The sequence below is a fragment of the Budorcas taxicolor genome, chromosome 12, assembly GCF_023091745.1.
Source record: "Budorcas taxicolor isolate Tak-1 chromosome 12, Takin1.1, whole genome shotgun sequence".
Lineage (NCBI taxonomy): Eukaryota > Metazoa > Chordata > Mammalia > Artiodactyla > Bovidae > Budorcas > Budorcas taxicolor.
This window is the reverse complement of record NC_068921.1, coordinates 85,619,586-85,761,392: the sequence shown is the minus strand read 5'-3', so window position 1 is coordinate 85,761,392 and position 141,807 is coordinate 85,619,586. Positions and strand designations below refer to the sequence as shown.

Sequence of the window (141,807 nt, the reverse complement as noted above, 5' to 3'; positions counted from 1 at the left end):
ATATATAAATGGGAATTTTAATGAGGACACTTACCTAATTTCAGAGTACTTATACACAAAATACTAAGGAGGAGAAGAGGAACATGAAACGGACATGCCTGGGAGGTATCATCCTAAGTGGTTAATGATAACAGACAGCAGTCACGGGGCTGCTCAAAGGTGAGTCCTGGGAGAGCTGGTGTGATGAGACCCGGCCCCGCTCCACGCAGCCTGAATGTGGTCGTGAGGAATCACCAGATGAACACGGACGAGGCACACTCTTTGGTAGCTGGCCTGTCATCTTGGAGCGAGCCTCTCTCGCGGTCCCTTCGGGACGTCCGAGGAGGCTCTGGGCTGCAGGGGCCTCGCGGCTCGGGGGAGACGCGCGGCGCCGGGCCCACCTGCCTCCGCTCCTCCCCGCCCCGCCCGCCTGGCGCCAGCAGGGCCAGCTCCGCTCTCCCACGCACGGGCAGGGGCCTGCGTCTCTAACGCCCCCCGGCGGAGCACGCGGGCACCCAGGGGCCGAGACGGCGAAAGCGCAGGGGCCCCGTCTCCTCCCAGGGCCTCTGACGGCCCCGAGGCCAGAGGCGCAGCACCGGCCGCGCGCGGCCGCAGCGCGGGCGTCTCGGGGCGGCCCCGCGGCGCCGGAAGGGGCGGGCCCTCCCGCTTCCGGCTTCCGGCAGCGCCGCGCGCCGCGTCCCCGCCGCTCCAGCCCGCGGCGGGCCCAGTGCGCCTCCGCGAGGGGCGCCCCCGCTCCTCGGGGCCCGCGTGGGCGCGCAGGCCCGCCTCCCGACCTCAAGGCCCCTGGCCGCACGCCGTCCCCCTAGTGAGCCCCTTGCTGCCGTCCTGGGCTCGCCGTGGGCGCCCGCGGGCCGTCCTCCTGGCCCCTCCCCGGCCTGCCGCCCCGCCGGGGAGGGCGTTTCCCGCGGGAGTTAGCAGCTGCTGAGCCCCCGGGCGCCGCGTCCCGCCCCGGCATCCCCGGGGCAGAGCTCTGGGTTTCCCTCCATCTCACCGAGAGCCTGGCACCTGCGGACGCTTCCTGGAAACCAAACCCTTCATTCAACAGAAAGGACTGGTTTCCATGCTGCCGCCAGACAGGATGAAAAACTGCCTGGGCGGTCGGGACAGACGGGGCTGCCACCCGCCCAGGCATCTCCACAGCCTCGCCTGCTGCCCCTGCGATGCCCCAGACACCCCGGGCCAGAGGCCCACGCTGAGCGTCCAAGCCTCAGCCGCTCGCTCTGGCCCCTCTCCATGTCCAGACGCCTCCGTGACCTGGAGACACGACGCCTCTCCCAGGGCGCCAGCCAGGCTCCAGAAGGAAGAGGCCCCCACGTCCCAGGTGGCTCAGCTGGTAAAGAATCCGCCTGCATTGCAAGAGACCAGGGTTCTATTCTGGGGTCAGGAAGACTCCCCTGGAGAAAGGAACGGCTCCTCTGTCCAGTATTAGCGCTTCCCTCGTGGCTCAAAGGGTAAAGAATCTGCCCGCAATGCAGGAGACCTGGGTTCGATCCCTGGGTCGGGAAGATCCCCTGGAGAAGGGAAAGGCAACCCACTCCAGTACTCTTGCCCGGAGAATCCCATGGACAGAGGAGCCTGGAGGGCTACGGGCCATGGGGCTGCAGAGACACAACTGAGCGACTTCACGTTCACGTTCACACTTTCACCACGTGGAGGGGGCACAGAGCCCTCTGCTATCAGAGTGACCTTTATCCTAAGTGAGTGCATGAATGCTCAGACACTTCAGTTGTGTCTGACTCTGTGACCCCAGGGACTGTGGCCCACCAGGCTTCTCTGTCCACGGAATTCTCCAGGCAAGAATCCTGGAGTGGGTTGCCATGCCTTCCTCCAGGGCATCTTCCCGACCCAGGGATCGAACCTGCATCTCTTATGTCTCCTGCATTGGGAGGCAGGTTCTTTACCTCTAGCAACAAACCCCCCACTTAATTCCTAAAGCCACACTATGGAGATGAGAGATGAAGATTCATTTTTAAAACCCACTTGCTTGCAACCTAGAGACAAGCACAAGAAAAGCCAGACTGGAAGTCATTACAGGAGGGAAGAGAGTTTTGAGCTGAAGAAAACACTCTGACTTGAATTCTCTTCTTTGTGGAGAACTGACAGCAGCCTCTGTGTGGATCGGACCCAGAAAGCTGCCGCGTGCCAGCGGGTGGAACAGCCACGCCCGTGCCCGCAGAGAAGGGGGCGCAGGCTGACTGCGTTGGGCTCTTACAGGCGCTGGAGCCAAATTAGGACTTATCAGCACGTTCATTATCTAAAAATAAACCAGCTTTTCTTTGCTTCATCAAAAGATCAGATTATAGAGTACGCCGCCTTACTTGCAGAATAAAGTGTTTTTATTCTTAGACAGTGAGGACAATGAGAACTGTTACATAACCTGTCAATGTGTGGATGGGCCGGTTACGGAAGCGGATTGTTCCCTGTGATGAGGTCTATCTGGTTTCCCTGCTGAGGAGGGGCAGTGGACAGCCGCGGAGAACACACAGTCCCGAGATTCAGGATGCAAAATAGGGCGCGGCTCTTGCCAGCCTTCTAGACCGGTGGCTCTCTGCAGGATGGCTGCTTTCCCTCAGACACCCCGAGACCAGGGCTGGTACCCCCTCCACCCAATCTGCAGCCAAGGCCCCGCATTCTGTGCATTCACAGAGCGGGCCTGCCCTCCCCCCGACCCGCCGGGGGTGGGCATCCTCCTGACCCCAGCGGAGAGCAGAGCTGAGCCCACCTCCCACCCAGGGAGGTCGCTATGGTGAGGAAGGGGTGGCCACACCGCACGACCGGAGGGACCAGCCATCCCCTCCAACGCCGGCCATCACCCCAGGGTCCTCAGGAGCACCTGTGCTCCAGGCCAGCTGGCTGCACCCTCGGGGGGGCTTCACGAGTGCCCTTCGTGGCCCACAACCTGCTAGAACAAGTCACAGAGCTCAGGGAAGCACGACTCCCATGATCACAGGTTCATGAAAACAAATAGACGCGTCTCTTCCTTTCTAGCCAAGGCAGGCACACGAGATGGGGTGGGAGTGTCCACAGGTGGCACGGCCCTGTCCTCAGGACATGTCGCCCCCTCCCCGTCGATGGGGTCCCTGCCCGGGGCGCTTGGCTCAGCCTCAACCTCCGAGTGTGTGCGGTGGCTTCATCACAGACGTGACTGAGTCGCTCCCCTATCTCCAGCCCTCTGTTCTCCCAGAGGTCAGGCTGAGATCCGGCGCTGGTCTCTCTGTGTGGCCAGTCCCCCACCCGAGTCACCGTGTGGGTGTGACCTAGCCCCATCGCCCTCGCCCTGTCACAAGACACGCCTATACCTGGGACACTCGACGGCTCAGCAGGGACCTCCCAGGCACCAGGTCTCTCTGGGCTGAGGCCAAGTTCTCTACTACCCAGGTGGGTCCTGGTCAGGTTCCCCAGAGGAACAGAATCAGCCCGAGACCGACCGAATGACTGACTCACAGGAACTGGGGGCCAACACGTCCCGAGACGAGCAGGCAGCCCTGGCCCCGCAGAGTCTGTGCCGCCTGCGCCAGGCTGCGTCCATCAGGCCCGAGACCCAGGCGGAGCCATCTGAGCTCAACTCCAAAGCAGGAGAAAGATGGTGTCTCGGTTCAAAGGTGGTCAGGGAGGGCGTGAGGAATTCCCTCAATGGGAAGGCCAGCCTATTCCTTCTTCCTTCTGTTCAGGACAGACTGCAGAGGCCCACCCAGGGAAAGAATCTGCCCACCATGCGGGAGACCCAGGTCCCATCCCTGAATCAGGAAGATCCTCTGAAGAAAGGAATGGCGCCCGACTCCAGTATTCTGGCCTGGAGAATCCCATGGACAGAGGAGCAGTCCACGGGGTTGCAAAGAGTCGGACATGACTGAGAGACACTTACACCCTCACCCTCACTAGGGAGGGGCTGTGGTCCCCTCAGTCCACCTCCCCCACCCAGCAATCTCATCCAGAAACATCCAGAATAACATATGACCGATTCCCGACACCCAGCGGCCCCTCCAGCTGAGACGTAAAATGGGCCAGGCCTGACCTCCCAGCGTGTTTGAGTGACCACCCGTCCTGAGCCTGCAGCCCACGCTGGGTGGGGTGAGCCGGCACCATGGGCTGCCTGGCCCAGGTTGGAACAAGCCGAGCATCGAGAATGCAAGCTCTTGGGGCCCGGTCTCAGCTCAGGGGGTTGCTCCCTCCTGAGGCGGGAAAACAAGCTTCGGGGACCCAATACAGACCACAAGCATTTCAAAATACCTTTTTTTTCTCTCACCGGGTGGTCAGTCCACAAAATATTTCGACGGCCGTTCCCCGGCCGCCCCACCGCGGTCAGAGTTCCTCTCGTCATCACACAGCCTCTGTCTCGCGCCTCAGTCCTCTGTTTCCTCCTCCTCTGTTATTACCAGACTCGCTGTATTTGAAGATAAAACAGAGAGAAGTGGGTTTAGAGTGGGACTCTCGGCCACCCCAGGGGGAGACCCTCCAGGGCCTGTGGACACAGCTGCAGGGACGCAGAAGCGCGCTGGGCGGCCGGGTCTCTCCGCTGAGTGGGGCCGGAGCCTCTGCAGCCCCCGGGGAGCAGCCCTGCGGGGGCCAGCGCCAAGCCGGCAGGCGCCCAGGGCTGCAGCCAGGTCCTGGAGGACGGCCGGGCAGGCCGCTCGCTGCCCCTTGGGACGGTGAGGGCCCGAGGCTGACTCCCACCGACCACGGCCCGGGACAGCTGGTCACCGCCGCCGCATCTCCTCGAACCTGCCAGGGGCTCCGGCCAAAGCCGCCCGCCTGCTAGGGCAAGAGGCTTCCTGGGAACCCGCGCCGGCAGGACGCGTCCCGGCGGTGATGCTCTGAGCCTGCCGGCTTCAGCCAGTGCCCAAGAGAGGTCACCCCGCTGCCCCGCGCCCGCCACCTGCCAGGCCTGGGGGGCAGGAAAGGGAGGACGCTGTGGACAGAAGCCATGCCTCCGGTGGAGCCCACCTTGCAAGCCCACCCTCCTGGTCAGACAAGACAAGTTGCGCTTCTGTTCAGACTAGCAGGCGAGCAGCACACACGGGGCCTGGGGTGGAGGCCGAGGGTCTCTAGCAGAGCTGCTCTCGGCTGGCTTACCGTCCTCTGTGCCGCTCTCCTGGGACTGCGGCATCTCCATGCTTGGGGCCTGCGAGCCCGCCCCCACGTTGCTGGGGGGCTGTGTCTCCACCTGGACGCTGGACTTGGCCGACACAGGCGCCTCCGTGGGGACTTCCTTTTCTCTCCGGCTCTCCTGGATGACTCTGATGAGCAGAGAGAGAAGGATGGGGACCCCGAGGGGCCACCCGGCCTTGCGCTGGGACGCAACCGCAGCATCACAGCGTTTGCGACCCTGCCCTCAGGTTTGAAGAAGAAATGCTCTGTCGCCTCAGCTTTGTTTCACACGAGCTCCAGGCTCACCAGGTGAGTGGCACCCAGGCTCCCAGACACACAGGGAGCAGGCCGGGTGTGCGTGGCCCACAGTCACGGCCAGGCCGGGCCACAGAGGTGCCACCTGGCTCCACTTGGAGGAGGAACATGCTTTTGCCTCGCCGTTGGACAGAGTGATTCAATCAGCCTCACGGGCTTTCATTCACGAGACAGGGGCTGGGACCCCAAGTGCAGGCTGCAGTCCGGCCCTGCCTGTGGACCACGGGCAGCTGTGGGGCCTGGCGGGCATGTCCTGACCACTAACATGCACCCCAGACGCGGGCCTGAGCACACGCCTGCCACGGGACGGCCGCAGGCTGAGGGTGCAGCCTGGCAGCCTGCAGACTGGTGCCTGCTGGCCGTGAGGCTGAGACGCGAGGAGCCAGGCTGGCAGCAGTGCCCTTCAGTGCCCCTGGCATCGGCCCTGAGGGTGCTGGGCAGGAAAGTGCACACCCTGGCCGGCTCCTGCCCACAGACGGCCCTCCTCGTCGCCCGCACTGCAGCAAGGCTGGGAGCCGCCTGCCCACGGCACCCTGCTCCTGTCCCCTCGGGCCCGCAGGTGACGTTCAGAGAAGGAAAGCACTGACCTGTAAATGATGGTGATGACAAAGGCCCCGGCGATGATCACGATCAAGGCAGAAAACACCTGCACGTAAGCTGGAAAACAGTTCCTGGGCGTCACTGCGGGCCAGCGTCTCCCCAAAGCCGCCTGCTTCCTGCCGCCGGCCACGCCCTCACCCGGCTCAGCCCTGGAATACGGCCTCTGCACCTTCCTCCCCCAGAAACACGTCCAGGGACCCGAGCGGGCCCTCATGGGGGCCGCCGAGAACTGTCCCGAGGACAGTGATGGGGAGGGCCGTCCATCTGTCTGGATGTCTGTCCAAACATTCTGTCCATCTGCCCTCCAGCATCAGCAGCACCCAGCCTCCTGGGACCTGGGCCGCCCCTTCCCTGGCCTCCCTGGAAATGGCCCCTCAATACGCAGGCCAGTTGCCCCAAGACACTAAAGGCACTTTCAGGTGACAAATCCCACAGGCCTGGCTGCAGATTTCACGGGCCGGGCACCCCTTTATCCACGAGGGGCGGCCGCTGCCCCCCGTGGCTCCCACCTTCTCTGGACTAGCCCCCAAAGGAAGGCCCAGTGCCTCACAAGGTGACTCAGGGCAACCAGGCCCCCCGAGTGTCCCTGTGCAGGAGCACCCCTCACAGGTGTGAACTCTCAGCCTCTGTCCACTCCTGGGAGGGAGAGGGAGGGCGGAGTTGGGCAACCCCCAGGCCTTCTGGGGCAGGGGGTAGTCCTCCACCTCGGGGGCCCTCGCGGCACCCAGGCTCACAGCCGGGTCCAGGGGGCCAGCCTTCCCTACAGACTGACGCTGGGCCTCCTTCCGCCAGCCAGCTCGGGACTCGGACGTCTGAAGGGCAGGACCCACGTCCCTGGGGCCCAGGAGCTCTGCATGGAGGCACTCGGACCATCTCCCCCTGGTTCTGTCCCCACGTTCTCGTGAGGCTCAGGCCAGGATTTTAAGGAGCAAGGCTTGACCCCGGCTGGGCCATCAGCGTGCTCAGATGGCCTCCTCGCCGACGCTTTCCCCCTTTCTCCAAGCGAGGGAGCGGCCGGCTGGCGAATGCCGACCCGACGAGTGACATGACCTCTTCAGTCCCCTTGCTTCCTCCTCCCTCTGAGCCGTCTGCCCCTGACCCAGTCATAGCATCATCAGACGGCGTCCTCACTGGTGGTTCCCTGGGGCCGCAGGGTCCCGGATGTGGGGCTTGAGTCAGGAAACAGAAAGAGGCGATGCCATGCAGCGCGGTGAGCAGGAGCTGAGCATGGGCAGGCTCTCACAAGTGAGTTCACAGGCAGAGGCCATGGGGGTGCCTGGGGGCAGCCGCCGCCCTGGGACCATGACCAGCTGGGAGCTTCTCGCTGGAGGCGCCTCCTGGCAGTTGGCTTCTTCCTGTCCCCGATGCCTTGGCCATGGAAAGGCGCTCCCCTGGGCTCACCTCCTCACCTCCAGGACTGTGATAACCTGCCTCGCGTTTCTCACCCCCAGAGTGAACGCAGTGGTGTAGACACTCCTGCGGTGACCTCTGAACTGGGCATTGCAGGGGGACGCGACCTCCAAGGTCAGGGTCACTGCGGCTGCAGCCCAGCTCACGGTCCGGCCGCTGGCCCCGGGGAAGAGCATCTCACAGCATCTCACAGCTGTGAGCCGACCTGTGGCACGGAGCAGGCTTCTGTGCGCACCCACTGCTGACCCGCAGCAAGCTGAGAGCCTCAAAGCAGCTCGTCCAGCCCCGGGCTGGCCTCAGACGACCACCACCTCCCGAAAGCTTGACTGTGGTCTTGTGAGCCACCTGAGCCCAAACCATCCAGCCAAGCCTCTGAGTCACTGCTTAAAGCCATTAAGCCTAGGTAATTCATCACCTGGTGAAAGATAACTAATGTGAGGCCATTCCTAGACCTCAGTGCAGTCAACGCACTTTAAACAACGTTGAATGAACAGAACTGAACCAAGTCTAAGAGTGAACCAGGAGCTTCCGAGCGACAAGAGGAAGCCCCTGGGGGCTCAGATAGCAAAGAATCTGGCTGCTGTGCAGGAGACCCAGGTTCAATCCCTGGGCCAGGAAGCTCCCCTGGAGAAGGAAATGGCAACACACACTCCAGGGTTCTTGCCTGGAGAATCCCATGGACAGAAGAGCCTGGTGGGCTACAGTCCACGGGGTCACAAAAAACCACCATCCCCCAGGGAGGAGAAGGCAGCCCACACATTCTTGTATTCCAAGGAGCAGCTATTCCTTTGTGTGATTTGTGTTCCGTTTCATGAAAGAAATTGAGAATCTATTTGTGTCCTGGTTTATGAGAGAAATTCAGGACCTAAATGTGAGTGGACCCCTGTTAGAGAGGCACATGGATCTAGTCGGTGATCCAGTTTTCAGCTGTCAGTTGTATCTTCTGTATCTTGGCGCAAATGCTTTTCTTTCTTGAGGTCGAGCTCCTGAAGGCTGAGACTGAATCTCAGTGGTTCTCTCGGCACAAGCTCCAGCCAGCAACCATCAGTGGCAAGCAATATGTGCGATTTATCATGTAACACATATTATGATTGATCACTCAGAAACAGCAGCAATTGAAAAAATATCTTGGCAAAGCCTCCCCCAGATAGTTAAACAAAAGTTTTGAAATTGTCTCAGCAAGTCCCATGAAGAAACTGAAGTCACACATTTAGGGGAAAAAAATGACAGGTTAAATAGTGCGCCCGAGACTCAAGGCTGAAGACTGAAAGCAAGTCATTCTCCTTGAATTCCCATTTCTTTCTCAAAGATCTAATGCTAATTCCCCACGTTCGCGTTCTTAATGATACAGATTATGCCATAACACAAAGTGCACTTCAAACCAGCCAATTTAAGAAGTTGGTGAAAGGTTTTCATAACATAGAATTACGAGCACAAAGGGCTCATAATACCCTGTCACGGGACACTACAACTTATAGCACAAAGCTTCTCGTTCACGAAAAATACTGAGGACACAGCGAGAGCCCAGTGCAGGGCTCACTGCCCAGACTCTGCCCACAGATGGCCCACGCTCGCAGACACGAGGGAAGTCGGAAGAAAAGGCCCAGCCCACATGACTGAAAGGATGGAAAGAGGCTCAGTCCTCGCCTCCAGGCAAAAAATGACATACCCACTTGTAGAACAATGAGCCCTCTTCAAGGACAGAACATTCCTGGGTTTGTGTTCTTTTCTAGGTTCCTTAGGGACACTAATAATTTAGGTGCAAAAGGGAATAAGGCTTATTTTTCAAATAAGTGATAGGCATAAGGTGATGGTACTAATTTACATGATGTCTCAAATACAAATGTTTACAAATGGCCAGCTCCCACCACGAAACTCTGATGAGAAGATGCTCAGGGACGGAACAGATGAAAGAAGAAAATGCATCAGCTTGAGTTTCTCTTCTCTCACTGGCTGCATTCTTCCTTGAAGGATCCATGTCACTGCTTTATGCTGTTAGGCTCCATTTCATTAGGATGTGAGCAAACAGGGATAATTAACGGCCAAAACAATGACGTGATGCTGGGAAAGATTGAAGGCAGGAGGAGAAGGGGACGACAGAGGAGGAGATGGTTGGATGGCATCACCAACTCAATGGACATGAGTTTAAGTAAACTCCAGGAGTTGGTGAAGGACAGGGAGGCCTGGCGTGCTGCAGCCCATGGGGTCACAAAGAGTCAGACAGGACTGAGCAGCTGCACAGCAAAAGCAGTGACCTGTCCTGTGACTTGACCTGGGAATTTAATGTCTTTTGCATCGTTATATATAGAAGATTGAAGAGCAAACCCACTACCCTTTGGATGTGAAAGTTTCCTGCTTTCAGGAGTTTCCCACAGTACATGTCTCAGAAAAACTAAGCTGCATGTGTGCTTAGGACACCAAAGTCCTCTAGGAAGAGAGACTCCATGATGGAGATGAAGTGAGCCAGACCGGCTGCTCTCCAGATAGTGAGGCGTGTCCAACCACTAAACCGCAAGACGACAACAAAAGGATGAAAAACGCAAAGAGCAGCAAATTACAGTCGGCTGGGAACAATCAGAGGCAGTTGCTGAAATCACAGTGGCTGAAGTGGTTGATAGCAGCTCGGGGCAAACAACAGGCTGATCAGAAAGCTTCGAGGGAAAGCCTGGGGCGCGGTCCGTCTCCAGGGAGACTTGGAGAGCTGTGATGTAGCCCTTGGAAGGCAGGGAGAATCCCTAGGAGAGCAGAGGCGGTCCCAGGCTCACCCTGCTGGCTGACCTTCAGGTTCCGTGCAAGCAGGAAGTGGGGACTAAGGCAGAGCTGGGGACCACCTGGACGCAGGGTCCCAGCCCACACACAGGGCCTTTGGTGGAGACTGGGAGATGACCTCCGGGTGTCTACAGAGGTTTCTGTCCAGATACAAGCTGACCACTAGGCTAACCAACGCAGAGCCTTCAGTGAGCACACACTGCAAAGACGACAGACGCTACAGAATCCACTTAGAAAAGTCATTGGTAAACAATGACCCGGCCCCAGCGAGAGCTTTAGGAGGCAGGAGAACCTGGTTTTCAGAGTCGCCACATTATATAATTTAAATGTCTGGTTTTCAACCACAACAACAAAGGCTATGATACATGCAAAGTAACAAGAAAATATGGCCATTGTACATGATACGAAAAAGGCCATCAATAGAAATGGTCTCTCGGGAAGCCCAGATATTAGATTTACTGGGCAGAGACTTTGTTTTAAACAGGCTCAGAGAACTAAAGGAAGCCATATCTGAAGAACAGAGTATGAGAATGATATCTCACCAATAAAAATAAATTATTTAATTTTAAAAAGACCCAAATAGAAATTCTTAGGTTGAAAGTATAATCCTGGAAATGAGAGTCTCACCAGAGGAGCAAACCGGTTGATTTGAGCCACAAAAGAAAAGAATCGGCAAAGCCAAAGATAAGTCCACCTAGAGCATGTGGTCTGAGTATCGGAGAGAAACGGAGTCAGGAAAAATTCACAGAGCCTCAGAGATCCGTGGGACACCACATCCAGTCATGTCCAACTCTGTGACGCTGTGGACTGCAACACACCAGGCCTCCCTGTCCATCACCAGCTCCCGGAGTTCACTCAGGCTCATTCATGTCCATCATGCCGGTGATGCCATCCAACCACCTCAGCCTCTGTCACCCCCTTCTCCTTCTGCCTTCAATCTTTCCCAGCATCAGGGTCTTTTCCAATGGAGTGTCCCAAATATGCAGCCTCTTTTCTGCCTCTTTTTTGAGCTGAACTGACTCCTCTTTTGCCCTAAATACCAAATCTTCACCCCAAGGGAAGACACTGCTCCCCATTTGACTGAACCCAAATCTTGCCAATTCTTTAGCTTCTTGAACGGTTTTGCCCAGAACATCACTTTCTTGAAGGTGCTGGAGTGACGTTTTGAGTGGGATTGCCTGCCCCGCGGGGCAGTGTGTCTGACTTCCCGGCTCCAGGAACAAGAAGGCAGGTCTTTGGGGTGCGGGGCTGAGCCCCCCTGGGACCGCAGAGGAGACCTGGCTGGCCGCAGAGCGCAGCATGCCCCTGAGGGGCGAGGACCCGGCACACATTTCCCAAAGTGTCCAAGCTGTTGAGGGTCCGAAGCCAGTGCCAGGGGCTCTTCCCTACATCCAGTGAGGCCTCCTGCAGACTGCCCGTTCCCGAGACCATGTGCCCTTCCCCAAAGTCCTCAAGCCTTCACCCCTGCTTCTAAAAGGGAGGCATACAGGCTAGGAAAATTCATCTACCACCAAGTGGAGCTTGAGGGCTTGGAGACACTAACCCAGACGAGCCCAGAGGCGGAAAATCCAGGAAGCACCATTGCAGCGTCCTTTGGGATCCACGCATTGTGGCTCGCCTCCTCCTCCCCACCCCCAACCCTGCTTCAGGCACCCCCCCCCCCGAGTCCTGCTTCTTGGTGTGCCCCCCAACTGCCTGACCTAGGGGGTGCGGCCACTCCCCGGCTCAGGCCCAGCCCCTCCTGGGCATCCCTGCCAGTCTTACCCTGACCCCCAGGTTCGTCCCAGGCTCAGGATGGGGAGCAGAATTATGTCCGGTTGATGTCTTATTCTGACCCCTGACGGCGGCCCGTCCTGGGCCCTTGTGGCCGCGACCCCAGCCAGGTCAGGTGTGTCCCTGCATACGGTGCCAGGGCCCCCAGCCCGAGCCCCAGCCCGAGCCAGCTCTTTCTGTGGACCCAGTGGGTCCAGCTCAGCCCTCTACGCTCCCAATGGAGGGAGCTCAAAGAAGCCTCTGCAATAGCACACAGGCGCTCCGGGCAGTGAACGTTCTCCGTGGCTGAAGGCCCCTAGCCAGCCCCTCCAAGCCCTCTTTTCTGGGCGGCACCAAGCAGGGTGATGTGGAAGGAGGGGACGTGGAAGGAGGCCCATCCTGCAAGGAGGACCCGGGCGAGGTGGCAGGCGGTCCCGGGCCCGCGGGGGCTGTGCTGTCCCGGCCCGCGGGGGCTGTGCTGACCCGGCCCTCGGGGGCTGTGCTGTCCCGGCCCCGCGGGGGCTGTGCTGTCCGGGCCCGCGGGGCTGTGCTGACCCGGGCCCTCGGGGGCTGTGCTGACCCGGCCCGCGGGGGCTGTGCTGTCCCAGCCCCGCGGGGGCTGTGCTGTCCGGGCCCGCGGGGCTGTGCTGACCCGGCCCGCGGGGCTGTGCTGACCCGGGCCCGCGGGGGCGCACTCACTGGGCACGGCTTTCTCGTAGCAGATGCCTTTATAGAAGCAGCAGCCAAGCTCCTTGCAGCGGTCCCTGCTGACATTGTAGTCGCATATGTCGTACAGCGGGATGTCGCACACTGCAAAGCAGACGCACGGAGGCGTCACCCCGCGGCTGCAGCCCCCGCGGACTCGGAGGAGTGCAGGGCAGGGACGCAAGGTGGGTTTTGCTACGGTCCTCACTGCGCGTCACACAGACCTCACTCTGAGAGTCCGATCTGCAAAGAATGCAATTTCTGAACAAATTAGCGTCAAGTTAATTGCACAGGATAACGCGGGGTCCTCCAGTGACTAAGGAACTAATGCATCTTGGCAAGACCTCACCGGCTCCACGCTCCACAGAGAGACCGGGAAATAAAGGTCTGACACCGTCAGTGCCCGGGAGCTGGGGCAGGAAGTGTTACCAAGTCAGGTTTAAGCACAGGGTGTGTGAAAACGATGATGCCGTGGGTCATTTCAGAATTTAGAAGTCCGCTGAGAAGGACAGAGCTCAGGGCCTGGGTCAGCGTGGGCTGCACGGATGGGCAGGACCCTCAAGGGCTGCAGCCGCCCCACTGGTCCCCTCCCCGTCCTCCCCGGGTCTGGCTCCTGCAGTCAGCAGGCCTGCATCCTGGTTCCCAGAGGTGAAACCCGGGCTTAGAACGAGTCTAGAACCCGACGTGCCTCGGGTGTGAGAGCCACTCACGTCCTGCGGGCCTGCATCAGGGCTGCCCAGACAGACGGGGGTGAGGCAGCTCCCCCATACAGAAGGGAAGGGGGTGAGGGGGCGGGCTCCCCAGACAGACCTGGGGGGCGGGCTCCCCAGGGACAGGCTCCCCAGACAAATGGGGGGATCAGGCTCCCCAGACAGACCTGGGGGGCGGGCTCCCCAGACAGACCTGGGGGGCGGGCTCCCCAGGGACAGGCTCCCCAGACAAATGGGGGGATCAGGCTCCCCAGACAGACCTGGGGGGTGGGCTCCCCAGACAGACCTGGGGGGGGGAAGGCTCCCCAGGGACAGGCTCCCCAGACAAATGGGGGGATCAGGCTCCCCAGACAGACCTGGAGGGGGAAGGCTCCCCAGGGACAGGCTCCCCAGACAAATGGGGGGATCAGGCTCCCCAGACAGACCTGGGGGGCGGGCTCCCCAGACAGACCTGGGGGGCGGGCTCCCCAGGGACAGGCTCCCCAGACAAATGGGGGATCAGGCTCCCCAGACAGACCTGGGGGGTGGGCTCCCCAGACAGACCTGGGGGGGAAGGCTCCCCAGGGACAGGCTCCCCAGACAAATGGGGGGATCAGGCTCCCCAGACAGACCTGGAGGGGGCAGGCTCCCCAGACAGACCTGGGGGGGGAAGGCTCCCCAGGGACAGGCTCCCCAGACAAATGGGGGGATCAGGCTCCCCAGACAGACCTGGGGGGCAGGCTCCCCAGACAGACCTGGGGGGGGGAAGGCTCCCCAGGGACAGGCTCCCCAGACAAATGGGGGGATCAGGCTCCCCAGACAGACCCAGGTTGGGGCAGGCTCCTCAAACAGATGGGGGCAGAGGGCTCCCTGAACAGCCCAGGTGCAGGAGGGTATCAGGGTACCCGGGTCCCAGGCAGAGGGCCTCCTGCGGGGGAAGCCCACCTGGGACATCCCTGGGAAACCACGTGTAAGCCATCTTAGGCGTCTCCTTTATGTCCAGTCTCCAGGCGGAGAAGCAAGGGCTTGGGGACCGTGCCCGCTCTGACGCGGCCTTCCTGCCTTGGGAGCCTCTCTGACCCCACCTCGGCCCGCGGCCCCGCACTCCGGCTCAGGAGCGCCCTGCCCTCCCGGGGTGGAGGCCGGGCTCCCAGGTCCCTGGGCACACTGGGGCGAGTCACTCGATGGAGAGGGGGGCGGTGCGGGCGTGGTTGCAAAGGCCCCTCGCTGTCCGTGTGTCCCCCATCGTTGGGGACGCCCAGCCCCCGCCCACCCCGGGCCGGGCCGCCTGCCGCCCCCGCAGCCTAGCCAGCCACCTGCAAACTTCTTCAGGAGGTGCGAGGGGGACTTCTTGAACTCGGGCGCATATCTCATCGTAGCAGCTGAAGGAGGGCCGAGGGGTCACGGGAACCTGGGGGAGAGAACTGGTCAGCTAGGGGCCCCGGCGTGGCTGGCGCGGGACAGGGGCGGCCGGCGGGGGCCCGGCCACACCTGGCAGGCATGTCCCGGCCGAGCCCCAGCCACGCGCCTCACGACAGGCTCCACGTGCACAGCAGCGCTCGGACCAAGCGAGGGACTGGCCAGCGCCCTGCCCGCCACGGCTCCCGGCCAGGGCAGGCCCGCCTGCCGGCTGTGACGTCACACAGGCCCAGTGACGTCACACAGAGGCTGCGCAGGGCGGAAGCGGCTGGGGACCCCACCCCGAGCCCCTGCCTGCACGACGCTGGTCCTGCTGCCCTGCCAGTCTCCTCTGCAGAACCGTGTCCCTAAAGGCTAAGGCCCCGAGGCCCTGGGGTGAGGCAGGCTTGGTGAAGCTGAGAGCCCTGGAGGACCCCGCGTGCCTGTGGACAGCACGCAGCTCAGTGCAGCTGCTCGGTCCTGTCTGGCTCTTTGGGACCCCGTGAACCACAGCACGTCAGGCCTCCCTGTCCATCACCAACTCCCGGAGTTTACTCAAACTCATGCCCATTGAGTCGGTGATGCCATCCAGCCATCTCATCCTCTGTCGTCCCCTTCTCCTCCTGCCCTCAATTTCCCCCAGCATCAGGGTCTTTTCCAATGAGTCAGCTCTTCACATCAGATGGCCAAAGTACTGGAGCTTCAGCTTCAAGTCCTTCCAGTGAACACCCAGGACTGACCCCCCTTAGGATGGACTGGCTGGGTCTCCTTGCTGTCCAAGGCGGCAGACGGGGAGGCCAGAGGTCAAGCAGGAGTGGGCAAGCGGGTCGCGTGGGGGCTTCAGCCTTCACACCACACGTGTGAAGCCGGGCGACAGAACAGGCTCTGTGCAGAGCAGGGAGCGAGCTCTGTTTTCACGGCGTCGTCCTGAAGGGCCGTCAGGAGGCAAGAGTCAGCCTGGGACAACGCAGTCACCCAGGGAAAAGTAAACGAGGGCTATGGCCGAACGCGTTTCCTGCTGTTTTAATTACAGTCAGTGACTGGTAGCCCGACTGGGGAAACCAGGCTGGAGGGGTGGGCCCCGGGCTCCAAGTGGACAGGCAGGCCAGCACAGGTGCCGTCCGGCCAGGGCTGTGGTCTCCGCGAGGCTGCAGGGTGGGCCCTGGATGGAGCGGCCTTGGTGCGTGGGGACAGGGGTTGCGGGCGGGAGAGGGGGTGTCAGGGTCCAGGGGAGGAGGGGACAGAGCAGCTCCAGCCCAGTGGGTGAGGACAGGAGGCAGCAGGAAGGCAGGCTGATGGTGGAAGGGAGGCTCACGCTGGGAGCCGCGGCCCGCGGGGAGCAGGTGCTGAGTCCAAGGAAGCTGAGGTCACTGGAGGTCAGAGCCGGATGTGACGAGGAGCGGGGAGCCCCGGGGAGGGGAGCAGGCAGTCAGTCGGCTGGGGCCGGCTCAGGGCCTCTGGGGCAGGGCCACCTTGACCAGCGTTTGGCGGGGCACCGAGCTCGCCCCTGCTCCTGCGAGATGAAGAGGCTTTGCTCCCCCGCCCCCCGACCACGAGACCCAGCCTCTCTCGCCGCGGTTTCCTCACCTGAAAACAAGGTGATGATACACAAGCACGGGACTGTCCCATGCTGGGTGCCCCGTAACGAGCCCATGTCCAGGGGCTCGGAGGGTCAGGCCGGGCGTCCAGCAGCGCCCGGGGCCAGGCAGTCCCCTCTGTCCAGCAGTGCCCGGGGCCACACTGCTGTCCACTGGGTGTAGCTCAACTGTCTGGAGTGTATGGTCCAGGGTCCACAGCCCGCCATCAGCCCAGGGAGACCCCCAGCACTGTGAGCAGACACCCCCACCCTCCTAGAGGTGCTGGGGTCCAGCCCCAGTGGATCCAGGGTAATTCGAAGCGGGGACGGTGTGGGCGAGGAAAAACTTGTTTATTTAATTAGAAATATAAGATTAGATTAGGAAGAAATAGTGTAGTAGGAAAATTTAGTGGAGAAAAGAGGCTGAATAACTTGGTTTACGTGGAAAGCCAATAAAGTTCCAGACGAGGAGCTTGCACCATCTATGTTAGGCCACCGGCGTCCTCTTGAATAGCGGGGGGTGCCCCACCTTGGGCTCCCTCTCGTGTGGATCTTAGAAGCCGGGGCAAGTAAGTAGACATGGCGAGCCTCCACGCCCCAGATGGGAATTCAGCCAGAAAATAAAGAGGAGACACGGGGGAAACCAGTCCAGCGACTGGCCCGGCCTCTGTTGCCTAGGAAGGCCTTTCATACCTTTTTTTAGTACATAGACATCAATGGATAATATAAGATTAGGCAGCATCAGCAGCCCTGACTCTTAGCAAAACCAGGCTTTCTCTCTGCATACCTAGCTGTATACACAAGTCTTAGGTGATTTACATCATCTTCCGGCCAGAGAGCCAATTAGCACTTTACGGCCTTTTTTTCTGATAAGGGTTTGTCAACCAAAAGGCTTATTTGTGTTGATCTTCCCAAAGTCTGGTGCCTCTCTCAGAAAGCACTAAATAAAGTTACATTCTTACACAGCAAAGATACAGCAACTTATAACAAGTAAAAGGAGTACAGTGATTTATAACAAAGAAAAGTAATTAGCTCAAAAGTCTAGTGTTGCTAATATCAAAACTATTATACTCCTTTTTCTATATCCCAATTACATTGATTAATATCCTTCAGGTGCCTAAAAGATAAAGAATATGGAGGCCTGGCAGCAGTCATTGAGTCAACAGTGAAAACCCATCACCAATATGATTTTTAGCTCTTTAGAAAAGGCTCTGTATCTTTAAGATGCTTTAAGCTTCGCGCCTCTTGTGGTTGAGGAGCTGTAAACAATTCACAAGTTGTAAAAAGTCCGGGGGAACCTGTTAGGCAAGTTAGAGAGCCATCAGAGGGGGTTTGAACTGAAACATTCCTTTCAAATGCAGAAGACTGAAGCCCTGAGGTAGGTTTTTCCAGAGAGTGTCAGAAGAGTGGAAAAGCACAGTACAATAAAATCAGGCCGACTCTGGTTTTGGGGGTACATGCTCAGGAAAACTCGGGGAACCCCTGAAGCCAGACCACGCCTCTGCGTTTTGTCGGGCTTCCCTCCTCATGACCGTTGCCACGGGTGGGATTCCTCACGCTGGCTCCCGGCACAGAGGGGTCTCTAAGCCACCCCGAGCCCGAATTCACCTCTGGACATGTCCTGTCCGTGGAATCTCACCACACGTAGACCTCAGTCTGGTGTCTCCCGCCTGCTGTGTTCAGGATGCATCCGGGAGGCGCGGGTGCCAGACCAACCCCCTTCACGGCTCCAAGACAGCCCTCCACGCGGCGGACGTTCTGCTGACCCGTCCGTCCTCTGACGGACGTCTGGGCTGTCCCACTTCTTCAGCCACCACGTGTAACACCACTGCGGACATCCACGTACGGGTTTTGTGTGCACATGGGTTCCCACCTCCCTCGGACACAGCCCCAGCCACGGCCTCCCTGGGTCAGGCAGTGGCTCCAGGCTCAGCTTCTGAGGAGCGGCCAGGCTGTCCCCAGAACGGCTGCCCCAGTTCACGTTGCTGCCAGGAGTGTTGGCAGCCAGGTACCCTCCTGGGAACTGACTTCACACCACCGTGCAGCGGGGTCACGTTCATCGATGGACCAGCTTCCAGGAAAGCAGTGGGGAAGGTCACGTGCGGCCGTGCGAGGGCTGGGTCAGCACAGGAAAGCCGGGGAGGTGAGGGCGCTCAGGACAGACCCCCAGGGCAGGGCTGAAGTGCTGGCTCAGGTGGGTGGGGCGGGGGCCCAGGTCATCACAGCGCTGGCAGGACCCAAAAGGAGCAGACGGACCATCCCCTCTGCGCCCAGGGAGCTCAGGGTCTGTTGCCCACTTTGCTGACCGGCCAGGCTGGCCTGCAGGGGCCCACGGGGAGCTCACAGGGGCCTGGGCTGGCATCTCCTGTTATTGGCCGAGCCTTTTCCCTTGTGACACGGTTTTAGCCGAGAAGACGCGGTCTGTCCTGGACCGAGGTCTTCCCGTGGGAACCGTGGGAGCCGCCCTGGCTTCTCTCAAACAGAAGACGCTCCTCCCGTCAGTGCCAGGGAGGGGACGGTGGTTAGCTGGGGGCCTAGCCACACGCAAGTGGCCTCTGCGAGGGGAGGTGCCCCAGGCCAGCGGGGGGACAGGCCAGCGCTGGAGCTGAGTCCACACCCCCCGCCCAGGACAGGTCTAACGGTATCTCCCGGAAAGTCCGTTCCAGTCCTGACCCCGAGTACCCATGCACACGTCCCCAAGGAAGCTGGGCCTCTGCAGACGCCATCGGTTTGAAGTCTAACCCAATGTGACAGGCGTCCCTCCAGGGAGAGGAAGCAGAACCACGGGGGAAGGGCCCAGGGTGGACAAACGGACACACGCCAACAGAGGCTGAGCCCGAGGCCCCGGGACGTGCCACCACGGGGACTGGGAGGGGACCCCCAGGGCCAGGGCCTTCAGAGGGACAGGCCGCCAACACGTGCGCTCCCAACTTCAGGCCTCAGGACCCCGAGATGAGGCTCTGCTATCAGAGCCCACCCAGTTCACCACCCCTGCCACAGCGGCCTCAGGAAACCAGCACCGCCATCCGTTTTGCTGGACAGTAACCAGGTCCCATCCCTGGTCAGGGAACTAAGCGCCCACACACAGCATGGTGTGGCCAAATAAAAAACTCTAAAACTGAGCCAGAGGCGTGTTGGTACCACCTGCACTCGAGGAAGCCTTCCAAAGCGCAGACGGGCCGCCACGTGCCTCCCTGTGGTCTGACCCAGAGACGATGACAGGGGCACCCGGGCCGTCTGACGGAACACGTCCTGAACACGGAGGCCCAGGCCGCGACCCTGACCATGCCGTCAGCTCCGTCCTCTGTGGCGGAAGCTCCGGGGAAGAGGGGCGGATGTCCTGGGAACGCTGCCCCCCACCTGGCCTGGTTGCTCCCCAAACACCTGCCTCCACCAGGACAGAGTGGAGGGAAGGGCGAGGCCACCTCCTCCTGCCACGCGACTCTGAGGGGCCCACGGGGTCCAGGGAAAGGCATCTGCCCTCCACCAAGCCCCACACGGGGTTGACCTGGAACCTCCTGGGGTGAGAGCCTTCGGCCCCCAGACGGCAGTCTTTCCTTCCCCCAGACCTGTTCTCATTTTTCATGCGTGCTAAATCGATTCAGTCGTATCCGACTCTGTGACCCCATGGACCGTAGCCCGCCAGGCTCCTCTGTCCATGGGATTCTCCAGGCAACAACACTGGAGTGGATTGCCATGCCCTCCTCCAGGGGATCTTCCCGACCTGCGGATGGAGCCTGCCTCTCTTATGTCTCCTGTGTTGGAAGGAAGGTTCTCTACCCCACTGCCACCTGGGAAGCCCTTCTCTCAAGCTTTGTTTCCTAACTTTTCTCCAAATATTCCCAAACTCTAGATTTTAAACATAAATGTGATATTTTCCAGCATCAAAAATTCACACCAGGATTTTAAAATACAAAAAAAAAAAAATTCAGAAGGATAAAGGTAACACACACATATGCCAAAAAAAAAAAAAAATCACAAACAATAAAGTGACAAGTTTGTAACATAAGAAAAATAGTCAGTTTAATGATAATTACAACAGAGCGTGAGGAGTCGAGACCAGGACACCAGGGGGGTGTTCGCGGAGCACCAGCACAGCTGTGAAAGGGGCCCCTGCGCGTCCTACGGAAACACGGGCGCAGGCACCGGGGGCCCGTGGGGAGTTCACAACGACGGCTCAACCTGCTGCAGAGCACGCCTCCGCGACGGCTCCAGTGCGTCCCCTCCCGCCTGGGCGAGGACGTGGCTCTGTCTCCTCGCCCGTGGAAAGTGAGGCAGAGGCGACTCCAACAGGCAGACGGCCCCTTCCTGACACCCCCTCCACTGACAGCAGTGCAGGCCTGTAGGAAGAACCGCTCAGGTGCATCGTCTCCGCTCCCTCGAAAGCTCAGGAAAAACCCTGGGACCCGGGAAGGATGCGTCACACAAGCAAGTCAATGGCCACCCGTCGGGAGGAGGGCTGAGAACACACGTGCGCCCCTCGACGCTCAAGTCAGCAGTTAAGGCAGGCTCTGCAGGCACCCCGTCAGGGTGCGGGCAGCACTGCCCACCACAGAGTGCTGGAGAGTCAGGCAAGGATGCGGTTCCTGAGTTAGAATTTGCGCGCGACAGCAAACTTCAGCACACGATCGGCTATTTCCCACTTCAAGGTCTCATGCCTCACCAAAGGGCCTCCTGTGAAAACGGAGCTCACCAAACACTCCAAGGGCCATCTTCCCAGCCCTGCCACTAACGAAGAAAATAAAACGCTAAACACTAGAAGTCGGCAGTTCTTGTTACAAGGTCAAGGCCTTTGAGGCCCCAGACACCCTCCCCCCTGCCCCCTCCCCACCCCCCCGCCGCCGCCCCGGAGCAGGGGAGGCTGAGGGGGGTGCCACGGGCACCCAGACCAGCAGCTGCTCCAGGTCAGGGGCGTCCGGCCGATGCAGACAGAGGAGCGCAGGTCACAGTCACGTCTGACGCCACGCAGGCATTTCCGAGACACCCCTGATCCAGGGGCTGGAGTTTGGGCTTTTAAGGACACAACACTTGTCCTCTACAAGTTCATCTCACTTCACAAATGGCCTCTTCAGAAGAGCAGGGCGGAGGAGCAGGTCCCGTGAACTGGCTGGACCCTGGGCGGGGCTCCGGGCCTGCAGGTCCCGTGAACTGGCTGGACCCTGGGCAGGGCTCCGGGCCTGAGGACAGGCCCCTCCTATGGGCCCTGGCCAGCTGGATTCAGCGTGGGGTGGGGGCCCTAATCTCGACGCCCCCTTCTTGGGGAGTCTCGGGCGTGTTCTACTGCTCGATTCGTGCAGAAACAGTGCAGACGCTGCCTCCTCAGCAAGCACGGAAGGCCTGCCCGCGCACCCGACGGGATGGCAGGTGTTGGGGTCAGAGCGGCCTCACGCAGAGGCCACCTGCGCCCGGCAGCGTGTCCTCATGGGCTGCAGCGACGTGCAATAAATAACACACTTTATTTACAGGCTTCAGGGAGCTGCTCCTGGGAGGACGGGACGGTGCACCTGGCCGAGTTACCAGGCCAGCCCCAGCCAGGCACCCTCTGCCATGCACGTGCTCACAGGGGCGGGCGTGCGCCCAGCTGTCACGGGGCCCGGGGGCAGCAGATGTGGTTCTCGGGTTCGGGGCCGAGGTGAGGCCCCGGGTTCAGCCCAGCGCTGCACACAGACTGCGACCCTGCTCGACCGGGAGCCTGGGGGCATAGACGGGGCCCCTGCAGTCTACAGGCCCCGCAGGCAGACACTGTGGGCGGTGTTTCTGGAGAGCCTCAGCACAGCAGGCACCCCCAGAGACACCTGTGGGTCTGCAGCCTCCAGTCCCCGCGAGCAGTGAGCTTGAGCCCCAGGGCGCGGGAACAGAGAGGTGAGTGCAAACGGACTGCGGCCCAGCAGCCAGCCCAGACGGAAGCCCCTCCGTGTGCGTTCAGAGCGGGGCATTTCCAGGGAACGTCCACAGGACACTGACAGGCGTTCACTCGGAGCCCGCGAGTCCAGACGCCGCCACTGTGCTCACTGCGGGACGAGCTACTGGGTGTGGGGGGACACGGTCTGGGCTCGGCCTGGAGCTCACGGCCGCCCGGCTGCAGTCTCCACGCACGGCCCCGCCAGCAGCCTGACCGTCAGGGGCGGGGGTTGTGGGGCTCCGGCTCAGTCTCGGAACCGGTCTTAACGGAGCACCAGGACACCCCTCAGAGGTTCGTCTCATCCCAAGCAGGGTCATTCATGTTCTTGAGAACCTTCCTCACCAGCTTCTCCAGGTCTTTGCGGGCTCTCTGCTCCTCCTCCAGAGACTTCTTCATCTTCTTGTTGTCCTGCAGGTGAAGAAGACCGCAGGGGGTTAACTGCCACTGGCACCAAAGGGGACCCCTCCCCAAGGAGATGGGCCCCCGCTGAAGGAGCCCGCCCTGCATCGCGGCCAGGGGAGCGGCTGATGGGGCCCCCGAGGGTCTCAGACGCAGGGCGGCTCCTGGCACCGGGACAGCCCACAAATGGAGCAGGCCCAGCACACTCACTCATGACTGTGAACCACAGAATCTACAAAACGCAGAGTGGGAGTGACCGAGAGGAACGAGCAGGGCTCACGTCCCTCCCGGCCTCCCATGCCTGCGACAGTCTTCACAGCACCAAGAAGGGGGCACGGAGGCCGCTGAGTCAGGGGCCCCGTCACCCCCACTGCGGCCGATGCCAGCACCGCCCCTGGGCGGGCAGAGCGGCAGGCAGCCGGCAGGGGGCAGCTCTGGGTGCGTGGCCGGTCCCCTGCCGTCCATCCAGCCCAGGCCGGCCGTGAGCTGCGTCTCGCACACGGGAGCCACCGACACGATGCAGCTCACACAAGTCTGCTCAGCGAGGCAGCCCAGTCTAACTGGCTTTTTTATGGGTCTTCTCAAGAACCTGGACCATGCACGGCACCTGGTGACAGAGAACAGCCCCTGCTGGCGCCCAACACCAGCGCGGTGGAGAGAGTGCTTAACAAGTCGCCTTGAAGACGCGCCTCCCGCGGCTCACGTTCACAGACCCACTGCTGATCTGCTGCTGAGATCCAGACCCCGAGAGGAGGCTCCTGCTCCGGCCTCACGGTGCTCGTGGACAGCTGGCTTCAGGTCTAACACCGTGGTTCCCTCGTCGGCCCCGTTAAAACGATTACAGACAGATGGCAACTCACCTGTCGTAGCTCCTGGACTTCATCTTTTAGCGCATACACGGTGTCGACGAGACTCCTAGACAGAGAGGGGGCACTGTGAGCGAGGGTCGCGAGCACCCCACTTCACCCCACGCCCGCCCCCCTCAGCCCAGCTCCAGTAAGGCCCGATTCCACGCACAGGGTGTGGACCTCAGCCAGGAAGCCCCCCCCACCACAGACACTTTAAAACACTGAGACACAGCTTACTTTTCTTCTATCACTGTCTGACCGTTACTTTTAGTCTCTTCAACTATAATTTTCTCTTCTTCTGGAAGCAAAACTTGCGGAGCAGATTCTTTGCGTGAACCTGTCATCATTTAAAAAAAAAAAGAAACCCACAGGTAACTACCACAGCAGAGCTAAAAGAGTTTGACTACACGACACTACTTGATTATTGATATTAAATTCCAGGTGTTAATTCCAGTATGTTAAGAAATACATACTCTAGATAAAATGGGGATGGGTAGCCTTTACCAACTCCCTCCCCCTCTGTAGACTGAAGCCAAGCCTCCCTTCAAGCCCATAGCATGACAGGGCAAAGGAAACATTAGTCTTTTTTTTTTTCAATTTATTGAGCTTCAGTTTCTGAATCTGGATCATCGATCTTTTAAAAAAATTTTCAACACGTAGTAAGTTGAAGATTCTGACCATATCGACTTGGGCATTTTGGAGGAAATAATCAACTACTGGGGGATATTCAAATCAATCAAATTTTGTGCCATTTTATTCCAGGAAGCTTAGGAAGAACCATCAGATCACACAGAAGACATATTCCAATATTTATCAAGTCAGTGAACTGGTCCTTAAAACATTTAACTCCAGAGCAACAGCTAAAAGTGTTACAGCACATGGTTAAGAAAAAGTTTATTACTGATCCTCTTATGAAAACTGTATTTACAGTCCCTGGAATATAAACATTTTTCCAAAAGGAGGAACACTGTTTACAATATTAGAGGGATATTTATGTCATTTAACCAAGACCCAGCACAAAAGCTTACCCGGGACAGTGGCCAGAGAAACCGTTACTGCAAAACAGGGTCTTCAGAAATTAACGAGAATTAAGCCTCATTTAAGGGTGCAAGGAAGAAAACCACCTTTTTAAAGAGCTACACAGCACTGACGTGCACCATTCCAAGTTTTGAAAATGACGTCAGATGCATCCGAGGAAGGACGCGGCCCGCCGCAGCCCCTGCTGGTGGTTGCTGGGATCAACGCAGCTTTCTCGCTGATACCATCCACCTGGCTGTTTGGTGCACACGCTTTAACCACGGAGACTGCGCTTCGGCCCGCCCGACCTCGTCTTCTCTGCTTTACCCTCAGTTCGCCTTCCCAAAGGTCCGTCACACTGGACGAGGGCCCCGGGCATCCTCACGTGGCAGGAGCATTCGGTACAACACACGCTTTCAGGACGGGACTTAACAGTTCCAACCAGCCTCTCACTACAAGCTCACCCTCCTCTGAAAGAACAGGGCCTGTGGCGGCTGTCGACACTCCTGATGCGGGGACCAAGCGCCCCCTTCACTCCCGGGGCGGCTGGCGACAGGGAGGAGGATCTGGTTCACCGGGCCGGGTGACCCCGCTGGCCACCATGCAGGGCGCCTGCAAAGCCCGGCTCTAGCCCCGTCCTGCAGACAGGGAGACCGAGCTAAAGAGTAGCATCTGGCCTGAGAGGGAGGCCGCCCAGCCCAGGGGGGCAGAGCATGTCACAGCGCCAACGTCCCGACAGACGGTCTCCTCCACCAGCCGAGGCACGGTGTCTGCATGTCCTAGGACATCGGTGTCGTAACCACGGGGACTACTCGCAGCCCTGCCACGGCTGGAAGGAGCTGCTGTGCTGAAGCACATCTATACGAGCCCCTGCCTGTGGCTTGAACTTGTCAGCTGCTGTTCACAGACGACCCTCCACTAGTGACTTGTGCTCACACCGAGACGCAGGTCCTGTGGTGACAGCTCCAAGGCTGGGGGAGGCGCGGGGGGCGGGCAGCGCCCAGCTCACACCCGGCCTGGCACAGCGACCGACCTGCAGGCTTTTCAGGTCCTCCAAGCCCTGGGCCCGGGGAGGGACACGTCCTGAAAGGCTTCGTCCTGCTGATGACGATGACCGGCTCCAGGGGCCTCATGCGGGGCTGCAGCCACGCTGTCTTCCGGGCCTTTCTCAGCACACACTTCTGGGATGTCTGGGCCACGTGCGGAAGTACCACTTAGGGAGGAAACGCACACGGGAAACACAACTGAGAGGCACAGAGGCCGCCGGATTAAGAATCTGAAGGGCCAGGCACCCAAACTTCCGACACCAACGCCAGCGTTGGCCAAGTTCCTGCTGGGAGGAGGGACAGCGTGCTATTTCCCCTGAAAACAGACAAGTATTCCTAAGGACTCTGCTGTGTGGACCACACGTCAGGGAGCAAAGGGCTCCACTTGGTTTCCCTGCAAACAGAAGCAGGTGGGTGACCTGGGACCCTGGCACCCCCGGGGGTCCCCACTGTTACCTGCTCTGCCCTGGAAGCTGTGTGCCACAGTCAGGCCAAAGGCCACCAGGGTGGACCGGTCACGGGCAGCCTGTAACATGTTTCTTCACCCAAACTAGCTAATGAGACCGCAGGCTGAACGTGTTTTTTCATATAAGTGCCTTAGGAAGATTAAATTCTATGTTTATTTCTCAATTATTTTTGCATCTTCTAGCTTCGAAGCCTAGGCAACCTATTTACGTTACGCGTTTGCAGCAATGAAGTCTTCAAATGATACACAGAACAGAAGCGCAACGGAGGGGGCGGTGGTGTCCACTCTGAGGAGCAGGGCTGTGCAGGGGCTGGGGCTGTGGGCCTCGGGAAACTCAGGCCTGACACCAAAGCTCGGAGCCTCAACTCCATCAGCCGCAAAAAGAGAACAAGACCCACCACCTCTGCAGAGGCCACTTTGACAGGTGTCTTCTACCAGATGACATCGTAACCACACACTCCACGATGTGAGGTGACTGTGAGACCTGATCCAAGAGCTGCCCGTGCAAGAAGGACACCGTTCTCATTTGGCAAATACGCTGAAAGCACGCGAGAGCAGGTGAAGGCTACGTGACGGACAGGAAGTGTCGACGGCTGGATTCCTGAAACGTGCCGACATGAGAAACGCCACTGAGGATGTGCCTGGTGAGCCAGGACGCTTATAAGTGAAGACCATTCATCAGCCTGCACAGAACTCCTCAGGCTGCCTAGTTTCAACATACTTTTGTAAAACAACTGAAAAAAAAATTGCAAGTCTTTCAGCAAAACAACAATAGAATATTCTCCAGCCAAGTTTCTAAGTCAGTCGACTGTTTCTATGAGAACAAAGCTCTAGAAAGTAAACAGATTTAACAACCTTTCTCGAAGATCAGTTCAGTATTTTTAAAAGCATCACAGCAAATCTTCTCTGAATTAGTTAGGCTGGAAAAAGAATTCCAGAGCAGAGCCTCCAAACACGGCTGTCACTTTGAAAGCCTCCACTGTGGGGCTGAGACACAGGAGCGTGTGCTCACAGAGGTGCCAGCACACACAGGGTCTGCGTCTCCCCAGCTCTGTGCTCAACACAGAGCTCTGTGTCTCCAGGAGACCACCGGGATTCTGCAGCACCTCACTGTGGAAAACGCTGAAAGCTGTAGCCGCTTCCTGGAGGTTCACAGTGCCTAAGATTTCCAGCAAAAATACCCATTTAACCTGAATTCAGCATTACCTAAATCCGAGTGCTGAACACTTCTTCCATCATCAAGAGGAACATTTGGCAGCTTTCTGGCTAACATTCTGAGGAGTGTGAGACAGCACACGACCCTGCACGTGTCTGTGAGTACACACACAAGCACTGCGTGGCTTTGCTGTGGCTCAGTACAGGGGTCTTTCCTCAGGGCAGACCCAGCCGCTGCCGGCTGACAAGCACTCAAGCACTGCCGCCAGCAGGGGTCGCTCTGCTCCCTCAGCTGGGGACGGAGCAGCCGCTGGGGACCTGTGAACTCCCTGGGACGGGTGACCTGGAAGTTGGAGACCCACTGAGAACCTGTCCCCTACATCTGTCACAGGTCCCCAGGGGGCCGTGGAGCTTAGTCTGAGAACACGGACAGGTGCAGCACCTCCGCCTTGTGGACAGAGGGCTTGCCCAGACAGCAAGCAGAGGGCCTCGGCCACAGGCACTGTCACGGGGCGGGCAGGCCACCCCCGGGGGGCACCCCCGAAGGCCTACAGCTCCAAACTCAGGGGCTGCGCTGTGCACGTGGGCCCGGGCTGGGGGCCGGCCGCCTGGAGACCCTAAGACCGGGTAGGGTCCTTCAGAAGCGAGTGTCCGCTTCTCCGGCCAGTGGTGGAGTACCGTTACGGCACAGTTCACATGACTTCTTGTAACTCACAGAAACTGCAGTAACTTTCAGCGCAAAACAAAACGCTAACATTTAAAAGATTCTACTTAGTAAGATCTCTCCGTTAGGCCACTCTGTTATTTCTGGCTGTGATAAGGTTCCAATTCATTTTCCTTAGGGAAAAACAAAACCAAACCACAAGGCCCCTCCTCAGAGAAGGCTGTCCACCCGGCCACCATCTGCACCCCGGCCTGGTTCCAGACCTGCCACAGGCGCCTCTGTTCCTCCCATTCTGCCCGTCCTGGTCAGCTAGACACGCACTCTACATATAAAAACTAAAACCTGAGCCCTTAGTCTACGGAAAGGCAACACTCAAGGGTGGGCTTTTTTCCATTTATGCACACCCCTGACTCCACCAAAAGAGAGGAGGAAAGAGAGCACTCTTCTTTCTGAAGACGAATCTCCCAGTGAGCAAAAATTTCTTTAAGAAAGAATTAGAGGGAAACAGATGACATAAACACGAGAAGCGTTGCCTAGCATCATCTAAAACATTGTTAACCTAGGAAAGTGCAGGCTTTGCCATCGAGGCAGGTACGAGGCGAGCACCGCCCCGCCGTCCTGCGGAAGATGCTAGTTCCAAACAGCCGAATCACAGTGAACCGCAAATTCTGCTCCCCCAACCCCAACCCCCCTCCATGTAACACATATTAAAAGCCAGAGGCTAGCAAATGCAAAATTTATTTCAACTGTACATAACAGACGTCTTTTTTTGAATATAAAACAAACACTTCGTTGCCATATGCAGCCACAAACAGGAGTATGCATACTGTACTGTACAATGGACATTCAGGTACACATCCGACTGGGTCCAGAGCGGCAGGCGCCCACGGAGAACGGCTCTCCCGCTCACAGACTGAAAGCACAACACGCAGATTTTTTCAAGATCTTCACCACGATATATACACATCCCTGTGTTTCGGCAGTTTTATGCAAAACACGTGATATAGCTTACAGACTTGTGGCAAGCATCAATTCAATGGAAACACCATTTGAGCCGTTGGCCAAGGGCCTGCAAATGGCTTACACCTACCTTCTAGCTCAGATTCTTTCCCCTTCCATTATAATACTAACTGTACACAGAGATATTACAGAATGGCAGAAACACAGGTACTGGCTCAGCACGACTGAAGTTCCGCAAAAGTGGAAACACTGTCCGTGGCACGCCCCGTGAGAACGGCTTTCAAGCCAGTGGCACGGATACTTCCAGCTAGGTCACAAGGGCAAATGGTGCCAGACTTCAGAACAAACCCAGCCAGCCAGCCAGCCAGGTGGTCATTCTGTAGTGATCTTAGAATCAACAGAAAATCACTGTCAAAATGGCTTTAATTGGCACAAAGAGGAATTGCGGGAAATAGGAAAACTTTGGTGTTTGGAATATCAGTGTCAGGACAACCCATTTGGCGTTCAAGAGATGACATCTGGCGTTCAAGAGAAACCCAGGCGCACACAGCATGGCCTGAAAACCTGCGTGCACCGAGGCCCGGCCCGACCCACTCAGTCTCTGAGCAGAGAGAAACTCCTGCACCGTGAGAATCTGGAAAGCTGTGACGTCACCTGATGTGACATGAAGTAAAACACGCTTCTGAGTTCACTGCATGACATGAAGCATATGAGCCATCTGCTACTTGGCTGAATGTATATAATCTCCTCCCTCCCACGGGTGAATACTGGGCTCCGACTAATTCTAAAAGACTGCTCCTCAACTTTCTTATTTACACTAACTGATATAAAAATACGAACTCTCCAGGTGGCATAAGCAGCTCAGGAGACACTCGGGGACAGACGGACGTGTGCGACTGCTGGCTTTCCTAACGAGCCCGCCTGTGGCCCTGGCCCTCCAGCACAGCTCCGGCCGGGACCCCGGGAGGGCCGTAGGGACCAGCGCGGTGCACAGCGGGACCAGCTGCCCGGGCCCGGGGCGCAGGGCACCGGCTCATGGCCACTCTGTGCAAACAAGACTGGAACCCTGCACACCTGGTGCCGGCGGAGGCAGGGCACTGAGCACACAGGGCCACAGCCGCCCCACGGGGAGGGGAAACGCCATCCCAGCTGTCACAGTGTCTTGCTTTCTGAGGCTGGCTTCGGGGTGTCCCCAATGCACAGCTGAGTGTGATGGGGAGGGGTCTCGCCTTCCCGCCCAGTGTGGACTGTGTGTGCACTGGTGCCACAAGCGTGTGCCACAAGGCACAGTCAGTTTTTCGTGAAGCAGGAGCCAGTCCAAAGGAGGGCAGTGAGAAGCTTCCCACAACAAACCCCAGGGAAGTAGGGGCATCCCCAGATGTGAGATGTTCTCGTAAGTGTGTTACACGACAACTTGGTAAACTTTTGGGGACTCACATCGCCATGGCAACTGAGAGTGAGGGTGATGTTCCACCGGGGCTGTGAAGGGAGTGTCCCTGCAGCTGAAAACGCACGTGTGCCCACAGGCCGCGGGCTCGGACCTGGGAGTCGGGGTGGGTGACTTCCTGGGTACACACACAGCCTGACCTACGCGCTCAGAGGCCGGACTCCCGCCCTGCACTGCAGGGGCACCCGTTTGCCAAGTGCCTTCTAAGAGAAACTCCTCCAACTAACGGAAGTCTGGGGGATGACATGCAGGTGTCTGGCCTGCGGGGAACTGGGGCCCGGAGCTGGCCGTCTGCGGGGTGTGGACGTGCCCCTCGCGCGCCTGCCCAGGCCCAGAGCTCACACCCGCCGCGCTGCCGGAGGCTCCTCCCGGGCACCCAGGGCAGCCGAGCACTCGGCCATGTGGTCTGGACTCAGCTCTGGAGGCACGGTTCTTCTCATCTCTCCACAACTACTGGACTGGCGCGTCCCGCACACCCACACAATTACGTCCCTGTACGGAAGGCCAGAGTCTCCTCCATGTCGCTGGCACTTAGATCACAAACCTGTGTGGTTTCGGTATAAAATACAAAAGTGTTCATACAGCTGTATCTAAAACGAAACAAGACATTCGCTACACTGAGAATAAAAACCCTAACCGTGTCACGTGGGGCTGTAAGACCACCACTGCCCATGGACAGAGGACCCTCGGTGTAGCTTGTGGACACACCACCGCTTTCCACAGTCCGTCGCTTGAGTGGACACTTCACGTGGCCAGTAAGCCCCACAAAATACAATGGGAAATATCAGAAATGCTCCCCAAAGTTGTTAAAACATCACATGAGAGAGACAAGAAACAGCAAGAAAACATCTAAGAAAAGCAGGCTGCGGTACAACGAGCATCGTTAAGAAAAGCTGAGAATTGCGTTAGTTCTGGTGAGAGATATATGAGCAACAGCTCTTACGAGATGTAGAACCCATCCTGTAACTATGGGCTGTCCATATACTGTCATAGTCAGAGTCTTCCGAGAAGTCTGAAGGCTCCACACGGGAGAGGCTGCTGCGACGACCCAGGGAGTCTAGACTTGACTGGTCGTCGTCAGCCAAGACGTGATTATGCATCAGGTCAGTGCCTTGCCATGCTAAGACGGGTGGGGGGTGGGGGAGGGCGGGGGAGGAGGGGCAGGCGGAGGAGGGGCGAGCAGGAAGACGGCAGGAAGAGCCACAACCAAAACAGGAAACAAACGCAGAAGGTGACGGGAAGAGAAGGGAGAGAGAAAAGAGTGTTAGAACACGGCAGCAACGCTCGATCCTCCTCACCTACGGCTGGGTTTCATCACTGACTTACTGACTAGCACAGCCCGTAGAACACAGCTGGATCGATGGTTATTTAAATAAACCCATATCACGATAGCATTTCCAAACTGCTCCTTTTTAAGCTTACTGCTATTAGGCCCTCACTTAAGAAATCTTTGACGAAATAAGCCCACAATCACAAGAAAATTCTAAAGACATATGACAAATAACCAATTCTGCTACACAGTCGATTAACGAATGATCTCATTTAGGACATTATTTGTAAAAGGAATCATTCATGGGGTTAACATGCATATACTGAACGTAAAATACTTCCCAAGGATTTCTGACTTACTCCTTCAGCTACCTCTCTGCCAGACTAGAAGTCACCTTACCGATGGGGGTCTAAACTTACCTTGTGCAACTGTAACGACTGCGAGAACTTCCGGCGGAGACGGCGTGGTACGGGCCCCGCCCCCGCTCCCCACCCTGCAGAGCACGCAGGCCTCCGGCCCGGAGCACCTACCCACAGGAGCGCCACCCATACGCATCCAGGGGAGTGGTCACACAGGAAGACACGTCTGGCCGGATGCCATCAACCCTCATGCTGACCCTCCCCGACGCGCGGGGAGCCGTGAGCGGCGGGCCCGGCCGGGAGGGCGGCAGTGCACAGGCCGTGTGGGCGATGCGGGCGTCCGGCACCCAGGCGCGCCGCACCCGACGGAGCCCAGGTGGGGCACGCACGCCCACGATCTCTGCTCCACAGGGACAGAGCCGCCCCACCTGCCGTCTCCAGGCTCCGCAGCACACCACCCAGCCGGCACGAGGGACACAACTCCCGAGCCACCTGTCCCTGACAACCTTGCATGAAGGCCAGTACCAGGCCTCAGGGCAGTTAGGCCGTAACATCGATTAAAAACAAACGTCCAGTGGTCTGCCCGCACAGCAGAAGTGGACACACAGGCAGCGTGGCAAGACCTACACACGCCAGGGCCCCGTCCCCGGGGGAGAAACGAGACCCACACAGAAACACAAGGCTCGCCACCAGGTCTGTTCACCTGGGATGCCGAGCTGAAGCCGCACTTCACACAGCTGATGTGGAGACGAGTAACTTTTTAAAAATCTCAAACTCAAAACCCAAAACACTACAGGCACATATAGCCTATTACCCAAAATACAGTCTCAACTAGGAAGCCGTCCTGTCCTCAGGGACGATGGTCTGCGCTCGCAGACTACAGCCCCGTCACCTGCAGACTCCCTCCACACGCACACCCAGCTCTTCCTCACCTGCTCTGGGCACCGGTCACTACGGACAGGCGTTCTCACCAGACGCAGTGCAGACCAGACGTCCCAACATCACAGGCGGGACGTGTAAACTACGAGCCAGAAAGAAAGTTCCGGATCACCTGCAGCTGTACCCAGGGCTAATCCTGTTGGCCCTAGCCTCACACCTGCAGTCACCTTGAACAAAAGCTAAGTTAAAGCACTCAACAGTTCCTTTTCCACCTTTTCTTTCCAGCATTTTTTTTTACAACAGACGTGACACGGCTTGGAACTGCCACGTTACACTGCAGGTGATACAGATGAGGTGATGGGCAGTTCACCAAAGTCGAGAAGGAGAAGGGAACCAGAAACACAGCATCTAATAAAAGCCGGTTTTCACGCCAGAATTAATGACATCCAGTCCGAGGCGGGGGAAGCTCAGCCCCTTTTCCTCCTGAACAGACCACAACCTGACTATATCTACCCTGCACTCCAACCCTCAAATGCTCAGGAATTTGGGGAAAAAAAAAGAATCCACTTTTTTCCTGTTCACACACCGGATTAAGATGCTTTCATATAAGACATTGTAAGTAAGATGCAGGTACACTGAAAGGTAGGAAATTTACCCAGTAAACTCCCTGGCGTCTACAGCAAAAACTCTAAATGCAACCGTTTGGGGCGGGGGGTGAGTTGCTATTAAAAAACAAAAACAAAAAACAACTCTTACTCTAGGCTTGTGTTTTTGACAATAATTCTCAGAAACTCTTCCCTCAAACCACTTCCACACCAGGGGTTTAGGCAGCTTGACCAACTGAACTGAGAGCGCACTGCGGTGTCCTATCACAGCCGTCCTCTCCAGACCCCAGAGCTTCTACACCTGGCAGCGCCCTTCACGCCAAGGTTTCCCAGCAGGGCCGCGTCACTGACCGCTCAGACCCCTTCTCACGACTGAGGGACGCGGGCCAGGCCGCAGAAGCACCCTCACCAGGGGTCACGCCACAAGCCTGCACAGGGCCACAGCCACGTCCTTTGGGGCATGATTTTAGGCTACAAGAACCAGCAGAGTGACAGCGGGCTCCGGCAACACTTACTTGAGTTGAGCGTCTGCCGCGTCTTGGCGCTGGTGCAGTAAGCCTCGATGACCTTCAGGATCTGGGCATCCTCCTCCAGCGCAGCCGTGCCTGTGAGGGACACACGGCCATCACCGCCCGAGTCACCAGCACAGCCAGGCCAGCCACTCAGCCAGCGGTGCTGACGGCCCCTCCCCTGGATTTGGTGCTGGATAAACATTTCTGGATATTCACAGAATAGTTATATTCCAAAGGACGTTTACTTCTATTTTTCATCTACAACGTATCTGGCAAAGAGCTAATACCCAAACATATATACACACACACACACATATACACACACACACACACATATATATACACACGTATCTATATGTGTGTATATATATATACTTATACATATATATTGTCTTACTAATCCATAGGAAAAAGAGTACCCCCCCCACCCTGAACATGAAAAAAGAAGCAGAAACAATTCACAAGAGTCACAGAAAGAAGAATGTTCATCGTCACCAAGAAAAGAAGTGAAAATTAAAACTAGGGATGGTGTTTTCACATATCACCTGAGAAAATCAGAAACCACGATTCTCCATGTGGATGCAGGTATCAGAAAGAACTTCCTGCACCCACATGCGGGAGACAGAGAAGACAGGGGCATCCGCTGAAAGGCCATTTGACCCTATTTACAAGCACGTCCCTGACCCACAGATTCCCACCAGAGAGTTAATCCGGAAATTGATGGGAGTGTAGCCCAGAGTGCAGGCATGGCCCCAGAGCTTGGCCTGAGCTGGGGCCCCTCCAGACTGGCCTCACCTGCACCAGGGGACCACCTGGTGGAGGACGGAGCCTGCGGAGCAACAGTGTCTGCTGCTGCTGGTGCCGGGCAGCCTTCACACCCCGCGTGCTTCATACAGCTGATGGTTAATTTCTGCTATTGTTCTAAATTTTTATATATTTTCTAGAATATTCGATATATATTTTTAAAGGCTCAACTAATTTTTTAAAAATGGTTAGAATGAAGGACTGAGCCACTTATAAGCCGTACCAAAAATGTTTGGACAGCATCTCATGATATCAAGATAAACACATGCAAGGCAGGCCAGGTGCTCCCTCCTGAGTCAGCATTACACAGAGGGCTTAGAAGCCACCAAGAAACTGACCTACATGTCACCAACTGGACCAGTCATGTAACAGGTTTCTGTGAGAACAATGTTTAACTCCCTGCAGGATCCGCTGGGAGTCAGTGTCCACAGCGGGGGCACGCTCACAGGGGATGCTGCCAGCGCAGCTGATGCGGCCGGCACAGAGGGGGCTGCGCTGCCCCACTCGGACGTCCTCGAGAGCAGACCGGAGGCTGGGCACTGGCTCCCCTCTGCGGTTCTGGAAAGCCCTGTCCCCACCCTCAAGGCCCCGCCTCCTCACCCTCGAGACCGCGCCTCCCCACCCGAGGCCCCGCCTCCCACCCCCCCTCCACCAAGAGCCGGGTGTGTCCTCCCAGGCACTCACTTTTTCTCAGAGCGAACTCCTCGTCCGAGGGCTTCCTCTCCGGCTTGCGCTTGGGCAGCAGCTTCTTCATGGTCTTGGGACTCTTGCTCAGGTCCTGGGGAAGGAGAGGAAAAGGCTGGCAGCCCCCAGATCTGGTGGGCAGGCACGGCCGCGGTGGAGGGGGAAGCCGGGAACACTCCAGCGCCCCCCCCGCACACGCTGACCGCGCTCTGCCAGCTGCGGAGCGCTGACATCCTGAGGCACAGGCTCTGACAGCCCTCCTCCACCTGGACCCGCTGGCGCCGGGACCACCGGAACCACGCCCTGGGAGGTGCGGCAGCCGGCAGTGCGGAGAAGGGAGGGCAGCGGGCTGACGCCTGTGCAGGGAGCCACGTGCGCTGCCCACTCTAGGGCAGACCCCCCTGCTGCAGCCAACCATAAAGACAGGAGGACACTGTCGATTTCTAAATGAAAGGTGAGGGAAACAGGGAGAAGAAAATGGAACAGAATCAGCCCACGGGCAGCACACTGGCGCCCCCTCCGCTGGCAGAGCTATGTTCACAGCCCAGAGACTGTCCCTCCGTCCGCAGCACATCGGGACGCTCAGCGGGGCGGGAGAGGAGCAGCAGAAGCAGGCCACGCGGCCGGCAAGGTTTTGACTGTCAAGCACGTACTGAAACCCCAGTGTCAGAGAGGCTAACTTGTGCGTCACTGAGTCACATTCGCCGCCGCTGAACCTCACGAGGCCAGTCCGAGGCTGAGAAGGGGACTCAGGCTATGGGAGGGATCAGGCTGACAAGCACCGAGAGATCAGCCTGCGTTCCAAAGGTGTCTCTCCAAAATCTCTGAAAGTGAAAACTTCCAGAGTGCTTGGAAACGCAGCAGATCAGCAGTCCCGAAGAAGTGAACGCAGCAGGCGTCCTGAGGCACAGGGGGCGGAGGGACGCCCGGGAGCAGCGCCCGCAGGCGGCGCCGAGTGCCGGCCTTGCCCCAGGACGCCTGCTCCGTGACCAGGCGGCCTGTGTGCCCACCACACTGGACATGTCCACGGCCACACCCGCCAAGCCTCTCTCTCCTCTACCCTACTCCCCCTCCCCTGTAAGAACCCGCAGCAGGGCGTGGCTGCACTCCGCAACACTGAGCTAGGCAGCGAGGATGCCAAAATGGGCCACCAGGAAGAAACATCTCATAAGAACCGAAGTTCACTAACAAAACCCATACAGGATTAACTGTAACTTATGTTGTACTCCCCTATGTACCGTAAAATTCCTCCAGCAAGGATGGAGGCAGGGTCTGCCCAGGTCCTTCGGCAAATGTAGCCTCGCTGAGATGCAAACCGGCGCAAAAGCGCTTCACCAGGCTCACAAACAGGCCCCGCCCACCAAGCTCATTGTCCCACCCACCATGCTCACAGCCACACCCACATCCCACCCAGCCCACCGCCCGAGCCACACCCCCCACACTCATAGCCACAACCACACCAGAGTAACTGAACTCGGCTCACATTCAAGCGCGCTAGTGTGATCACCACACTCGTCAACCGGCTTCCTCAAAGCGCAAACAGTGCCCCGAGCCTGTCCCTCTCCCTGTGATGGGCACAGAGGGGGTCTCCCCAGGGCCCTGGGGCTCTGGAGCACAGGAAGGGTAACAAGGGAGAGAAGGCAGAGCCTTCCATTCTGAAGAGGCTCATCGGCTCCACGTCACAGACACAAACACGGGGCTATCACATTTCCACACTCACTAGGGCTCACCTCCTTGTAGCAGAGGGCAGCCGAGGGCCGCAGAGGGGGTGCTGGTCGCAGGCAGCTCAGGCTCCAGGGCTTAGGGGTCTTCGGAGGCTCCAGGGGCCCCCAGTTGATGGTGGTGTGTGGAGTGCCATGGTGGGAGGGGTGGGGCAGCGTGTGGTAGGCGGGCGTCAGCGGCGCGGGCTTGCTGTCCGCGTGCTTGCTGGACGGTGTGATGGAGTGGGAGGGGAGCTGCCAGGGACAGAGGGAGAGAGCAGAGCGCGTTCACCGCCAGAGGACCCGAGGCCAGCCCAGCCCTCCCAGCACAGCAGCGCCCACTTGCTAGCGTGCATCCTGAATCTCCAGACGCTCAGGTTACTGGCCGTCAGACCGAGCATCCCCCACACCCTGCGTGAGGCCTGCTGAGCTCAGGGCAGGAAGCAGCAGGTTGCTGGGTCCAGACCCGGAAATCCATCAACCGCCTTTAACTGCCATGCAGTCACATTTGCAAAAAAGGCATTTCATTTAACACAGATATCAGGATTTTATAAAAGGATGGGCATTCTCTGCCCTGGGAATGTGACTGGGGGAGCATAATTATTACCTCGCCAGCAAAAGTAGAGCCTGATCCCTGTTTTTGTTAAAAAAATTTTTTTCCTGGGACAGTCAGGCCTATTCGTGTCAACGGTTGCTTTTATATTATAAAAGCAAAATACAATTGCAACAGAGACCATATTGCTTAAAAACCAAAAAAAAAAAATTTCCTGTCTTTTTGAAGAAAAATTTTACCAATCCCTTGGGTAAAACATTTTCTCAGAAAAATCAGCTTTAATCAAGACAAGGTTACATAAATTTAATTTCTCAGAAGGACCTTATTAATTCGGTTTATGCTCCTAGAAACTCCAAAAGTATTCGATCACACTGACAAATAAGAAAACGTTAAACAATTCAAAATTAGCCGGTGACCTCGAATTAACCCAAAACAATATGGTATGCTTAACAGGAAAAAAAGTTGAGTTGTTCTGTGAGCTGGAAACCAGAGTAAGGTCATTATTCAGAAAAAATGAATACTATTTGAAACACAGGCTTAAAGGGGAGCCTGGGCTCAAGCTGAGGCCTAGGGCTCGAGGACAGAAGCAGTGGACTCTGCCATGACCACACACCTGCCCTGGGACCAGAAAGGCCAGGGTCCCGGCACATGGCTCCCTGAGGTGGGAGTCTGTAGAGGCTGGTTCCAGGCTGTTACCGCCTGAGTGAGAAGGCACTCCCTGTTGATGACACACATGTACACACCTATGCCCTTGGGATAAACTTAGCCCCATGAAAGCTAAGCATCTCTAGTATACATTTACAATATGGAAAAGCTGTCATGGCCAAACCATTCAAAATGATAGTTGAAGCAAATGAACAGCTTTTCCCCCAAACTGCTGAGAAATGGAGTAAGAGGCTGCAGCAGTGACCAGTACACCATGCCATGACCACCGTCCCTGGGACGGCCCTTCAAGCCCAAGGGCAGCGACCCCAGGGTGAACCATGTGGGAGAAGTCCCAGGAGAGACCCTCACAAGCCCTGAGGTAGTGTTCACGGCCCACCCTGGGCAGGGCAGCTGCCTAAGCGGGTGCCTAACCGGTGAACCGTGTGCATGCGTGTGTGTGAACTCTCGAGAGGCAGACAGGCAGGCCTGGCTCACAAGTGGGTCCCTGTGAGGCGATCGCAGCCCACAGGGGATGAGGACACGTCTGCAGAGAGGCCCGAGGCCCAGCGGCGCTCTCCTGGCCCGGGGTCTGCGGGCGGGGGCGGGGCGGGGCCCTTACGGTGTGCGACGGCACCGAGTGAGGCTTGCTGCTGGGGTTTCCTGCTGAGGCGGCCTTCGTCTGCTTCTGCAGGCGGTCCACCCACTCGTGAAGGTCCTGCTGGTTGTTGCAGGACACCAAGATCCGCTCAATCATGCTCCCTGGAAGAGACAGACACGGGCTGGAGGGCGTCAGAGCGCACACACGTGCATCCCAAGGAGGCCCCACAGCACGTCCATGCAACCCTCGGGGGCTCAGTGGGGCCTGCACACGAGGGCCGCTGCCTCGGCACCCGGACAGAGGGCACCCACAGAGCCCGCGCCTATCACCTGATATTTCAAACGCGTTCCTATGATTTTCACTGTCCTCAAGCTTTGTGACCGTCATTCCTGTCGTTGGTAGCTTTCCCTAAAAAAGACCCCCCAACAAAAACAGACAGTCAGTGCTTTTCTAGTAAAGGAGGTACCGTTATTAAAGTAAATATTAAACAATTTTAGAAAATGCAGAGGAACTGTCTTTGTAAAGCAAACTCTCTTGTTTGTACCAAAGGCATATATAATACAAAAACCTCTACCTTGAATAAGAAATTGTAATACTATAACCAAGCAAAAAGGTACAGGGCTGCAAACCAGAAGAAAAACATTTCATCTGATGAGTTACTCTAAATATAAACAGCAAGACACAAAAACATTATACACTATGATTAAAAAAAAAACAACAACAACTAGGGTCCACGGTGGCTATTTTAAATGACGTTTTTTATAGAAAGGAAGCAGAGATGTGCCTTAGAGAAACATGGGGCGAGTTCCGCATCTGAAGGCAAATAAAGGCGACTGGAGCCGGAGGGACTGTGCGAGGCTGCGCCTGGCCATCCGCCACCAGACTGTCCAGCAGCAGCTGCGCCAAGCGCTGCCCACAACGCAGAGAAGAGCACCAGCCCGCCCGCTCTGGGACAGAGGGCATGAGGCAGGGAGCGGAACCAGAACTGGGCCGCGGAGCGACCCCCTCAAATAACAGCCACCAGAGCTGTGGAGGCTGAGCGAGTCTGCAGGGAGCGTCTCTCGGGTCAGGGCCAGGGCCCCGAGGAGCAGGGCCCTGAGCAGGAGGGCGGCTCTGAGGCCACAAGGCTCGGGACTCCTGACGCCCGGGCAGAGGCCGGGCGCCGAGAGCACCACACGGGCCCGGCCACCTCCTCAGCCCCACAGGCCTCATCCGGTCCACGGGCAGCAGGGCCCGCACGCAGGAGCCTGCCCTGCATCCGGGCGTGGGCACTGCAGACGCCCTGCCGAGGGGCCGACGGCACTGGGCTGACCAAGAGCTCGGAGAAGCCTGATGGGAAACACAGCTGCGTGTCCCCGACTAACCTGCACCAACAGCCGCGGAGGCCGGGACGAGCTCGCGGTGGCCGGATGTGGGGCGAAGCCGGAAGTGAACACTGACACGCGAGCACTGGGGGTCTCAGCACTCGGAGAGAAGCCCCCGAGACAGCGCACCCAGGGGGAAGCAGGGCCCGGCGGCGGCACGCTGACGCCAGCACCCTGGGGCCTGAGGCCGCCCCGGACGCCCCCAGAGCCGCACAGGTCACCGCAGGGCCCTGGGCCTTGGGGTGGGGGGTGCTTCGAAGCCAGGGTACATGGCCGGAAAGGACAGAGCTCACTTAGAGCAGCAGCAGCCGGCTTGGGGAGGTGCTCAACCGCAGGCTTACAGATTGGGAGGCGGTCCTTTCCTGGGCTGGCCCATGTCTATCTGCTTTCTCACGCCTAAAGCGCTCCTTTTGGAACAAGTGCATGATGTCAACTCCTCTCTGGGCTGTTAAGCTTTCGGAGCAGGTACAAGGCCGCCGTGAACGCTGTGGACTCAGGACCCAGCAGAGCGCTAGTTGGGGACAAGACAAATAGCGTGCCACCCGTGCAAAAATGCAACTCCGAGCAAACCCAGGGTGATTTCTACGGGAATGGTTCCTGGTGACCAGGCCTTGAGGAATTGATGGAAGGGCTGCAGCTTCAATAACCACACAGGAACAAAGCAGTCAACTTTGCCAGAAGCCCCTACTAGACACACAGAAAACCTAAGGCACTTATCAGCTTCCCTGGAGGCTCAGACAGTCAAGAGGCCGCCGGCACCGCGGGAGACCTGGGCTCATCCCCGGCTTGGGCAGGTCCCTGGAGGAGGGCAGGGCAGCACCTCACGTGACAGACAGAAACAGAAGGGCTCTGCCCTTGCATCTCTTCTTAAAGCAGCCTCACATCCTCGCGGAGAAAATCAGGAAAGTGACGAGCAATAAAGAAGCTAAATAACACGCCAGGCGTGTGCCCGTGACTGCTGAGTCCAGTGGGGGCCCACAGACCACCTCAGCCACACGTGCCCCCCCAAGCCGGCCCGCGGAGCGGCCGCCTGCCCTGGTGACAGGAAAGCAGCACAGCGACCTGGAGGCAGCCAGCTGGCCCGCGCCCCAGCACTCTGGGTCCTCAGGGTCAGCTGCACAGAGACCAGGCCCCTTCTCCGCTTGCTCCGGATGAGCAGGAAGATCCTAGCTTCACAGTCACGTCAGAACACACAGACTGGGGCTGTGTGCACAGATGCGAATATGACACTGTACGTACAACACTACAGACAGCACACGACAGACACACGCAGCATTAACGTGAAAACTCCAAATGAGCCTGAAAACGGCTCTCAGGCCCACAAGAAACAAATATAATAAATCTGAAATGTGTTTACCTGATATATAAAACCACTCATCCTAGGACTGGCAGACAACATTAGCAAAATATTTGGAAAGAGTAGAAGATATCTTTCATTCTTTTCCTAATGTAAAAGAACAAATTCAAGTAACTATATTAAAAACACATATTTACACATACTCACAATGGTGAGAACCAATATTTACATTCGGCCTTATGAAACAGTATATCACACTTCATGTTTAGGTGTTTCTTTCTAGCAAATTTAAATTAAATGGAAACAAAATTATGACAAATTCGTAAGACTCCCAAGTAGCCCACGGAACACCTCTTTTAAAAATCTGAGTTTAGCTCTGCCATTAACTCCTCATTAGGCAGGAGTTAGAAAAACAGATTTTTTCTGTGGTTGAGAGAAAACAGAAGAAAAGAACTTGTGACCTTTCAGTGGCAGAGGGAGACCAGGCAGACCCTTCAGGTTGAAGGCGGGGAGGGTAGAGCCGGGAGACCGCCTCTGGTCCCCGGCAGATCCTGGCACTAACCAACCTAGAGCCCGACACGCCTGCTGCTGCCACCCCCCGTGAGCTCTGCCCAATTTACACGGAAGGCTGACGAGCACTGCTTATGTATTAAACCTCATTTGCTGCGATCGGTTAAAAAGAGCCCCAGAAAGACCACAGGTGAAGCCCAAAGATGCCCAGGAATCTAAAAGGCAACTCAAGGGAGAGACACCACCCACAGCAGTGAAGGGACTCGGGGGAGCCGTGGCCCCGGCAGGGGAAGCCAGCCAGGCGCAGGGGCCCTGGAGAGAGGTTTCCCCACAGGAAAAGTGCAGGGAACGCTGAAGGCACTACCTCGCTGCCGGCACACTGGATCAGGACCTGGGACATGTAGACGACGCTGCCCAGGGTCTTGATGTCGTCACCCTCCCAGCTGCGGATGGCCTCCGTCAGGATCTGCAGCTCCAGCTCCTTCCTCTTCCGCACCTCCTGACACTGGGCCTGGGGGCACAGGAGGCGCGTCAAGGGAGACGGGCTCTACTGCTGCGGCCCCGGCTGCTTCTGCAGACAGACGCTAGTGAACAACTCGCTCACTTCATGAGTACAGAATCAAGTCAAGAGAGACCCACAACAACACAACAGCTCTAGAATGATAAACACTAGTTGAGAAAAATATAGCAAATCCTATCACTTTTAGAAGACGGAATGTGGACTGGACAAGAAAAACATCCTCTGATTTTACTAGTGAGCGCCGGAAGAGGAGACCTGGAAGAGGGGAAAGGGTGAGTTCCGCTCGTGCTGTAAGTAAGGCCCGCACCCCAGAGACTCAGGCACTGAGACAGCACGACAGCAGGTAAGGGAGAAGCCCAGCACTCCTTTCACGCGCCAGTCAAGATGCTGGGATGAGACTGCAGACATGGTCCAGATCGCTGACGTGTGCGGCAGCATTACGCGGTGCCGTGTAAACGCAGACACTGATCCTTTCACCTCTCTGGTGTCCACAGTGCCGTAACACATGAAAGTTTACCAGCCATGGAATAACTATGTTAGTTATTTTTTATTTCTCCAGAATAAATCCAAATTATAGTTCACAACTAATTTCCTGTATTCATTTGCCATAATAATGTCTGAAGGAAAAAAACCATAACACACTCTATCACTTACTGAAAGGTTTTTGAAGGCTGTCATGGATTTCTGAATATCTTGTCTGTCTGGGTGATAATCCTTTGAATAAAAGAAACACACTGTGAGCTTCCATAATGAGCACTTGCCCTTCAGCAGGCTCTCTCTGGAGGCTGGCTTGGGCCTGCCCCTCTGTCTCGGAGCTGAAGCACCTCTGCTTAGCCTCTGAGGGGACCATGGAGCGGTGAACAGTCTTCTGGACTCTGCCCTGGAGGAGGAGGCCAGCCCAGCCTCGCCCACCGCCACCCATCCCACCACCGATGCTCAGCACCAAAGGGCAGAGGGGAGCGACGCAGCAGCAGACGGCCTGCCCCTGGGGAGTGGCTCACCACAGCCTGACTAAGCCAGCAGCCTGAGCCCCAACCTCTGCCGGGCCCACAGCCTGAGTTCTGAAAAGGAGATAAGTGCACACCATCCGCTGACTCTCTTCCTATTATTTCTCCGTGACTCATACACTTAACACTGTAGGCACAGGCTCCTGATGGGACCCCTCCACACCACGGACATTTTCCAGCTACTGGAACTCTCCCCGCCAGCAGTGGTTGAAGCAGACGCCTCTCTACAGAGCTGGGATATGAGGAAACAACTTCACAACCAACAAGTCCCTGAGAAACTCTCCCGAGTTACAGGCCAGTGGTAATACCCTCTCCGGGGCTGGCTCCTGACTGCTCTTCCTGGTGTGGCTAGTGGGGCAGACGTACCTCCATGTGTCTCTCCAGCTCCTTGAGCAGCGCGGGGTACTTGTCCAGGCGCATGAACGGCTTGCTGAGGCCAGTGGTCAGCACGAGAATCCCTGGGCTGCTGGCGCCCTTCAGCTCCATGAACTCTCCCAGCTCCTCACTGAGTGTGAGCAGAGAGAGCAGAGGGCACCGTCAGAGCCCAGGAGGGCTGTGCACCTGCCCCCAGCCCCTAGGACGACGACGGACCACGCAGTGCCCTTGACCACTCAGAGGCCACAGGTTTTACAGCCAAACGTGTGCTGCTTATTTCTAAACACCACAGGGAAGACCCCCCACAGTTCACGTCAGGGCCCTCAGCCTGAGCAAAGCCCCGTGTGCATGACACAAACAGCCATGGTCTCCCAGCAAACCATTCAGGAAAGCCTCCTCAGCGAGCCACCTGCATACAGAGGTCTGACAGTGGGCGGTCCTTGTAGGGCAAGAACAGAGCCCGGTCAGCGGTCCTTCAGGACCGTAAAAGCTTAAGGAGGTGCATCACAACGACAACCACCCGACTCAGGATGCTGGCCCGCCGGGCGCTGCAGCCCGAGCAGCAGCGGCGCGAGGCAGCGCCCCTGCCCCCGGCACGCATGCAGGCGCACAACCTCCAGAAGCCCTTTCGCAGCATCGGTTCACTGAACCCTCACCACCCGTGGGAAGAAAGTCGTCTGCGTTTGTGGACGAGGAAACCGAGCACATATCCAAAGACAGGACGCTGCCGAGCAAGCCTCCCGCTCACTCCTCTCTCTCCCACCTCCCACCGCCAGGCTCCATGGAGGGCGCTCCCAGGCTCCAGCCTCCCACCCGGACCGCCCTGGCTCTGCTTCACACGAGCACCCAGGGAGACCCAAGCTCGACACCCACACATCTGTGGCTCACGTCTGTGATGGGAACTCTGCATTTCTCTCCCTCACAGGGCAGATGACACCCGGGGTCCCCGGGAGGACACCGTCTGTGGCTCGCACTGCTGACGAGCAGTGTCTCTCCAGACATGGAGCGGAGGACGCCTGGGCTGCGGGCGGGCGGCGGAGGACGCCTGGGCTGCGGGCGGGTGGCGGAGGCCGCACTCCCTCTGGGTCCCCAGTCTCCCACTGGGAGGAGGTCATTAAGTAAACACGAAAATCCTGAAGCCCCGACCCGACGGCGGAGGTCAGCTGGATCCGCCTCACACCACCCCTCCCCCTTAATGGCACTAGGAGTAAAGTTTGACTCCTTTAAATATAATCCAAAATTGGGGCCTTTTCTACCACGAGAAAAATATCAAAAAAACATCTCTTTGGGCCATTTTTGTTAGTTTAGTATCATACGACAATTTATAGTTAGGGCTGCTGCTGCTGCTAAGTCGCTTCAGTCGTGTCCGACTCTGTGCGACCCCACAGACGGCAGCCCACCAGGCTCCCCCGTCCCTGGGATTCTCCAGGCAAGAGCACTGGAGCGGGCTGCCTTTTCCCTCTCCATCTGTGAATGCTGGCCCCTATGTTTTCTCACTTTAGACTAAAGAGGGAGACAACAAAAATAAAGAAACAACTCGGGCAGACAATAATTAAAAAAACTAAGCAAATTATCCTTATCAGCCACCCACCTACTCCCCAAATCCCCTACAACTAAAAATTTCCGTGACATTTCTGCAAGCGAAAGTAACTCCTCTCAATATCCATGACAGTCTTAAATGCCAGGCACGCACACTGTTAGGAATGAACAAGACCTTTTATGCATCTTCACTGATCCCTGTATGGGCGTCCCAGGAGATGCTAGTGGTAAAGAACCCCCCTGCCAGTGCAGGAGACATACGAGCCCTGGGTTGGATCCCTGAGTCGGGAAGGCCCCCTCAAAGCGGGCACTCCAGAACTCTTGCCTGGAGAATCCCATGAACAGAGGAGTCTGGTGGGCTACGGTCCACAGGGTCCACGAAGAGTCGGACACGACTGAAGCGACTTAGCACACAGTTGCTTCGTGTCTTAGTTTTTAAAGAATTTAGTACCGTGATAAAACAAAACAGCAGGTTACAGCTTTTCTGACAAAACGAAGGCCCTTCCAGCCTGGCCTCTACTGATGCTAGCAATCCTGGCACAGTGTTTCATCCTCCGTATTTTCTCAAACAACACTGGGGGCTGCGAGATGGTGCCTGAGGAACACAGAGGCAACCTCAGGCTAGCGCAGCAAAAAGGGACAGCTACTGTGCTGGAAAAAAGGAGACAGTCTACATACTAAACCACGAAGCCCCGATCCATTCGCAACAGGCAGCCACAAGCCTATGGCGTCCACTATCAAACGATGCCAAAGGCGGACATCCGTCATAACTCAACAGGACTGGCGGTTCCACACATACGCTTTCCAGATTCACACTCAGAATTCAGACTAACACAACACAGGATCCGAAGACTAAAAGTAAGACTTAAAAACCACAAAGCACTGTGTTTAAATCAACCCCTGAGAAAGTATATTCAAGCGGAAAAACACACTGATCCACCCCTAAGTGGTGGTTTCACGACCTCAACAAGAGCAGGACAGAGGCTACAAGCAGGACCCAGGACAGAAGGGGAAGGGAGGGCGGGTTGGCGGAGGCCACCAGCTGGGGCAGCCGGCTCTCAACCCCACTCACGCTCCGGAGGCCGGGTCTGAGCTGCAGGTAGGGCAGGCGCCACCGCCCAGGGGCCTCAGGAGGGCACGTGGGCAGCGCATCTTGCCAGCCACCTCACTCGCCCGTCCTTGGCACAGTCCCAGAGCCTGACTGCCCACCCCTCCCGCCTCCCGGCCGGGACACACCATATGCAGGCAGGCACAGGCCCGTCTGGATGCCCTCCGGCTCTTCTGGGAAAAGCTGCCCTGAGGTTTCAGCCACAACACAAGCAGCCATTAAGGCAATAACACAGAGAGGAGCACAGCACGTGCTCCCAAGCGCTGCCCCGACGTCTGAATGGTTTTAAATGTCACCTTCAGGACACACCTTCACCCCCAGGGGGCCGGCCCCTGACCAAAACAGCAGAAGGAGAGAACACATTTAAAATGCCCTGTAATCTACCCCAGCCTTCTATCTGTTGTTCCTCTCTTCCAGGACTGCGTCAGCAATTCCTGAGGATGTTTCAAAACCTCACATCCCAGTCCCTGCACCTCGCCCGGGAGGCAACACATCTAAATCACTGCTCCGAGGGGCAGATGCTCGGCTACTCAGGGGTCCTGCTTCCCGCCAACAGGACCCCTTGACCAGGCCCTTCCAGAGAAGAGGGGTGACCTCCGAGGGCCACCGGCTGCAGAGGCGTGGGTAGGGGTCCAAGCAGGCCACAGGCCCTCCCTAAGGCCCACACAACCCGGCCACAGGCGGACAGACACAGGCCGCCTCGCCAGAGCCTCATTCAGTTACAAGCAGCCCAATGACGCCCGCTTTCCGGCACAGCCTCTAAGCTTCAAACTGAAATATTAAGTCAGGAGTAACCTGAGGTTAAATATTTAAACCAGGAGCACAGTGGCACTTACCTTGCTGCGACTCACACAATTTCTTCCTTATGGTTTAAAAAACGACCGAACTGCTATTTATGGCTGAACTGCTCTTTTCAGAAGGAACCATACAGTTTTTTGAATCCTTAACACAGACGCGTGCCCCTCTGGGAGCAGCAGCAGAGCCTCGGTGCCCACCCTGCGTGCAGGTCAAGCCCCGCGGCCCTCCCTGCTGCCCAGGAGGCCGGGCTCCGTACTGCCCAGGGCGCATGGCCGTGCCTGCTGAGACAGCAGAGCGCGGCCTGCAGCTGCTTCCCGTTTCCGGCTGCAGAGCGGGAGCGCACAGCCTCTGGCCCGGCGTGCCCCACAGAGACGGACCGTCTCCTACCGCAAGGCCCGCTCTGCCCCACGCGCTCCAGCCTCACGCACTGAGCGGGGAGGCGGCAGCCCGGACCAGCCCGCGGTCACCCTCCAGAGCTCCCACCAGCTCCCCTGACCTCTGTCCACAACGTCCAGGCCGAGGAGGAGACTGCAAAACACGCCCATTTCTATTATAAGCACTAATTAGGATTTTAAAGCCTGACATCAGTCCTCCCCAGGCACTCACTCGGAGGATAATTAAACTTACCATTCTTGAAAAGCACACGATGCCTGCACCATGTTTCAAGTAACATTTGACAGAAATGAGCTGCCCTGAGGGAACCCCAGGACACAGCCGCACCACCCCCCCCCACCTGGGAAGAAGTCCGCGAGACACACCTGTGCTCCGTGAGGACGCTGACCGCGGACGGGTGGTTGGCACAGTACGCCAGGTACAGGGTCTTCATCTGCGGCATCAGGCTGAGGAAGCAGCCCCCGACCCTCTGCTGGGCCTCCGGCAACCTGCAGACAGCAACATGGAGCCGCACTTAGTAAGCATTGCACAGGGCAGCCCCGGAGGGCGCCCCCAGCCCCGGCCCCCGGGGAGCCGCGCAGCAGAAAGCAGGCCGTCCCCTCCTCCAGCCTCCAGACTCCAGGACCTGCACACCAGCCCCTTCCTCAGGCACCGAGCAAAACAGATGTCCAGGAGCATTATGTCGTGTGTACATAAGGAGAAACACAACGTGTGGTTACTTCGTCGGTAAGGTTTCCTGCTGAAGTAGCCACTAGACAAGCGCAGAAGCCCCACAGCCGGCTTCTCGGGTGGGAGGAGAAACAAGAGGCCTGCAGAGCGGGGCGGTCACCCCGCCAGGTGGGGGGGACGGTGCCGAGCGCCGGGGGCCGCGGGACCCTACAGCCTGCCCCTGAGCAGGCCCTGCGTGCACGTGAGCGCCGGCGCTCCGCCCCTTCACTGGGATCTGGGGTCAAAGCAAGTGGGCGCCCGCACTGCTGGCAGACTCCTGCCCAAGCGTGAGCCCCCACGTGGGTTTCAACAGTCTTCAGAGATTAGTCACAGGTTCGTGTATCTGCAGGATAAACAGTCACTGACTCAATAAACTGACTTCACATCCAGGCGGGCACTGGGAGCACATTAAAAACAGAGGAAGGCTTGGGGGGGGGGCGGTCTCCACCTAGAAGGCAGCTGCAGGCTCCAGGGGGAGACAAAGCCAGCTCAGAGCTCAGCTGGACGTAACCGAGAGCGAGCCAGCGCCTCACTCAGACGGCCACACACGCAGGCGCCCCCGGAGGGGGACACAGCGCAGTCCAGAGGGGCACAGGGTGCACCCCAGAGGGGAGAGGGCACACCCCAGAGGGGGAGAGGGTGCACCCCAGAGGGGATAGGGCAACACCCCAGAGGGGAGAGGGCGCACCCCAGAGGGGAGAGGGCGCACCCCAGAGGGGATAGGGCAACACCCCAGAGGGGAGAGGGCGCACCCCAGAGGGGAGAGGGCGCACACCAGAGGGGGACACGGTGCAGTCCAGGAGGGGCACAGGGCGCACCCCAGAGGGGAGAGGGCACACCCCAGAGGGGCACAGGGCGCACCCCAGAGGGGAGAGGGCACACCCCAGAGGGGGAGAGGGCGCACCCCAGAGGGGAGAGGGCACACCCCAGAGGGGGAGAGGGCGCACCCCAGAGGGGAGAGGGAACACCCCAGAGGGGGAGAGGGTGCACCCCAGAGGGGGAGAGGGCGCACCCCAGAGGGGCACAGGGCGCACCCCAGAGGGGAGAGGGCGCACCCCAGAGGGGGAGAGGGCGTACCCCAGAGGGGCACAGGGCGCACCCCAGAGGGGAGAGGGCGCACCCCAGAGGGGCACAGGGTGCACCCCAGAGCGGGAACAGCCCCCCCAGTCACCAGGGAGCAGGCATCACACGCTGCCAAGGGCGCCCTCCCCAGAGGCTCTGAGACCAACTGCTTTCTACCAGGACCCGGACGCCCAAGACACACCTACCCTGAGACACTGGCATCTCAGGAGGCGACGGTCACGCTCGGACGCCAGGAAACAGGCAGGGGCGGGCTTCTCCCTCGAGAGACCCGGCAGGGGCCCCACCGCCTGGCTGCGGGGCTGAAGGCAACAGCAGTGACGGGACGTCCCAGTCTCGCCGAGAAGAGCAAACCGCTGCCGGAGACGGGGCACGGGACGCCTGCAGACGCGCTGCCTACGTGACGACATGACAGGGCTGCATGCCCTGCTCAGCGCTGGGACAGGAGCTGCCTCGCCCGCCTGGGCCAGACCACAGCGCCACACACTCACACTGCAATCTAGGTCAAGGGGCTTTAATCTGCTACATGTCCACGAACTATATACGGACAACGACTTCAGTATATAAGATTTTCTTTCTTTCTTCCCATCGAGCTTGGCTCTAGAGTTTTACTACCTCTCTCAACCCAACTGTGCAAGAAATCACTACGGTCGCCACCATCAGTTTATGAAACCTTCATAGTCCATCAACTCGCCAATCTGAACTAGCAGCCAGAGCTCAGAAAGGTTACGTGAGTGGTCTTAATTGGAGCCTAGGTATTATGCCAATACATCTCACACGTTAACACCATGTAGATCACCGAAATAATGGAACATACAACACTCACAAAGATCTTCCAGGCAGAACATGACTTGAGAATTGAGAGAGAGGGTGTTTCTCTCTCTCGTGCTTCCAGAGGCGGGTTTGAGAGCATGGAGACGTGCAGCAGCGCGCAGGGCTGTCCCACGTGCCCCTGCAGCCTCCGGTGGCCCCACACCACGCTGTGACAATTAGTGCTGGGTCAGAAAGGCCTGCTACTGTGGCTCTATCACTGATCTGATGGTAGGAGGGGGTGGTCTGGTAGGAAGAGTCATCAATCAAGGACCTGCTAACAGGCGAAGAGTTACAGCGGTCTGATACCAGGTGAGGAGTTATCGATGGTCTGGTAACAGGTGAAGGAAACAGGTAAAAGCTCTAGTCCATTCAGGCGTGACCTGAATCAGACCCCTCACGATGAGACAGCGGCAGCGACAAACAGATCCAGGGGCTTAGATCTGACACACCGAGTGCCTGAAGAGCTATGGACAGGGGTTCATGACACTGTACACGAGGCAGGGATCAAGGCCATCCCCAAGAAAAACAAACGCAAAAAGGCAAAATGGCTGTCTGAGGAGGCCTTACAAATAGCTGAGGAAAGAAGAGAAGCTAAAGGCAAAGGAGAAAAGGAAAGATATAGCATCTGAATACAGAGTTCCAAAGAACAGCAAGCAGAGATAAGAAAGCCTTCCTCAGCAATCAATGCAAAGAAATAAGAGGAAAAACAACAGAATGGGAAAGACTAGAGATCTCTTCAAAAAAATTAGATACACCCAGGGAACATTTCATGCAAAGATGGGCTCAATAAAGGACAGAAATGGTATGGACCTAACAGAAGCAGAAGATATTAAGAGGTGGCAACAATACACAGAAGATCTGTACAAAAAAAGAGCTTCACAACCCAGATAATCACGATGGTGTGATCACTCACACTCACGTAGAGCCAGACATCCTGGAGTGTGAAGTCAAGTGGGCCTTAGGAAGCATCACTACGAACAAAGCTAGTGGAGGTGATGGAATTCCAGTTGAGCTATTTCAAATCTTAACAGATGATGCTGTGAAAGTGCTGCACTCAATATGCCAGTAAATTTGGAAAACTCAGCAGTGGCCACAGACTGGAAAAGGTCAGTTTTCATTCCAATCCCAAGGCTATGCCAAAGAAACTACTGCACAATTGCACGCATCTCACACGCTAGTAAAGTAATGCTCAAAATTCTCCAAGCGAGGCTTCAACAGTATGTGAAACAAGAACTTCTAGACGTTCAAGCTGGATTTAGAAAAGGCAGAGGAACCAGAGATCAAATTGCCAACATCCACTGGATCATTAAAAAAGAAAGAATTCCATAAAAACATCTACTTCTGCTTTATTGACTATGCCAAAGCCTTTGACTGTGTGGATCGAAACAAACCATGGAAAATTCTTAAAAGTGGGAATCCCAGACCACCTGACCTGCCTCCTGAGAATTCTGTATGCAGGTCAAGAAGCAACAATTAGAACTGGACATGGAACAACAGACTGGTTCCAAGCTGGGAAAGGAGTACGTCAAAGCTGTATATTGTCACCCTGCTTATATAACTAGCATGCAGGGTACATTATGCAAAATACTGGGCCAGATGAAGCACAAGCTGGAATCAAGATTGCCAGGAGAAATATCAATAACCTCAGATACACAGATGACACCACCCTTATGGCAGAAAGTGAAGAGGAACTAAAGAGACTCTTGATGAAAGTGAAAGAGGAGAATAAAAAAGCTGGCTTAAAACTCAACATTCAGAAAACGAAGATCATGGCATCCGGTCCCATCACTTCATGGCAAATAGATGTGGAAACAATGGGAACAGTGAGAGACTTTATTTTTCTGGGCTCCAAAATCACTGCAGATGGTGACTGCAGCCATGAAATTAAGACGCTTACCCCTTGGAAGAAAAGCTATGACCAACCTAGACAGCATTATTAAAAAGTAGAGACATCATTTTGCCAACAAAGGTCCGCCTAGTCAAGGCTATGGTTTTTCCAGTAGTCACGTATGGATGTGAGAACTGGACTTTATAAAGAAAGCTGAGTGCCGAAGAATTGATGCTTTTGAACTGTGGTGTTGGAGAAGACTCTTGAGAGTCCCTTGAACAGCAAGGAGATCCAACCAGTCAATCCTAAATGAAATAAGTTCTGAATATTCATTGGAGGGACTGATGCTGAAGCTCCAATACTTTGGCCACTTGATGCAAAAGAACTGACACTGGGAAAGACCCTGATGCTGGGAAAGATTGAAGGCGGAAGGAGAAGGGGACGGACAGAGGATGAGATGGTTGGATGGCATCATCGACTCAGTGGACATGAGTTTCAGCAAGCTCCGGGAGTTGGTGATAGACAGGGAAGCCTGGTGTGCTGCAGTCCATGGGGTCACAAACAGTTGGACAAGACTGAGTGACTGAACTGAACTGAACAGGTGAAGAGTTATCAATGGTCTGATTCAGGTGAGTTATGAAAGGTCAATAACATGTGAGGAGTCATCAATGGTCAGATAACAAGTGAGGGGTTACCACTGGTCTGATCCAGGTGAGCTGCTGATGGTCTGACACGGGCGAGCGGTCCGCGGTCTGGTGCGGGCAAGTAGCAGTGGCCTGGTGCCCAGCAGTGGCACAGGCAGTGTCCGCAGCCTCCCCAGGGAGACCACCCTACAAGGCGGGCGGGGACGCCCAGGGCCCGTCTCCTTCCCCAGAGCAGAGAGGGGTGAGCTCCAGGAGAGACGTGAGCAAGCAGAGCTGCCGCACAACGTCCCCTCATGGCACGTTCACTCCCGCTGGTGCTGCTAACTGCAGGGAAAGGGTTCAGGGTCCAGTAGCCACCAACTTCCCGGGGAGACCAAGGGCAGCACGAGAGTGTGGCCGTGACCTGAGTGAGCCTCTGCGTCCCACCTGAGTCTGTCCACTACCAACCGAGAGAGGCGTCCCTGTGAGGGGACACGAGTGCCTCCACACTGGAGCCTCGGCGCTGGCAGCGCCTGGACCCCAAACCCTGAACGCGGACGGATGCCAGAGGCCCAGGAAGGCGGCAGCACCTGAGGCTCCCCCAGAGGAGTCCCCATCGCCGGCCAGCAGCTCCAGCCCCCGCCTTGAGCCATCCGTTCACATCCCCACGTGCCATTGGAGTGCCTTCCCTTCCAAACCTCCTAGACATGCAAGGTTCTAGAGCTGAAAACGTTTCCGTGGAGTCACGTGGTCTCATTCAACGAGTCAGGAGGTTGCGGCAAGAGCCACTCAGGACCTCCCAGGTGACACGCAGGGGCCGATCCTGATGCGGGGCCCACTGTGCAGAGGCCCCGCTGGGGTCGGAGGCAATGACTGCGCTTGCCTGGGTCGGCGCACCACCAGCCCCAGTCGCTGCCTCACCAGGCCAAGTCCTATGCTCTGCTCTCAGGGACAGCCCAGCAGAACCAGAGAGTGCTCTGCGCCTCAGCCGGTCCATTCTACGAAGTTAAGTATCATCTCTGGATCCCCCCGTGTTTCTATTATTTGGATGGTTCAAAATACAACTTTCAGACAATATAAACCTTTATTCTCTAGCTCAAATCTGTATTTTGATAATAATCTAAAACAAATACTATTTTACTGTGAAAATGTTACAGTAATGGTCCAGGGTCTACAAAGGTGAATTTATTTATATCTTAAGACATGCCCTATAATTAACTTTGAACATAAATACACAATGTTTATCTAACCAGTAGCAATTATGTCAAATGTTTATTTCAGTACTTTCTTCAATAACCTGAAGCCCCACAAAATATAAGACAACTAATGGGAACTCAGCCTACAGGACACAGAGGAGTCTGCAACTCAGCCAGTGCAAGCAAGCAGGAGAGCAGGCCCAACACGCGCGGCGGCCACGCCAGGGAGCCGGGGCTGTGCCAGCGCGGCCCACGGCCCAGGGCGCAGCAGCAGGAACTGGACCCAGTGGAGGGGAGGGTGGGGAGGGCTGGGCACACCGCCTCCTGGGCCCACCCCTGACGAGCGGGCCTGCCAACTGAGCTGAGGCCCTGCAGCAGAGGGGGCGGGAGCCGGGTATGGGCGGGGCTCCCACCGACGCCCGCCGCGCGGGAACCAACCTCCTACCTTAGCTCCCCCCACCCCCAGGCCACCCCTGTGGCCCTCCAGGACAGCCTGTGAGAGACAGCTGGGAACAAGTACAGGAATAACCAGGCACCCCCAGCTTCTGAGCAGAGCTGAGGCTGGACGCTGCCGGGGAGATGGACGGGCAGGCGGCCACCCGGAGGTCCGGGCCCTGTCAGGAGGTCCGGGCCTTGTCAGGAGGTCCATGCAGGACACAGGGGGAGAGGCTGGCCTGAGCTAGGGCGGGGGCAGCGCAAGGGCAGGGCAGAGGCTGCCACAGGAACGAGCACCCTTCCAGGACAGATGAATGCGCGGGAAGGTGTGCCAGGTTGAGTGCTGGGCACAGGGTGACCCGCGAGGGCAGGGGACAGGACAGTGAGTGAAGGAGCAGATGTGGGTCCCGAAGAGCGGGGCCGCTCAAGCAGCACGGGCTCTGGGGCGGCTGCCGTACTCCCATCACCGCAGTGCTTGGCCGAGCTCCCCTGAAATCCAACTTCAGCTTTCCTCACAGCGCTTCCGCACTACCGTCTGTAATTGCCTCCACCACCTTAACCAGCTGCCTCCCTCCCCGACTACCAGCTCCTCTAGGACAGGCGTCACTTCTGTCTTGTTAACACGTGTCTGGCGCGCGCTGGGTGCTGCCTAAGCAAGCAGAGGACAAATGAGAAAAGGCGGGAGAAAGCTGGCCGTGCGTCCGGCCCTGCATGGACCTACAGCCCACGTAAGAAAAGCCGGCGCGGACGAGGCACAGAGATGTGCGCCTGTGAGCAGCACGCCGTGCTCCCGACCTCGGCAGGGTCGGCACCGAGCCGCGGTGCTCCCCTGCGTGCTCCCTTCCTTCCGCAGCCGCCACCCCAAACAGCCACTGCTCACAGGAAACCTCCCTCCCGGCTCGGAGCAGTCAGCAGATCCCATTGAGGAAGAGAGTCCAAGATACACTTTTACTGTAAAGGTTGATATACCCCAAACATTTGAAATAACCCAGTACTCACCTTTGGAAATGTGAAACCTAAAGTTAATCCTAAAGTTATATCCATCTGAATTTTACAATTATTAGCCTCTTACTTACTTGGTGCATTCTTCTAAAGACTGTACAAGCATTTGCTGGAAAGAACATATTTCTTCTAGATTTCCCATTAAATGTGACGTGTTTGCTGAACTTAACCTAGAGCCGAGAAAAACAGGAGACACGTGTGGGCGGTCTACTCATGCGCCCGCCGCGCCGCGCCGCGCCCCGCCGCGCCGCGCCCCGCCGCCTAATACACAAGGAGCTTTCTCGTGTCTTCAGCTGCATTCTATCCCAGCGTTTCAGCTGCTGTTCTCTGAAAACACGAGGCAACAGCCAAGTGGACCACTGTTCCAACACTTGACACAATTACCATCTAACTTACTTCTCGCTGGTCTGCAGGGGCCGTAGGTAGGTTGAAAGCACAGTCTGAAGTTCTTTAGAATATTCATTTTCTGTTTCCAAAATATTCTGTAGCACCTACAATAAATGATAAGTATTACTTGACATTAAGACGTATAAGCTTTGGAAAGTTCATCACTCCTGTTCAAGTCACACTGTTCCTTCTATGTAACGCTGGTTTGTTTAGTATCACTCCCTGTGATTATTAACTAGTAAATTCCGGTAATGAGTTATTATCGAGGCTTATCCAACTGACTTCATCTTCCTGCCAAGCATATTTAACTCAGGTACGCCTAGAAAGTGCCTGGATGCATCCCACCCTCAGACAGTGATGCTAAGTCTGTTTAGACAGAAAGGAGGAGCCACTGACAAGCACGACAGCGCGGCGACACGGATGGGTCTCCACAGCACGCGCTGCACGAGAGAGGCCATTCACAGCAAGGGCAGCCTATGCACGCCATCCACGGGAAACCCAGGACAGGCCAAACTGATCTGTGCGCGCAGGGACGGGGGGCAGGGGGACAACGGGGAAAGGGACGTGAGATCAATTTCTGGAATAACGGACAAGTTCTGCCTCATGATTTGGGTGGTTGTTACACAGACATATACACCGGCTAAAGCTCACCGACTCATACCCTTAGCATCTATGCACTGTGACGTACGGAAAGTGCATCCATTAAAAAAAACAAACATGAAGTTCACCCTTTGGATGGCATCTAGTCATTCTAAGTCAATTTCTGGACACTGCAGACCTTTACCAGAGAAAATGACCATCTCAGATCATCCTATACACGTTACAAATTAAAGGTCCACCAGCATAAAACCACCACTGTATGCAGAGATGGGAGAAAAATTATGAATCAACCTTGAAATTAACATGTTTCCTGACAGCCTGCAAAAAATACAGACAAAAGCAGTTAACAACTCCTAAAAACCGAGAAAGAAATCTAAGTGTAAAACAGCTGAGCTCAAACATGAGCCCCTTTCCACCGCAATCAATGGCAGGAGCACTGGTCCCTGGGGCGGGGCTGGGCGGGGCAGCCCAGGTCTGCAGGGGGAGCCTGATGGATGGATGGACCTGGAAGGCCGAGCGAGTGCCCACCCAAAGCACCTCCCATCCAGAGAAAACCCTCCTCTACACAGGAAGAGTGAAGCCGGGAGAGGTGAACCCCCTCTCCAGCCTCAGGCTGAGGGCTGCCTGGGAGCCATGAGCCCTCCTCAGCCGTCTGCTCCACCCCACTGTGAGAGCCTGCGCCTTCTCCAGTCATGACGTCACGCCACGCGCATTTTCTGAGGAGCTACTTACTACCTGCACTAAATGCACTGTCTCCCAAAACTAACACAGCACCTAAACTGATCCCGCAGAAGAAATCAGACAGAACAAAGACTCCCAACATGCTCGGTTTTCTCCCGATTTTCAATAATCAAAAGGTATGTTTAAATGTTTAAGAAAAAAGTAACCATTAGCTAAATTTAGAATCAGCATTGACACAAGCAACAGGAATCGCCGTGTGCTCACTAGGGGCCTCCGAGCTCCGGAGGGGAGTGGGGCCATTCGGGAGCGCAGGGGCCCGAGGCGGCACTGCAGCCGAGGGGAGGGGACCAGGCTCTCCCTGGCTGCGGCAGCTCTGGCTCCGCTCCATTTCGCCCCTGAATGGACGGGGAGGGGCCGCTCTGGGAGACCCTGCCTTGTGGGGAAAAGTGGGTGCCGCTCTCACAGTTACGACACTGCCCCTCCAAGAAACACCCAGTGGGCCCAAGTGTCAGAGGACTGGAGGGTGGGCGCACCGTGTGACCCTGCCTCTGCGTCACCATGGGACACGCTTCGTCCACGTTACCCACAACTTCTCCTTACAAAATGACCCGAAGCAAATCAAGTACCACGAGTGGGTCCCTGAACTAAAAAAAAATTTAAATCTGTTACAGATGAGTAAGACAAAAAGCCCCTATTTAATGTGAAAACAAAGGCTCAACTCAGACTCCACGTCTAAGAACAAACAACAGGAACTATCACAGTGAAGTGAAAGCGCTCAGTCGTGTCTGACTCTGCGACCCATGGACTATAGCCCACCAAGCTCCTCCGTCCATGGGATTGTCCAGGCAAGAGTACTGGAGTGGGTTGCCATTTCCTTCTCCAGGAACTATTCGCAACACTGCTAAGAACATGCGTGGAACCCGACACACCCACTTGACAAACACAAACAGCTCCCACGCGACAGCAGCATCGGGAGTGTGAGCGCAAGGCAGTCGGATGACCCTCCTCAGCCACGGGGCGAGCAGACACGGAGCGCCCTGAGAGCGCACCAGGACCCACGCACACTGCGCTGCCCGACTGCCTCTCCTGCAACGGCTCAGCTGCTAACCGAGTCTACTGGCTGCAAACACAACCTTCAATTAAGTGCTCAAGACCAGCTCTAGAGCAACCCTGCCCAAACCACCCAGACTACGCTCCGTGGCTTCCGCAGACGCTGAAGGACCCACACCGGCCCCAGCGTCCACCGCACACCCTTTCCGAGCTCACAGCATGCCGTGGGCTCCAGCCATCACCTGTCTCCCCTTCCTGGACTGCTGCGCGCTCTGGCTGCTGCAGGACCCCATGGGACATCACGGCCCAGCCGCCACGGCTCCATCACACACAGGCGGGTCCAGAGAGGGTTGGGAAAAGCAGCCGTCACCGGGCACCACGAGGAGGGCGGGAGGCGTGGGGCAGCCTGGCCAACAATGGTGCCCACAGGGGGACCGCATCGGGCAACTCACAGACAATCCCTGGCTGTCAGCCACAGCGGCAGAGCCAAACAAAGGACCGACTCATGCCCTGCAGCCCACAGAAGCCCGCTTCATTGCTGCCAGGAAAGAAGCGTGGAGCGCCGCTCTCCTTACAAGTGAGTCATAGCCATCACTGCAAATTCCGTGGGTGTCGTATGTTCTGTGTGTTGTTGACAGTCCTCTAAAAATAAATAACTGATTTACATGTAACAGAACATGTAACATGAAGAAAACTTTTCAAGATTTGATGCAGCCACAATAAAACATTCCATCACAAACTACAGCCAGGACTCCCCTGGTGGCTTAGCAGCTCTGCCCTGTGCTCCCGACGCAGGGGCCTGAATTTGACCCCCGGCTGAACTCAAGACTAGCAGAGCTGTCCTTACCCTCTCCGCCCACCTATAACCCCCACACCACAAGGGGGAATCACCATCACACATACTCTTCCAGCCCATTCTATTTAAATGCTTAGTACTTCAAGTTTCAAAAAGTAAATTACTAGACAGGACCCCCGCCATTTATGAACCAGAGCGTGGAAGGGGGAGAAGGAGGGCAGCCGTGCCTGCAGCGCCCCCGCTCCCAGGGCGGAGGCCTCGGGCCGCCCCCGGCCGTCACTGACCAAGGGTGGGGTCCTGATTTCTGCGTCCTCAATGCTTCAGGACATTAGGTCTCGAGAAGAGTCGGGGGGTGGATATAAAATGTTTCCATTATTATCCATTTAAAAGGAGCTACGTTCTTACGGTATTTCTAAACTTGGGGAGTCACAAGACTGTGGGATGCTGGAGATTCAGTGTGCAAGAGCTCCAGCAGAAGCCGTGGGCCCACTCTGCTCTGTGTCACCCCAAAGATAGCAGACCCCGGCCTAACCCCAGCCCTGCACGTCTTCCCTGGACAGCACACGTGTGTAGGTCTGCCTGCTCCTTCAAAAAAGGGGCTCCTCCTGGCCTGTGGCAGAGGTGCGGAGAGTCAGCTCCCCGACTCGAGGCAGGAAGGGACCTCACAGACACCCCGCCCAGCCGTCCCCGCGTGGCACAGCTTGCTCGCTCTCCACTCACAGACCCAGTCCTGGCCACTGCCGGAAAAGCTGCCCTGTGGTCTCCATCCGCAGGAAACGAGGACACTGCACAGGAACCGCGGGGGCAGGGCCTGTCCCGGCAGCAGGCGGTCAGTGTGGACGAGGGCCAGGGGCAGAGGGGCAGAGGCAGCAGGCGGTCAGTGTGAGGGAGGGTCAGGAGCGGAGGGCCAGAGGCGGCAGGGGGTCAGTGTGGACGAGGGCCAGGGGCGGAGGGCCAGAGGCGGCAGGGGGTCAGTGTGGACGAGGGCCAGGGGCGGAGGGCCAGAGGCGGCAGGGGGTCAGTGTGGACGAGGGCCAGGGGCGGAGGGGCAGAGGCAGCAGGGGGTCAGTGTGGACGAGGGTCAGGAGCGGAGGGGCAGAAGCAGCAGGCGGTCAGTGTGGACGAGGGCCAGGGGCGGAGGGGCAGAGGCAGCAGGGGGTCAGTGTGGACGAGGGTCAGGAGCGGAGGGGCAGATGCAGCAGGCGGTCAGTGTGGACGAGGGTCAGGAACAGAGGGGCAGAGGCAGCAGGGGGTCAGTGTGGACGAGGGGCCAGGAGCGGAGGGGCAGAGGCAGCAGGCGGGCAGTGTGAGGGAGGGGTCAGGAGCGGAGGGGCAGAGGCAGCAGGGGGTCAGTGTGGACGAGGGTCAGGAGCGGAGGGGCAGAAGCAGCAGGCGGTCAGTGTGAGCGAGGGGCCAGGAGCGGAGGGGCAGCCCCGAGCACAACGGAGCGGGCGGCCCCGTACCGGGCGGTGCACCAACGACCTGACCCCGTACGGGCCGTGGGGAGACACTGACCAGTCCTGGGCAAGGTGGAAGAGGCAGAGGCCATGAGGGGTGAGAGCAGCCAAGGTTGGGCTGGCTGAGCGTGGCTCCAGGTGAGCCTCCAGCCACCAGGCCTGGGTTCTCCCAGACAAGCAGGCAGAGGCTCTGAGCAACCCCAGGAGCCAAGGGGACGGGTGGGGGCAGGTCTGTCTGGAGCACAGGAAGGGTCTGTGGAAGTCTGCTACAGCATGAGGGACAATGGATGTCTACTCTAACGTGATATACCAGCGATCACCGCCTACTGGGTCATGTTTGCAATTTTTCAAAGACAGAGCTCCCGAGCCTGTCGTGACACCAGGCGCATGCGGACGCCGGCAACGCGCACCTTCTGTCCGCTGCATAAGGAGCCCTGACTCGGCCCTGAAGACAAAGCCACGTGCCACACGACACGGAGGGCGTGACAGCCACTCTCTTCCCAGATGGACACAGTCAGGAAAGCTCGCTCTCTGACGGTGACGGGGAGACTCCTGTCCCCTAGGAGAGGTGCCAGAAGACTGTCCAGCCCCTAAGGGGTGAGCACACAGCGTCTCCAAGAGAAGGGCCTCCCCTGACCTCCCCTGGCCAGGGGTCTGTCACCAGGCGGGAAGCACAGCCGATCCCTTTCACTGCCACACCTACCAAGCTCAGAGAGGTCACACACTCACTCCCTTTAATTACACGATCCCGTCACCCTTGACTACCGCCCTGGGTAATGAATCCTCAAATGGGATGCCCGTGAGCAAACAGAATGGTATGGTGGCCGCAAATGCTTCTAAACACACTTCCTAATAAGCATGGGTCCCTAGGACTGCAAGTAGATCCAACCAGTCCAATCTAAAGAAAATCAACCCTGAATGTTCACTGGAAGGACTGATGCTGAAGCTGAAGCTCCAATACCTTGGCCACCTGATGTGAAGAGCCAACTCATTGGAAAAGACCCTGACACTAGGAAAGACTGAAGGTGGGAGGAGAAGGGGACAACAGAGGATGAGATGGTTGGATGGCATCACCGACTCGATGGACAGGACTTTGAGCAAACTGCAGGAGATGGTGAAGGACAGGGAGGCCTGGAGTGCTGCAGTCCATGGGGCCACAAAGAGTCGGACACGACTGAGCAACTGAACAACAAAATAAACACGAGAACCTCCTAAGGGCCAACACTCACGAGGCACCTTACGGCCCACTGCTAACCCCGTTAACGCTGCAAGGCCAAGGCCAGCGCTACCAGCGTTCTGTTACAGAGACACAGCCGTGCAGGCGCGGGGGCTTCCCCCAGGCCAGCCCACAGCAGGGCGTCCAACCCCGCACACAGGGCCTGAGCCCCGCCAGTCACCTAAAGAAGGGCGCTGCTGACCGTCACTACCTGGAGAGCGAAATACATCTCACAGCGAAAATAAACCGTGCTGCCGGGCCCTGTCCCCAAACTCAGGTCAGCCCTCCGCGTGACGCAGCCACGGGGCTTCCTCCCCCACGACCCTCCGTGTCTGAGCCCCGACTCCGCCTCCCGAGGTCTCGACCCCCTGTGACATTCCAAGCCAGCCTGAGCTCTGGGGCCAGAGCAGCCCCCACCCCCTTTGCCAGCGTGATGGAGGAGCACAGGTCCGCCACATTCCTGGGCACACTGCCTTCTGCCCTCAGCGACAACACTTTCACACAGCCAAGTCACACTACCTGCATAATTTTATATTCTGATCATTGTACTTAACATGAAAACACGTGCTGACGCTTTTTAAAACCCCCTGTGCACCTGTGAGAATTAGAAACGGGCCCACCACTGGCGCCTGAGGCGTCAGTGCACAGCCACACACGTAGGCTGCTTGCAGCTCATTGCTGAGCAAAGCATCCTACGAAAACATCCTCGCTCAGACATCTCTGAAACCATCTCAGGTAATGTCTCTGGGGTGATTTCAAGAAGCAGAAATACTACGTTAAAGGCTTGGGTGTTTTCAGCATTCCACACACAGTTTCTCTTTTGAGAAACGCTTTCTGGTTCTGTAGGCAAGGAGCGTGAGGGTGGCCGTCCACCAACAGCAGGCGAGACCAGAGGCCAGAAACCGACAGCACCTCTCAGGCCCCTCGGGGGGCGGGGCGGGGGGGTGGGGGCTGCAAGGCCACTGCCCCAGGGCAAAGCTCCCTTCACACCCACAATGGGGAGGGGGTGAGGCCACTGCCCCAGGGCGAAGCTCCCTTCACACCCACAATGGGAAGGGGGTGAGGCCACTGCCCCAGGGTGAAGCTCCCCTCAGGCCCACAAGGGGCGCGAGGCCACTGCCCCAGGGGACGCTGCGACTGCACCCGCCTAGGCACGAAGACCCCTGGGGGGACAGAGTCAGGTGGGAATCCCCCCCCACCCAGTCTGGGGCACTTTACCTCTACGAGCTCAACCAGGTACCCCAAGTGAGTATCAGAGAAAAGGCAACAACCCGGATGTTTCCAACTCTGAGACACTGGAACGATCAGGGTTCCCAGGGGTCGGGGGTCGGGCTCAGGGTGGCAAGGAATGAACAGGCCCAGAGGATTTTCAGGGGTGAAGCAGCTGGCGCCGTAATGATGGAGCAACGGCGGGTACGGTGAGCGCCGCAGGGACCCCTGGGCTCCGGACAGCTGTGTCGGTGCAGACTCTCCTGGGAAAGCATCCCGCCTGCTGAGTGTGCTGAGGAGGGGTCCGCGCCTGTGTGGGGCAGGGGCTGCAGGGGGCTAGCTCCCTCTCAAGGGCACGGTCAGCTTAAATTGCGCTGAATAATAAAGTCCAGTCTGACAACGTGTCCAAAGAACTGAAGAAAACCATGCTTAAAGAATTTTTTTAAAGTATGAGAACAATGACTCAAATACAGAATGTACTGACCCATAAAACGAATCAAATGGAAATTATTAACTGAAAGGTACAATAAATAAAATGAAAACTTCACTAGAGGGGCTCAGTGAAAACACAAAAGACCCACAGGGATTTTATACTCCCTAGAATAGAATAAAAAAAAAGAAGAAAAATGAACAGCACCTCAGAGACCGGTGTGATACCCAGTGCTTGCCAATCCATGCTCAGCGGGTGTCCCAGAAGCAGGGGCGGGAGAGGCGTGACCGGCCCGAGGACGGCGGTGAACCGCGAAGGTCCTTGTCCTCTCCCCGGTGGCATCGTGGCTAGTCTGGACCATCGCACAACAGCAGAAGCCACGCAGCCTCCCCACTCGCGCCTGAACCTCCAAAGGCCTGCATCAATAGCTCCACCTCCAACACTCCCCCACCCCGGCATTCCCCCACCACGGCTCCCCCCCACCTCCGACACCCCCCAACCCACAGCCACCCCCCACCTCCGACACCCCCCCACCCACGGCTCCCCCCCCACCTCCGACACCCCCCCACCCCGGCATTCCCCCACCACGGCTCCCCCCAACCTCCGACACCCCCCAACCCATAGCCACCCCCCACCTCCGACACCCCCCCACCTCCGACACCCCCCCACCACGGCTCCCCCCAACCTCCGACACCCCCCCACCCACGGCTCCCCCCCACCTCCGACACCCCCCCACCCCAGCATTCTCCCACCACGGCTCCCCCCACCTCCGACACCCCCCCACCCCGGCATTCCCCCACCACGGCTCCCCCCACCTCCGACACCCCCCCACCCCGGCATTCCCCCACCACGGCTCCCCCCAACCTCCGACACCCCCCAACCCACAGCCACCCCCCACCTCCGACACGCCCCCACCCACGGCTCCCCCCCCACCTCCGACACTCCCCCACCCCGGCATTCCCCCACCACGGCTCCCCCCAACCTCCGACACCCCCCCACCCACAGCTCCCCCCACCTCCGACACCCCCACACCCCAGCATTCTCCCACCACGGCTCCCCCCACCTCCGACACCCCCCCACCCACGGCTCCCCCCCCACCTCCGACACTCCCCCACCCCGGCATTCCCCCACCACGGCTCCCCCCCACCTCCGACACCCCCCCACCCACGGCTCCCCCCCACCTCCGACACCCCCCCACCCACAGCTCCCCCTACCTCCGACACCCCCCCACCCCCAACACTCCCGTCACTGACCCCAAGCCTCTCCCGTGACATCAGCCCACACTGGCCTCGCCCCGGAACCCTGAGCTCATCTCCCAGTAACTCGCGAAGCCGTCCGTGAAGACACGACGACCAAGGCTGTGTGAGAAGTCTCACGCACCGTCTCTTCTGTGCGGCCTGTATGTGCCGTGTGGCCCATGTTTACTTTTCTGTGTGATTTATAAATGTGGAATTCAGGCAAGCTGCAACTGAGTCCTGGCTTAGTCACCAACTGGATTTGTTCACTTTTCTAAAATGAGAGAGACACCAAAAGATGGTCCAGCAACTCTACATGCTGATATCCTAACAACCACAGTTTAACACGTGCTGTTTACGCTCACAGCTCTACGTAAACAACAGTTTGGACGTGAGACTGAAGTCAAGGTGTCCCCTCATGCCGGGGTCCAGCCCCGGTGGATCCAGGGAATTTGAAGGGTGGACGGCGTTGGCGTGGAACTTGTTTATTCATCAATATAAGATTAGATTAAGAAACTATAGTGTAGTAAGAAGATTAAGTGGAGGAAGAGGGCTGAATAGCTTGGTTTACGCGGAAGACCAATACAATTCCAGACAAGGACTCTGCACCATCTACGTTGGGGCACCGGCGCCCACTTGAATATCTAAGGGTGCCTCGCCTTAAGCTCCCTTTCGCGCGGGTCTTACCAGCCAGGGCAAGTAAGTAGACCTGGCGAGCCTCCGCGCCCCAGGTGGAGATTCACCTGAAATTAAAGTAAAGAGCAGAGAGGGAAAGGGAGAGAAGAAGAGAGAGAGAAAGAAACGGGGGGAGCCAGATTCCCAAGAAACCAGGCCGAGAGACCAGTTCGAGAATCTGGTCCGAGAAGCTGGTCCGGGAAGCTGGTCCGCTCCTTCATTGTTCAGAAGGCCTTTTATACTTTTGATAAAACATGGAGATCAATGGGTAACACAAAATGATGTAGCGTTCGCAGCCCAGACTCTTTCTAGACATCATTTTGTATACAAAAGGTCTCCGGTGATTTACATTATCTTCTGGCCAAGAGGCTTGTTAACACGTTTTGGCTCTCTTCCGTAATGAATGTTAACTTTGTTTCCCCTGAAGTGTTTTTCTTTCATCTGCATCTCCTGAAAAGCGCTAATGTTACATCTCTATAGAACAAAGGCGCAGTGGGTTATAACAAAGAAGGTACTTAACTCAAAGATCTAATGTTGCCAATACTAGGTCTACGACTTGTTTTTCTATATACCAACTATATCTAAAAACAAAGGATATGAAAATTTGGCAGCAAGCATTGACTCAACAAATGAAACTTTTAATCAGTCCTATTCTAAAGATTTTGGCTCCTCGGAAGCTCCTACATTCCTAGGATGTTTTAAGCTTCCTGTGCCTCCTGCGGTCAGGAGGCCTCAAACAGTCACACGCTCAGCTGTACGAGTCCTGCAGGCAGGCCCGAAAGACATCAGAGGGTTTTTGGATTGAAACACTCTTTCAAATGCAGAAGACTAAAGCCCTGAATTGACTTTTTCCAGAAAATGTCAGAAGAGTGGAAAAGCAGAGCACAAAAGCCGGCAGATTTTTGTTGCGGTACATGCTTAGGAATTTCCAGAGGGGTCCCTGAAGTCTGAGCACGCCTTGCGTATGTCAGCTTCCTTCCTCATGACCTTGTCACGGGCGGGATTCCTCACACTGGCTTCCGGCACCCTCACCCGATTCAGAGTCAGCAGGCCCTGTGCACGGGGCTCCTCTCCCTGCGTGAGCGCGATTAGAGATGGATGGACCTCTGGAAGGGCACTGGTCACGCTTCAATCCCAAGAGGACTACACGCTACTGACCGGACCTCCAGAAAGCACGGCCACCTGGTTCCACGCAACACCGGGTGGGAATGGGCTCCCGGAGATGACAACAGCGGCATGGGCCCCAGCAGGAGTCCTCCGACGCGACCCTCAGATGGACGCAGGCGGGAGGCCTCCGACGTGACCCTCCGGACAGACACAGGAGCAAGGGGCTCCCGCTCCGGGACATCACTGGGAATCAGGACAGCACTCCTTGCCCCCTGCAGCCTCCCCAGGAAAGAAGGCAGCGTCTCACCCAAGAAAGGGGAAGGGAAGGCGGCCCCACGAGTCTGCAGCAGATGCAGCAGCCGGGAGTGCAGGGCACCCGGCCAGATGCGAGCCTCACTACCACGCGCTTCTCAAGCTCACAGACCGCTCAGGTTTCCAAAGGCAGCAAGTCTCAGGATCCTGAAACACTTGTCTTCACTATGTACAATGTCCAGAGGCTCGTCTCTAATTTCAGGCTATTTACATATATACACACATCAATCCCAGGAAAGACTACGGTAACACACAAGATAAGCTAAAAGCTGTACTGATCTAGAGAACTGACGACCTACTCTGAATATGAGCCTAAGGGCACTTACACCTTCCATCACATTACACACCTTTTTAAATCCCATGTTGGAGACTGGAAACCATGTTGGGAAATAATCGCAACACCAGGTTTCGCAACAAGAACAGGCACAACTACACACACAAACACGTGAGGACGTCACAGGACGACCGCGGGAGCAGGAGTCCGCGTGGCCGGTAAGCAAGCCCCTTCTCTAGGCAGTTGACCCCATTCTACACGTCGAGTTTCAGAGACACTGAAAAACCAGTTATTCTTTGAAGCGCCCCTCGGTCACTCACCACGTTGTAGTAGCTTTTGTTAATGGCGGTCGTATCGAATCCTTTGGGAGGGCTCTTCAAGGTTCCGGACTTGGGTGACACAGGCTTTTCTGAAACAAAGACGGAGGGCAGGTTCACTCCTGGCTCCAGCCGAGACCACTGAGTGCAGCAGCCCCCACGGCCTGGCCTCTGGCTCCGACTGAGCCCCGGACCACAGGGAGGTGGGACAGAGGTGCACGCGGCCAGAAGGCCCCAGCGCCCAACCCCTCCTCACGGCCAGCTCCCGGGGCTCAGAGACCCCCACAGCCCGGCCTCTCAGCTCAGCTGCACCCCTCACAGATTACACACTGCTGCCGTCAACACACAAGAGAACCCACGAGCCACGCGAGCTCAGGGTGCAGTCTGGGTGAAGTCCGATCCCAGCAGAATCAGAGGAAAAGCGGGCAGACACCTAACAGCGTTAAGACACCAAGACCCACAGTCTGGAGCGTGTCTGGAGGGACCCAGGTCACGAGAGTGCAGAAGGCCTGCCCACACAGGCGACAGAGGAGGAGAGCCCCAGGCAGGGTGGCAAGAAAAGCCACACTGTCTTCAGGACCTCCAGACCAGAACCAAGGAAAGGGCCCCCGTCACGGCAAGGATTCAAGTGCATCACAGGACTTTCATCCAGCGCCACTCAAGCAAGGCTTCTTCAGCGCAGGCGCTGCAGGGGCCTTGCCAGCTGATTCTGTGGCTCTAGGTGCGTGTGCGCGTGTGTCTGGCAGTCACTGGTTCTGCAATGTGGGTGTGTCTGTCACCGAGGTTCTGTTGGGGGGGGGGGTGTCTATCCTGGGGGTGTCTATCTCCAGCTACAGAGGCTGGCAGTGGCCCACGGCTGGCAGGGGGAAAGGGGAAATTCTGACGGGCGTGGCCTCGGGGGCCAGTCTCCACGCCCCGCGTTCTCCTGCACTCTCTGCCCTCCTCCGCAGGGCCCTGCTGCTGACGGCTGGCAGTGCCCTGAGCACACCTGTCCAGAACCTCTCTCTGGCAGCATGGCCCTCCAATCCCAAACACCATCGAGCTCCAGGTCCCAGATCCCAGCTGCTCAGTATTTCCATGACCTTCTCAGCACCGGAAACCCCTAAAAAGCCCAAAGCAAAACGCCTATCTTTAGCTGCGGGTCCCCCTCCTCCTGTGGAGCGGCTGACCTGAGTCTTCCTTCAATGTCTCTCTGTAAGGGTTTCCAAATGGGTGAAAATACAGAACAAAACAGAGGTCCTACTCCCAGCTGAAAGAACTCTCTCTGTCCACAAGATGGAAAGGAAAACTCAACAGGAAATAAGTGACTTTTAAGCTATGAGAGATACAAGGAGGAAAACTTCCTCTCAATTTTTATATCTGCACCTTAGCATTTAACTGTGGAAGAAAACCTGATGTGTCCATCTGAAGAAAAAAATGCCTTTTCCTCCTTAAAATCTGCCATCTGGAGGAAGCATATGCAACTGCAGTAAAGGGGAGGTGGCCGAGCCTAAACTACGGCCCTGGGATCGAGAAGAAGTCCCAGAAGGCACACGGCAACAGAGGGCAAGCGCGGCTGATTCATGAGGCCTGGAGCTGCTAGAAGCGAGTCGTTTGCCAACTGCCTCACTTTACCAATACTTAAGTGTAACACATGCCTCTCAACATCCCAGTTAGTAAAAGTTAATCAACTTACTATGAGAACTACAACAAAGATGTTTTTCAAAAGCAAGCTACAGGCTAATGTTCTACAAGAAAAGAGAGACAGGCAGGAGAGACCCAGACAAATCAAGGTTTAGGTCCAAAGAGGTTGTCTTCTCTCACTTAAAAAAAAAGGAGAGCACACAATGTGCTGGGCGCCAAGACAGAATCTTCTGGGCTGAGAGCTGTCAGGAACACACTGTGTGAGGCGCTCCCTGAGCCGTCACATGGAGGAGCCCCCATGCACCCTCTGCAGGAGACCCAGGAGGGTAGGGCTGGCGCTGCAGGGACAGGCTCCAGGAGAGGTGTCCGTGGAGGTGCAGGCCGCAGAACCGCAGAGCTGCAGGCCTCCAGCTCCTCTGGAGAGAACCTGGATGTGTTAACACAACACGACAGGCCAGTCACGGCCACTCATAACAGGAAAACACACAGGAAACAGATCTTAAAACACGCAGCTTTCCTAGCGTCCTAAGGAAAACAAAACATTCTGCGGCCCATCCAAGATCTAAAGACAGACTCCCTGTGAGGAGGGCAGGGGAGCCCCAAGGATGGAACAGCACACCTTCCAGGGCAACTCGGGCAGCCTGTCCCCGCTTTCACGCAATAATCCTTACAGAGCGCTGATAACAGAACGCAGACACAGGCGTGCTGACAAAAGGGGGCTGGCGGCCCTCCCCCCAGGCGCGGAGAGGAGCCACGGCTGCAGAGCACGGCAGCGTGGGGCTGCAGGCAGGGCCGGGCTGCAGGCAGGGCCGGCACTGGGCGGCCCGGGGAAAGGAGGCGCCCACTGAACAGCCAGCCATCAGAGAACAGCCAAACAGAAAACAAGCCCATCAAGAACTCGGGCGTCAAGGGAGCGTGAACAGGAAACACACAAGGAGCCCAGTCCCGAGATGCAGAAACAACATGGCCATCTAGGAGGCTTATCACACGTGTGCTGAAAATGCCTCCAAAGAAACTGGGGCCCGAATGAGTGAAAAGGCACCATGAACACGAAGGACATCTGGAAAAGAGGGAAACAGCCTCTAGAAATGAGCCCTGCGGGCTAAGATGGAATCTCGGTGGACAGGCGGGGTGGAGGGAAGCGGGCAGGGAGAGATCTGAGGAGCGGGCTGCAGGTGAGTCTGGTCCATACATCATGAGGAATGGCAGGACATCAGCTCAGCGTGTCAGAGACGAAACCTGTCACTGGGCCCACGTGGCCCTGGACTCGGGGCTCCCAAGCCCCGCGGCGCCCATGTTCCAACCCCTGGACCCAGCGCCGGGCGCCTGATGGCAGCGCCAGCACTCCAGGACGAGCCTCCTGGCAACCTGCCTTCCACCCCGCAAATTCAAGAAACCATCGCACATGTGTCTGTGTGTGTAAAACACACATTAACTGCGTGAATAAAATGAGTTTACATACCAAGAGTCTGCACAGAAAATGTTCTGGGACACCGACATACACCTTCCGTCAGACAGCACATACTCGGGAAGGACATCCAACGCATCCGCAGCGAACTCTGAAATAGCCTCACGCAGACCCCTGAAGAGGTCTGAGGAAACTGATCTCCGAGGGAGCATTCCCGTCTTCACAGGCACTATTTCAAACCAGAAACCACACTCGGGCCCCAGGCGCAATCAGAGCACTGCTGTCTGCAGCCACACGGGGGCAGGAGAGCACGGCCACGCGTTCGCCCGGAGAAGCCAGACAGAGCTCACCTGGAGACACACAACCCCAGGGGACATCACAGAGAAGGAGACCTCAGCTTTGTGTATTTGACAAAAATATCTGTAAACCAAATCAGAACTTAACACAGAGAAAAACTCCTGCCATGACGGCCACTTAGAGGAAGGAATCTGTACGCTGGGACCTGGCACATTTTGTTTACAGAAAATGAAGGCTAAATTACACTGCAGATCACAACGTTTATGTCAAACTTGCTCTTTAAAAAAGAGAAATCTATTCCAAAGTCACAAAGTCATACAAATTACAAAAAAAAAACAAAAAAAACAAAAACGCAATTGCACAAGTGCTACCATGATGCTGGATTTTCACTCTCAACTGTTACAAAGCGAAACAGTAAAAACAAGCTTTCACGTCTTTCCTTCTCAAATGATCGTTTAAAATCAGACAGGCACAGCTTTCCACAGAACAGAGTCACGTAATCGGAGGACACTAGGGATGGAAACTTACTCCTCAAAGTAGTTATTCCTTTAGCTCGACGATCAAATAACAACACCCAGCCTAACAGAAGGAGAAGGCAACGGCAACCCACTCCAGTGCTCTCGCCTGGAGAGTCCCAGGGACGGCGGAGCCTGGTGGGCTGCCGTCTATGGGGTCGCACAGGGTCGGACACAACTGAAGCGACGCAGCAGCAGCAGCAGCAGCCTAACAGATGACTCACTTGAGCAAATATGCCATTCTCTATATTTTAAAACTAAACACGAAAACAAGGAAAGTTTTCAGTTGCTTGAGTCTCAGTGTGGCATGAAAACTAGGGATTCCATGTGAGCCCTGCAAGGAGCTGTTTGCCAGCAAAGCAGTTACACACATGCAACTAAAGGGGCCTCACACACACACACACACACACACACACAGCTAAGGCAGAGAAACACACACACACAAAGCTAAGGCAGAGAAACACACAGCTAAGGCAGAGAAACACACACACAAAGCTAAGGCAGAGAAACACACACACAACTAAGGCAGAGAAACACACACACAACTAAGGCAGAGAAACACACACACAAAACTAAGGCAGAGAAACACACACACACACACACAGCTAAGGCAGAGAAACACACACACACAAAGCTAAGGCAGAGAAACACACACAACTAAGGCAGAGAAACACACACACAACTAAGGCAGAGAAACACACACACACACAAAGCTAAGGCAGAGAAACACACACACACACAAAACTAAGGCAGAGAAACACACACACAACTAAGGCAGAGAAACACACACACAACTAAGGCAGAGAAACACACACACACACACACACATAACTAAGGCAGAGAAATGGGATCGCAGGCAGAAGAAAGCGATGTGGCTACCCCTGACGCAGGCACCTCACCCAAATGAGATGGCTGGTTCTTAGAGCTGTGTCTGCCCCCCTCCCCACGGAGCTCAATGCCACCCAGAAGTGGGGTAAGAGTAGAACACGCCTGCCAGGCTGCGGGACACCCAGAGGCCCCCCCAGACGACACTGACCACATGCATGTCCACCTGAAAACAACCCCATCTTCGCAGTGTCATTTCCCAAGGCTAACCCTGGAAACTCCAGGAGGAGGGACACCTGGAAAGGGAAAGTCTATCTGTGCTCATTCACACTTCTACTACGATGCCTCAACATCAGACCAGAATTTCCATTTTAAAGAGATGTTCACAGCAGAATTCAAGAAGCCCAGACCCAACAGATGTCTACACAATCAGCAAAACCCACTCCTTTTGGCTTGCTCCTTTGCCAGCCCCGATACCCCCTCAGGGCACGCCCCTCCACCAGCTCTGTGACTCTTGAGGGCGTGCCCATCACCAGCTCTGTGACCCCTGGATCCCCTTCGTAAAGGGAAAGACCATGTTACTCTCAACCTCGCCCCCCAAAGGGCCCAGCGCTCTCTTGGCCCCAGAGGGACTGCTTGGCCTCCCCAGCACTCAGGCCCAGGGGCCAGAGCCAGGGCTGCCCCCGGACGGGCTGGCGGCCACTGGCGAGTCCAGCCAAGCTGCAGACTAAGGCACACTTCCCAGCAGCCGTGTCTGTGACGCAGGCAGCTGGACACCAGTGCCGTGCCCTCGGCTGGCTCTGCCCAGGGACAGATTAACAGGACAGTGTTCAGAGGAGGGTTTTATTTGCCCCCTATTCCCTGAATACCCCGACAACACTATCTTCTGGGGCTGTGGTGAGGACTGAAAGTCACAGATAAAAAGAAGTTTATATAGGAAGCAGAACACAAAAGCTTGGCTATTACTGTTAACTGTATTCTAATGATAATGAACAAATACTGTTTTCCTGATCAACTACAGAATAAAGGGCACCAACGAGATACCACTTGACAACCATTAGGATGGCTATTGTCAAAATAAAAAAAAAACAGGAAACAAGTGTTGGCAAAGACATGGAGGAACAGGAGCCCCGTGCCCTGCTGTGGGGTGTGAGAGCCACTGTGCGCGACGCACAGCAGGGCCTCAAGACCTGAACGGACTCCCCGTATGAGCCGGCAGTTCCGCTCCGAGCTACGTACCCATGAGACCCGAAAGGACTCAGATGGACACCTGCAGCCCCACGTGCAGTGACGTCAGTCACCAGAGCCTAAAGCCAGAAACAACACAGTCCAGCAGCAGCAGCAGGACAGACGCGATCTGGCCGTGAAATCACACACACACGCATATTGGTCTCTGCCCCCAAGTTCCTGGCAAAAGGCTCCTGACCCTTTGGAGTGTCCTGACGAGGCCACTGGGGGCAGCCACGCCTTAGAGCGCCTGCAGTGCCACGACGTGATCACACCTGAGCAGAAATGCAAGCAATGCCAGGACCACCACTCCCTTCCGAAATTAGATAGGCCTTGGAATAATTCTTTAAATTCAAGAAACTGCTAAGCAACTACAGAAAACGTACAGAAGGGGATGCATTCCAAAGTGTCACACCAGTGCAAAGACACGGACAAATCAGCACCACATGACTGGCAGAAGCAGTGCATGTGTAACCACAAAGTAAGAACGAACAGACGTGACAGGTTTCTCCTCACAAACAGTAAAGAACAGAGTGAGTCTGTTTTCAACTGCTGGTGTCACGATGGCAGGAGACGCCGGCCTGAGTGTGGAGCCCCTTCTCCCGCCCCCAGTGTGGCCGGGCTCTCACCCTCCACCAGGGCCGGACCACTACCAGCCGGGACTCCCAAGCCCATCCCCGCCCCGGCCCCGCCCCGGCCCCGCCCCTGGCCCCGGCCCCGCCCCTGGCCCCGGCCCCGCCCCCGGCCCCGGCCCCGCCCCGCCCGCCGACCACTCACCGCTGGGCTTGACCTCGCGCACGTAGTTGCTGGGGAACCAGCCGGTCCTGCCGTTGTGCGTGCCCTCCCACCAGCCCCCCTCCTCCACCCGCGTCACGTGGATGACGTCGCCTTTCGAGAAGGACAGCTCGTCCTCATTCGTCTGCTGGAAGTTAAACTTGGCTCTGACGACCAGCTGATTGTTGCTGTTGTCGGTCATGTCCTACAGGGGGAGAAGGGAGGGAGACGTCATGAAGACAGTGGCGTCTCCGTCGCTGCGATCAGACCAGGTGCGACCCAGCACCGCAGCAGAGCCAAGGCACACGCGGGGGCCGGCTGGAGACACGGGAGTCCCTGCCCCGCAGCGCGCCCCGACCACCGCCCAGGCCCCGGCCCGGAGGAAACCCCGTTAACGGCCGGCAAGGCCTTACTCGGGCCACGTTAGCCCACAGAACACTCCACACACATGCACAGGCCCCTACGCTCCACAGCCTCGGCGCGGGAGCCGGGCCCCGAGCCTCACCGCCCCCTGTCCACAGTCAGGGTCCAGCAGGAACCCCGCGGACGCCCGGTCTACGAGCCTGGCCCCAGAACCACAGCCTACGACCCTCAGCCAGGACCGCGCGGCCTGACACAGATGTGAGCAGGATCCCACGTCTTCCAGTACGCTCTCAAAGTGTCTAAGAAAGAAGCTAAGATGCCCCTTGTTCCACGAATAAACAAACTCGAGCTTGACTGAGAAGACAGATACCAACACTGAGGCGAAACTCTCTCAGAACAGAAGAATAAAACAGAAAATCTCAGAAATGGGGCAGAACTTACAAAACTTACTCAGACTGACATAGTGAAAAACAAAGAAAACGATGAGATCCCCGGGACCTGTGAGAAATGGCAAAGATCTGACACTGGAGCCAAAGTCGTGTTAGAGAAAGGACACTGCTCAAAAGGAGTCTAAGAAGCACAGCTCAGCGTGTCCCAGGTGTGCCGAAAGACACAAGCACACGTCCAGAAGCTGAGTGAAGCCCAAACAGGAAACAACTCAAGATACCTGGGCCAATTCCCGTCACACCTAAACTTCAGAAACTGAAGACAGAGACTTTAGTATCTGGATAAAGACATCTGCAGAGACGCAAGAAGAGCACCCTTACTCAAGACGTTAGTGTAAGACGCACCCCGCCAAAACAGGATTAACCGAGAGGAGATGAGGATGGAGGCAGTGGAGGGGTGGACTCAGGTCGCAGCCAGCCCACAGGCGCTGGTGCCGGAGGCCGAGGGGGCGTGTGAGCTCCCGGGGAAGAGGAAACCGGGACACCTTGAGCCGTCTGAAGGCCCAAGAGGAGAGTCTTTCAAAGAAGGCAGAGAGTAGACTGCCATCTGCCAAAGGCACACAGAACGCCGTCCGGGAAGGCCAGGCCCCACTGAGCCTGAGCCGTGACGCTGCCGCACCACAGCCACTGCCAGCACAGGGGACGCGGGGGGGCGGGGGGCTCGACGCCCCTCTCACTGCAGGGCGGCCACAGCCCAACACTGTGCTGTCGAACAACAGGCTTTACACAGGGCGTTTATCAGAGACACAGCCAAATACCTAAGGAAGCTACAGAGAAATTGAAAAGTGCCGTCTCTACTGATTTTCTCCTGTAGCAAGTCTCAGAGAACCACCCGACTCTACAGTAGGCGCGTGTATCGCTGAACAGGAGGAAAAAGACTGAGAGCACAGACAGTGCTCAGGGCTCCAGGCGGAGGAGCTGACATGATGCCTCAGAGAGTTCACGTGTATTTACCTATTTAAACATGCCCTGGCTACTGTAAATCGTGTTTACTTAATAATTCAAATCAATGCATCCACCTTTATCTACTGAATTACACCCTTAATGCAAACTTAATATTTAATACCTAAAGTATTCAATAAAGGGATCTCTTCTAAGCATCTGGAGGAACCCTGGACTGAGCACTGTCCCCTCAAGCTCAGGGGCACCTGAGAGGTGGAGGCTGGATGTGTCACGGCCCCGCAGGGAGGCCGCCCTTGCCCTGGTCAGACACGGCCGCCCACCGAGCCTCAGCTGCAAACCAGCGCCATCTCTCACCAACTGCCCACTCTGATCACCACGACCTTCTCTTTTCTGCGATGTATCCTGGCTTTGCAGAGCCCATCGGGGTGACAAGTTCCAACGATGGAATATGACACGTAACAAACTAAGGCGCAGAGCGGGCCCCTGCTAAGTCACTTCCGTCATGTCCAACTCTGTGCGACCCCATACCTAGGATTCTCCAGGCAAGAACACTGGAGTGGGTTGCCATTTCCTTCTCCAATGCATGAAAGTGAAAAGTGAAAGGGAAGTCGCTCAGTCGTGTCCGACCCTTAGCATGGACTGCAGCCTACCAGGCTCCTCCATCCATGGGATTTTCCAGGCAAGAGTACTGGAGTCGGGTGCCATTGCCTTCTCCGAGCAGGCCCCTAAGGACGTCAAACTGCCCCGGGAGCCCTCTGCCAGCCCAACTGCTGGGCACACACGGGCGGCACTAGCGTGGGATGGGGCACCACCATCAGGAGGCAGCAGAAGACGTGACCCACAGCCTCCCAACAGGCCAGGCCAGGCCAGCCCCAGGACACCTCCTGCTTCAGGCAGCGACACTCCACGAAGGCCCAGACAGGGCAGCATCAGCGGAGGGCAGGGCGGTCTGGACCCTTCACGCCTGAGGCAGACTCTCAGCCGTCAAGCACCCCCAACCCTGAAGGACGACATGGGCCCAAGGCAGGGAGAGGACCACGGGCCACACCGTGCCAGCCCGCCCTCCCTGGGGCGGCCACTGCTGGCCCGGCCACAGCAAAGGGAAGCTTCAGTCATGAGCGTCTCGTCTAGGGTTTCACCCTCCCCTTCAGGTCAGGAGGAGTCTCACCACGCTCCCTCCGAGCAGCTCACCGTGCCCACCACACGGCTGAGGTGGCCGCAGGCTTCCCATTTCTGGTGTGACAAAACTTCTCTAATGAAACACTAGTCCTATACTTACTATGATCTCAGCAACATTCATCATAAAAGGACATTTAACTGAGTAAAATTCTTCAATTGCAATCCAATCCTCATTTATTCAAAAACAAACATAAAAAGCAGACGAGAAGAGCCGCAAGTGAATGGGTCAGGCAGCAAAGGTTTCTCTGCCCAAAGCTTGCTGACTTTTCGTGCGTCTTCCATGGGTATTTCATGAAGCAGCTGTTTTCAAGGGATCTGGACACCTTCCTTCCTTCATCTGGACCATGATGCTCCCAACAGGGCCCCCTAAGTCCCTCCAGCCCCGGGGAGGTGGACGGTGACATGCGTCAAGTCCCCATGAAGCGCTGACCAGCCGGCACTGAGAAACCGCGCCCGATGGGCGCTGTGCTGTTCTCAAGGTCAGAGACAGGGCTCCGGGGCTTCTCCGAGGGGAAGGCAGGCAGTCACGCGCACACACACGAGGGAGAGTCAGCCTGAGCGCGAACAGTTCAAGAGGTGTACAAATTATACCCCTTCTACAGTTTTCCATTTTTAACAGTGCTTCGTGACCTAACTCAAATGCATCTCTCTACAAGGCACAGCTCAACCAGGCCAGCTTTATTTCTCCAGGATCCCCACGTGCTTACGAAACATCCCCCTATGGTAAGCAGAAAGCTGTGGCCTCTGAAGACTGGAAGGGTAGGTTCTCCTCAGACTCACATGACAAGGCCGCTGAGTTTCCAACACGAAACGGTTACTAGGATGTCACACGAAGCAGAGTCACAGCAGCGGCTGATGAAGCCGAGGGCCAGGCTGGCGTCTGCCCCGGGGGGCTTGGTGGTCCTCCTGCAGACACTCACCCTGGTCAGCGGACGTGGCGGCCGCCCCCACAGGCTCTGCTCGGCCCTGTTCATCACGGCCCTCGAGGCCTCATTCCCAGGGTCTGTGCTCACAGCCTGTCTCGTGGGGCCTGTCCACCCCGGGGCCCCCCGCCTCACCAGCACTCATGAGGGGGCCCCTCTCACACGCTGCAGCCGGACTCCGCAGTGTGTTGTCACACACTCATAAAGAGAAAAACCACCTCGAGGGTCTTCCACGTTTAGCCTTTTCTTCATCATCTAAGTATGAGACATGGATTCTTGTGCCCCAACTTCTAATCGTGTGTAGAGCAGGAAAGAAAACACCATGCAAGCAACAAGGAAAACACTTCAAAGCCCACATCCATCCAGATAAACAGAGGTGCATCTTGAAATAAGCCGACAGGACATGAGACCTGTGATAATCTGGCGATGAGCAAATGCCAGCCCCGAGAGCAGGGGCAAGGCAGCACAGGCACCCACCCCCTGCCAAGCACCTCCCGAGCCCCGCCCACCGCACACTCCCACCACCGGGACCCTCGTCCACACTTACCAAACTGCGGTACTGGCCCTGGAACAACTGTGAAGTCCGGCCGTGCGCAGGCTGTGGTCCCAGGGAGTCAAAGGACTTGATCCGGTGGGAGGAGGGCCGGGCACACACGGAGTCACTCCCCAGGCCGATGTCTGCAAGGCCGTCAGGGGGCGGGCTGAGCGCCCTGCTGCCCACCCACGGGACCCACCCGCACGGGACCCACCCGCACGTGCCCCCGTTGCCCTTCCCAGAAACCAGCTGCACAGAACACGCGTCGGCTCTGGCATCCGGCAGTCTGTTCTGACCCTTTCCTCTCACCTGGGGAAAACAGGCCTCCCGGTAAATTCCGAGCACTGCCCAGGCCTCGCCCCCTGCACCCCTGCTGCACGCCTGCCCTCGGGGCCAGCAAGCCGCGAGCCCCAGTGGGACCGTGCGGAGAAGCAAAGACTCTGACGTGCAACAGAAGCCCCTGGCCCTTCTGGCCAGAGCAGCCCCTCAGAGGGCGAGTCCCTCTGCACGAGGGCAGCCACACCTTCCTCACCTCCCAGGGCTGTGAAGGACCAGGGTGTCAAGGGCACCAAAGGCTCAGTCCCTGTTGGGGGTCTGGCCAGGACCACATGCCCCACCACCACCCAGCACGCCTAGGTCAGCAGCCCGCTTCACAGATGCAGCAGGATCGTGAAAGCGAGGCCACAAAAAGGCTTTCCAGGGAATCACTGCCCTGAGACGCAGGCCCTGGCAACATCCTGAAGCTGCGTGGGGGCCTTCCGTGAAAACATCCTGAAACTGGGGGCCTCCGGGCCCGCTCTTTCTGGCAGGTCTGTCTGGACTGGCTGGCACAGTGTCTGAGGAAATGCTGACTTAGTCATCAACAGTTGAGAGCCAGAGGACTTCCCAGGGAAACGGAGCTTTCCAGCTGCTCTCACAGCGCCCAGGAGGGTACCACAGGGTGTGCGCTCCTCGACTGCCCAGAGCTAGCAGGGCCCAGGCATCTAGGACTCCTGCCCTAAAACCACCCGGACAGTCAGTCCGCACGCAGCCCCTCCAGTTCTCAGGCCCAGATGAGCGCTGGCAGCAAGAGCCAGCGTTCAGCACCACCGTGGGGCAGGGGCCCGGGCAACTGCAAACGCAGAGCAGCGCCCAGAGGACACGCGTGCGGAAGCTGCCCAGCAGCTGCCCCGTACCCGGTGCATGCTCAGGACCCCTTCCTGCCCCACTACCAACCTTTCTCTGTCCAAGAGAAAGGCAAGGATCCGGCCACATGCCCGAGAATGCTTCCTTCGCGCGCCAGGAGCAGAGGGGCGCCAACGCGGGCCTCTCTCAGCGGGGCCGCCGGCAGCCCTGAAGGCAGCGCGCCTCATGCCTGCCGCTGTTCAGCCGCTCAGTCACGCCCGACTCTCTGCGACCCCGTGGGCTGCAGCCCACCAGGCTCCTCCATCCATGGGATGTTCCTGGCAAGAATACCATTGCCATGTCCTCCTCCAGGGGATCTTCCCGACCCAGGGATCACACCCAGGTCTCCTGCTTGGCAGGTGGATTCCCTACCATGAGCCACCAGGGAAGCCCGTCTTACACCTGAGTCGGCCCCTTATGGCTGACACCTGCAAAGGCACGGCCACACGTCACACTGGCTTCAAAATCAGACATGAAGAGCAGCAGCCAGCAAACCAGAGGCAGAAAGCTCTCACTCGACAAAGCTCTAGCCTCTTGTTTAAGAGCTGCAGAGAGAAGCACCGAGCTCGCTCCAGAACATCCAAGCAGCTCTTTGTAGAGAAGAGCGCTCTGCGTTCTGCACCCAGGGATGTCAAGAGCACACGTGACACACATCTGCACCAGACGGGGTGAGAGCAACGGCACGGGCGCCCTGGAGACACGGCCCCGGCCCGTGTCTGCACGGGGCGTGTGGAGCCCCGCACTCCCGCCGCGATGACCGAGCATCGCCACCTGGCGGACGGAGCAGAAGCATCCTCCGACCCTGGAAACAGAAGCCTCCAGCCTCGTGTGGGGTCTGTATCTACCGAAGCTGCTCCTGCCTGTGGCCCGAGCGCACGTCCAGCCCCAGGACAGCACATCAGCCGTGGCCCTGGCAGCCAGGGGTGACTGGGCTGGGCCGGGGCATGGAGTCACGGGGGAAGCACGGCTCTCAGAGCCAGCCTGGCCGCACACGGCCGGCCACCCTCTTGCTGAGTGCTGACATCAAGCCCATCCCTTCACGGGGCGGTGGGGGGGGGGTTGCCGGCAGGAGCAGCATGCTGCCTGACGGACGACCTTCATGAGACGCCACAGATCTCCTCCTGCAAGGCCTCCTCCAGGTGGAGTGCTGATGTCCGTCTGAACCCACCTCTGCTCCAGAATCCAGACCTCCACCCTTGTCTACACTCACTCACCTGGGTCCTAATTCAGCTTGACCCGAGGTGCTGCCATTGCAACAGCCAAGAGTCTCCACTGCAAGCCAAGGTCAAGCACGAAAGCCCAGCCTAGAATTGTGGGCGCATGAGGGCCCTGGGAGTGGTCCCTGGGGCCCGCTCCTCCCCGCACAGTGAGGGGAGAGCGCCCCCATCCGAGGGGCCAGGACAGCCCACGAGTGCGCCCGTGGACGAGGCCCCTCTGCTGCTCGCTCAGGCAGAGGAGGGGAAGCGCCAAGACACACGGGGACCCGAAAAGGGAGAGCTGCTCTGACAAGGAGAAAGAATAGCATCGCAGCAAAGCCACAGCCAAGAGCTTAGCGCGGTCCTTTCTAAGCTCAGTAACGTTCGCCCTGCCTGCTGACAGAAGGGCGAGGTCTCTGCCCGTGGCTTCCCCTCCCCTCAAGTTCAGCAGAAAGACACTTACCTGCTGTTACTTTATTCAGCGTCACTAAGGAGCTGAGGACCTTGTTGAAATTCTGCCCCTGATACAAATCGTTTGCATCAAACGTCTGCAAGGGAAAGAGAATAAGCAGGGTTAGCGGAGCCCGGCACTGGGGCGGGGCGTGGCAGTCTGTGCAGCGGGAGGAAGACAGTGGGCTTTGCAGGTGAGACCCAGGCAAGGGCACCCGAGGAGCTCAGCTTCCAGGAGGCCGGGCCACTCCGCTCCTGGGGCTGAGTCCATTTCTGAACCACCCTGCCCCACCCTCCCAGCGACCTGGGGCACTCCTGGCACCCAGAGAGGGCTTTTCTCCTTAGACTGAGGCCAAGGCTGCTGGGCACGCCTACGACAGACTTCCTCTCCCGGTCACAGCCCAGGCCAAAGTCAGGAGCAGCCAAAGGGAAGCCCAGATGCTGGAGTGGACATAAGGGTAGAGGGAGAGGAGGTGGGGAGGCAGACTCCAGAAAGAGGGGCGCCTCCACCCCAGAGACCAGGGACACAACCGCACTGGCCCAGCCCCGCCCGCCCAGGAGCTGGAAAAGAATGCACGTCGGGCTGCCCAAACACAGCGCCATGGTCTCGGACGTGTGCACAAACACCACGGGCTGAGACACACACACCTCACTCCCAAACGCTGTCTGAAGATCACACACAGCTTTGGATCACTAAATAACAACAACTCCCCGCCAAAAAATTTAACCATCAGATGATCCACAACTTGTGCCAGAGAAAGTAGGGAAAGAAAATTCTTTCAGAGATGCAGTTAACAGAAAGATGTGTTCATGTGTCAAAATGAAAACTAGGATAACATACTTCAAAGATTCTCTCACCGGGGCAAAAGTGAACTCTGGTGGCCAGCCATCCCAGGAACGGCTTCCTCTGCAGGTCGCCCACCACCTCTGCCCCGGCTGGTTCACAGTTCCTGCGTCTCACATCCTGCCAGGAAGCCCGGCTCCTCTTCCTGCCTCCCACCCTCTGTGCAGCCCCGGCAGACTCAGCACAGCCAGCAAGGCCCTGGCACACTGCACAGTCCCCGCACAGGCCGCCGCAGAAACTGAAACCCGCCCCGCAGCCCTCACCCCCCACATCCAGAGAACGGCCTGCACGCAGTAAGAAGGCAGCGACCCGCCCGGCTCCCACCATCCCACCTCCCCGCCACGGCTCGGAAGGTCTCTGTGAGGACAGACCCAGGACACAGGGCTGCTCCAAATCTCGACAGTCACTGCCATCTCTGGCCCACTCTCCTGCTTTACCTTCTGAGATGAGTAAACATCCTCGTGAGGTGAGCTCAGACGTGAACCAAAGAAAGAAAATCCAAGAGCTGAACAAACCAGCTCCAGAAAGGAGGCCATTAAACCCAAATTGAGAGAGGAACGCAAACAGAGCTGGGAGAGGGGAAGAGTCGTGAACTCAGACAGCCAAGCACTCCGCGACACTGCGCACACCTTTCTCGCGGATGGAGCAGGAGATAAAACATTCGTGATGCCAGATCCTGCCCGCCTATGACAACGAGCACCCCTTAGGGCAGCCTCTGGAATTCCCGTGACACAGACTAGAGTTCAAGGCAGAGGAGACCGTGATTCAGGCGGGCGTGTGCAGCTACATCTGCAATGGGCTGGCTGAGTTCTTTATTAAAAGGAGGGCCCTGAACAGGCCTCCACTCCCTTCTGTCAGAACACAAAAGCTCCTTCTCCTGGGAAAGGTGGGGGGAGGCAGTCTCAGCTCTCAGGTCCTAATTCCAGAGCTTGGAAAATTCAAATTGTAGTATTCTGCAAGAAGAAATATACATAAAAGTATCTACTAACCTTCATCGTGGTAAGGCAGAGAGTCACAAAACCCAGAAAAACAGGATGTTGAAAGCTGAAGTTTCCTGTTATTCCAGAACTATATATCTTACTTGGACACCAGGAAGCGTTTGGTTGGCTGAAGCAGCCCACCAATGGGCTCCAAAGTGATGTCAGAACTTAAGTGAATTCACACACACACCACACTTCTCAACAGGAAGCTACACAATGAGACCAGACAAGCGCCTGCCACCGAGAGGGGAAGACGCACATTCTGAGTCAACAGATGTTTTGACTAAAGGGCTTCTCTAGAGAAAGATAACCAATTACTTCCTGAAACAGGAATGTATTCAACAGAAGAAAAAAATCTTAGGGTTCAGAGAAGGTGGGAATAACAGCGCACACAGTTACCCCGGGGCACTCACGCTTCGGAGACAAGCCTGCCCGCCCGTGGACCCTCTGCCAGTGGTCACCTCAGTCCATCAGGGCACCGAGGCTCCCAGACAGAAGTCCACCCACCCAGCCCCACCTGTGCAGCAGAGAAGGCAGGTTCTCGAGCACCCAGTGCCCGGAGCCGCCGAGCGCACTGGACACTGCACAGGAGGGCTAAGCTGGACCGTCACGCACCTGAGCCGAACTCAACCTCCCAGCCGTCACGCTTGCTCCCTACACCACCCTCTGACACGCTCTTTCCTTACACTTAGCATCACAAGTGGTATCAGGCTTGGTCCCTGAACTAACACTGGACACAGGAGGGCTCAGCCATCCCTGAGGAAGAGATGAGGCGCCACACGCCAGCCGCCACCAGCACCCACGGCGGGGCGATGCGGTCAGGGTGGCCCGCCCCCCAGAGCAGGAGCTCTGAGGCCCCCGGCCAGAGGATGACCACGCCGCCCTCCGGCTCCTGTCTGACTGCTGTCTCCCAGCCTCCGCTCGGCCCCTCCCCAGGCGCAGGGTGGGCACCCCCACCCGCCGCCCCGCCGCTGGCCAACAAGAGCCAGCCCAAGCAGCCACTCTGAACAGGACACTGCCCTCACGTCCCAGCAGAAGCTTCAGGAACCTTCCAGCATAAGTAGGGCACGGCGCTCGGGAGCTTCTCCCCCGGCCTGAACCCCAGGATAAAGAGGCCACTCAGCACACCCACGCCGTCTCCACAGCCAGCACAACGGGCAGGACACGCCTGCCGAGTGGTCAGCCACGGAGTCGTGCGGGCTGCTGGTGGGCAAGCCTCCTCTGGGTAAGAGCAGGACATAAACCCACGTCTCCCCCAGTAGAGCTGGCTCCTGAAGAGAGAGTACAGCTGCTCCACAGACCTGCTCAGGGAATCTCCCAGAAAGACCCCAGGTCCCCGGCTCGCCCTCAGAGGGCTCTGGCTCTCTCAGGAGATGCCCCCTCTCCCCCGCGTGTCAGCACCTCTGCAGGGGCCACGCGAGCTGGGAAGGAGGGTGGGGTCCAGAGATGAAGGGAGACAGGGCCCAGGGCACCTGTCGACCTAACAAGTCACCCCAACACCCAGACGCCCAACCACAAGCCGTGGCTCAGGAGCCTGCGGCCTGCTGGGCACATGGCTCTGTCTCCCTCGGGCAGGCCCCAGTCGCCAGACCCTCCGTGTCTCAGGAAGGGCCACGGCCCCCCTTCAGGAGGGAGGGTCCCTGCGGGAAACCCGCCCCAGGCCCTCCATGGGCTCCCACCTCCTGGGCCACCCTCTTTTCCTCAAACCCAGCTGCCACTCCGGGCCTGCGGAGCGCTGGCACGCCTAACAGCGGCTGGGGCACCCCCACCCGCAGGGTGACGGCAGGGCGCCCAGCTCACCCATCCGAGAGGCTCTCCCTACCCCAACACTGGCGAGCGGCTTTGCCTTAGCTTCCAGGCTCACAGATGGTACGAGAGTCAGGAGAGTCTCCCATATAATAACAGAAAAGCAAACTTCACATAATGTTATACTTCATGTAACAAAGAGCTTGTCAGTCAGGAACCTTCCAATTGTAAGCAAGTGAAACACAACTCAAACTGGCGTAAACAAAAAAAACAATTATTGGTTTGCATAACTAATGAGTCAAGAACGGCAAGGACCACGGGCACAAAATCAGAAGCTTCGGGCATCTCCTGACTCGGCTTGTCTCCACGTGGGCTGAAGATCAGGAAGGTCCTTCCTCACAAGGCCACGAGGCCACCAGGAGCCCCCCGCCACAGCCAGCAAGTCCGCCACCTCGGCCACACCTGTGGGCCCTGCCGGAGTCACAGCCGAGAGGCCAGAGAGGCAGGGCAGGGCAGCGCAGCGAGCCGGGCAAGGCCAGGTGACGACACGCAAGCACCTCCTGGAGACCTGCCCGCAGCTGGGACTCAGAGCAGGCAGGAAAGGTCACCTCGGGACTGACCGCCAGACCCAGGAGCAACACAGCAGCAGCGAGCTGCTCCCGCCAGCGCTGCACACACACACACCCGCCCCGTCTCACCAGTGCCACAGCCACAGCAGACGCTGACCCGCCTGGCCACACCACTGCAAAAGCGACGGCTCACACCTCAACAACGCCACCACGGCTGGGGTGCCAGAGAGAGAAGACCAGGCAGTGCGGAGAAGCCCTCCTTCCACCCTCCTCAGGGAGAGGACCCCCACTGCGGAAGGCCGACACAGCTCCGTCCCAACTCAGGCAGCTTCAGCATTCCAAATGCAACCAGCCAGGTCAGCTCCGCTGATGAATTTAGGAGAAAGTTATTTTTGACACAAGAAATTGTTACTTTTGGCATAACTCTGGAGTGTCGCTCTCAAAGTTTAAAAATATAATCTTGCCCTATCACATTGTCAAGTGGAATCTGTGATTTTAGAACAAGATGAGTAAAAAAATGAATCTTAAATAAGTTGTGCTATTTAAGTTTAATGCAAATGGTCCATATTGCTGGGGATATGTGAAAAGCAGAAATCCAGCAGAGAATGTTCTCTTTCTCGGCTTCTGCAGATTCTGCATTTAATTCCACCTACTCCTACACCCTAGGGATAAAATTAAAGTTCGATGATGGATTCTATCGATACACAGCACGTTCACCCTATGTGCCCCCGTTTCTTTTCCCTTAAATGACAATTAGATCATATTCAATTCTGTGGATTCCACTGTATCGACACCTAAAACACAAGGACAGGGACCACTTACTCAAGAAAAGAGACACCAAATATTTTAGGCATTTCCAGGAAGGGCTGGGGCAGAAGGGAGCACAGAGTCCTGAGGAGCGAGGCAGCAGGACCCGCGCATGAAAGGGATGTGATGTCTCCGCCCCCGTAGGCACCAGTCAGTCCCAGACAGACGCTGCCAGGTGTGAAGACGCGCAGGAGCAGCCTCTGCGGCCCCAGGCGCTATGCTGCGGACTTCACCCCAACCTCACCTCGTAAAGGGGAAACCGAGGCTCCAAAAGGCCTTCTGACAGAGGTTCCAGACGGGAGCAGAGCACTGAGCCGCATCAGTCGCTGGGCCCCCCGACCCACACACAGGTCAGCGGGGCAGCGCCCGCAGAGGAGGGCGGCTCGGCACCGGCCCGTCTGCCCGCCAAGGGCTCCGGCGACCGGAGGACAACTGCACAGCCGCCAGACAGAGGGTCTGAGCAGGTGCCCGGCAACTACTCAGGCTGACGGCTGGTGAGGCGCGGACGCTTAGAGCCAAAAGGGCAAGGAGCACACTGCGCTAACACTCAAATCAAGTCGTGACAAAACCCAAACTGTGAGAAACGCGTCAAGACGGCAAACTGCAAGTACGCACTGACTCCCATCCCTCCCAGCTTTTCACTGAGATGACAGAAAGCAGCCGCTACTGATGAAAACAGCAACAAAGAATCCACCGCAGGAGGGAGCAACGGGCCACCAGCCGTGGAGAGGAGGCTCAGGGAATTCCTGCGGGGGCTCCACAGGCAACGACCCAGAGTCTTCAACACCAAGGGAGTCAACAAAGAACAGCGGTGGGGAAGCTGGAGAGCAATGGCACACGGCCCGGTGAGCGCAGCACACGACCCCTGGGTGGACCCAGCGCAGAGGCCCCTGCAGACCCAGGACCGCAGGAGGGAAGGCGTCGCCAGAACAGCGGAAACGCCCGGGCAGGCCTGGGCGGTACCAGCCCGACGTGGCGGCGCAACAGGAGGGCCTCGTTTTGAAGACGTGTGTGCTGGGCACATCCTGGAGTATCCCCGGGGGTGCTGCGCTGCGCTCAGTCGTGTCCGACCCTGTGTGACCCCAGGGACTGCAGCCCGCCAGGCTCCTCTGTCCATGGGGTTCTCCAGGCAAGGATACTGCAGTGGGTTGCCATGCCCTCCTCCAGGGAATCCCCCGACCCAGGGATCAAAGCCAGGTCTCCTGCACTGCAGGCGGATTCTTTACCAGCTGAGCTACCAGGAAAGCCCACGTGAGGGTTAAATAGTTAGCGAAGGAACCACGGGTTCACACACAACTCAGCGACTGAACACCAAGGCACCGTCTACACAACGACAGTGTGGAAGCACAGGGCGTTCACCCTCATCTCCCGGCTGTTCTGCTGACTGTAAACTTTCCAAAATGAAACGGGCTGATCGCGAGGTTCTCTCCTGCACCCCCTCACCGGCCCCCCGGCTCCACACGTCAGCAGACAGGGAAGCACTTCACTCGTCACGCACAGAGCCTTCCTCTGCAGGCCTCAGGGAACAGGACTCAAACCAGCCATCCCACAGGCCCCCTGTCCACTCAGTCACTGCCACTCACCACGCCTCAAGTCCCAGCGCGGCTGGGCCAGCCCGGTCCTGCACCGGAAGAGTGAAGAGCAGCAGCTTCCCTCTGTGCCTCCTCCGCCGGGCAGGCTCCCTGGCTCTCCCGCAGGCTTGGGGGAAACACATGGCCCCCTCTCCTGGCCAGACTACTCCCAACATCACCAACCCCTCATGCCAAGCACACACCAGGACTTCCCTGGTGTCCAGGGGATAAAAATCTGCCTGCCAACGCAGGGGACACAGGTTCAACCCCAGGTCTGGGAAGATCCCAAACAACCCAGAGCAACTCATCTCGCGCGCCTGGAGCCCGTGCTCCACAACAAGAGGAGACGCCCCAACGGGAAGCCTGTGCACTGCACCGAGAGACGGTCCCCGCTCGCCGCAGCTATGGGGGGCCTGTGCACAGCAACAGGACCCAGCACTGCCAAAAGCAAACACAAAACTTAAAGGACCCCCGGGGGAACTAGTCACAGCAGCGTCTCCACAGGGGCCGCTGGACCCACAGTCCCGTACAGAAGCTCCGCAGCCATGGATGCCAGCCTGCCTGCCTGCCACTCTCCCTAGAGCAGGAGTGTGCGTGTCAGTCACCCTGCCTCGCAGGGGGAGACACCAGCGGTCATGGGCTGGAGACCCGGCACTCTCAGCTCGAGGACCAGGCGCTCTCCCAACTACCAGGGAAAACACCCAATACACATCAACCGGAATCGGGTCCAAAATTTGGGTCAAATTAGCTCAGAAATGCATATTCTGGCTAGAAAGTTAGTTTTTTTTAACATACAGAATGCGGATGTCACATCTAAATATGGTCTGAGAGGCCTTGGGATTTGTTTCGCTTTGCAGTGATTCCCTGGGAACCTGTCCTCTTGCTAGTTCCCAGGACTCAGAGGAACTCCACAGGGACACAAACCACCTCAGGGCAAAGAAGGGGGGCACTCTGCCTTCCCCAAGACCAATGGGGAGAAGCCTGTCAGGAGAGGGGTCCCTTCCTCAAGATCAACAGGCATTTTCTTGATTTGTTTTTACATGAAAATAGGAAAGTGACAACTAGAAGATATTCAAAGAAGTCCGTTTTACTGGACTTGGAAAAAGGGGGAAAAGGAGTAAAAGAGGGGAATGAGATCAAAAGACAGGCCACTGAGGGGCTAGAATTCCTGTGGCCAGAGAAGCAGGCCGCCAAATGTGTCAGGACTCTGCTCGCGAGCACGCAGAATGTAGTACCCAACAGCAGCCCGTCCCCCTGCTCCACAGCCCCCCAGGCCGTCCCCCTAGACCGTCCCCCCTGCTCCATCCCCCCTAGACCGTCCCCCCTGCTCCATCCCCCCTAGACCGTCCCCCCTGCTCCATCCCCCCTAGACCGTCCCCCCCGCTCCATCTCCCCCAGACCGTCCCCCCCGCTCCATCCCCCCTAGACCGTCCCCCCCCGCTCCATCCCCCCTAGACCGTCCCCCCCGCTCCATCCCCCCTAGACCGTCCCCCCCCGCTCCATCCCCCCTAGACCGTCCCCCCCCCGCTCCATCCCCCCTAGACCGTCCCCCCCGCTCCATCCCCCCTAGACCGTCCCCCCCGCTCCATCCCCCCCAGACCGCCCCCCCTGCTCCATCCCCCCCAGACCGTCCCCCCTGCTCCATCCCCCTAGACCGTTCCCCCCTGCTCCATCCCCCCTAGACCGTCCCCCCTGCTCCATCCCCCCCAGACCGCCCCCCCTGCTCCATCCCCCTAGACCGTTCCCCCCTGCTCCATCCCCCCTAGACCGCCCCCCCTGCTCCATCCCCCTAGACCGTTCCCCCCTGCTCCATCCCCCCTAGACCGTCCCCCCTGCTCCATCCCCCCCAGACCGCCCCCCCTGCTCCATCCCCCCCAGACCGCCCCCCCTGCTCCATCCCCCCCAGACCGTCCCCCCTGCTCCATCCCCCCTAGACCGTCCCTCCCACCCTGCTCCATCCCCCCTAGACCACCCCCCATACCATCCCCCCTAGACCGTCCCCCCTGCTCCATCCCCCCTAGACCGTCCCCCCTGCTCCATCCCCCCTAGACCGTCCCCCCTGCTCCATCCCCCCTAGACCGTCCCCCCTGCTCCATCCCCCCAGACCGTCCCCCCTGCTCCATCCCCCCTAGACCGTCCCCCCTGCTCCATCCCCCCTAGACCGTCCCCCCTGCTCCATCCCCCCAGACCGTCCCCCCTGCTCCATCCCCCCAGACCGTCCCCCCTGCTCCATCCCCCCAGACCGTCCCCCCTGCTCCATCTCCCCCAGACCATCCCCCCCGCTCCATCCCCCCAGACCGTCCCCCTGCTCCGAGGTCCCCTACAAGACCTGGAATCCACCCACCACCTCAGCAGCCATGGACAGCCATGCCCTCCCACTCTCCTGCCAAGAGCGCAGCCAGCCACCATGCCGTTAGGATCTGCGAGGGACCCCGTCCTCCCTGCAGGGCTGAGAAGCAGGAAGCTGCAGACGCCACCGTGTTTGTGGTGGTCTTCAGGTGGCTACAGAAACCAGTGGAAGCTGCGATTCTGGCTCGGCTGGCCCAGTCCAGGTGTGGTGCGCCCAGGAGGACGCAGACGGTGGAGCGGCACAACCCAAGTTCAAATCCCGGCGCTCCCACACTGGGCTGTGACCTAAGACCTTGTCATCCCCTCCTCTGCAAAGTAGGGACGACACCCTCTCCACAGGGCACCTGGGAAGACTCGACAGAACAGTACACGCGGAACAGCTCGGCACACACTCTACTTGATACGTCAGTCCCGTTCAACTTCAAGCTGACGTGTGTCTCCAGCCTCTTCAATGATGGAGACTTCAAGGGTCCGATGTGGGTGCCACCTGCCTCGTGAGGTGCTGAGCGCTTCCAGTGCAGCCGATTCAGAGTGAGAGACGCTTTCAGTGAGAGAAAACTTCAGATTTTAAAGACTGAGTGTGAAAAAACAAAGTAACGTCCACCATATCTTCACGTCAACTACACCTTTAGGTAAGAATGTTCTGGGCACACTATAAGTTTAAAGACAGTGGACTATTCAAATGAACTCCGTGTTTCTTTTACCTTCTTTTAGATATAGTTACTAGAAGATTTAAAATAACAGGTGTGGCTCCCATTCTATTTCTACCGAATGGCGCTGATCCTGACAGGAGCCCCCAGAGACCTGAGGGGAAGGGAAGCCCAGGTCTGCGCGCGGGACGCAGCCTGCGGGCAGCGGGAACCAGCTCCCTGGCAGGAGAGCGGGCCAGGCTCAGCAGCGTGACGCAGAGGGTGCGGGACAAACTGCACAGAACCATAGCGTCAGAGGAGGATGTAGCATCCCTGCTTACAAGCACCTGCAAGATGGCCAGAGGACAGCTGTGCATTTCACCCACCAAATGACTTTTAATTACTCACTGTCTCTCAACTTCTTCAAAAGACAAGTTCTGGCAAAAACATGAATGACTTGAAGAGTTTATCCGGTCAGTCAATAAACACTACATCATTGCTACCACTTCCAGCTCACCGTAGAGTTGGGGAACAGATGACTAGCCAAGACGACAGACTGTGGCCCCAAACACACCTGCAGTGCAGAGCGAAGCGCACAGCTGAACTATCCACCCATCTGAATCTAGGTCAAAGGTGGTGATAACACCTGGGTGGGGCATCTCATTCCCAGGGAAAGGACTGTACACGTTTGTCTTTGTTTCAATTAATTCTGAAGCCTACATCAACAAGTTTCAAGTTTCCACACGAGCGTGTTTTAGTTCTTTCAAAACTATTTTTAAATAGTTTTGGACAAAATCTCAATCATGACCTTGCTAAAAATCTAGACGAGAACAGAGCAGGAGGACAAAGAAGTTTAATAAAGAATCTGCCCTCCAGAAATACACAAGGAAGATGAGAATTTTAGAAAGACGTAAGGTTCTTTCTTTCCCCACCTCATCAGCCCATCAACCCAGCGGATGACAACCCTGGAGGGCCCTACTGATGCCTTTCCCTTCTCTCTGCAGGGAGAAAATCAAAGCTCCATCACTCACACAGCGGGAAACAGGCACCGTGGTACACAGTCTCCAGACTCGCTTCCAGCCAGAATGCCCCCCTTTACAAAGTGGCCCTGGAACACCTCTGGCTGGCACCAGGCTCAGGAAAGGAGGCCTCCTGCAGCAGCACAAGAAGCACCTCTCATAGGGCCAATGCCAGCTCCGCGCCCCAGCTCCCCACCGCCGGTCCCCCAGGGGCCCGCAACAGCCCTGCCAGCCCTGGACCCTCATACCCACCCCAGCTGCCCAGGACCTGCCAATGTACCCCCTCTGGAGTATTCCTTACCAAGCCCAACAGCAGCCTTACGGTGAACACTCACAGGGTTAATAGTGAGAACTGATGTCACACTCTGGCTCCTTCCTATAAAATGAGGACTGGGCTAACTCAACAGACTAAGGAGTAAACTAAGGCAGCACGTGCCAGTCCTTAAGGAGCACAAACAGCAGAAAGCAGCACGCTGCGGAGAGCTGAAATCAGGGCCAGGTGGAGACGGGAAGACTACACACAGGACCTGGTCAGCATGAGCAGCGCTCTCACAACGACCAGGACAAGCTCTGTCCTTCCACATGTACCAGGTGAACGGGGGCTTCCAGACACAACATTCTCAAGCTGGAGACACTCACAGTGCCTGGCTCCTTTCATCAGCAAACTCGACTTTTCCAGGAAAGTTCCAACTTTCATTATCAAGGCATACATAATTTTAAATAGCGTTACTTTACATCCTAATTACATTATTAGAAACATGAGAAAAAAAAATCTAAATTCTTATCAAACTCCATACTGTTGAAGGAAACAAAAAAAGTCAAATAAGATGCTTGCTGCTGCTGCTGCTAAGTCGCTTCAGTCGTGTCCGACTCTGTGCGACCCCATAGACGGCAGCCCACCAGGCTCCCCCGTCCCTGGGACTCTCCAGGCAAGAACACTGGAGTGGGCTGCCATTTCCTTCTCCAATGCATGCAAGGGAAAAGTGAAAGTGAAGTCGCTCAGTCGTGTCCGACTCTTAGCGACCCCATGGACTGCAGCCTACCAGGCTCCTCCGTCCATGGATTTTCCAGGCAAGAGTACTGGAGTGGGGTGCCATTGCCTACTGGGTAGCAAAAAAAAAATCATAAGCAAAATGAAAAGATCAAAGTCACATAGGCTGTTTTGCTAAACATGGTTTTCCAATAAGTTTTTACATTTTCCAAATTTCAAAACGTTTTCTAACCTAAAACCTAAGTTGTTTTTCAAAGCTTAACAATAAATGCTAACTGTACAATAGTCCTTTAAAATTAAAATTCCTTTCATGATCAGAACCACTCACTGGGGCATAATATTTTATTTCCACACTGTATTAAGATGTGTACACATGAAAATAACTGATAAAGTGATTATGATGTTCCATTCCTCTTTTAAGAAATCTGTGGATAATTTATAATGGTGGTAAACAAGAAAATACATACACCAAAAATAAGCAGCCTGTTACAAGCACAATTCAGTCTAAACCTCTGGAAAAAAGCACCTTGACAACTTTACATAAAGAAAAAGCTAATCTAGAATTCAAGCTATCAGTTTTGGGGGTTCACATTTGTAATTTCAAAAGCTTTCTGCCAATCTCTCATCTTCCAGGATTTTGTGAAAACAAAGCATAGAGCTACAAGGTATTTCAAAAGAACAAAGCCTTTCTCTGCTCACTCCCTTCCACGTTTTTCTTTAAAAACCCCGGGAAACGGCCACACTTGTGGCTTGTGTGAGGCTGTCTTTCAGGAAGCAGGCCTGTCCATCATATCACGGATGAGAACAAGTCTGGAAGCCCACCTTGAGTCCACACCACACAGAGTTCCTTTTTCAGAGTGCTTAAACAGTGTATGGGCTTTCTGATCTGCTTTATTATTATTATAATCTCTCATTTAATTGAAAGTTTTAAGTATGACTTATAATTGAGCTTGAAAGAATGGTAACTAAACCTGTCTCTATATTAACTTTACTAGAAGAGATATTCTTAAAAATTTGCACAAAATAAGTCAAAATCGATTTTTATACATAAAGTGAAACATCTGATACCAACTACAACTTCAAGGTCAGTCAATCACAAGCATTTATGGAAGGCCTGCGAAATGCCAAGCGCTGCTCTAGAAGCTTAGGATGTGTTAGTGAGCAATGTCTCTTCTAGAGCACCTTTAAATAAGCTCTTAATGTTAAAAAACAGTAAATTTCAAGATGAACATTTTTTTTCAACAAAAATATAAAAGACATAAAATTTCAACAGTAACCTTTGGAAAACTAAGGATGGGTTTTTGTGTGTGTGTTTTTTAATTCAACTTTTTTAAAAACAATTCTTTCCTTAAAACCTTACATTGAAACGTCACATTTTATCTACGTACAAACTGAGTTTCAAATTTAATGATTAAAAAAACACACAAAAAACACCTCAATAGTTTGGAAAGAATAATAAAATTCCACAACCACCAAGAAAAAGCAAAAACTGCCACAAACATTCATTATCACAGCCTGACAGGGAACCTCGATGAAAAATGACCAAGCTGACCCAGCAGAGAAAGGGACCCTTCTGAAACAATGTCTCTCCCACTCCTGAACTGCCACATCTCTGCTCTGGAACCGCCTCAGAGTCTGATTTCCTCACAGATATCAGGCACTATCAACCTAACGATAAAAACAGTACCAACAGATAAACCTTCCATAGAATCTTCCCCAGATCTGACGGCTTCCAGATTTACTTCCCAAGAAACAGAAGAGGAGAACCCGCCGCGGTTCCTCTGAAGATGCTTTCATTCACTGCTGCCTAGGAGCCTGGCAGGATGCGTCTCAGCCCTCAGATCAGGACACAGGCAGAGTGCTAAAGCGACAGGCAGGAGAGGCGAGAGTCACGCCCCCAACAGACACAAAGCAGCCGCATTTCTGACCTAAAGCACTGCCCCAGGGTTTGGGGGGGCGCGGGAAACACACACATATGGGAACGTAACATGAGAGAGGAATTTCCAGAGAGACGCCGCTGAAAGACGGCGCTTAGCGTAGAGACAGAGTCCTAAGCGACGTGGGAGCGACACCTCCGCCCAGAAGGCTCCCCGAGACGCAGGTCACCGTCTAACCTCCACGTCCAGTGAGAACGAGAGCCGGCTGACCTACAGCCCAGGGAGACAGGGGCGCGTCGAGGAGGAGGAGGGGCCCGCTCCCCTTCTCCGGGCTCGGCCCGACACCTGCCTGGGCTTCGCGAGCCTGGAAGCGCGTCCTCCGAGCATCCCCAGGGCAGAGAGGCGGCCGAGGCGGGTACCACGGAGCCCGAAGGCGCCCCTGACGGACGGGCGCCCGTCACCTGCACCGCAGCCACCTGAGCCCCCGCCCCTTCGCGGGGGGCGAGACGCGGGGCTCGTCGCCGGCCCGACGCCGCGCTCGCCCCGGGCGCCGCCCGCCCGCCCCCCGCGCGCCGGCCTCACCTCCAGCCGCAGGGACGCCCCGCAGCCTCGCAGGAACTCGCGGATGTTGCTCAGGCACTCGCCCTCGCTCCGGGGCTCCGGGTAGACCTGCAACACAGAGCACAGCCGCTGAGCGCCGCGCGCGGGCCGGGCGCGCCCCGAGGCGAGCCCGCCGCGGCCCCCGCGGGCGCGCCCGCCCCTCACGCCACCAGGCCGGGCGGCGCCGGCGGCCCGGCGCGACCCTGGCCGCCCCCCGGCGCCCGCGCGCTCCGCCGCCGCCTCTCCTCACCCGCTTTCCTTCCTCCCGGCTGCACCAATCTCCTCAGGCCCCTTCCCTCACCAGGAAGTGGAGCGGCGGCGGAAGTGACGTCTTCAGACCGCGCCCCGGCCAGCCCCCCTCACGCGACCCCTTCCGGTCTCCGCCTCGCTGGCGCGGCCTCCTCGCCTGGCTGCTGGCCCTCAGCCTCGGACGCGGCCCACCGGACGCAGGCCACGCGGGGACTCCTCCGTCCCCGAAAGCTGGCGCTTTTCCCCGACGCGGCCCCGCGGACGCAGCCCGCCCGCTCAGCGGGGACCCGGGAAAGCTTGGCCTCCGCCGCTTCGAGCAACAACGGAGGGGCTGGCGAGAACCTGTTTTTTCTTCAGTTCTTCCCCGCCCCCGGCTCGAGGGGGCAGGGGGGCTAGAAGTCTAATAGATAATTTTAACTAATTAGCAACGTAAATAATGCATGTTGGGATTAAAGCGCAACGTTTTCTTCTAAATCTGGACCGTGTGTTTCATCAGTGATTAACCAAAATAGCCGGTTGGTTACTCGTCAGCGCGAAGGCTGCTGGAGATGAAAGGCGGCAACTGCAGCCTCCATCACGGGAGAGGAGCGGCGAGGGCTCCCGCAGACAGACCTTCGGTGCTTGGTCCAAGGCAGAGCTGTAAAGGCCACCGCCACGCGTGTAAGGAGTTGCTAAAAACCTCCCACGGTAAGAAACGAAGGAAACCAAGAACAGCACCAATTACACAGAACAATCAAGGGAGAGGCCTGAGACCTCAGAAGAGCTTTCTGTTGTTCTGAACGACACATGAAGGCTTTTTACACTGAAGTGTCATCGGGAATTCGAGCATTCAGGACGCTCAAGACATTTTTGTCCTTCTGTCCCCTAGGGTGAAATCTCGACATTCCATCAGGCCTCTCTCAGGAATACTGTGGTTTCCTGTCAAAGTGCTCAGGGCTTCTAAAATTACAAAAGAAAACCAGGGTGTTAAGCAGTGCAAAGATAGAGGAAACGAGACTTTCTTCCCCCCTAAAGTTTAAAAATTCCTAGAGAAGTGCCAGCATGTTTCCCTCCAAATACTGAACAGATTTGTTTTTTCCAAAGGAACAGCAAAACCAAAGCTTCCTTCTAGTCCCATCTACTCCTTCCTCACACTCCCTCACACAGTCAGTCCTCATTCATGGATTCTGTATTTGCAAATTGGCCTACTCGATAAAATTTATGTGTAACCACAAAATCCGTATTTGCAGCACTTTCTCAGCCATTTATAAATGTGCAAAGCAGCAAGAAATTTGAATTTCCTTATGCACACGTTCCCAGCTGAATTTGAGCAAGGGCATGCTGTGCCATCTTACATTAGCTCATAATGGAAGCAAATGTTCTTTCCGCTGTCTACTGGTGCTATGTTTTTCACTTTTTTTTCCTTTTTTTTTTTTTGCTTTTTCTTGGTGATTTCACTATTTTAACTGGCCCCTGAGCGTACTGTTAAAGCACTGTCCAGTGTTCCTAAGCACAAGAAGGTTGTGATGTGCCTTACAGAGAAAATACGTGTGATAGATAAACTTCATTCAGGCCTGAATTATAGCGCTACAGGCCCCAAGGTCAACGTTAATGAGTCAACAATACGGCACATCTAGAAAAAGAAGATATTCGGAAATTACATGAAGCCGCTCTGGAAAGTGCTAAGGTAACCTTCATAGTGCATGATGCAGCTGTGGGAAAGATGGAAAAGCAGCTACATTTGTGGATTCACGAGATGACAAGCAATAAAAAGAGCATAGTAGACAGCATTGTTGTGAGGCTGAAAGCCAAAGAAATGTGCGCTCATCTTACCCAGGGCCGAGACAACGCTAAGCCCTGCTGAGCTAGTGCGGGTTGGCTTGCACAATTCAAAAAGTGATGCCGCATGAAAAATGTCAGACTTGCAGGCAAGCCAGGTTCTATGACCAGGAGGCGGCAGAAGAGTTTAGAAAATACCTGCCAAGTGTTAAAAGCGTTACACAGAAGAGCAGGTTTTCAGTGCTGATGAAACGGGCTTATTTTACAAGAATGCTGGCAAGTGAACCTGTGAAATGCAAATGACCTCCAAAGCTCTTGGCTTTAAATCATTCAAAGAGTGGGTAACCTTGCTATTATGGTGCAGTAGCCAAGGGTGACTTTAAGAGAAAACCCCTTATGGTACACAGAGCACAAAACCCATGAGCATTCAGAGGGAACACCTTGAACCATATGCCAATCCATTGGAGATAGAACAAAAAAGCATGGATGGCATCTGAAATATTTCTGGGAAGGTTCCACAACTGTTTCCCAGAAGCTGAATGCTATCTCCATGGCAAAAACCTTGCCTTCACGGTTTTATTAATCTTGGATAATGCCCCAGTTCATTGCCGTTAAGAGCTCAAAAATGCCCACCCTGACACAGAAGTTGTCCTCATGCCCCCAAACATGGCATCTCTCATCCAAGCCCTCAGTCAGGGCATGCTAAAAGCTTTCAAGGCACATTACGCCAGGGAGCTTTAAGCAAGGCTTTCGAGGCTCTCAGCACCAACAAGGAGACCACCATACACAACATTATTGCATATCAGCACAGCCTGGGACAGTGTCAAACAGGCTACCATCAGCAACTGTTGAGGAAACATTTGGCCAGACTGAAAAATTTTGAAGGTTTTGAAGCTGTCACAGAAAATATGTAAAACAGTGTCAAAAACACAAAGCATATTGCACAGCAAATGAGTGGAGAGGGTTTCTCTGACATGAAGGGAGGCACCAGGGAGGAGATCTGGGGAGAAACAACAGCAGAACCCCCCAACCAAGGCTCAGATGAGACGGCAGAACAGGTTTCAAGTCAGTGATGATGAGGACGGTAGTGCAAGTCAGCCTGAGACTGCAAGAATCGTCCCTCTTACAGCAGCCAAGATGGCGGAATGGCCTTCAGCCTTGGAAGAAATTTTCAATGACATGGAAAATGGGGACCCTGTGCCCAAACGCCGCCTCACATTTAAGCACCCTGCCTCAACTGAATTCATCTTTTATGCCAAAACACGTAAAGATACGAGGCAAAAAGCCAAGTGGACAAAGCTGAAGCAATTATTTCAAGTCAGATTGGGAGGGAAAGTTGTTGACACCATCACCAAGCTGTGAAGGCCAAACTCCTGGGGTAGGGCTGCCAGGCCACCCTCCTTGACATCTTCCTCTCCTGCCCAGGGAGCTTCACCACTTTTCCTGAGTTTTCAGTGAAGTAAAAAGAAGTTGTGTCCAACTCTTCGTGACCCCATAGTCCCTGGAATTCTCTAGGCCAGAATACTGGAGTAGGTAGCCGTTCCCTTCTCTAGGGGATATACCCAACCCAGGGATCGAACCCAGGTCTCCCGCATTGCAGGTGGATTCTTTATCAGCTGAGCCACAAGGGACAAGTTTCCAAGGGGCAAGCCAACATTGAGGGGCTTAACCACACTGTGTGCTGCCCTGCCACGTGTCGCACAGCTCCGTCAGCAGGGAGGCGGTTTCTGTACATTTCTCAATGTTTCAGTTCAGTGCAGTCGCTCAGTCGTGTCCGACTCTGTGACCCCATGAATTGCAGCACGCCAGGCCCCCCTGTCCATCACCAACTCCCGGAGTTCACGCAAACTCACGTCCATCAAGTTGGTGATGCCATCCAGCCATCTCATCCTCTGTCGTCCCCTTCTCCTCCTGCCCCCAATCCCTCCCAGCATCAGAGTCTTTTCCAGTGAGTCAACTCTTCACATGAAGTGGCCAAAGTACTGGAGTTTCAGCTTTATCATCATTCCCTCCAAAGAAATCCCAGGACTCATCTCCTTCAGAATGGACTGGTTGGATCTCCTTACAGTCCAAGGGACTCTCAAGAGTCTTCTCCAACACCACAGTTCAAAAGCATCAATTCTTCGCACTCAGCTTTCTTCACAGTCCAACTCACATCCATTCATGACCACTGGAAAAATCATAGCCTTGACTAGACGGACCTTTGTTGGCAAAGTAATGTCTCTGCTTTTAAATATGCCATCTAGGTTGGTCATAACTTTCCTTCCAAGGAGTAATCGTCTTTTAATTTCATGGCTGCAGTCATCATCTGCAGTGATTTTGGAGCCCCAAAAAATTAAAGTCTGACACTGTTTCCACTGTTTCCCCATCTATTTCCCATGAAGTGATGGGACCAGATGCTATGATCTTCGTTTTTCTGAATGTTGAGCTTTAAGCCAACTTTTTCACTCTCCACTTTCACTTTCATCAAAAGGCTTTTTAGTTCCTCTTCACTTTCTGCCATAAGGGTGGTGTCATCTGCATATCTGAGGTTATTGATATTTCTCCCAGCAATCTTGATTCCAGCTTGTGCTTCTTCCAGCCCAGCATTTCCCATGATGTAAATGTTTAATATTCAGTTAACACTGTTTTGGAGGTTTTCTTCCTTGTGTTACACTGTACTGTCCAGTATGCATGTGTGTGTGTGTGTGAGCAGTGGACACGTGTACTTTTTAGAACAGTCACCCTATGGTGACATTACATAATGCTATCATTGAAATAGTGTTTTCTTATGAAGATACACGGCATGTAATTATTTGTAAATATTACATATATATGTTAAATAAGCCATCTTTAAACAGAAGCATACCCCAAACAAGACTAGGTATTGATTGGCTGACCAAATGTTGTGACCACAGTCTCAAAGGAAACTAACCCTGTATTTCTCCAGGAACAGTGGTTCAGTTGTTGCTAATTCAGTGGTCACGGTGCCCTTGTAGAATGCAGTTACCACAAATAATGAGAATTGCCTCAACATTTAAAACTATTAATCCATAAGGATCTGTTATGAATTCTCTATGAGTTCACAAATGATGGAAACAATTACAGTTTTTCATAAAAATTATTAATTACAAAATGAAATTATTATTTGAAAATGTATCTCTTAAGGCAATGTTTTTTCAGTGTTTAGTCTTCAGTTAACCCTGTTTTGGAGGTTTTCCTGTGTTACACTGTACTGTCCAGTACATAGTATGCGTGTGTGTGTGTGTGTGTGTGTGTGTGTGCGTGTGTGTGTGTGTGCAGTGGACATGTGTACTTTCTAGAGCAGTCACCCTATGGTGACCACACTACATAATGCTGTCATTGAAATAGTGTTTTCTCTTAGGAAGAAGGTATTTTTAAATGGGTTCATTTACCCATGGATGATCACTTACTACTGGAAAGAGATATGGACCAGCACCAGTTCTATTCCATTGGGGTTTTTTATGCAGACACTGAGAAACCTTGTTCATAAATTAAGTGCATGGAAATGGATGGAGTTTTGTTAGGATGTAACTTGATTCTCTGAAACCTTCTGAGTTACATAGCCAAAGTCCTGATACAATCGGTCATAAATAAAAACTTTACATCATCAGCTAACAGCTTGATTGGGGTCTCCTTCAATTTCTGTGAAAGCTAAGAAGTACAACCCCGAGCTGCAGCCCACAGTCATCAGAGGCACACCCCTCCCAGCACCAGGGCCCTCTGTGACCCAGCCGGGAAGCCCTCCTCCCAGCAGTGTGCACCTTGGGGACACAACAAGGGTGAAGTGGGAGAGGGCCGTCATTGTGAAAGGGGAAGGGATACCTGGGCCAGTGCCAGGGTCTCCGTGCACGGGCAGCTTCCCAGCTCATCAGAGTTGAGCACAGGTGCAAGCTGAGGACCTAGAACTGGAAATGTGATGGTGGTGGTTTAGTTGTCAAGTCGTGTCTGACTCTTTGTAACCCCATGGACCGTAGCCCACAGGCCCCTCTGTCCACGGAATTCTCCAGGCAAGAATACTGGAGTGGGTTGCCATTTCCTTCTCCATGATGAAACAAAAGGCAATACTTAAAATCCCCCCTCCATATTTTGCTGAAGAAGCCGTATGAATGGTAAGTGAGTATATGAAGAAGTGTGGCGCGTCCTTAGTCACGGGGGAAATGCAATCAAAATCACAGAGGACACTCTCCACCCGGCAGACTGGTGAGATGGAAAAGGCTGCCGGTCTCATGCACTGAAGACGGGGAGCAGCCGGAGCCCCACGCTTGACAGTGGGGCACTTGGGGAAATGCAGTGTCTCAGAGTCAGACCCGCCTGAGCCCCAGCAGTTCCTCCCCGAGGCATTTACCCAAGTGGGATGTAAACACGCCCTCCAAACTCCACATTCGAGAATGTTCACAGCAGCTTCATCTGCAGCCACCCGAAGGCAGGCTCCCTTGAGTGCATCTCCCGAGGTGTCCAGAGAGGCGCTCCAACAGCTGCCCTGCACCTTTTCCAACGGTCCTCTCCCGAACCTCCCACCACGACAAACTCCAGGCTTTTCTGCCAAAAGCTGGAATCTGGCAGAGGCATGCTGCTGCTGCTTAGTCACTTCAGTCGTGTCCGACTCTGTGCAACCCCATAGACGGCAGCCCACCAGGCTCCCCCGTCCCTGAGATTCTCCAGGCAAGAACACTGGAGTGGGTTGCCATTTCCTTCTCCAATGCATGAAAGTGAAGAGTGAAAGTGAAGTCGCTCAGTTGCGTCCGACCCTCAGCGACCCCATGGACTGCAGCCTACAAGGCTCCTCTGTCCATGGGATTCTCCAGGCAAGAGTACAGTCCCCAAAGCATTGTGATTTCCCTTTGAAACACTGCTTTTGTAGATCCTATCTGATAAGGGGCGTGTCTGATGTTCTGAGAATCTGCTACAAACTAAATCCCAAGGCAGCACTGAGGTCAGAGGTCAGACGTCAGCACCAGCTGCTGGGCTCCCGCCTCCCCAACTTCTTCCACCATCCACCCCACAGCCAGCACAGCCAGCTCCACTCGCAGTCAGGATAAAGGCACCCTCAGCGCCTCCTTGCCAACTCTAAAGGCATCCAGAGTTTTAGTTTCCAAAACTGCCACCAAGAAGAACAGGCCGTCCTCCCAGCAAGGAATTGCATGGGTTTCAGCTAAGGTGGAGAGTACAAGAAACTAACAGCTGGGAGACACCCCACTGCCTGGGACCCTGGTCCCCAGGAGGGGTGGCTTCCTGGGGCACCTCCACAGCCTTCCCCCGCCCCCACTTTGTAAATAGACTCTTCGTTAAATCCTCTTCAACCATCTGTTTAGCGTCATCTGTTTCTCGCTGGGACCCTAACTACAGTGAGCCTCCTGGTGGTACAGCGAAAGACGAGAAAACTCAGGGAAAGGACCAGCCACAGACCTGCCACAGGCCAGTGCACCAGCCCACCGCACTGCTTCCAGAAAGAGGCGGCTTTACCTCCCGACACGTCACAGCCCCTGCTTACAGGGCATGTCCTCCTGGGGGGACATGCCGCCTCTGCGTTCAAAGGAAAAAGCAGGAGGAACGTGAGCGGGTGTTCAGAAGTGCGTGGCCTGGGGTGGAGGCACACGGCAGGTGACGGGGCTGCCGCCCGGGAGCGGAGCGGGCCCACAGGACCGAGGCGCGGGGGCCTGCTTGTCACGCTGTACCTCTCCGTACCCTTCCAATTCTGTCCCACATGCAAGTATTATTAAATAAACACACTTTTAAAAAGAAGAACACTCCAGTCTCATGTACTCCACTAATAAAGTAGCCCTCCAATTAAAAAACAGCCCACAGAGTCCAGCTGTCTGTGCGTTGGGGTCCTTACAAAGCAGATCTCAACCCGCCCCGCCAAAATGCAAGGTGAGGCTTAAAACCCTAAAGTCCCCACCCAGACGTCAAATGGGCGCTGAAGGGCTCACCTAACTTGTAACGAGCCAGCAGCCATTGCTTCACTCTGACTAGAGCGTGGCTACCTCCTGCCCAGGGGCCACGCTCATTCTGCACCCAGAGAGGCAGAGGGGAGGGAAAACAGGTCAGCAGAGCCCAGCAGAAGGCCATGGGGCCCTTCCTCCAGTCCCGCGGAGGACAGTGAGGCCGCTGCAGCGCCTGGGACCTGGCAGCGAGTTCCAGAGAGTAGACGGCTCCCAGGGCACACAGCCTGGGGTCACAGGTCGTTTACGGGGAGCCATCGGAGCTTTTGATAAAGCACATCTTCCTCTGCTTCCCTTCTTCAGCACAAGCCCTACTCCCGGGTGGATGCTACGGTCACCTGAGGAGCTGGCCGAGCCCGACGGGCAGCCAGAAATGCGAATGCACCAAGTGCAGCCTTCCCAGACATGAGGGGTGCCGGGTGGGCACCGGCAAGACCGCAGAGCCTAAGTTAGCTCGGGTGGCCCCTGAGGCTCGCTTCCCACAGACTCCAAAAGCACATTTCAAGTCCCTGAGAAAAATGGTGGCGACCATCCCAAATGCATACCAATGCCAAAAATGGATTTTTTAAAATGTGAGCACAGACATTCCCCAGATAACCCGGGCCAAACTCCTCCACCACAGTTACATTTTAGCCTCACAGGAATGTCAGATTGACAGGCAGGTGTACAGTTACTGCCAAACGAGAGCAATCTGAAAGCCAGCACGCCGCCTGCCCCGTGTGGCTATGACCCACACGCAGCGTGGGAGAGGCGCACAGCTAGGCCCCTGTGCCGCCTTGTTCCTTCCCGATGCAGGAGACAGTGGCCCGAGCTCACAAGGGCTTCCCAGGCGGCGCGGTGGTAAAGAAGCCGCCGGTGACACAAGAGACGTGGGTTCAGCCTCTGGATCAGGAAGATCCCCTGGAGAAGGAAATGGCAAGCCACTTCTGTAGTCTTGCCTGGGAACTCCCATGGACAGAGGAGCCTGGTGGGTTATAGTCCACAGAGTCACAAAGCGTCAGACACAACTGGGCACACCAAGTTCACAAGACAACTTAAACTAGGCCTTGCACTCACAGATTTGTCTTAACTCTAAAGTCTCACCCATTCATATGGATTAGCATCTTTTTTCTTCCTCTCTCACCCTGCTGCTTTCCACCCAATGGAAACATGCATTTTGGACCATAAAGAAAGCTGAGCACTGAAGAATTGATGCTTTTGAACTGTGGTGTTGGAGAAGACTCTTGAGAGTCCCTTGGACTGCAAGGAGATCCAACCAGACCATCCTAAAGGAGATCAGTCCTGAAAATTAGTTGGAAGGATTGATACTAAAGCTGAAACTCCAATACTTTGGCCACCTGATGCAAAGAACTGACTTTGGCAAAGACCTTGATGCTGGGAAAAGTTGAAGGCAAGAGAAGGGGATGACAGAGGATCAGATGGTTGGATGGCATCACCAACTCAATGGACATGAGTTTGAGTAAACTCCAGGAGTTGGTGATGGACAGGGAGGCCTGGCGTGCTGCAGTCCATGGGGTCAGAAAGAGTCGGACACGACTGAGCGACTGAACTGAACTGAAACCAGAGCCACTGCCGACTTTCTTCAGCTCCATCTCGGCACTGTTTCTGGTCCTTCCTATTGGTTTCCTCTCCCACCGCACACACTTCAGAACGGCTGGCCACGCCCGTGCCTGTGCCCACGGGTGGAAGAGCCCGTGCAGAGGCTGTGGCAGCCGAGGGGAAGGTGCCACGTGCCTCCGCAGCGTCCATGCAGCAGCTGGGGCTGAGAGTCCATCTCACTGTTCACTGAACCAGGGTAGGTGAGGAGTGAGCGGGGAAGCTGGAAGAAAACTGCAGGAGCCGCAGGAACTGCAGACAGGCTCGTTCTCCCCTGACTGGCACCGCAGCCGTAGCAGCAGGCACGCTGTAGTTGACCCAGCAGACACAGCCACAGCACGGGCCGCAACGTGGACCATGTGGAGCTTACGTGTGCTTACAGAACACGTGGCCCATGGCCAAGCGGGTACATCGTGACATGCACGCGCAGTGCTGTGAGGCATCCCGGCTGCTGCATAACCACGCATTCACAACACGTGGGCCGAAAGGGCCTGACCACCACCGTCTTGCCTAATTTGCTCTCTCCCTACAGAGTCCCCGGAGAAGGCAATGGCACCCCACTCCAGTACTCTTGCCTGGAAAATCCCATGGACGGAAGAGCCTGGTGGGCTACAGTCCATGGGGTTGCTAAGAGTCAGACACGACTGAGCGACTTCACTTGCACTTTTCCCTTTCATGCACTGGAGAAGGAAATGGCAACCCACTCCCGCCTGGAGAATCCCAGGGACGGGGGAGCCTGGTGGGCTGCCGTCTATGGGGTCGCACAGAGTCGGACTCTACTGAAGCGACTTAGCAGCAGCAGCAGCTGCTACAGAGTCCCGGGACGGGAGCCGGCCCCCAGGAGCAGAGCTGCCTGCTGCCTGAACAGGGCGCTGGGGGCGGCAGGCCTCACAGGTCCGCTCTCTGCCTCATGGACAACGCAGCCTCCTTCCTCGACCGAGATGCCTCAGGTTAAGGTGTCCCGTGTCCGCAGCCACTGCACTGCCCACCCCCCCTCCTCAGGTGTCCGGGAGGGGTCCCGGCCGCCTGCCGCGGCCCTGGTTTACCACTGTGCCCCCTCCAGCCTCTCCCCACACAGTGAACCAGGGGCAGCAGTGGGGCTTCGGAGCAGCACCAGCCTCCTGTGCAACCAGCCCTCCCGGCTCGAGACCCCGTCCGTCACTTTTAAACAGCCTGAGAAGCTGCACTGGAGCCTCTGGGCCAGAAGACGAGACACTCTGGAGACCACCTTGCAGAAGCTTTGTTTTCACCCGCAGGTCAGCGCGGGGGAGGTTTGAAGGCATGCGGAGGGTGCTGGCTGACTTTGCAGAGAGGCTGAGAAGCCAAACGGAGCCTTCACCCGGGAAAGAAACCTGAATACAGGGAAAGGAAACAGCTGAAGACACCCGCTGGCAAGTGCGCCTCTCCATAAATAGCAGCTGAGACCCTCCCCGGAGGGCAGGGCAGGGGCGGGGTGGCCGCAGCCCAAATGCTCCTGCCATAAAAGCCTCTCACGTGCAAGAAGCCAGCTGAGACTTCATATTAACAGCGAGTAATAAAAAGGTGATAAAAGATCGTTATCGCCAAGAGCCTGGAGTATCTGCAGAGCACCAGCTGAGTCATGGAGGGCAGGAGCTGTCAGACGTGTAGCTGGGAGACACGTTTTCAAACGGTCACTCGGAAAAACAGACCTTCCTAGGTCAAAGACAAGGCTGCCAACGCAGACTCCAGTGTTCTGGATCTTCCGTACCACTCTAGTTGGAGGATGTCCCTGTACACGCACAATCGGCCGGTCACCTCACCCCTTGGCTCAAATCGTCAGCAGCTCTCCATTTCAGCAAGGGTAAAAGCCAGAGTACTTTCAGAGAAGGAAAAGATGAGGCGCGGACCAGAAGGAGGAGCTCACTGCAAAACACACGTCCAGCCAAGGGCTTATACCCAGAACATACAAAGTATGTTCCACAAGAAACCAGACGAGCCAGTGAAACAATGATGAGGCGTGGACTGGAAGGAAGAGCTCACTGCAAAACACACGTCCAGCCAAGGGCCTGTACCCAAAACATACAAAGTATGTTCCACAAGAAACCAGACGAGCCAGTGAAACAATGGGCAAAAGGCGTGAACAGTCTCCTCACCAAAGAGGGCACAAGACGGCGTCTCGCTGCACCTCGCTGTTCGCTGAGCCCAGGACAGGCAAGGCGGAGCTGGAAGAAGGCGCCGGGAGCCGTAGGGCCGCAGACACACTTCACTGGCAGCAGCGAGGCAGGCATCCTCTCCTCTCTAATGACCGACACAGCAGCACCCACGACGACACAACTCAGCTCAGCGCGACTCTCTCCTGGACCTGACTCGCCTCAGCTGCAGGGAGTTTTCAGGTGGTGCTTATATCATAGGTCATCGCGCACGCACCGTGCTATAAACGATCTCGGCTGTTACATAACCATGTATTTACGAAACGTGAGGCCAGAGTGTGAGGACGTGGGGAGAGAGAGCCTGACCACCGCCATCTTGGCTAATTCGCTCTTTCCCTCCAGATGGCAACGGAACTGACGGATGAAAAGATGCCCCACGTCAGCTGTCATCAGGGAAGTGCAGATCAACACTGCAGTGAGACGCCCCTGCACACCCGTGAGGTCCTCGCCAGCCTGGGGCGACAGCAGCCCCATCCCCGCCCGGCAGGAACACGAGCCACACAGGCACCGCGGAAGACGGCTCCTTACAAAACTGAGCATCCTCCCACCCAAGGTCCGGCAGTCTTGCTTCCTGGGTAAATTCGCTTTACCCAGATGAGTGGAAAACATGTCCACGCGAAGACCTGAATATGAATGTTTATAGCAGCTTCATCCATAACTGCCAAAAGCTGGCCGTGACCAGGATGCCCGTCCGTAGTGAGTAGACAGACTGTGGTCCACGCAGACAATGGGAGACCACTCAGTCATAAAAAGAAACGCGCAGCCAGGCCACAGGAAGGCACATCAGACACTTAGATGCACACGACCGAGTGGAGGAAGCCAGTCCGGAAAGGCTACACACCGTGTGACCCCGGCAGAGGCGAAACTGCCAGGGACTAGGGGAGGGCGTGGGGTGGACAGGCAGAGCGCAGAGAAGTCTCAGGGCCGTGAACCGTCCCGTGTGAGCCTGTGATAATGGACACGCGTGGTGCCCAAGCGCCCAACTGCACAGCGCAGGGCGAAGCTTCACGTCCACTGCAACAGCTGACACGCGCTGGTGCAAGACGTTGACAGCAGGAGAGAGTGGGGAGGGCTGGACGGAAATCCTCTATGCTCTCTGCTCAGTTTTTCTGGAAACCTAAGACTGCAAATAAAGTCTACTGGGTTTTTAAGTCAATGATCTTATGATGGCTGAGCAGGCCCGCGCAGGCAGCTCTCCCATGCCCTCCCTAACCTCACCAGCCAGCCACTACTCTCCCCCAACCCACAGTGAACTCTGCTGTTCCTGGAATTTGCCAGCCAGGCTCCTGCCTCAGGGCCTTCGCAGAGGCTCTTCCCCTCGCCTGAGACTCCCTTCTCCCTGACATCCAGGTCTCACCTTTGCTCACATACATTGTCTTTGTTTCGATGTCACTTCCTGGTCCACCTCCCTACCGACCAGATGCAAAACTGCATCACCCACCTGCTGGCACCCCTGCCCCTAGGCTTCTCCATAGCTCCCACCACCTGCTGGCACCCCTGCCCCCAGGCTTCTCCATAGCTCCCACCATCTGCTGGCACCCCTGTCCCCAGGCTTCTCCATAGCTCCCATCACCTGCTGGCACCCTCGGCCCCCAGACTTCTCCATAGCTCCCACCACCTGGTGGCATCCCTGCCCCCAGGCTTTTCCATAGCTCCCACCCTCTGCCCCCAGGCTTCTCCATAGCTCCCATCACCTGCTGGCACCCCTGCCCCCACGCTTCTCCATAGCTCCCACCACCTGTGGGCACCCCTGCCCCCAGGCTTCTCCATAGCTCCCATCACCTGCTGGCACCCTCTGCCCCCAGGCTTCTCCATAGCTCCCAACACCTGCTGGCACCCCTGCCCCCAGGCTTTTCCATAGCTCCCACCTTCTGCCCCCAGGCTTCTCCATAGCTCCCATCACCTGCTGGCACCCCTGCCCCCAGGCTTTTCCATAGCTCCCACCTTCTGCCCCCAGGCTTCTCCATAGCTCCCACCCCCTGCTGGCACCCTCTGCCCCCAGGCTTCTCCATAGCTCCCAACACCTACTGGCACCCCTGCCCCCAGGCTTTTCCATAGCTCCCACCCTCTGCCCCCAGGCTTCTCCATAGCTCCCAACACCTGCTGGCACCCCTGCCCCCAGGCTTCTCCATAGCTCCCATCACCTGCTGGCACCCCTGCCCCCAGGCTTTTCCATAGCTCCCACCTTCTGCCCCCAGGCTTCTCCATAGCTCCCACCACCTGTGGGCACCCCTGCCCCCAGGCTTCTCCATAGCTCCCACCCCCTGCTGGCACCCCTGCCCCCAGGCTTTTCCATAGCTCCCACCCTCTGCCCCCAGGCTTCTCCATAGCTCCCACCACCTGTGGGCACCCCTGTCGCCAGGCTTCTCCATAGCTCCCATCACCTGCTGGCACCCCCTGCCCCCAGGCTTCTCCATAGCTCCCACCCCCTGCTGGCACCCTCTGCCCCCAGCTTCTCCATAGCTCCCACCACCTGTGGGCACCCCTGCCCCCAGGCTTCTCCATAGCTCCCACCCCCTGCTGGCACCCTCTGCCCCCAGGCTTCTCCATAGCTCCCATCACCTGCTGGCACCCCCTGCCCCCAGGCTTCTCCATAGCTCCCAACACCTGCTGGCACCCCTGCCCCCAGGCTTTTCCATAGCTCCCACCCTCTGCCCCCAGGCTTCTCCATAGCTCCCATCACCTGCTGGCACCCCTGCCCCCAGGCTTCTCCATAGCTCCCAACACCTGCTGGCACCCCTGCCCCCACGCTTCTCCATAGCTCCCACCACCTGCTGGCACCCTCTGCCCCCAGGCTTCTCCTTGGCTCCCACCACCTGCGGGCACCCCTGCCCCCAGGCTTCTCCATAGCTCCCACCACCTGCTGGCACCCTCTGCCCCCAGGCTTCTCCATAGCTCCCAACACCTGCTGGCACCCCTGCCCCCAGGCTTTTCCATAGCTCCCACCTTCTGCCCCCAGGCTTCTCCATAGCTCCCATCACCTGCTGGCACCCCTGCCCCCAGGCTTCTCCATAGCTCCCACCCCCTGCTGGCACCCTCTGCCCCCAGGCTTCTCCTTGGCTCCCACCATCCGCGGGCACCCCTGCCCCCAGGCTTCTCCATAGCTCCCACACAAACACGTGACGCGATCCACGTGCGTGCCCAGAGAGCCTCCTTGCACATGGAGCACACATCTCCCACGCAGAGTCCGTGTGACGAGGGCCAGGTCTCAGCACCTGCATACAGGGATACAGGCACTGAGCATGTTATGTCAGGTGAATCAATGGTCACAACTTCACTGGCACTAGCGTCTACTCATTATTTGCGGCTTCCCTGGTGGCTCAGACGGTGAGGCATCTGCCTGCAATGCGGGAGACCTGGGTGCGATCCCCGGGTCGGGAAGATCCCCTGGAGAAGGCAATGGCAACCCACTCCAATACTCTTGCCTGGAAAATTCCATGGATGGAGGAGCCTGGTAGGCTACAGTCCACAGGATCGCAGAGTCGGACACGGCTGAGCAACTTCGCTGGCACTAAGGCCAGCGCCTGTGACTCGACTGGGTACCAGAACCACTTGGGAATAGCTTCCAAAAGTGAAGGTGAGTCACGCCAACATCACCTGGAGCCAAAGAGGAAGGCAGCTGGTGTGACGCGAGAGCTGAATATCCGGCCCAGGAACCACGCGTTAAAAGCGCACGGAGATACACTCACCGTAGCCAAAACGGCCCAGAGACTCAAAGGCCGGTCTGGGTTTCAGCAGAGACCCGTAAGCCCTTTCTGTCGAGGTGGACGGATGCATCCTGTCACCGAAGGCTCTGCCTGAGGCCAGCCGCCAGCCGCCGCCCAGCGCTCCGCGGGCGGCCAGCGCGGGCTCCGGGCTCCGCCCCCCTCCGCGGGCACCAGGCCTCGGTCAGCCGGGCGCCGCCGGGCGCCAGCGCTCTGGCTTCAGGGCCAGCTGCCTGTCACTCAGGGTGACCGCTGACTCCAGCTAGGGCCCACAGCCCGCTGGCCGGCTCCCCCAGGCCTCGCCTCCTGCCCATGGCCGGCACGGGGATGGCTGTCCAGGAAACCCGCGTGGGGACGGGCTGCTCTGTGCTCGGGTCCTAAGCCTCACCGGGGAGCCGGGACACGCTGACGCCGCCCTCCCGGAATCCCAGCCTGGGTCGGCTGTCTCATCTCGCCGCCGCCCACCACGTCCCCTTCCTTCGGTGCCTCCCTCCCTGTCCCTCAGTCTGAGCAGACCCAGTTCCCGGGCCCACGGATTTGGTCTCCTCCCCTCGAGTTTTGAGCCCGTGCAGTACGCTGGACTTCAGTTATTCTACATTTCAGCTCGGTAATTTCCACATTTCTTTCGTTACAAGTCCTCTTTCTTTGCCAAGATTTCCTAGCTTTCCGTTTGTTTCAAAAGAATCTGTAATTGTTTTCTGAAGCCTTTTTATGAGGGCGGCTTGAAAACCCTTGTCAGGGGATTCCAGCCCCCTTCACCTGAAGGAGATGGCCCCTGAAGGTCACCTCGGCAGTACAGTATCTTCTAGAAAAGCCGCGTACGTGACCGCACTTGGGTGGCAGGGTTGCCAGAAATTGTCTTCTCCGGTATCCAGTGACAACGTGCACTTTAAATTGGCCTTCGTTGTGCAGTCGCTAAGCTGTGTTGGGGCTCTTTGGTAACCCCATGGACCGAGCCTAACGGGCTCCCCGTCCATGGGATTTTCTAGGCAAGAACACTGGAGCACTTCCTTGTCCGGGGATCCTCCCGACCCAGAGGTCGAACTCGCAGCTCCTGCACTGGCAAGTAGATTCTTTACCGCTGAGCCATCAGGGACGCCTTCTTAATTGGCTGCTGAACTGAAAAGCACAGACTCCTCAGCAGTGGTGGAAAGCCAGCAACAAGCCACGGACCCCTACAGACCTGCAGAGAGAAGGGTCCCCGGCCTAAGGACCCAGGCCCACCGCCCGTGGGAGGCAGCAGGAGGAGCCACGGCCCTGCGGACCCCCACACTGAAGCGCGTTTTCACCTGGAGCTGGACGCCGCCCGGCCCCAAGCCCACAGCACGGCTGCTCTGCCTCTCCCCTTAAAAGCCTCAGTTTTAGACAGAACCCTTACCTACAAGTCTGTCTTTTGGTAGCTTTTAGTGACTCATCCTCTTATTGAGCTACAGGTCCTCCCAACCCTAATATGAATATTTCAAGGATCCTGCCTTAAGTGCCCTGACTTAAATAAAATAGTCATCAAATCGCAAGCAAGCTTCTGAGCTTGGTCTCTTAATGGAGACTGTGTTTCTCTTCTGTTTTATACAAGAATTTCTAGAAGTAAACAGACAGGGGAGGAATCCCATTTTGCAGATAAATTCCAAGTGCCCCTTCCAATCCAAGGCAGGATTTCTTTCCAAGCGCTCTACCGCCACGTTTCAAGGCTCCAAAAGCCCACCGTGAAGCAGCCTGGGGTCCGCTCTGCTCTGAACTGAAAAGCACTAGGTTAGGACATTTCCCAAGCACAGGGGTCGGGAGCACACCAGGTCAGCAAGCAGCCCACGCTCACCTGTGGGGAAGCCCCCAGGGGCTCACACCTTGGTCCCCTGTGCTTGCAGCGCCGTGCATGTCATCGGGCTGGCCCCAGGTTATACCACCGCCGGGCTAATGAGCTTGGGGGCTGAGAGTGGTCCTGAAATGTGCCCCCTGGACCTGCAGCGTCAGCATGTCCTGTGCACCCATCAGAAATGCCCACCCTCCGCAACCTGGACTGTGACATCAGAAACTCTGGGTGGAGCCCAGCAGTCTGTGTCTTCACAAGCCATCCAGGAGGTTCTGGGCACACTCGCGTGTAAGAACCATGTAACCACCTGTGCCAAAGGTGCAAAGCGAGGAACCGCCACCAAAACACAGCTACTGCCAACTGCGATGTCAGCAGCTTCACTCATAACTTTGATGTAAAATTGTAAACATTTTTATACAAAAATTCATTGTTGGGCAGCTATGCGTCCAGCTCTAAGAAAAAGGAAAAGGAAACCATCCCAAGCCAGAAATTTCAAGGCACAGGCTCCTCAGCAGAAGTGAGAGGTGGGGGAGAGAGGAAAGAGATGACTTCCTGCAACGTCCTTATCAACGCGCTGTCCCCACCACGCGCGTGCACACTCGGCCGTGTCCGACTCCGTGCGGCCCCACGGACTGCAGCCCACCAGGCTCCCCCGTCCCTGGCACTCTCCAGGCGAGAATACTGGAGTGAGCTGCCATCTCCTCCCCCAGGGGGTTCTTCCTGACCCAGGGATCAAACCCACATCTCCCGAGCCTCCTGCACAGGCAGGTGGACTCTTTACCACGAAGCCACTTCGTCCTCTCAAAGGAAAAAGACTAAGGAGGAAAAACAACTGATGAGCCCCCATCCCCCACACAAGAAGACAGACTGGAGGGTGTGGGTTTATTGCTTTGAATGGGAAACTGAAGTGAAGTGAAAGTCGCTCAGCCGTGTCCAACTCTTTGCGACCCGGTGGACTACAGGCAAGAATACTGGAGTGGGTAGCCATTCCCTTCTCCAGGGGATCTTCCCAACGCAGGGATCGAACCCCAGTCTCCTGCATTGCAGGTGGATTCTTTACCAGCTGAGCCACAAGGGAAGCCCAAGAATACTGGAGCGGGTAACCTTTCTCTTCTCCAGCAGATCTTCCCGACCCAGGAATCGAACCAGGGTCTCCTGCCCTGCAGGCAGATTCTTTATCAACTGAGCTACAGGGAAGCCCTTGAATGGGAAAAATAACACCCAAAAGCTAAACATTGCTTACACTCACTGAGGTTGTTTAGGGACAGTATTCCCAGTAAACACTTGACTTACTTTCATCTCCCTTCATTTATTATAATATGTAACTAATTGGGAGTGTTTTCTACATGAGAAAGAGAGAGCAAGGCCCAGGAGAGATGTGCACATATTCACAAAATTATAAAACAAATAGTCTTTGACTTCAACCTGAACTTCCTAAAAACTGTACATTGACATCCCTAAAAGGCCTTCCCTCCAATGGATCTGGATTCTCAAACGTCAGCAGCACGTAGAGACAGCCTAGAGTAGCAGGTTCTCAACCACCCCTATCTTTACCTAAAAAGCCATTCACTCACTGTAAAATGAATCAAACCGGGGAGATTCAACACCTGACGTGAATTCATTTATGATAAGAGAGGGGTTTCCCTAGCACTTCAGTGGCAAAGAAGCCACCTACCAATGCAAGACACGAGTTCAATCCCTGGTGGAGAAAGATCCCACATGCCGTGGAGCAACTAAGCTCAGGCGGCCACGCCCCATGAGCCCGCGCCCTAGGGCCCGGGACCCGCGCCCCCTCGGCCCGCGCCCTAGAGCCCGGGACCCGCGCCCCCTGGGCCCGTGCCCTAGAGCCCGAGACCCGCACCTCCTGGGCCTACGCCCTAGAGCCCGAGAGGGGTTGGTGGCCGGCACCCTAGAGCCCGGGGGCCCCCGCCCCCTGGGCCGGCGCCCTAGAGCCCAGGACCCGCGCCTCCTGAGCCCACGTGTCACAACTCCTGAAACTACAGCAAGAGAAGCCGCCACAGTGAGAAGCCTGGGCAGGAAAACTACAGAGTAGGCCCCGCTCGCCGCAAGTAGAGAAAGCCTGCATAGCAACGAAGACCCAGCCCAGCCGAAAGTGAATGTTAAATTTTTAAAAAGAGATTTTCAAAAAAAGATAAAACAAATTTTTTTTTTTTAAGTTGTAAATCTCAGAGGGGCTCAGACTGACCACTGCTCAGCCTCAACACACTGGCCGGACTTGAACCCATGTTAAAACATGTAGGAAGTGAGGGAAAAACCACACAGATGTGTTTCCCTGAAGCCACTGAAAGGAACAGAGTTTTCTAAAGTCTCCTTTATCAAGGAAAAAAAAACTGCTGAAGGTCAACTTCCTCTTAAGAAGATTTCCTACAGTTGATAAGCATCAGGCTGTGAAAACCCACCCCAAGTTCACGCATCCTCAGATCCCACGGGCCCCCACTCTCTCAGCCCCACACTCTGCTCCCCAACCTCCGGGTCCATGCTGCCCCGGTTCCAACAACATCCCCTAGCCCCTACACTCAGCCCCTCCCCGAGCACAGGTGCCCTTGTTAACATCACTGACCACTAGGCTGACTGCTCTGGGTCCTACCCCCCATTTTTCCTCATCAGTCTAAGAGGGTCATCAATTCTGTGGAGTCTTCTCAGAGAATAAGCTTTGGGTTTTGCTGTCTCCAGTAATTTTCTGCTTTCCACGTCACCGGTTGGTCATCGAGTTCTTCTTTATTCTGTTCTGTCTGTTGCTTACTTAGGGTTTAACTTGCCTTTACTGTTCTAGCTCCTTAAGATGGCAGCTCTATTCCACCCCACAGAAGACTTAAAGCCTGTGCAGGGTGAGTTCCCGCTCACTCCCGGAACATCAGTCTAACTATTTATAAACAGGATGCCTTAAGACTCACAGCCAATTAAATAGTTACTGTGAGTTATCTGAAGACCCAGGCTGGGCTCGCGGACAAGGCAGTTACTCCGGTTCAATCTACATAACCGTGTTTGGTCAGAGGTCAGAGCAAGGAGAAACAAAACCTTCCTCCCCATTCCTCTTCCAGAGATGAAGTCTGGGAGCCGCTCGGCTCCAGGCTCTCCCCACCCAGAGGCATGGCTTCAGAGCGTGCTGCCCTCTGGAAGCTTAACCTTTGCCAAGAGGCTGCTGAGAATCTAACCCCGTTCTATTTATGGGCCTTGTTTTCAAAGGAAACAAAAATGCCTTAACAAATAGAAGACCCACAACCAGAAAACTTCACATTTCCATGAGAAGAAATCTGCTACGCACGTCGCTGAGCAAGGCAATTTCTCCAGCACCGCAGAGAGACAGCCCTGCGGTCACCAGAGAAGTGGAGGCTGAGGGGGTGTGTGTTCCCACGCCTCCGGCTCCTCCGGAAGGCCAGCAACCCGGCCTAGGGGCCAGGACGAGGCCTCCCCAGCTCCCAGCTTTCTGTCAGAATTCCTACACATTCTTCACAGAGTGAAGGACAAAGTCATAACCTTTCGGTATGCATTCCTGGATCAGGAAGATCCCCTGGAGAAGGGAATGGCTACGCACTCCAGTATTCTTGCCTGGGAAATCCCGCAGACAGAGGAGCCTGGCGGGCTGCGTCCCTGGGGTCACACAGAGTCGGGCACGACTAAGCGACTGACCACACAGGCACACACAGAAAGCAACAGGCTTTTTTCAGAAAGTCTATATTCCTGACAAAAGCCTCCTGAACAAATTTACTAACTTCAGCTAGAGTTAAAAGTCCCTTGTGAACTTATAAACAATGGTGTGTCAAACGTTTTAATCAGATCTTTTTAACAACTAAGATGCGTCAGTTACCCAAAGTATATTTTCCTCTAAGACATCACTGAGCATAAACACATTATATTTCAAAAGTCAGAAAATTAATTTGCCCGATTAAATTGAAGTAATAAAAAAAAATTTTAAGTACAAAAAAAAAAGTCTCTTATGAACTTAGGCCATCTCAAGCTCAGGGAGTCAGTGGGAAAGTGTGTTCCCAGCAGAGACTTAGCAGTGAGACACTCAGGATGGAGGGGAAAGGGCCACCACAGGCCAGAGGGTTTGCAGATAATCCAAACCAGGCTGTTCTAAGGATTTCTGCTTGACTGCTAAAAAAATCATGCTGCCAGAACACGACTTCTGCCAGGAACTGCGACTTCAAAGCAAAGCTGGACGCCAGGGCTCCCGCTTTAAATAAAAGCATTAGATGTAAGCAGGGAGAGGCTTCCAGTGCTACAGTTGTTTGGGTTCTGAATCGCATGCACCTTCTTTAGAGAAAAGATAAGGACCTCATCGGTTCCTTTCTAAAGGCTGCTCTCGGGTAACAGCAGTTACAGTCACGCACAAAACACCACTTGAGCTCTCAAGCCGTGTACCGCGCTCACCGCCACAGGAGGCTGCAGAACAAGCAACCACAAAGCCTCGGGGGCCGCTGCAGCGAGCCTGTGCTTCTGTCCGCGGGGCCGCGCGCAGCTTGCCTGGGCTCACGCGGCAGCGGGGACCTCTGATCAAGGTGGCAGCTCTGGTGACCTCGCCTGGACTGGCCCATGAATGGGCTCGGAGGGCTGCAGGTAGGCCCAGGAGGGTTCAGCAGGCACAGCTGAGCTCTTGGCCCTGTGGTCTTGCATCCCGCAGCATTTGGGGCCCGGGCTGGTCCCGGGTGCACACAGGCTCTGAGAGAGCATGGAAACACACCAGGCCTCCTGGGAACTGCTGCCTGCCCGTCTGCCACATCCGTTACCAGAACAAGTCAAGGTCAGCCCAGATGCAAGAAGTGAGGAAACAGGCCCCACCCCACCCCTCGATGGGAAGAGCTGCAGTGTGACTTGACAAGGGGTGAGGAGCGTGGCTGCAGGGGTGCAGTGAGGAGGGGGCAGGGGGGCCTCCTCCGTAACCTACCATGGCCCTTCTCTAATCCGTTGCGTGCCCTATGAAGCTGACCTCCGTGGAGGCTGACCTCTATGCCCCATTGCCCCAGCAGTCCTGGAGACCCCATTCATTTAGACTACAGTGTGAATGACTCCCCCCAGGCTGTACAGTGCTCAACCTACACAGCCATATGGTGCTGCCCTCAGCGAACCTACCTGTAAAATGATGAGTCTGGGCAGCATGGTGCCTTGACAATGCCTCCCACTGAGAATTCACAAATGCTTTACACTTCAGACCCTATGGCCTCTCTTATGACTGCCTGAAAAGGCAGCACAGAACACACGTGTGTGTGTGTTTCCACATGTATGATGGGCACACTAGCATGCACAGAGTAGGAACATAACAAATACATCGGTTACATATGTTGACATTGGAATGAAGATTAAAATAATTCTGAACAAATGTGTTGGAAATGTACAAACATCCCACCCCTCTTCCTGGATTACAGAAGTATCCCACAGAAGCAAGGCTGAGAACTACCAGTTTGGTTCATTAAACGAGAAATACAGAGCCAAAGTTAGACAAAGAAAAATAAGGAAACAAATGATCCAACCCTAACTTGGTAGAACTGAGGAGGAGAGGAAACATCAGAAATCGTACCCAGGACACACACGCCCAGGACAGCCCGGACGCCCTCCCAGTGCAGACACGGGGCTGGCGGGCCTCACTGCCCATCTGTAGCTCTGGGCCCTTCCCATGCACGAAACCCTAGACGCACGAAACCCGAGCCCCCAGCCAGCCCTCTGGCCCCTTGGGCCAGCAGCTGCGTGCGCTCAGCAGCTGCGCGGGGATCTTCAGCTAAGCAGAGGACCCAGGAACCGATCCGTGGTCCCACCGCCCCAGACAATGGCATCCATGAGGGTGAAAAGGAAGGGCCGCCAGCACCCTGAGACAGCAAGAGCCTGTCCAGCTGTGAGAATAAGGAAATACTCCCGGATGTGGGTGGCCTTAAGGTCCAAGTCCTGGCTTAGCGTTTTCCTGGACATAGCACAAGTTTCGGGCGTTGATCTATAAAAGCATCATCTACGAGGACCTGGCCCACAGCCAGCACTGCACACGGCCCCTCGCGTTCACTCACTCACCCTAGGAGCAGCCCTCCCGGCCCATGAGGCCATTTCCTCCAGACAGCAATGGTCAACCTTGACTTTCTCTCTGTCGCTCAGTCGTGTCCGACTCTTTGCAACCCCATGGTCTGTAGCCCGCCAGGCTCCCCGTCCATGGGATTCTCCAGGCAGGAATACTGGAGTGGGTTGCCGTTTCCTTCGCCCGGGGATCTTTGCAACCCAGGGATCGAACCCACGCCTCCTGTGTCTCCTGCACTGCAGGCGGATTCTTTACCCATTGAGCCATTGCCGCTGCTGCTGCTAAGTCGCTTCAGTCGTGTCCAACTCTGTGCGACCCCATAGACGGCAGCCCACCAGGCTCCCCCGTCCCTGGGACTCTCCAGGCAAGAACACTGGAGTGGGTTGCCATTTCCTTCTCCAATGCATGAAAGTGAAAAGGGAAAGTGAAGATGCTCAGTCGTGTCTGACTCTTAGTAACCCCATGGACTGCAGCCCATGAGGCTCCTCCATCCATGGGATTTTTCCGGGCAAGAACACTGGAGTGGGTTGCCATTGCCTTCTCCAATTGAGCCATTAGGGAAGCCCTAATCTTGCTTTTAGGAGGAAGAAAGTCAGGCTCAGAGAAGTCGGGCAGGTTGTCCAAAGTCACACAGCAAATGGACAATTCTGGAGCACATCCTGGGACCACCCCACGGTACAGGTCCCAGGGGCAGAGTGGGTCTTGGGAAGCGCTGGGCCTCCCAGCACCCGGTGCTGCCCTGGGCAGAGGTGAGCTCCCAGACGGTATGCGGGACCCTGGCTACCTTCTCCTGACCCCCGTGCAATGCCAGCCTGAAAGTCTAGAGACAGTCCCACCAAGTAAATGAATTACACACACACACACAGACACACACACACAGACACAGACACACAGACACACACAGACACACAGACACACAGACACACAGACACACCCACAGACACACACACACACCCACAGACACACAGACACACAGACATACACAGACACACAGACACATCCACAGACACACACACACGGCATTGTTTTAAATCTCAGCTTAGATGGATTCTGAGTGAACTCAGGGTCCGAAGGCCCAGGAGCCCCAGCGGAGCTTAGCAGGTGCCAGAACGAGAGCTGAACACTTGTCCGTGGGGGCGTCCTGCGCAGGGCCACCTCTCTCGGAGACTCGTCCCGGGACCGGCTCCAGCGCCCCGCTTCCCTGCCGTTGCCCCGCCGCCAACCTGCGCCTGCACACGGCAACACGCCGCCCCTTCCCTCCCGGGACGCCCGCGGACGGCGGCAGACCTAACCCTGCGCTCTCGTCCGCCGTGGCCGCTCATGTCAGCGGCCTTCCCGCCCTGGCTGGTGACCCCCGAAGCAGACGGGGGCGCAGCCGGGGCTCACCAAGGCCACCTGGAAGGTCCCGCCTGGGGCCGCGGGCACCCCCGGGGGATGCCCCCAGCTCCTGCCAGCGGGGTGCCTGGGCTCGGCACACCGCAGGGCCTCGGGGTCCTCCCCGTGAAGCGGGGGCCACGTGGGGCCACAGCAGTTTAGCCACTCGGGGCGCTCAGTACTTTCTGGAAAGGAGACGCATCTGATGGTGGGCTGCGCTTAGAGAAACGCGGGAAGAAGGCCACGCCGCTGCCACGTCCATCCATAGCACGAGGCCCCAGGAGAACACAGGCCGCGCCCTCCCGCCCCAGGGCCCCGGGGACATCTCCCCCGACAAAAGGCCAGCCTGCGGCCCTTCCCCGGCGCCCGCAAACCCAAGTCACTCCGCACGCGTGTGCCCGTGCGTGCGTGCGTGCGTGCGTGCACGCGCTCGGGAATGCGGGCATCGACACCCCAGCACTTCCAGCGCGCCTCCCGGGAGATGACGCGAGGCGGTCCCAATTGAATGGAATTTAGTTGTGTCTGCTTTGTTCTGAGTGAAGCAGCAAGCGCAGTTATGGCCCCTCTCTCCTCTGGTGCTGAGTAGTATCTGAAAGTCTCTGCTTCAAAAGCAGATGTTTCTTATGACAAAAGGAACTATCCTGAAATCTCAAGCAGTTTCATTAGAAGCAACTCAGTATAGCAAGTAATACCCTCTGCAAACTTTAAAGATGTTTTCTCCTTACAAACACAGGAAGTCACGCGTTCTGGAACCTTTCCCTCAGAGAGCTTCACCCGCGATGACCAGGTGTTTGTGGCAGCTACAGGGCACGGGCTTCCAAACCAACTGGCCCGGAGTAAGGTCCTCACACTACCCCACACTGCCGACCACATCCTTCTCAGGGGGCCAGAAAAAACACACACTTCTCCAGGTGGATGCACAGACCACTCGCTGTCCAGTGGCCACTAGGACTATATTCTCCTTCTACCCCACCCCAACCCAGAATCTCAAGAATCTCCAGAAAGCAAGTCAGGAATCAATTCCAGCCAAGAATCCTGGAGTGGGTTGCCGTTTCCTCCTCCAGGGGATCTTCCCCACTCAGGGACTGAACCCGGGTCTCCTGCATTGGCAGGCAGATTCTCTACTGCTGAGCCACCTGGAAAGCCCCGATCACAGTTTGGGGAAATAAACACCATACTCTAACCCACACCTCGGAAGACTCAGCAGAGGCTGGACAGCCCAGAGCGCGTCCCTTCCAGCTCCCCATTCCCCAGCCCCTCTCTGTCTACACCGGACATTCTTTCTGACTTTTCCCTCAGCCCCACACTGCTCTCGTTTCTAGAATTATGTCTGCTCCTGGACTCGAAGCCTTAAGAACTTGTTATGCTGTCTGTTTTGTCTCCCATGGCACCTTGCACCTACAGGCACGTAAATACTTAATAAGCTGATTTGGTCAAACTTACTGTGCAACCTGTTATGGGTTGGGTCATGACCCCGGAAATTCATAGGTTCCAGCCCCAAGCCCCAGGGCAGAATGGGACCTTATTTGGAAACAAGGTCATTGCCAATATAAACAGTCAGTGTTATTCTGGGAGGGCAGCCCTCATCCACTGACCCGAGTCCTTATGAAAGGGGCATCCGGACACAGTGGAGACCCCAGGGGGTGCCGTGGGCAGATTGGACCTGTGCTGCCCCAAGCCAGGAACCAGCAGAGACCTCGGTGGGGAGGGAGTACAAACCCCTAACCCCTGCAGAGGGTGCGGCCCTGCCCACCACGCCGGCTCCAGGGTGTGAGAGCGTGCGATCCTGGTGTGTGAGGCCGGGTCTGCGGGTCTTTGCTGCGAAGTCGCAGGAAGCGGCTCCCACGAGTCTGAGTGCACACCACACCTCGGGCACCGGCAGGGCCACAGGGCAGTGTGTGTGACTCCACAGATACAGGTGGCGAGAGGGTCCCCTGGCCACACTTGGTGGCTTACGGTGTGTGCTGTGTTCCTGGGCGGAGAGAGAGGGAACCGGGTCCCTGGGTGTTTGAATCGAGCAGCACCACCTGCAGCAGTAACAAGCGACACTGAAGCAGCGCAGGGACGCCCCTGGTGGTGCAGCGGTTAGGACTCCACTCTCTCACCGCCCAGGGCCGGGGGTCACTTCCTGGCGGAGGAACTAAGACCCCACCAGCCACGAGGGGCATCCAAAAACCAGGTAAGTAAGTAAGTAAAGCAGCATTTCATGACTCCTATTATCCGAACGTGTCTTCCTGGTCGTACAGGAGTTTCAGAGGTTGGGGCATGACAGCCTCTCAATTTCAGCCCCCCTGACTACATGGTTCAGAGCCGGTTAAAGTGTTACCTAAGGAGCTAGGTGCCCAGAGGGCTCCCTGGACCCTGCGGCCTCCGTGTGTTTCTCATCACGGGAGGGACGAATGACGGAAGCAGACAGTGTGGGCAGGGCAGACAAGCATCCTGGCTGTTACCAGACAGAGTCAGAGCGGCAGGGGCTCACCCAGGGAGATTGAGGAGACCTCAGAACACCCACTGTTCTCTCCCCTTCGGCAGAGAGGACCCCCTCAGCAGCAACAAACTGCACGTCTCGCCTGAACCGCTCCTGGAAAGTTTCTGAGCCCCTCCTGTCCCCGTCTGACCTTCTGCCTAAAGAAAAGCAGGCCACATGAAGGGAACCTCGACAGAAAGCTTTGCAAAGCGAGCAGAACAATCTGAACCGAGATGAACTTCCCCTTCTTTCTTCACCCTCTCGCTGGCCCCGAAACAGAACAAAGCTACCGAAGGCACGAAACACACTGGGACATGCTTTCCTAATGAAAGGCACACGGGCAACCCGAGCCGCCCCAGCACTCTCCCCGCCTCTGCGCCACACTCGCCTCCATCTGACGGCTCCTTTCACATGTTGTGAATTTGCAAAAAGTTAAGTTGCAGGCTGCTGACACCCCGTTAACCAGTCTTCCACGTGTTCGTGTGGCAAGCTGGGGTCGAGTCAAGAGCCTTTCAATCCCCTGTGAATACCCGGCGAAGTTTCCAAAAGTTCCTTTCTTAGGAAAAGCAACGTCCTCGGCCTGGCGTTCCCACACTGGGGTGAAGGGTGCTCAGCGTGTGTGCTTTCTGGCAAACAGGAACGTTCTCTGGTGTGCACGCAAACATGGGAAAGTTCAAGTAAATAACGTGCCTCAGGAAATGGAAAATGCTCATGAAACTTCTGAAACCCAGGGTTTCCAGGGGCGGAGAATGGCTAACATTTTACTCCCCAAACCTACCTTTGTACCACAGAGAAGTGGTCGCTGTGTCTATAATTTGCGACTTTGACGTTGAACTTGCACTGTGGCTGGGTCCCTCTAAACAAACCAGTCGGGGCCTCGGGGCGGGGGGCGGTGATAAAGGGTGGCTGCCCTATAAGAAGTTCCCAAACGACCGCAGTTTTAGAGCATGTTGGGTTGTTTCCGTTTGGCTTCTGCAAACTAAACATGTTAGCCATTCCTCTCTTTGTTGCTTCCGAGATGAAAGGAGTGCTACAGTTTTCTAAGAAAATCTTTCTACAGTTTAAAACAGAGTGATTCTTGAAGTCCACCAGTCAATATGAATGCAGTTAATATGCCAAATAGCATATGCATTGATAATGACATGTTTTTAATCAACAGCCTCTGAAGTCTCTTAAAGCTTTACTCTTAGAAATGAAACCGTCTTTTATATAAGCCTGTTTTGGTTAACTTAGCATGCATTTCCAATGCTTCTCAACATCTGTCTCTTATTACCAGAGGTCCTGATATCCAGATGACAGCAAAGTATTCTGAGTGCCTCGGAAGTTAGTCTGCTCTTTATTCCTGTCTTGAACCATAATTTTATTGTGGCACCAGGTTTGCTGAGGAGCAACATTTTTACTCCCTGGACAGACAGGGGGACAGTCTTTGTGAAATGCAGATTCTGTGTGGCACCCTGGATGGGAGGAGAGTTTGGGGGAGAAAGGATACATGTGTGTGTGTGACTGAGTCTCTTTGGTCTCCACCTGAAACTATCACCGCATTGTTAATCAGCTATATTCCAATAAAAACAGAAAGTTTAAAAAAATACTGTTCCAAGTAAGAAAATACCGAAACTAGCATGTGTACACAATTCAGATGAATATAGTCTTTTCTGACCTTTCAAATGTAGTGCCAGAACATGCACAGACTTAAAAGAGTCAACGTTTTACTTTCTAAAGTCACCTAATTAACATTTCATTGTTAGCAAACTGATGCTGTACTGTTGGGGCCAATACACCCTATTTAAAAAATTAAAGAATTTTTCCAAGTTATGGTGCACTTTAATATCTACATTTAAACCTTTTAAGAAACTGTTGATCTTAAGATTATGTATGGGGGGGGGGGAAACTGGGGTAAGATTGTAGTGTTTCTGCGACACGGGGATCCACCGCGTTTAAAAGCGCCCTATCGGTTCAGCCGGCCCTGCTTTGTCAGCTGAGCCAGGGGAAAGCAAAGTTGAATCACTCAGAGCAGCGGCCAAGGTTCACACTCCAGCCGCGAGGAAACCGCAAGTCACCGAGAAGGGCAGCGGGTCTGCGGGACTCGGGATTCTGTTCCGAACCAGGGATGAACCTGAAAATGCAACCTAGGACTTGCGGCCGGCCCTGAACAACGCCAGGGCTTCCCGAACCCGTGTGCGGTCCTCCGGGTTTGGAGACAGGAGAATTCTTCCCTGGGGAGGTCAGCACACCATCTCCCAGTCCAGCTCTCCGCGACTGATAAACGATCTTTTAAAAATGCAACTGGTCAGCGAACCAGAGGCCGAAAGTCTCACACGATACCAGCAACAAAAGCTGTTCAAACAAAGCCGGGGAGGACGCCCGCGGGCGCCGCAGCCCGGTTTCGGCTCAGGTCGCCCGGAGCGGCGCCTCCTCCTGCGGGCGGGGCTCCCGCGACCCCGGCCTCCTCGGGCTGCTCCCCTCGAACGCGACCCCCGGTCCCCGCCGGCCCCGCACACAATGGCGCCCCGAGCCCGGGCGGGATCCCGCCGCCGGCTCCCCGCGCCGCCCGCGCGCCCCCCGCGCGCCCGGGCCCGCGCACAAAGGCAGCGCGTGGGCTCCTCCGCGCGCGCGCGCGGCCACCAGGTGCGGGCGCCGGCGACCCCGCGCCCGCGCGTCTCGGCGCACCCCGGGCCGCGGCGAGGGCCGGGGGGGCGCGCGGCCTCCGTCCGCGCGGGGCCTCCCGCCGCCCGGGCCTCCCTCCGCCCCGGGCCTGTCCGCCGGGGGTGCGTGCGCGGGCCGGGCAGGGGGGGCACTCACTTTCTCGATGGTGCCGGGCAGCAGGCGCTCCAGCAGCCTGCAGAGGACCACCCCATCCTTCAGAGACGCCTGCAGAAAGCCCTCCGGGTCCGAGATGGTTTTCTTGGGCGACTCCAGCACGCCCAAGGTAATGAGCCACGTAACGGTCTGCTCGGCGGAATTCATCGCGGCGGCGCGCCCGGCCTGCCCGCGCCGCGAGCGCGTCTCGGCGCCGTTCACCTCGGAGCGGCCGCGGCCCGGCCGGCTGCGCCCACCGCCCCCTCCTCCCGCTCGCCCATGGAGAGCCCGGCGACGGCGATTGGCTCGGGCGGCGCCGCGGTCCGGCCGGCTCGCGCTGCCTCGCGTGCGTCCTGGCCGACTGTCAAGCGCCTTTTCATTAGATGCACATGAACCTGCGGCGGCCGCCCGGCGCCGCCCCCGCCGCCGCCTCCCGGCCCCCAGCCGCTGCCGCCGATGACATCACCGCGAGCAGAAGAAAGACGCCGCGCCGGAGCGGCCCCGCGCCCCGACCCAGGGCCGCCCGGACCCGAACCGAACCGAACCCGGGCCGCGCCGGCCCCCGCGTTCGGGCCCGCCGCCGTGCGCCCCCGCCGTGCGCCCGCCGCACCCCGCCGGCGGTGCGCGCGCGTCCCCACCTGCGCCGCCGGGTGGACGGCCCCCGCCCCAAGGGCCCGGTGACCTCCAGGAGGCGACAGCCCGCCGGCCGCGAGAGCTCGCCGCGCCTCCCCGCCCGAGGGCCGCGCGCGCCCTTCCCCGGGTGCGCCCGGTGGGGCCCGGGGCAGCCCCCTCGGAGGAGGAGACCCGGCCGGGCTCCTCTCGCTGTCCTGGCCCTTCTGCCGCCTCCTTCGCTCCTCGGGAGACTCGGGACCTTTATTTGTATTCCTGATTCATGAATGTTTAAATGATTAAGTGCTTCCCAGAAAGCTCTTTTTATTTTTGCCAGTTTTATTTCAAGAGGTCGGGGGTGGAGGGAGCTGAAAACCAGACGTTTCCTTCTCTGCGCTACCTTGCAAGCCAATAATTACAGAACACAATGATAATTAAATCTGTAACCAGATGGGTCTCTTTCGGGGAGGAATTGATTTCCCTGCTGCTGCGGCGCTCCTTAGGGAGGTGACCATCGGGAGCGCCGTGTGGCCAGTAGCAAGTGTGCCCCCAGCCGGGAGGCCCGTCTGCCCCACTCGGGTGACCTCCCTGGCCCGGGTGCCGCGGGCCCACCCTCCGGGACCAGAAACCTTGGAGCCACCGCACGTTAAATTGATGGTGGTGTTCCAGACACTGTGGGAGGAAGGTCAAGAAAATAGCAGAACCAGAGCTGGGTCTGCACAGACGACTGGGAAGAAAGGACTGAGAGCAGCTCAAGTCCAGACAGGCCACTTGGCCAGGTCGCATGTGGTTGAGAGATGCTCAAAGGCCCGGCTATGAACCAAGCGGGCCAGGCCTAAGGAGCTCAGCCCTGTGTTCTAAGGAGGACGCTTCTTCAGACAAGGAGCGACAGTGGCACTGTGCATGCTGCGGGAGGGAGCAAGCCTGTCCCTAAAAGAAGGGCCCTGAAGGTGTCCGTGTGTCCGTCCGCACCCTGAGTGCTTTGCCTGTTTGCTTGCTGTGACTGCCCCTGGCAATTTAAAAGCGTCATCTACAGCGACCTCGCACTTCCCCGGTGGCTCAGTGGTAAAAAACCTGCCTGCCAGTGCAGGAGCCGCAGGAGGTGTGGGTTCAATCCCGTGGTCGGGAAGATCCCCTGGAGGAGGAAATGCAACCCACCCCAGTATTCTTGCCTGGAGGCTTCCACCGACCGAGGAGGCTGGCGGGCTACAGTTCATGGCGTCACAGTCAGACACGACTGAAGTGACTAGCGTGCATGCGCACACAAAGAGCTTACTCTGTGCCAGGCACATGTGGAATGTATTAATCCCATTAGTGACAAAAATTAGAAAACATGAAGATTAAAAAAAAAACAGGCTTGACTCCCCTCTTCCTCCTTCTTCCAGAGCACTTCTTTTGCAACTGTGAATTGTATTTATTTCCAGCTTCGAGTTAAGTGGTTAAGTTTTCTTTCCAGATGTGAACACAGAGTGGTTCAGAGAGCAGCGTGAACTCCGGATTTTAAGGGCCGTGTGGTGGTCACCTCCTGAGCTCCCAGCATCTGCTCTGTGTGGCACAGTCACTGCGGCAGCCTTAGGAAGGTTCTGTCCCACGAGTGGTGGGACGGACTCAAGCCTGGGTTCTGCAGCTCCAGGGTCCATGCTTGGCACCCGCTGTCCAGACCACGTCTGTCTACAGTTTCTACGAAACAGGACAGCTCCCAGCTCCATCAAGTTTTGTGCCCAAGGACACTTTGTCAACAAAAGGGCGTTCACCCAAGAGTAGCTGTTCACTGAGGCTCCTGTTTACTGTCATTACTGCTGAAGTGGACGCGTGATTTAGAGTAGAGTCGTTACAATTCCAGATGCGTTAAATGACGTCCGTCGCTTTTAATCTAGAAAGCGAGTTTAAGGTTCAATCTGACTTAATCAAATGGTCCTGCAGAAAGGTGGCTCCAGGGAGTGGCCTTAGGTAGCCACTGAACCGGCAGGCAAGCATTATCAGAAGGGGGATCCAGAGGCCCCCTACTCTAACTGACCTCGGAAGTCCCTGAATGTTTAAATGCTCTATAGCAACCAGAGGCATTGTTACTTTGGATGTACATTCATTTCAAAGAAGATTATTTGGAAGGCATTCCAGAAAGTAACACCGCTCAGACGTAGGTGTTTTTAAGGGTATAATTGCGCTCACTGTCCAAGGTGGGCATCTGGTTAAGCTTAACATTTTTCCAAGCTCCTGTGCAGGAGAACTCTTTGCTCTTCTGGGTTGGTGCCAGTTAAGAATATTGCTGGCTGAGGATTTGACCTTGTCTGTGAATGCCCTTTGATGCACCCCGAAAGATCGTGGAAGGGCTCTCCACACAGGCCCAGGCCCCCCAGTTTCCTCCTTTCTCATGAGGACTTGAGCCTCATTCCCAGCTTGGCTGTCTGTTCATCCGATGGCCACATACAGCCCACTGTTAGAGCTTCACCCACAAATAGCCCCAAACCTGGAGCTACCACAGCTCAGCTGAACTGTGCCAACTCCATGTTAGCTTGGTGCTCGGAGGACGGTGTTACAGAGGTGTTAAAAGCTACCCCAGCCCAAAGCCAGACAGACAGATGGCTGTTTCCCTAGCCACCACTCCCTGTAGAGACGCTTTTACTGAACTGGACGGTCATCTAGAGTGAAGCATGCAGTGGGAAGCAGTTCTGTGAAGCTCACTGTAACTAAAACAGTACTTATTTGGCTTAAATGTGGTCAAATGCTAAAAATCAAAGACGCAAAGCAGGAAACTATAGTTTCTGGATAGATAGAGCTGAGCAGTTACTCAGGGAAGGAAGACATTTACTATTACAGTCATCGTGATACCTAATGTCAACAGGACACTCATCCTGGTTTGGGTCCCCAGAACAGATCCTGCGCCAACTTGGATTCAAGTAGTTCACTTGGGGAGTGACCCCAGGGAGACACGCGAGGAAGGGAAGAAATGACCACACACTGCTTTCCGTAGCAGCTGCACCAGCTCACAGTCCCACCAGCAGTGTAGGGTTCCCTTCCCTCCCCTGTTGTTTGTAGACCTCCTGATGATGGCCGTTCTGGCTGTTGTGAGGGCTAGCTCACTGTCGTTTTGATTTGCCCTCCTGCAAGAGTGGACGGAGGAGCCTGGTGGACTGCAGTCCATGGGGTCGCTAGAGTCAGACACGACTGAGCGACTTCACTTTCACTTTTCACTTTCATGCATTGGAGAAGGCAATGGCAACCCACTCCAGTGTTCCTGCCTGGAGAATCCCAGGGACGGGGGAGCCTGGTGGGCTGCCGTCTATGGGGTCACACAGAGTCAGACACGACTGAAGCGACTTAGCAGCAGCAGCAGCAGCAGGAGTATATTGGACCAAGCAGCCTTTTGAAGGTAGATGTGTGGTTGGTTCCCTCCAGAGCAGAGGACAAATTTTCTCGCTGACCTGCAGATTATAAATAACGTTTCCTCCAGGACAAGGTGTGGGCAGGTTTACTTGTAGTCCCTTTGAAGATCAGGGTTTGCCAGCCTGGGGCTCTCAGCTGTGACACAAGCCCCCCGTGTGCGGCGCCCAGCTGAGCCCACCCATCTTTGCCCTGGACTTGGGGTCGGGGGTCCTGGTGAGAACTTGAGGCTGTGCTGAGTCACGCGGCCCTTCCTCGCTCTGGCCTGGGAGTCTCCTGTCTTCTCCTAGCAGCCACGAAGCTTTGGCTTAACTTCGTTAGCTTTCAAATGGCTAAAATCCCAGATCCATTATACTTCTTTATGGTCCCTTACTCATTGCCCCAAATTAGTGATCAATTACCCTTCTTTTTTTCCCTCTGAATATGGCTTTCACTCTGTCCCATGAGTTTTATTAGATGGTACTTTCTTTTTCATTGCTCCCAAGGGGACTCGCAATTTCCCTTCTGGTTTCCTCTTTGAGCAAATCTTTCTTAGGAATATTTTTCTTAATTATCAAGAAATTGAAAGTTTGTTGGCCACTGACTCTTAGTCAACTGAACCTATAAATCTCTACTTTTCAAAATTTGCTAAGATTTTAAATGTGCCATGAACATAAAAGGATGCACATTCTCTGTTCGAGAGAGAATAAACTTCTATTTTCCAGGTAAGGTTTTTGTGCCTTTTTAAAAAGAACGTTTTATGCCAAAATAATTTTAGACCTACAATAGGTTGCAAAAATAGTACAGAGGGCTCCCAGGTAGGCTTCCCCTGGCTTCCTTCAATCATAATGTGTCGCACAACCAGAGAACAGCTCAAAGCAAGGGCGTCGATGCTGGTTCAAGACTATTCGCTAACCTGTAGGTTCATTTGTACTTTGCGTGTGTGGTTCATCAGCCCCACCTCGTGTGCAGCTGGTGTCGTCACCACCCAGACAGGTGCAGAACTGCCCGTCTGCGGGGTATGGAAAGGGGAGAGGGCAAAGCTCTCCAGTGGTCTTACTGGAAGTGGGGGGCTGAAGCTGACCAGCAGTCACTGCAGCCAGGGTCCCCGCTGATGTTCCTGGGGAGTCACCCTGCCCGGCTCAGATTTTGAGTCTTGCCCCCACCCTTTCTGTGAGATATGCCCAATCCTGAAAGATATAGACGTTAAAATCACATTTTCCCTAAGTCTCAAATCATTGAAACATCTTATGTGAGATGTTCAAAGCACAGGTGAATTGAAACCGTATCTCCTTTTCACAAACTCTGCCTTCAATCGATTCATAATGTTCATCTTTGTCCTATTTCTTTATGCTTATTTTCCATGGATCTGATCACAGTTTTCCATTTCTGTTTCCTTCTTCCTTATACCCACCTGATGACTCTTTCCCTTTCATTTTCAGGCTTTCTTCCTCACTTTAAGTTGGATTGTGCCAAGAGCATAAATGGGTTTATTTTTTATGCCTCATTGACAGGGTCTGGTTTTTTTTTTTTTTTATAAGTCCATTCACGTCTAGTGTACTGACTTCATTTTGTCCCTGTTGCTGTAAATAAATTACTTTTTACCTTACATTGCTGAGGTCTATTTTCCTCTTCTGAGTGTTTGCCGGTGTGTTCAGATGGCTTTGTTCCATGTTTTGCCCGTTTCTTTTTTAATTCGAAAGTTGCATCATAGTGTTTCATTTAGTAAATGGTTACCTTTCCTTGCCTGGCTTATGGTCAGACTCGTGTAGCTCTGCTTTTTAAAGTGAGCCGCCGTGATTCACTGCTCCCCACCGATGCGCTGCTTTCTTCCTGCTCACCAGCCGCCCCGAGAGACGAGGCTTGCAGAAGGCTTGTACCTCCCTCTGCTCATCAGCTTCACCCCCACACTTCCGGAGAGACCACTGCAGGGCTTTGCCTTCTCCTCTTTCTATACCCTCAGCGCCCACAGTCTGCCATCCGTTTGTCTATGATTAGGCTTCCCAGGTGGCCCTAATGATAAAAGACCCTCCCGCCAGTGCAGGAGACTCTAGAGATGCAGGTTCCATCCTGGGTCGGGAAGATCCCCTGGAGGAGGAAATGGCAACCCACTCCAGTATTCTTGCCTGGAGAATCCCATGGATGGAGGAGCCTGGCAGGCAATGGTCCAAAAGACAGTGGGTCGCGAAAGAGTCAGACACAACATTAGAATTTCATTTGTAGTATACCTTGTTTTCCAGGAGTCTTTACCAAGCCCTTGTATTACACACACATGGGTATGTGTGTCTGCATGTCACTGTTCACCACCACTTTGCCCTCTCTTCATGCACCCTGAGGTTTGGGTGTTCGGTGTCGTGTCTCAGACGTTCCCCTCTAGTGGGGCACGTGAATGATAGACTATGTTATTGATCCATGTTTGTATAAGGGTACATGTCCCCTGGCAGAGCGCGGCGTCTTGGCTGGGCGGAGAATCACACAGATGAGCCCTCTGCTCACCCACACCTGGCAGGAAGCTCTCCTATCGTCTTGCAGCTCCTCCCAAGGCTGATCCTCCTACTCTCTGTAGGGAACTTGATCTTTTGGTCTAGAGACTGGTCGGATTTTCCTCTTTATTGTTAAAGACCAGGGTTTTCATCAGGACCTGATCTGAGTGTGTGGGTGCATATGTGTGTGTGCATGTGTGTGCGTGCGTGTGCATATGTGTGTGGGGGTGCATATGTGTGCGTGTGTGCATGTGGCGGTGCATGTGTGTGCCTGTGTGTGCATGTGCGCGCATATGTGTGCATGTGTGGGTGCATATGTGTGCGTGTGTGCATATGTGTGAGTGCGTGTGTGTGCACACATGTGCATATGTTTACCCTCATGGCTCCCTGTGACTTGATGGCCTTTTCAAACTGCTGACTCCCATCTCTCTGCAGTTTAGGGAAATGTGCTTCAATCACTTATACTTAATACCTCTCCTTCTCCTCTTTTTTTTTTAACACCCTGGAACCCCTCTTATCTTCCTGTTAGCTCTTCTTTGTGATTCTCAATGTTGCTTTTTTTCCCTCGTGATTTCTAGCTCTGTATTTTTACTCTGTGCTCTGAGGTATGGCTTCCATTTTATATGCCAGCCCAATATCGTGGGTGTTCTCCCCCCATTCAGCACTTATATTTGTCTTTTATTTTCAGGAAGTCACTTTTGTGTTGTACCTGAAACTCCTTAGGCCTGTTTTTGTCTCATGTTTATAATTTTAGGAAAGAGCGACAGGAAACATAATCCCACAACTGAGGGGATTTGCGGTGGTTAAATGGAGAAGGGCATGGCAGCCCACTCCAGTGTTCTTGCCTGGGGAATCCCTGGACGGAGGAGCCTGGAGGGCTGCAGTCCGTGGAGTCAGAGGCAGACACGGCTGAGCGGCTGAGCGCTTGGTGGTTCAAGTGCTCACTCCGTCACTTTGTGCCCAAGCAGAGAGGTAAGGGGGCTTCGGGAGGTTTCGGGGACTGGGCGGCCCTCTTGTCCCATTCATCACCAGCCTCAGTGTTTCTGCCCTGTGCGGATGCCTCACTTCGAGTCCCGGTTCCCTTCCGTCTAGAACCTCTGGAACCCCCGGGTGGTGCCTGCTCGCGGCAGCCGGTTCTTCATGCTGAGCTCGTGCCCGTCTTCTGGAGGGCGCTCTGCAGGCCTCGCCACCGCTTTGTCCCCTTCCACCTCCCGCGATCCCCTCCTACCCTTCGCTAACTCGCCCTCGGTCCTGCCCGCCCTGCCCTCCCCACCCCACCCCACCCCACCCCACCCCACCCCACCCCACCCGACCCCAGCCTGCAGTGATCCCTCCGCCACCCCGACCCCCTCACCCCGCCGTCCTGTGGGCTGCTTCCTGCCCCGGCGCCTCCCCCAGGCACCGCACTGAGCCTCCATCCCGGGCTGGTGGAAACGAAGCCCGGGTTCTGTTGGGCAGAGTTAACCCCTGGCTGGTATCGGATCCTCACCGGGGCTGAACGCCTCCCACACTTTCCTTACCTCCGTGAGGAGCGCAAAACTGAGGTTCTCTGGCTCTTCACAAGGCTCTTTGAGGCCTGGGGGTTAAGAAGCCCTTTGAGCGCTGATGGAGACGGAGAAAAGCCTCCTGGGAGGCAGCGTGTCTCCACGGGCCTCAGGTCACGGCCGTGCAGGACAGAGAGCAGATGCGAGCGGAACACACGCCTTCTGTGGCTGAGCGGACCTGCTTCAGAGCAACGGGCGCTAGGATGAAAATGTCCCCATCGTCTGTGTTTGTGGGATCCGTAATGAGGCTGCAGTAGACACGCATTTTAGGAAGCAGAGTGTTTCACACGTGTGTCCCCTCCACACGTGGTTTACTCTGGGGACAGTGCTGAGTGTCATTCTCAATGCCTCTGCCTGGAAGTTACTTAAAACGTGTGTACAAACCCCCAGAGTCGGGAGTGAACGACTGTGTGCCAGGGTTCTGTGGGGCTGTCGTTGCTGTTGGCCTTTAGTTGCCCAGTCGCGTCCGACTCTTTGCCACCCCATGGACTGCAGCACACCAGGCTTCCCTGTCCTTCTCTGTCTCCCAGAGTTTGCTCAGATTCATGTCCATTGAGTCGGTGATGCCATCCGACCATCTCATCCTCTGCTGCCCCCTTCTCCTCCTGCCCTCACTCTTTCCCAGCATCAGGGTCTTTTCTAATCAGTCAGCTCTTCACATCAGGTGGACTTCAGCTTCAGCATCAGTCCTTCCAATGAATATTCAGGGTTGATTTCCTTTAGGATTGACTGGTTTGATCTTGCAGTCCAAGGGACTCTCACGAGTCTTCTCCCACACCACAGTTCAAAAGCATCAATTCTTTGGCGCTCAACCTTCTTTATGGTCCAACCCTCACATCCATACATGACTACTGGAAAAACCAGAGCTTTGACTATGTGGACTTTGTTGGCAAAGTGATGTCTCTGCTTTTTAATACACTATCTAGGTTTGTAATAGCTTTTCTTCCAAGGAGCAAGTGTCTTTTAATTTCACAGATCTGTCATAAAGCCTGACATAAACATTGGCCCTAAGCATAGGCAATAATTTGATTTTTATTTTAAAATACCCATTGATATTTTATCTGTATTTCCTGCAAAACATAAAAATATCTGTTAGGGTACTTTTTGAAAAAGAACAGCAGCAGACGCTGACAAATAAATATTTGTTGACATAAGTTCAGCTCAGTCATGTCCAACTCTTTGCACCCCCGTGGACTGCAGCATGCCAAACTTCCCTGTCCATCGCCAACTCCCAGAGCTTCCTCAAACTCAATAAGTAGCCACTGTCATATTTTTTACAGGAACAACAAAATGCATCTCACATGAAATGCTTTTACCTTATAAATGGCTTCATCCATTTAGATGTAGAATCTGTTTCCCAAAAGGAGCATTTTTAATTGCCCCCATTTTCTGTCCTTTTGACTTACTCCAGAAAAAAAAGTATATTGAACGGATCATGGGTTTGATTAATTGGAACCCAATTTTTAGAAGCCACAAATTATTGAAAATTGGAAATAGAGAAGTCCCTTGGGAAACAAGGCCTTCGTGCTTGTCCAGAGACTAAATTCCATTTTGATGCTGCCTGGACCACGAGCAGATGAGCCTGGCATGAGACGTCTCAGTCCCCAGAGAACCCTTTCTGGTGGAGGAGGTCCTCTGAGCTCAAGGACCCTGAGCAGAGAGGAAGGGGTGAAGCACCCTGTGGGCTCATAGAAGAGCTGAGAAAGCGTGGATGGAACTGTCGGGTAGAGGAGGGATCAGTCACAGAACCAGGAAGGATGGCAGGGCAGAGGGGCCGGCCAAGGACACAGGCTGGGAAGGGAAGCTGCAGTCACACATGGATGTGGGGACCGAGTGGCCCCCCTGGACGGTGGAGCTGGCCTCAGAGTAAAGGCCAACACGTCCAGTGAGGGGGAGTCACACACGTGCCTTCTCATAGCAGCAGCATCTACCGACGTGAGGTCAGGAAGAGGTGCACGTTGTTGGGAAAGAGCTCGGCAAGTGAGCTGGCTGTGAGATCATTGAGGCGGGTCATGTGACGAGTGGGAGGAAGTGGGTGAGAAGTAAGGCCAGAGCGTGGCCACTGTGACTGCTGCCCGGCGGGAACCAGAGGAGTCCTCGACCCAAGAGACCCTGCATGGGTGCACGCCATCATCCCTGAGGTCCCGAGATGGCCGGGGGTTGCAGACCCTGGCCCGAGGGCTGAGCTCCTGGCTGCCCGAAGTCCAGCATCCTGCCCTCGGAGGTCGGGCCCACGTCCACTTCCCTCAGCCTCTCCCCCGCTCCCCTCAGCATCCCTGATCCCCCATTCTCCAGTACCTCCCACTCACCAGCCCGCTCCCTAGACCCATTCTGGGTTTGGACAACCGTGTGGCCTCCGCCCTCCTGGCGGGACCCTGGCTGACACAGGATCCCAAGCAGCGGGGCGTCCAGTCCAGTTGGAAGTAGGTCAGGGGAGATGCGAGAGGCTGAGGATGACTCCAGGTGAAACCAGGAGTCAGGGGTGTGTGGGGCGGGATAAACAGCCCGCCAGAGCGGTCACCGAGCCAAAGGAAGGGATGGGGCAGTAGCTGGGCTCCACGGAGACATGCTTGCAGGGACCCCACAGTCTGTAAAGTGAGGTGCCAGGGTGCTGGAACCGAGTGTCCTGCCAGCCCCCCCTCACCCATCACCATGTCTGGGCTCAAAAGGGAAGCCCAGGAATCGGGGCAGAGCACAGTAAGAGCTCCTCTGGAAAGGGGGCCCATGCTGTCTCCACCCTCCCTGGAGAGGGAAGGGTCGCCTCACTCCCATGGGAGAGGGGGCTGGGGGCCACTCACAGCTTTGCCAGCTCCCCAGCTTGGGGGGACAGCGACCGGCCCAGCTGATGACCCTGAGTGGTGGGACAGGCCGGCGGGAACCCTGCGTCTCTGAAAGGGCACCCTTGCGGCAGACTTGGGGGAAGTGAGGTGACGGCAAAGGCCCAGTCTCGGGGTGCGGGGGCAGGCTCAGGAGCGTGCCCGGGGCCTGTAGGCAGGAGCCCCCCAAGGGCCATGAAGGGCCCACCCAGGAAACCCATCTGCAGGAGACTCCAAGCCCACTGCAAGTGGGGAGGGGACGGAGAGGAGCCTCAGGCAGGAGTTTGCTGGAAGCCTGGCACCAGCACCCACTCCACGTCTGGCTAAAGGTTGGGACCATGCTGGGGAGAAGCGCAGCTTATATCAGAATGAGACGTGGAAGCCTTCACATTGCAGTAGCCAGGTAATTTTTCATACCAAAAAAAATGTGATTCTTTGTTAACACCTGCCAAGGACCAGAAAAGTGGTGCCCTCTGCATCGGAGCTCCTGCAGTGCGTTCCTGGGCTGCCCGCGGGGACAGGGCCAGACAGGAAGAGCAAGGACGTGCCCCTTCTCATCTTACTGAAGCCCTCTTATTAATACACTGCAGACACTTTCCGGTGAAAAAGAACATTCTGACAGCACAGCGTGAAGCTGGGGCCTGGGCCAGGAGCGGGAAGCTGTCCTGGGCTGGGGACCACAGCGGGGGGGCGTGGCCAGGGGCGCTGGGGACCAGGGGGCGTGGCCAGGGATGGCAGACCAGGGGGCGCTGGGACCACAGAGGAGGGCGTGGCCTGGGACGGGCGTGGCCCGGGACGCGGGAGCAGGCGTTGGGCGTCCTCCTGAGACAGTACTCCTGCGGGCGAGAAGACCTGAGCGCTGGTCCGCGCGCTCACAAGTCACGTTCTAACCTAGGGAACAAGCTGGCGTTCTGAGTGTGCAGAGCCACCCTTCCTGCCCACGGCCAAGGTCTGCTTCTTGGTCCTGAACGTTCGGGCCCAGGCTTCAGTGTCTCCACAGGTAAGGGGCCGCCTGAAGCAAGACAGCTCTGCCCTACCCAGGGCTGAGAACGTGCCCCGTCCTCCTGTCTCTCCCGGGAAGAGTTCAGCCCTGGCCGCGGGTGTGGGCTTGAGACCTTGGTGGTGAGGGGCGCGCACTCAGGTATGGGCTTTCTCCACTGTCTGTCACTAATCGGGGTCGGCACGCCTGTCCCAGGCAGCTCAGAACCTGTGCGGCCACTCTCTCCACCTCCCACCTCCAGGGGGTTGACGGCCGAGGGCGGGGTGGCTGGTGGGGAGGAGGGTCTCAGGGAAAGAGGCCAGGGGGCAGGTTTCAACACAGAGCTAGGTGCAGGAAAAGCTTAGCAGTCTTAGCAGCATCTCACCTTATTCCTCACGAGTCAGTGACCGCAGCTTCTGAACAAGCTGATACGGTGGGTAAGAGTACTGGACTGAACTAGGGGTGTGATGTGGGAAATCTCAGGTTATGTGGACAGTTTTCATCATGAGCATATACCAAAGCTAAGATGTCTACCTGTTTTTCCATAAAGAACGTTTTAGTGATCCAGATGTTGGAGAAGGAAATGGCAACCCACTCCAGCATCCTTGCCTGGAGAATCCCATGGACAGAGGAACCTGGCGGGCTACAGTCCACGGGATCACAGAGTCGGACACGACTGAACGACTAACACACACAGGTGTCTAAAACCCAGACTGAGAGATAAGACTTGAAATTCATTCTCACAGACACCTTACAATTATTCTCCATGTGCCTGTCTATCTTACAACTTAATAATTTTAATGTTCTGTCCTCAAGCTAATGTTTACTGTTATAAAATAATAGATGCGTCTGACACAGGTCCACTTACAGCCATCCAGGGCTGGGAGCCCCCCCAGTCAGCTGCTCGAGCAGAGACGGAGGGCTCGTGTGAGGACAACAGCTGATGGATGACGTGTTTGCCATCAGCCCTGTCAGACCTCAAAATCCAGCCACCAAACCAGGTATAAGCTGGGGTTTAGAGCAGTGGTTTTCATGTATTTTCACTCATGAAAAAACTATTGTAGCCTTGCAGATTGTTAAGTTGATTTCTAAAAGTTTTATTTCCAAGTTAAAATAGTTAAGAATGTAATGTTCAGTGAATTATAAACATTGGCTTAACAATAAAATCAGGTCCCTCCTTGGTATTCAATGGCGTCTCTAACCATAAAAATTTCACAACCACCATTATTCATTTTAAAATGCATTAAGGTCTTCTTCAAAGGTCTAAATTTACATTTTACTTCTTTCCCTTAAAATTGTATTTTTAATATACTTTCTCCACAGAAAGCGGAGTATATATTGACGCAACGTCTGACAAATGTAATATGGCCAAGTCTTTCACAATTCCAAAAGGACTTATTCTTTAAATCAGTAATTCCACTTCTAGGAATTTAAGTTTAACTTTCAAATGTGAGATAACATATGTAAGAGTTTAGTTATTACAGCATCGTTTATAATAACAAAAGATTAGAAGCATTTAATCCTACAGAGTCCTAAAAACAAACAAACAAAAAGGAAGTGGGTCCAAATACCTGGATAAAATATCCAAAAACAAGAGAAATAGGAAGATTGCACACCAAAGTGTAACATTCGCTGGTATTGCACTTTGTCTGATGTAACTTTGTAACTTAAATTTAATGTGTTATCCTTTTATATTAGAGAGACTTTTCCTAATCACTGGAGCATACTTCTCTGCATACAAAATACATATACAAATAGAAATACATATTTTTAATGTGATCAAAAAGCCATTGGTGTCAAAAACATTTATTCTAGGTTGTATCACTGTAATTTTTTTTCCTTTCACAACTGATAAAAACGGTGCAGCATACCAGTTTTTATAACTGAGTATTACGTATAAATGGAGAAGGCAATGGCACCCCATTCCAGTACTCTTGCCTGAAGAATTCCATGGATAGAGGAGCCTGGTGGGCTGCAGTCCATGGGGTCGCTAAGAGTTGGACACGACTGAGTGACTTCACTTTCACTTCTCACTTTCCTGCATTGGAGAAGGAAATGGCAACCCACTCCAGTGTTCCTGCCTGGAGAATCCCAGGGACAGAGGAGCCTGGTGGGCTGCCGTCTATGGGGTCGCACAGAGTCGGACACGACTGAAGCGACTCAGCAGCAGCAGCAGCATCATGTATAAAAGTCACTCTGGAAATGATGGAGATGGAGGGAGCTATCTCACTCTTGCATCCACCCACACATCTGCGTGTGAGTATGCCCCATCGCCAGCCTGAGACGCAGGTCAGCATGTGTGTCCATGTTTCTCCCTGACTCTGGAAACGCGACCTTGGGTTCACTTCCCAGCTGTGCCCCCCGGAAGCGGCACCCAGGTGTCAGCTGTGTCCCCAGGTACCTTTGCTGGTGACAGAAATGACCAGCCTGCATCTGGATGGGGAGGCCTCTAAGTGTCGGGGCCCCGGGGTGTGGCCGCCTCCAGCTGGGCACGTTAGTGTCCTGTGTGTGAGACCTGAGATTCTGCAAGCTACCTCGGCCTCTCTCAGCCTCACAGGGCCCCAGAGGCCCGACTGTGCCACCCCCAGCCTCAGCAGCTCTGCCCCGGCCCCTCACTCACAGGAAGGGGCCCCGCCGGCTATCCCCGCCGGCTGAGCTGTACACGCTCCCCTCTGCCCCCTGTCCTCAACTTCCCTGCCGGCCCAGTCGTGCCCTGGAGCCCCCACCCTCTTGTTACTGCAGCGTCTGTCTCTCTCAGCCCCCGGTTCCTTCTGCTCCCTCCTGTAGCCCCTGTGTGGCCCTGAGGACTTGGTTCTGTCCCTCCCTCCACACCTCCCACCGCGGGAGCGTTGCTGACCGTGGCTGCCGTGCGGTGTGCAGGCAGGCGGCCTCTCCTCACCAAGCAGGCGAATAGGAGTGGGTGAGAACGCCCCGGAACCCCCCCACCCCTCGCCAAGGCTGCTCCCAGCCGGCAGTCGGATGCAGGATCTGTGTGGCTCCTCGTCCCGCCTTGGGCTGCGCCCTGGGGGCTGGGGAAGGGTCCCGAGCCGCTTTACAGACCCTGCGAAGACTCCCCCGGGGGACGGAGCCGCGCTCTGCTCTTGGCGCCGGGTGTCCGCGTGCGCCCACCCCCGTCCTGCTTGGAGAGGCCCCTGGTGCTCTCCTGAGCCTGAACATCCGTGGGCCCCAGACGACCGCCTGGTGGGCACTGCAAGCACCAGGTTTATCCGAGCAGGTGCTGAGAGACCTTGTCCGCAGAAGGAAACAGCAACGAGTTCTGCGCAGCGCTAACGTGCACTGCACGGGTGACTGGAAGGCTGAAACAGCAGAGCCTGTGCAAGAAGAGGCCATCTGAACGGCCTGATATCAAATAAACCGAACTTAGAAGTAAAAACCTTCAACCAAACAAAAGAAAGGCCCTGGCAACACAGAATTCTTAATGCAGGAATGTGAAATGGTACAGCCACCTTGGAAAAAAGTGTGGTGCTACCTCAAAAATTTAACAGAATTGCTGTAGCAGTTCCACCTCTTGGTATCCATGCTTAGCCGTTCAGTGGTGTCCGGCTCTTTTGCAACCCTATGGACCATAGCCCGCCAGGCTCCTCCGTCCATGGGATTTTCCAGGCCAGAGTTCTGGAGTGGGCTGCCATTTCCTCTTCTGGGGAATCTCCCTGACCCAGGATCAAACCTTCATCTCTTGAGTCTCCTGCACTGGTAGGTGAGTCTTTCATCACTAGTGCCACCTGGGAAGGCTTCTTAGTATATAGACCCAAAAGAATTTAAAACAAGAACTCAGACAGATACTTGTCCACCCTCATTCACAGCAGCACTATTCTCAACAGCTGAGAGATGGAAACAAGTCAAGTGTCCATCAACAGCTGGATGAATAAGCAAAATCTGTACAAGGGGATATTATCCAGCCTTGAAGAGAAAGAAGATTCTGAAACAGGCCCTGACATGGATGAGCCTGGAGACATGGTGCTGAGTGAAACAGGCCAGACAGGAGAGGACAGATACCGTCTAACCCACTAAGACGAGGTCTCCAGAGGAGGGCGGCAGAGGATGAGATGGTTGGATGGCATTACTGATGCCACTTGGGCAAACTCAGGGAGATAGTGAGGGACAGGGAGGCCTGGTGTGCTGCAGTCCATGGGGTCGCAATGAGTCAGACATGACTTAGCAACGGAACAACAGCAGCAAGAGGCGTCCCATTAGCAGAGAAGTGAGTAGATCGTGGCTGCCTGCGGGGGAGGGGCTGGGAGCGGCTGCTCAACGGGGGCAGATTTTCAGGTTGGGAAGATGAAGCAGTTCTGGACCTGATGGTGGTGACGGTTACCCAGCAATGTGGATGTATTTAGTGCCATTGAACTGTACACCTAAAATGGTTAAAATGGCAAGTTTCACACTTTGTATATTTTGCTGTGTGCTGTGGTCCATGGAGTCACAAAAAGTTGGACATGCCTTAGTGACTAAACCACAACAATATTTTACTGTAATTTTTTTAAAAAATTCATTACAACTAACTTTCTAAACACAGGGAAAAAACCTTATTTTGGTTCCAAACTTTCTAAACACAGGGAAAAAACCTTATTTTGGTTCCAAAAAGCATGTTTTGTGTCTGATCAGCTCATTTAGGTAGAACCTGGCACAACCTGGTCCTGTGGTGGCGGTGTAGTCCCTAAGTCGTGGCCAGCTCTTGCGACCCCACAGACTGTAGTCTACCAGGCTCCCCTGTCCTCGGGATTCTCCAGGCAAGAACAATGGAGTGGGTTGCCATTCCCTTCTCCAGAGGATCTTCCCCACCCAGGGGTCAAACCTGGGTCTCCTGCATTGCAGGCAGATTCTTTACCGACTGAGCTACGAGGGCAGCCCGACCTGGTCCCGAGAGACTGGTTTCTGGGGGACCAGCAGTGCCGCCCCCGCGGAGAGAGGACCCCTCCGGACTTCTGAGCCGGGAGTTTTGCAAACACACGACGGGCGTGGAGGCGCATCAGAGGAGCCGCTTATCCTGGAAAATCCACCCCAGCCTCGGATGAGTTGGCTGTGCCACTGGGCCCCTTCGTCAGGGTCCACTCCCCCGCCGGAAGGGCCGGGCAGGACAGCGGCAGGTGGGAGGGTGGGGCGGCCGTGACCGGAGGCAGCCGTGACCCGGAGGCAGTG

General features: G+C 56.1%; 2 protein-coding genes across 4 annotated transcripts; both read right to left on the bottom strand.

Moving 5' to 3' along the window:
• Window positions 1-4,343: 4,343 nt before the first annotated feature.
• On the bottom strand, window positions 4,344-14,702 carry TEX29 (testis expressed 29). Its single transcript, XM_052650359.1, has 5 exons — window positions 14,645-14,702; window positions 12,634-12,744; window positions 5,991-6,060; window positions 5,074-5,237; window positions 4,344-4,384 (listed from the first exon to the last, which is right to left on the bottom strand). The coding sequence occupies exons 1-5, from the start codon at window positions 14,700-14,702 to the stop codon at window positions 4,344-4,346; spliced, it is 444 nt and encodes a 147-aa protein (XP_052506319.1).
• Window positions 14,703-21,173: 6,471 nt separating this feature from the next.
• Window positions 21,174-125,024, bottom strand: ARHGEF7 (Rho guanine nucleotide exchange factor 7). 3 transcript variants are annotated; one of them, XM_052649913.1, is made up of 21 exons: window positions 124,860-125,024; window positions 94,950-95,036; window positions 80,999-81,083; window positions 78,188-78,318; window positions 73,830-74,031; window positions 67,161-67,249; window positions 55,808-55,902; window positions 55,486-55,581; window positions 48,092-48,214; window positions 43,880-44,018; window positions 43,161-43,220; window positions 42,351-42,497; window positions 41,537-41,623; window positions 39,145-39,223; window positions 38,837-38,976; window positions 37,050-37,274; window positions 35,320-35,413; window positions 33,835-33,924; window positions 23,689-23,788; window positions 23,464-23,518; window positions 21,174-22,612 (listed from the first exon to the last, which is right to left on the bottom strand). In XM_052649913.1, exons 1-21 carry the CDS (start codon window positions 125,022-125,024, stop codon window positions 22,490-22,492), a joined length of 2,412 nt encoding a protein of 803 aa, XP_052505873.1. In that variant the 3' UTR covers window positions 21,174-22,489. The 3 variants fall into 3 exon arrangements, with proteins under 3 accessions (XP_052505873.1, XP_052505874.1, XP_052505872.1); XM_052649914.1 differs by lacking the exon at window positions 21,174-22,612 and adding an exon at window positions 22,619-23,210; XM_052649912.1 differs by lacking the exons at window positions 21,174-22,612; window positions 23,464-23,518; window positions 23,689-23,788 and adding an exon at window positions 24,560-25,681.
• Between the last annotated feature and the right edge of the window lie 16,783 nt (window positions 125,025-141,807).

Bases quoted from the DNA above. Each gene is read 5' to 3' on its own strand.
- TEX29 (XM_052650359.1), bottom strand. From the start codon at position 14,702: ATGAGATATGCGCCCGAGTTCAAGAAGTCCCCCTCGCACCTCCTGAAG. The intron at 6,061-12,633 runs GTGAGTGCGCCC...ACTGTTTTCCAG, and splicing joins CTACGAGAAAGCCGTGCCCA to CTTACGTGCAGGTGTTTTCT. The intron at 5,238-5,990 runs GTCAGTGCTTTC...TCTGCTCATCAG, and splicing joins GTCATCACCATCATTTACAG to AGTCATCCAGGAGAGCCGGA.
- ARHGEF7 (XM_052649912.1), bottom strand. From the start codon at position 125,024: ATGAATTCCGCCGAGCAGACCGTTACGTGGCTCATTACCTTGGGCGTG. The intron at 55,903-67,160 runs GTGAGTGACCGA...CATTTATTGTAG, and splicing joins ACAAAAGCTACTACAACGTG to GTGCTACAGAATATTTTGGA. The intron at 33,925-35,319 runs GTGAGTGCCTGG...TGTCCCTCACAG, and splicing joins GGAGTTCGCTCTGAGAAAAA to GCACGGCTGCGCTGGAGGAG.